Below are 113,257 nucleotides of genomic sequence, written 5' to 3'. Positions count from 1 at the left end.
CGGTGCTCCGGCCGCACAAACCAATCCCCGCCCACGAGACGGATCGCCACGGCCGTCCGTACACGGACGGCTGGCGATCCGCATAAAAATGGTGGGGCGTACGCCTCCACAATGGTGGGAGCTGCCCCCTGCATTCGATGGTCGTCGACCATCGAAGGCAGGGCCGCACGCCACAGCAGCTCCCGCAAGCTGAGACCACACGGACAATCGTCCGTGTGATAGCTTGTATGGGGGCTGAGAGCTGACATCCGGCGACGTCAGCTTTCCGCCCCCATCAGTGGCGTCATGCCCTGATTAGCATGCATACGCCCCGCGTTTGCATGGGAACGCCCATGAAACGCGGGGCGTATACATAGGGAAATGAGGGTATGAAGCCCCTCACGCCCCTATACGCCCCCTTTGCGGCGGACGAAATACGTCTGCGGCGAATGGGGCTGCACATGCGCAGATTGACCTCTGCGCATGTGCAGACTAAAAACATCGGCGGTACGGCCGCACGCGGTCCGTACCGTCCGATTCTGAATAAGGGCCCATATATGGTACTAGACACACCCTTTGGGTGGAGCATGACACGCCCCCTTAGTGGGGCGCTGTGTAAAATTCTACTACCAACTATAATCTCCATGAAACTAGTTTTCAAAAGTAGGCAAGTATGATAAATAAATAAATCTATCGAAGACATAATAAAACATAAGGAAGAAAAAGCCTGAAGAGCAGACAGACTCGTAATGAAGGCAACGCTGAGTACGTATATACGGCGCCCATGCCGACGTGCGGTTACATAGACACCAAAACAACTTGAAAACCTAATTTCGACTCTATTGAAAATGGGATGTTGCCCACAGCAACCAATCAGATTCTACTTCTTATTTAAAAAATGTGTTATAAACATGTATAATAAAAGACTCACTGTTCTTCTATCTGCGTAGGCAGGACGCTGAGGACGCCATTACACCCCTTTTGGAAGGGAGAGAAGGAGGAGATGGAAGAAGAGGGGAGGAGATAGAGGGGGCGGAGTGTTGAGCAGTGGCACCGGCACAGCACACTGAGAAGAGGGAAGGAAGGGGAGGCGGTGCTGCTGCCTGTTCGTCATTTGATTGACAGGTGACAGGCGCAGGGAGCAATGGGTAGGGGGACATGTCATCCAGGCATTCACAGACAGCGCTACATGCCTCAGCGCAAATGTCCGTGAGGAAGAGGGGGCAGGTCGCAGGAGGAGGACAGTGTGTGCGCGGTGCAGAGAGAAGCTCGGCCTCTCCATACTGCCGCCCGCTGTCAGACAGGCACTGCGGGCGGCGTGCAGGCTGTGTGCACTCGCGGTGCAGGGAGCAGCTCTTTATACTCCCGCCCGCCCACTGTCAGACAGGCGCTGTGGGCGGCGTGCAGGAGGCAGTGACAGTAGGGATGAGGCAGCTTTAGCAGAGCAGGGAGGCAGCGCCTTTTCAGCATGGTGTCTCCCTGCTTTGCAGGAGCTGTTGAGTGGTTAGCGCCGGCCCTGCACCCAGTGCTAGACAAGTGCACCTCTTACTGAAGCCATGCCATATCTGTGTGATGTCTTCTGTTATGCTTGTTAATTATAACATGTTAATCCAGAGCAGTAAATTCACTTTTATCTGGATTTTCCCTTCCTCTCATTATTATCTAATGACTGTAATTGCCAGTAATGTCCGCAATGAATGACTATATGACTGGTGCTATAAAGATATTATCTCTTAATAGGCTTCAATGTACAATAATTAGCAAAACTATATGATATCTAGAACCATTATTTGCTGTAACACTTTCACCACATTCAGGCAGGGTGTGATAGATGTACATGTGTGATGGGTGCATGCAGGCAGAGCCGGCGCCACCACTAGGCAGGTCTAGGCATTTGCCTAGGGTGCCGGCCACTTGAAGGCGGCAGTTTGCCCCTCGCCCCCCGTGCAAAGAGGGTACCTGCTGCGCCGTCTGGGGAGCGGGCAGGGGGGTCCATGCTGGAGTCTAACAGGAGCCTGCAGTGGATTCCTTGCCGCGTGGGTACCTGCGGCGCTGTGTATAAAGCTGGCGGCGGTGGGGGGTTCCTGCAGTGAATAAGAAATAACTAGCGCTATCCGCTGGGTTATGCGGCGGCGCGGGAAGCGCTGCCGGGTTTGAAAACACTGGCCACACGCTGATTGGCTGAGATTCAGCCAATCAACATGCGGCCAGTGTTTTCAAAACAGGCAGCGCTTCCCGCGCCGCCGCATAGTGCTAGTTATTTCTTATTCACTGCAGGAACCCCCCACCGCCGCCAGCTTTATACACAGCGCCGCAGGTACCCGCGCAGCAAGGAATCCACTGCAGGCTCCTGTCAGACGCCAGCATGGACCCCCCTGCCCGCTCCACAGACGGTGCAACAGGTACCCCCCCCCCCCCCACCCCGACTCGCCTGGGGCGCTCCGGTGACTTGCACCAGCCCTGCATACAGGCAGGGTGTGATCGATGTACATGTGTGATGGGTACATACAGGCAGGGTGTCATACATGTCAGATGGCATGTGCCCCTTGTCAGATGGCAATTAGGAGCTGTTTGAGGAGATCCCTGAACAGACCCCTTTCCTGGCACTGAATCTGTTTGAGGCACTCGGCTTTTTATTCCTCCCACAATCCAAAAATATACTGGTAGCTTATTGTCTCCCAACAAATTAACTCTAGAATGTCTGTGTGCATGTACATGTGGTAGGGAATATAGATTGTAAGCTCTACTGGGGCAGGGACTGATGTGAGTGTTCAACTATTCTCTGTACAGCGCTGCGGAATATGTGTGCGCTATATAAGAAACTGTTAATAAATTAATATATAGATATACATACACACATCCATCCATATATATATATATATATATATATATATATATATATATATATATATATATATATGACCACTTTCTGCAGTACGTTTCCCCTGATATCTGAAGATAGCGATTAGTCTTTATTATGTTGTTACAGTTATTGAGTCCTTGTTTTATTAGACTTTTCCTAGTAACATCCAGCACAAATCCTCAGCAAGTTTACAATGTGTAGAAGTCCAAGTTCATAGACAGTGAGCCAATCAGCCAGCAGCAGGCAGTTCATGGAGTGCACACTGTCAGTGAATGCAGGAGGTGTCTGTGTATCTGTGACTGCTGTGCTCTGATACTGGAATTCCAGGCATTCACTTTCCCCAGCAGCCGGAGGACGATGCAGCTTCTCCACCAACCAGACCAGTTCCAGCCGCTTCCCTTCTCTCTCGCACACACTGGCCACTTATTCCAGCATGAATGTGCCCCTTAGGTGGCCGCACATGGGTTGTCAATGTTGTTCTGCATCATGTTCATAACATGGGTAGAATTGTTCTGTGTTGGCTTCAAGGACGCAGATTTGCTTAATGCCAAAGGTGCTGTTATATAAAGATACAGATAGATTGACGCATTCATATTTCATAGTCACATGCGTGACCCGTGGCAGATGGTTAGATCTTATTACTGGACCATGGAATGACTACGTCCAGTTCCAAAAGCCATAATGAGGTGAAAGCCACAAGAGTTTACAAAGAGGAGCAGTGTGATATGTACAAGTCCCATATCGCAGCCGTCTCATAACATAAAATAATGGAAAATGCAGATGTTCTCTCTAAGGGCCTTATTTTGGTTCATTCTTTCTGACAAAATCCTTCTTAGATGGGCAAAACCATGTGCACTGCAGGGGGGCAGATGTAACATGTGCAGAGAGAATTAGATTTGGGTGAGTAATTTTGTTTCTGTGCTGAATAAATACTGGCTGCTTTATTTTTACACTGCAATATAGATCTCACTTTGAAGTAAAACCCCACCCAAATCTAATTATCTCTGCACATGTTACATCTGCCCCACCTGCAGTGCACATGGTTTTGCCCATCTAAGAAGGATTTTGTCAGAAAGAATGAACCAAAATAAGGCCCTAAGTACTAACCAGAATAAGAATCAACTCTTCAGTATGACATAGAGGAAATCTGAGGTGTTTAGCATCATTTGGTCAAAAATATGGGCCCGCGACCGGATGACCCATCAACTGGTGGGATTCGGGATTAAAAAATGCTCAGTCTCGGGATTCCTGGGATCCAGGAAAAAAACCAAATACGCTCCGGCCGCCCCACATATAAAGTTACATGGGTGGATGCAGCCGGTAGCCGGGAGGTACGGAAGAGAGCGAGGCCAGCGGTGTTGATCCCAATCACGGGATTGTCAATGTTGACACCTGTCGACATTCCCCCCTAATTAGTGTAGAGCTTCTCTCCCCATGCTCTGGTATGGTGCCTCACCGTGCTCTAGTTTACGTGGATTGTAAAGCATGGAAAAGTTCAACAAATCGAAAAAGTTGTGAGAAACTTGTGTCCACCTGATCACGTGTCGATCATTGACATGTCGACCTTTTGTTTGTATGGAGCTTTTGTCAATGTTGACCTAGGGCATGCCGACCTAATGGTGTAGACATATTGACTTTCGACTTATCATCCAGATACCCCCCAGGCTACCCTCGCTAGGTAACGAGTAAAGTTGTATAATTCCGTTCATTGCTGGGGGTATGGGTCATAAGGTCGAGGGTAATTAGGTCAACCACTTTTGGTCAACAGATGGAAAAGGTCGACAGGCTTCGGGCACTATTATCCCTTTGACCATGTCAACCTAATGCATACCTCCCAACTGTCACGCTTTTCGCGGGAACATATTAGTTTTCGGGATGTTCCCACGTCCCGCCCGGGGATGGCAGTGTCCCGTGGGGGGGGGTTGGGTGTTCCCGTCACCCATGAATAGAATATTACTGCGGCCAGAAGGGCTAGGGGCATGGCCAGGAGCTCACAGAGCCCCTGGCCATGCCCCCATCGTGGCAAACACGGGGTGCGCGCAGTGTCCCTCTTTCAGTGTGGATAATGTTGGGGGGTATGCTAATGTATGTCGACTCTTTTGATGTGTTGACATATGGCCAGTCGACCGATAGTCTTTTACTATATAGGACTTGACTCTTTTGTGATGGGTGATAATAACTGTGAATGAATGAGGTAACAGGATATTGCATCTGGATGTGATGTCATGGAGAGTGGACAGCTCCTGCATCGGTCTGGCACTGAGGTTTTCATCATGCTGGGCACACCGGTTATGCTGGTATGGACTGGACTTTCTGCATGAGCCACATAGCACGGCACAAGGACATAACTACCATAGGCGCAGCTGCTATGGGGCCCGCAGCTGAGAGGGGCCACCTTCCATGTCAAAGGTATATGTTCTATATATTAACATGTCGGTGCTTTGTACTTACAGAACATGGTCATACTTAGCAGTGACAAGCCCTGGTGATATATTGATGATCTTGCATTGGAACTGATGCACGTTGCTGCCGTTTATTTACAGCTAATCTTTATTTATATTGATACGCCATAATTGCTCATGAGTTTGGCATTCAGCACATTTTGTTAGATAACATTTAGGCAATTTGCATACCAATTAGCAAAGACAGTGTCTATTGAGAACTGCTGTTAGGGCTGAGTCACATGTGATATAGAACCCTGTGATGTTCTGACCAGAGAATCCATCCTGAAGTGATAACAGGCCCAGCTACTGCTATAGTACAGAGGGGGCTCTCACCGGTCAGGGGAACCGCCTGCACAGTACAGAGGGGACTCTCACCGGTCAGGGGAACCGCCTGTACGGTACAGAGGGGACTCTCACCGGTCAGGGGAACCGCCTGCACGGTACACAGGGGACTCTCACCGGTCAGGGGAACCGCCTGCACAGTAAAGAGGGGACTCTCACCGGTCAGGGGAACCTGCACAGTACAGAGGGGACTCTCACCGGTCAAGGAAACCGCCTGCAAAGTACAGGGGGACTCTCACCGGTCAGGGGAACCTGCACAGTACAGAGGGGACTCTCACCGGTCAGGGGAACCGCCTGCAAAGTACAGAAGGGACTCTCACCGGACAGGGGAACCGCCTGCACGGTACAGAGGGGACTCTCACCGGTCAGGGGAACCGCTTGCTCGGTACAGAGGGGACTCTCACTGGTCAGGGGAAACGCCTGCACGGTGCAGAGGGGACTCTCACCGGTCAGGGGAACCGCCTGCACGGTACAGAGGGGACTCTCACCGGTCAGGGGAACCATCTGCATGGTACAGAGGGGACTCTCACCGATCAGGGGAACCGCCTGCGCGGTACAGGGGGGACTCTCACCAGTCAGGGGAACCGCCTGCACAGTACAGGGGGGACTCTCACCGGTCAGGGGAACTGCCTGCACAGTACAGAGGGGACTCTCACTGGTCAGGGGAACCGCTTGCTCGGTACAGAGGGGACTCTCACAGGTCCGGGGAACCGCCTGCACGGTACAGAGGGGACTCTCACCAGTCAGGGGAACCAGAGGGGACTCTCACCAGTCCGGGGAACCCCCTGCACAGTACAGAGGTGACTCTCACTGGTCAGGGAAATCTGCACAGTACAGAGGGGACTCTCACCGGTCAGGGGCACCTGCACAGTACAGAGGGGACTCTCACCGGTCAGGGGAACCGCCTGCACGGTACAGAGGGGACTCTCACTGGTCAGGGGAACCTGCACAGTTCAGAGGGGAATCTCACTGGTAAGGGGAACCTGCACAGCACAGAGGGGACTCTCACTGGTCAGGGGAACCTGCACAGTACAGAGGGGACTCTCACTGGTCAGGGGAACCTGCACAGTACAGAGGGGACTCTCACCGGTCAGGGGAACCTGCACAGTACAGAGGTGACTCTCACTGGTCAGGGGAATCTGCACAGTACAGAGGGGACTCTCACCGGTCAGGGGAACCTGCACAGTACAGAGGGGACTCTCACCGGTCAGGGGAACCGCCTGCACGGTACAGAGGGGACTCTCACTGGTCAGGGGAACCTGCACAGTACAGAGGGGAATCTCACTGGTCAGGGGAACCTGCACAGTACAGAGGGGAATCTCACTGGTAAGGAGAACCTGCACAGCACAGAGGGGACTCTCACTGGTCAGGGGAACCTGCACAGTACAGAGGGGACTCTCACCGGGCAGGGGAACTGCCTGCACAGTACAGAGGGGACTCTCACCGGGCAGGGGAACCGCTTGCACAGTACAGAGGGGACTCTCACTGGTCAGGGGAACCTGCACAGTACAGAGGGGACTCTCACCGGTCAGGGGAACCTGCACAGCACAGAGGGACTCTCACTGGTCAGGGGGAACCGCCTGTACAGTACAGAGTGGACTCTCACTGGTATGGGGAACCTGCACAGTACAGAGGGGACTCTCACCGGGCAGGGGAACCGCCTGCACAGTACAGAGGGGACTCTCACTGGTCAGGGGAACCGCCTGGACAGTACAGAGGGGACTCTCACTGGTCAGGGGAACCGAGTGCACAGTACAGAGGGGACTCTCACCGGGCAGGGGAACCGCCTGCACAGTACAGAGGGGTCTCTCACTGGTCAGGGGAACCGCCTGCACAGTACAGAGGGGAATCTCACTGGTCAGGGGAACCTGCACAGTACAGAGGAGAATCTCACTGGTAAGGGGAACCTGCACAGTACAGGGGGGACTCTCACTGGTCAGGGGAACCTGCACAGTACAGGGGGGGCTCTCACTGGTCAGGGGAACCTGCACAGTACAGGGGGGGCTCTCACCGGTCAGGGGAACCACCTGCATGGTACAGAGGGGACTCTCACTGGTCAGGGGAACCGCCTGCATATTACAGAGGGGACTCTCACTGGTCAGGGGAACCGCCTGCACAGTACAGAGGGGACTCTCACCGGTCAGGGGAGCCTGCACAGTACAGAAGGGACTCTCACCGGTCAGGGGAGCCTGCACAGTACAGAAGGGACTCTCATCGGTCAGGGGAACCGCCTGCACAGTACAGAGGAAACTCCCATCGGTCAGGGGAACCGCCTGACCATAGATCTGGAAAAATGAAGCGGATGCCTGCGCCCCCAAAAAATAATGTTCCTGCACTGTTTTTGTAGGGGTTATAGGTGTCTATGGAAGTGACTCGCACATTAGTCCCCTCATTTCTTAAAGCGCCCCTTTAATCCGGCTCCTCCAATCCAATGGGCATGGGTCGTTGGTTCAACACTATTAAGGCCGACATACAATGGGTTAACCACTAAAGGTCGACACCTGGAAAAGGTCAACATGCCTAATGTCGACACCTGAAAAAGGTCAAAAGGTCGACAGTAAAAAGTTCAGCATGGGGTTTTCACTGGTTTTTTTTTTCCCGAATGTCGAAAAACAGACACAGAAAAGGTGCACGGTTGCACTCAGCATGCTTTGGTCACACTATTCTATTCAACCTCCACAGCCAAGTGGATGGTAGGGCATGAAATACCGCCTGTCGGCACATGTTGGCTCATAAAAAAAACTGCCGACCTTCCCAATGTTGGCCTAATGATTTTGTCAACATTTTGACCGTCAACCGTTTTAAGTTTCAACCCATGTATGTCTACCTTAATAGTGTCAACCTAACGACCGTTACCAGCCCAATAATAGGACACATCGATAACTCCACCTGCTGCAAATTCTTCTACTATTTCCAAATTCACAAACCTAAAAAATAATGACAAAGGGGCTGATTCAGCACATGTGCAGTATGGGTCATACAAACATCGGTAAGTAAAAGTTTGGGAGTCCGAAGAACCAATTGATCAGTCTGGATGAAGTGTATGGAGCCCAATTATATTGTTTTCACGGTGAAGGGGGTTGACGTGTGAGTTTGGTCATTTGGCCTCGACAATAGTTGCATGAATCGGGACACATGACAGCAGTTCCCTACGTGATTCCCAGGACTATTCATACAAAACTGGATCCTGTGGGATGGATTATTGTTATGGAATCTGGATATCCTCTGCCCCCAAATTATCCATTATCCTTTATTAGGAGAAATCGAGTGAATACACAGTGGCGCTTATTGTACTCCACCCGCAGCAATTTAGCTGGTTTTAACACCGCCGCTGCTCGCAATGCCACCCGCCCCTTCCTCGCTTGGCCAGGTCCCCGCATGGCTGCCAATGGATGTTTTGAATAACCATCCATTCGCAGCCTTGGGTGCGGGCACCAAATCAATGTATGGGAACAGGGAGTGCAGCAGACACCCGGTTATGCCAGCTGCCCACCCCTGGCAGCCGCGTCACTGCTGAATTTCCTTGTCAATCTAAAATACCAGAGAGATGACTTACATCTGCATCTAATGATTTCTTCCACGCACACTTGCGGAGAATGGAAGTATATGCTAAATATCCATTTACATGTGTGCGGGGGAATGTGGCGTGCGATGGAGGGGGGGGGGGACAGCGATAAAATGACACACAAAGCGGTGCAAATTCGCAGCTTTGCGTGTCAACCAGAATAAGGGCTCTCAAAATGAATGGGTGGAAAGATTAACGTGGCGCTGAAATGGTTTGAAGTTCGCCCTCCAGTTATCCTGTACAATATATACAAATGGAAACTCCGATTTTAGGCGCTCTTTGTAAGGGCATAGATAGATTAAAAAAGTAGAAATATATAGAAGAGAGAGACTTCTCCTATCTGTAGGGGGTGATGTTTCCTATGTAGATATTTTCTTTTTCTGAATCCTCCTTCTCCTCTCGAGTATGTTGAGGAGTATATGAAAGAGAATATGCATATACAATGTGTTATATCCTCCCGACTGGTTGTATAAATATTGATAAGGAAATATTTTTTAAAGTTCTTTTGGGTAATGATCAGGCTTACCCAACTCACTATTAAAAATACGAAGGTAAGTATATCAAGGTATCTTTCTACTGGGTGAGACACCCGTACTCACGATGTTTCTCGCTGTGTAAAGTATATCAAGGTATCTTTCTACTGGGTGACGCACCTGTACTCACGATGTTTCTCGCTGTGTAAAGTATATCAAGGTATCTTTCTACTGGGTGAGACACCCGTACTCATAGGCGTGCGCAGACCATTTTAATAGGGGGTGCACCATTGGTGGGGCGTGTCTATCACCACCTACTGATTGTGTCTATCTTGACAAGTTGACATCATTGCAAACTAAATAGGTGGGGACTTATTTATGTATATGGACTTCATAATGAATAATTTTCCCCATATACACAAACTAGAAATAGGCACAGAATTTTTTTACCGTAATGCCCATTACACAATATGCTACACTCCGTAATGCCCATTACACATTATACCAAACACTGTAATGCCCATTAGACATTATACGACATACGTAATGACTATTACATTAGTTTCCACATAAGTGCTGCTTTACCTACATGCTTATTGTCAGCACGTGTTTATGTGCAGCACATACTTTTTGTACTGTATGATGGGATGCACGCAAGAGTGCATATCGCATCACACGGTAAAACAGCACCATGTATGGGCACCAAGCAGTTTTTGTTACAATATATTCCCCCTTAGCCCTCTCTACCCTAACAGATGCCTGCAGCAGACACTCATACCTCCCAACATGACCCTCTCCAGGAGGGACAGAATGCTCTGTGTCTGGATTTTCCTCTTAATTTATGGATTACCATCACCTGTGGTGAAACACCTTTCTTATCAATTACCCTGTTTAAAACAGGTGCTGGCAATCATACATTAAGATGGAAGTCCAGAAACAGAGCATTCTATCCAGGGGCTGGCTGGCAACTTTCAGCCTGGGGGGCAAGTCCAGAGCACTGGCCCATAAGTAACAGCGTTAAATTGAGGTTTTTCTTATTAATAAAAAAAGATTAGGCCTGGAGCTGATTATACCAACTGGAGTATAATACCATGACACCACAGTCTGCTCCCCCTGTATAACACCACCACAGGCTGCTCCCCTTGTATAATAATAATAATAATAATAATAATAATAATAATAATAATAATAATAACAACAACAAACACAAGCTGCTCCCCCTGTATAATACCATGACACCACAGGCTGCTCCCCTGTATAACAACACCACAGGCTGTTCCCCTTGTATAATAATAACAACAACAACAAATCACAGGCTGCTCCCCCTGTATAATAACAGGACACCACAGGCTGCTCCCCTGTATAATAACCGGAAGGGGATGTATTAAAGGGAATGACAGTCTGGTCTGCTAACAAGGAATGCCCATTGACTATAATGGGAGAGGATTTCATTTATATGTATATTTCTGAAATTATTACGCCTATGAACTATATTTTTGGTACACATCTTGCTAAGACCATTACACATATGTTACATGCAGAATGACGGCTGCCTCCTATGGAATGACGGCTGTTTAATTCGCCATCCCTAAGCAAAAATAGCATTGAAACAGCTCCAGTATGCGAATTAAAGGGCTGTCATTCCATTTCAAGCAGCCGTCATTCCGCATTATTTGTATGTGTAATGGTCTTAGCAAGATGTGTACAAAAAATATAGTTCCTAGGTCTAATAATTTCTGAAATATACATATAAATGAAATCTTCTCTCATTATAGTCAATTGGCATTCCATTTCAGCAGACCAGACTGTCATTCCACTGTCTTTCCTTTTAGTTCGTCCCGGTCCTACACCACAGGCCTGTTCCTCCTGCATAATAATAACAGCTAAGCCCCCCTGCATAATAATAACAGCTAAGCACCCCTCATAATAACAGAAGGACACGACAGGCTGCTCCTTCTGCATAATAATACAAGGACACCACAGGCCTGCTCCCCTGCATAATACCAGGACACCACAGGCCTGCTCCTCTGCATAATACCAGGACACCACAGGCCTGCTCCCCTGCATAATACCAGGACACAACAGGCCTGCTCCCCTGCATAATAACAGGAGTACTCCCACAGGCTGCTCCCTCTGTATAGTAATAATAATGGCATCACAGGCCTGCTCCTCCTGTATAATAATATTAACACACCACTATATAATAATAGTAACAGGATACCGCAAGCTTCTCTCCCTGTTAAAAAAAAATTATTGCCAGGACACCACAGGCCTGCTCACCCTGCCTGGCTGGCTTGCCATCCTCCGTCCGACTCCTCAGCAGTCTGCCCTCCGCCTTCCGCCCGCCAGCTCTTCCTACACAGATACACAGGTGGGTGGCGTCGTGACGTCACCCCCGCTGGCCGCTGCATCTGTCACTGCCAGGAGGAACCGAATGCACGGCCGTACCCCCTGGACATGTCATCAATGCAGGCGGCCATGTTACTGTAGCCGAGGCCATATTCTGTAAGCCCCGGCTACAGCAGAATTAGGTAAACAAGCAGGCGGCCCACAGCATCACTTGGTAGAGCGGCCAGGGGGGCACATGGCATCCTGCTCCCCGGCCCAGCCCGCCACTGATTCTATCCCTCCTGGAGAGGGTCATGTTGGGAGGTATGGACACTTAGTAACTGCTGTAGCAGCTCCTACCCACAACAGCAGTAACATCAGTCAGTACTTTCACATTACAAGTTAATTCCTATTTTTTTTTCCTCCCCAAGAAAATAATAAATACCTAACCTAGCTTGCTTCCTCCTTTGAGGAACACTGGCTGCCTGTAGCTCACGTGTCGCTGACTTCTGCTCAGCGTGGATATCACTGCCTGACTGTGTGTGGTCAGGTGCATGTGCTGCCGGCTCTAAGGCAGCAGGAGGACAGGAGCGTGGGCGGGAGGACGGGTGCTTGCTGTGACGTCCCCGCGTTGTGCGCGCTGTGACGTCTATAGAGGCGGGGCTGAGGAATGGAGCCCACGGCCCAGCCAGCGCTTCAGGTTCATCGCCGAGGGCGCAGTAGTACCAACCGGCCGCTGTGCTATGGTTGGACTGCAGGCTGGAAACCGGCGGCGGCAGGCAAGTAATGCAGTCCTGACCGCCGCCGGCCACCGGGTGCTGGTGCAAATTTTGCGTGCAATCGCGTGGGGGGTGCCGGCGGGCATTAGGAGGTGCCTGTGCACCCCTGGCACCCCCCGTGCGCACGCCTATGCCCGTACTCACGATGTTTCTTGCTGTGTAAAGTATATCAAGGTATCTTTCTACTGGGTGACGCACCTGTACTCACAATGTATTTTGCTGTGTGGAGTATATAAAGGTATCTTTTCCTCCTTTATCTTCATAAAATGCTTTTATTTGGTATAGACAGCAATAAAATGAACAAATTTAAAACATCCGAGAAAAAGTTCTGATGGAACTACAATGAGGACACAGATGGTGATAATGTGGAGTCAACACTTCCGACTGGTGTTCCGGATCCAGAAGGCAGTGGACTGGCACATATACACGCACCTGACCCTAGTGGTAGTCCTCCAGCAGATGCACACATCGAGACAGTAGGTCTCTTCGTCAGGGCTCTGATCTCTGTGTTCCTGCTGCATTGTGCTGTGTCACTTAGTGGTTTGTGCTACCGGTACCACTAAATGCTCCCATTGTGTGCTGCTCGCCGCTGTAACCAAAACATTGTGTGCGAGTAGAATTACTGGAGGGGGAAAAACATGCTGACAGCCAAAATGAATTGAACTGAACATAGCGAACCTTATATATGGGAACTTGGCTACTCTTGAAAAAGAATCCAACTGGCGTCCAACCGTCCATGAGCCTCAAAGCGGTCAGATGGTCAGCACCCATACCACAGACATGACTGTACTTTTATAGCGCCTTAAAAGACCCAATCTGAGTATCGCTCTTCCACAGGTTGATGCAATTGATCACTCATGTAACCATGAGCAAGCTAGGGAGTGGCGGCCATTTTCTTGTAGCACACCTCCTTATATCTGTGCTCAATGTTTTCTTCTTGGTAGGTGGAGAGTGTGATGACATCATAACTGTGTTGCACCAACTCAGGCTGACCTTGTGGAGATTGCTGGACTCTTCTGGGAGGTCAAGGGTTATTGGCAAGTACAATACTGAATCTGGACCACAAATCACTTTGGTCTAGCGCTAACAAGGAGCAATCATGGTCTCAGCAAACTATGAGCGTTTCAGGTGTGCGGTCAGGTCGCAATGTCATATTTCACACACGGTGTCACACCAAAGTCCAACCTCCTATGACATTAGTGACCACTCGTCCATTCAATAAAATGTTCTTCCGAAAATACTTGTTACTTTATCAGTTATTTGGTAACCACGGTGTTAATCTATGTACAGTAATGTACTTCATTTATTACATACAAGTAGCAACCTGGCCCCACATTGGCCTAATCTATGGATCGAGTCCTCGGGTGTGTACCATCGTTTATCAATGGTGTCTACCCTCTTGAACTTGTTGATGTTATGTTCAAGGGCAATCAATGAACAAACACCGTGAGACACCTGCTGACTTAGAACAATATATGCTTTGATAACTCAGCTTCAGTAGGTGTGTTCCCAGTATTTCTATCCAATCTGGATCTCTCGTTGCTTTCCTTTCTACATAAATGTCACCTGCCCTTTGACACCTTACAGGTGTTATCAGTCTTTGCGCGCAGCTGATTTGTACCAATCATAACCCGATATATAGTGTGTACAAAAGGTGGATATGCCTTTTAATAGATGACGGTGGGTCTAGTTCTTATTTCAGCCTGATGGGTTTGGGTCTGCACACGTGTGCTATGGGTCTTGTGATATTACTCGCACCCCCCCCCCCCCCAGTGATGTCCACCGCTCTCCCCATTGTCCCCCATATGTCACCTCACATGGAGCAAACCCATAAGCCAATCCCTAGCATCACATAGACAGTTACCTGGGCTACTGAGGGAGCCAGTGTCCTACTCCTCTGTCTGACTCTATTACGCCTCCATCGACTCCATCACCACCGGCTGCTACCATTGGCCACTGCCATGCTAGCTTGCACTGCCACCGCTCTCCCCATTGTCCACCATATGTCACCTCACATGGAGCAAACCCATAAGCCAATCCCTAGCATCACATAGACAGTTACCTGGGCTACTGAGGGAGCCAGTGTCCTACTCCTCTGTCTGACTCTATTACGCCTCCATCGACTCCATCACCACCGGCTGCTACCATTGGCCACTGCCATGCTAGCTTGCACTGCCATTGGTATATTTGTCAGAGCTGGCGCTGAACCATCCTGGTCCACACAAAAAACAATGCGAGTTGGGAATCAGAGCTCCGGACCGCATAGAAGCCACCACTAGTGACCCAACTTATTCCGCCCCAGGGTATTGTGCACTTTGTGCTGTGGCACCAGCTGCCCCACCTGGCCCTCCTCTTTATAACACCCTTCTTAAGATTCTAGTTTCATTTACTGATAATATCCCGGGGATGTTTCCTTCATCCTCACACCCCTCCTTTCGTCTCATTATCCTTTCCTGCATTCCCACTAAATGCATGTAATAATCCTTAGTGGACAATATCATTAAGGGCCTTATTCTGGTTCACACAGGGGGGCAATGTTTTCCTTATGCGCATATGCTGGGTGCAAGCTGGCACGGCAAAATGCTAGTTAGCCATCGCGTTCACACCCACCAGTGGGCAGAGGTCGTGGGGCGGCGGCAACGGGCTGCGCCCATGAGAACGTCCAGCGTTTCATTGGTGTTCCCATGGAAATTATGCAGTGATGCGGCTGCCAGTTGACTTCACCAGACGTCTACCCTCTTCCTGTACAGGGCAGCACGCAAAGCTAAGACACCAGAGCGTCTTATGCAAAAGTGCAGAGTTTATGCAAAACATCCATTCACAGCTATGCGGGGGACTCGGCAAGCAGGGGGCAGGCGGCTGTACGAGTGGCGTGCTGCGTTTAAACCACACACAGCGCTGCGTGTGGACTACAGTAAGGTCCTAAGTCTGTTCTAGTTTATACATTTCAGAATAATGCAGTTTACACAGAGATAAATGCAAGTATGTCTCAGCATTGCATGCACATGCTCCTGTGCCGAGCTTATGCGACTCTGGGTAATGCAGATGGATGAGACTGGACCAGCTGCACAGCTGCGTATGAGCGAATAGCATCTTTTAGTTCCATACCTGCAATGTGGGAGAACATATGGTGAATCGGTACTTATGTATTATCTGGGCTCCCATGTTAAATGCACCCCATTTTTTCATACCCCTACTATCCAACTACGCATGGAGTTGAATTTATATAGTGTGGTGAGCGCAGCGAGCCACCGTGCCCGAAGCGTGGTGAGCGCAGCGAGCCCCGCGAGGGGACGCGGTCTCATAAGAAAAATGGGAGCCCAGATATTACATAAGTACCGGTGAATCTGCTTCAGCTGCGCAACAACACAACTGTGCTGTTATATTGTGATCTGTCCATGATATTTTCATTCAGTCCTCTGCTTTATTACTGATCGGGTTATATTGTGAGACGAGAAGCACATAGGAAAGAATTTTTTTCAACTGATAAAGGAGCTCCGGAATAACATTATTGCATAAGAACAAAACATTGGCACGAACGCAAGTAAAGAGCTGGGCACACACTCTGCAATTTTAGTTAACCCTTTGAGTGCCAATGTTGCTGTGAGAGATTCTCAAAATATCCGCTAAAAATGCCAGCGACGCTCCCAGCGACTGTTCTATCAGTATAAATACAAATACAGCCGAGTCAATTGATTCAGGTTTGGTTAAATATTGCACCGAAAAAAAGAGCAGTCGCTGTGAGCGGCGCTGGCATTTTTTTTTTTTTCCGGATATTTTGAGGACCTCTTACCGCAACGTTGGCACTGAAAGGGTTAACAATGTGCACAATATCCTGCAGTATGTTCCCACTGTATCGTTAACGATGTGTGCTCCTCTGCAGGTCGTTAACGATCCCTCCCATGTTGCCTGAACAAGCAATCAAATCTGACAATGGCATACTTGACGGGGGTACCGGTGACATCACTGAACGATATCGTTCACAGTTTTTAGGTCAAATCATTCGATCCGCAGCACCGTCGATACCATTAACCATATCGGCGGTAACACAAACTCCCATAGACCCTGCAACAGGAATATTATCAAACATTGGTTCGTTTTCCATTCCCATTAAAAGTACGTCCAGAAACTCCAAGGCTGTGATTTCAGGATACATTCAGTGTCCCCGGGCTAATTATAGAAATAATATCATTACAAAATATACCTAAAATGATCTTTGATTTATTCAGAATTTTTCTCTCCAGTTAGTAAAAGAAAGATGTGTCTCTTTTTTTTATACATATATACAGATTTAGATATAAAAATAGACAACACATTGTAAAGAGGAAAAAAAAAACAAGAAAAAAAAAAAAAAGACTTTGCATTGTTTAGAATCCTGCTATATTGTGTACGTACACACACTTGTGATATGCTGCGTAACGCTCTGAAATGTAAGTGTGCAAATAATTGCAGGGTTACTCTTTTTTGCCGTCAGCCCTTCTTGCCGGGAGGAGCCCATCCACCGGAAGCGTCTCTTGATGAAATTGGCATTTTACCACAAAATCATCTTATTCTTCATCTACGGCTTACGCTGGAAAGGAGGTAGTAGGCACTGGGTGCATGCAAACAACTCGATCCAGTTTCGCTAGGTTTCAGCTTGTGTTGGTTCTGGAAACGCATATAAAGAAGGGAGACGCGTCTGGCAGTTCTTACCCAGTGTGTAAAGTTTTGAGACTCTGGGTGATCCTAGAATATCTTTCAAGTTTCCAATTTCTACGGAAGTACCATGGTGAACAGAATAAAGGGGTGCGTTAATCCTTCAACATGGTACTTGAAGCGTGAAGCCGCATCAGGTGTTGCCCGCTGTAGACTCTAGCTTCCAAAGTGACGCTCGCTGGAGCCGCTTGGTGGTGGCTTATATGGCGTAGAAAGCCTGGCCTTCTCCTGCAGAGTGGCACTAGAAGGGATCACACATTGCGGGAAGCTTACAATGTAATGCGTTGACCTTACTGCAAGCTCAGAGACCAAGGTAAGTCTCGCAGTTGTGCTAGGAAGTGTTTAAGGACGTCCTTCTGTAAATCTTTGGCTGTCCATAAGAATATACCTTGATTTGTAGAACTAATGGGCAGACATCCCCCCGGTATGTTTTACAGTCCCCCTTGGATCCCGGTAGCCTTACTGTTCCTCCGCGGTGGGGTTTCCGGTGTTAAGCTGATTTTTGATGTACCGGGAGTACTGTTTCCTTTACTCAGGGGTGAGCTAATTGGGGATGATGTGGTTACTGGTCCAAAGTCTGAAATCCCAGATGTCCGTATTATAGAAGTGTTATGGGGGCTAGTAGCGGGGAGACCTGGGAAAAAACAAAAATAGCAGTGAGGCAAAAACCTTACTATTTACTTATCCAGCTCGGCATTCCCACTGCAGATGTGGGTTTGTTACGCTCCACTGCTCAGTCGTTATTACCTTTCGATACATTGTATCCATATGCTGCATATGCTGCTGCGGATGCCGCAGCAGCTCCGGCCATTGCGCCTGCTATTGCTGCGGCACTGCCGGACGCGGTCTTGCGGCTTCGGGATTTACTCCCCTTTGCGCCGTTCCCACCAGCTTTGGCACGCCCTCTGTTGCGATTGGAGTTCGACCGTCCGGTACCCGGTGTTTCCTGACCAGAAATTCCTGATTAAAGAAATAAAACGTCACTGTTACACCGACCTCTTGTTTTATGAACGTGTAAGATATTAAAACGTATCAAAGGATCTACAAAGGATAATATAAAGTCCATGGATGTGATATATCTTCTACGGTTTCGGCAGAATAAGCTTGGTTCCTTTTCGTCATAGATTAATGTTTAACACACTGAACCCTTACTCGACAAATGCTCTATAGCAGGGGTTCAGTGTCGTAACTAGTGTAAGGCAGCCCCTGCTGCCACTTTGGGGAGCGAGTGGCAGCGGTGTCTGTGTGGCCGCTGGCATCCGCCCGGCGCACTGACATGCTGCCTGATTACCAGAGGCGAGTCAGCTGTGTCGCGGGTGCCGCGCGGTCATGAGACTGACCCCCCCACCTGATTCACTTGCCTGTACACAGAGCCTGCTATTTGCTACTGGTTACAGGATGGGTGGAGGCACCTTGGGTCGGACACGTTGGAGCCAGTGGGAGGGGATTGGTGGCAGCACAATTGAGGGATAAGGCACAGTTGTGGGGAGTTTTATTTTAGGGGGGGGGGGGGGGGGCGCTTCAGTAATTTCCAGCGGGGGCCGACCATTTTATAGTTACGCCACTGCAGGGGTTCATAAACTCGGTCCTCAGTTGCACTCATTACTCATTGGCACATTTGAAAAGATCCACAGGTGGAGCTAATTATTTCACTGGTGATTCTGTGAGGAGACCTGAGGATCGAATTTGAAAACCTGGGCCCTATCGAACGGTGAGAACCGCATCAAATTCTAACAAGTGGTTCTTAAGATTAGCCCGAACAGACAGACGCCTACTGTGGACTTTATTTTATACTATGTAGAAATATGAAACGCAAGCTGCACCCTTTAGCGGCTTTAAAACATGTTGGAATAAAGAGCGAAATAATTAGTCGTTAGCTATCATAAATCATCAACCCAGCCCCACTCTTGGTCTAACATGTCTAGTTAGACACCTAAAGATAGCCGACAGCAACTAGATCGACAGTAACAAAAGGTAGACGCAACCGACCGGAACGTGATAGGTCAACACAAGTTTTTCACTTTTTTTGGTGTCTATGTACAGTGTCTGCTCGCCATGCTTCGGTCACACTATGATAATCTATCGCTAGGCCCATGTGGATGGTAAAGTATGAACCAAGTCGGTCGAATGCAAATAAACATTGAAAAACTCTTGTCAACCCAACGATTGCATCTATCTTTCTAGACACGCTCGACCAACGATCTAGACGCCGTTGATCCAACGATCAGATACGCCTCTACTCCTCGTGTGCACACACCCCCCCCCCCACCCCCACCCATCGTACACCATAACAATATAGAATTTCCATTCATCACATATATGGTCTGATTGTCACGTTTCAGATCTAGCTTCAGCGGACAACCGTTCCGGAGACTCTTGGAAATCCACATGAACACCTCAGAAGGATAGAAAGTTTTGTAACTGTATTAAACAAACCGTTAAGAGTGTCGGAGCCAGTGATAGATGCTGGGGAGTTTGTTCCTCTGGACTGCTGAGCGGAGGAGGAAGGGTCGTCCACAATGACCAACATATCGTTACTGCTTTCATCCAATGCGATCGATCCTGTATGGAGCTCGCTGCTGATGGAGATCTACAATAATCACCAAAGGACACCATTCACTTAAACATAGGCATCAGGGACAAAATGACAAACAAATTGCTTTTTGTGTTAACTGAAATAGTGAGTGCGTGTTCTTTTTGTCTCCCTTTGGCTGCTGTAGTCTGGTAAAGGGTGTCATTATATTTTCCTGATGTCAGCAGGGCAGACATTAGGGGGGACATATTTACCAAAAATCCATTTAAAACACACATTGATGTGTGATTTAAATGTTAATATAAAAAAACGAATGTTAGTAAATGCAGATGCCCGGGACTGGAGCATGCGCACAAGCAGCGGTGGGACGGTGTATGTGAAAAACACCAGCTTCTAGGGACTGCATCGGCTGCAGCCCATAGAAGCTGGTTAGTGCTGATGTTAAGGCAGAGAGTGGCTACCTACAAGAAACTCGCTCTCTGCTAATCGCAGCCCATACTGGCAGTCCTGGAGGGAGGAAACACCTCCCCTCGGGGATGTCTGTAGTGTCTGTGAGTGACAGGAAGAACTTCCAATGAGAAGTCACTGCCAGTCATAGTGTAAAGGGGTAAATTAATCTGCCACTAGTCATTAGCATGATACAATGTGTGAACAACGCAGCGATGGGTAGACTCACCTCACTGAAGGGACTGGGCATTGCAGAGTCCACGCTGATAAAGGAGTCGTCTCCATCGGCAGACATGTTGGAGTTATCAGCAGAAGGCAAGAAAGGAATCACCAGGTTCACACCATCCTTCTTCCTCTTCCCATCCACCTCATCTTCTTTCTTCTTCTGCAGTAGACAGACAGGTGTGTTATAGTTTAATAACAGATTGTGGAATATAGATTATTATTCTACTTTATTTACTGTATATAATCAATATATGGCACATCGCTTAATTGAAAGTTGTAATCATTCACATTATAGGGGTAGTTTTTATACACCATTTAGGACAATGGAAAAGCAGATTTGGGGTAGAATTTTGTGGTTCTGGCACGTGTAGGAGAGCAACCAATAGAAAATCACCTTTTCTGCATATTTTTCTCTTTTCCGTTTGCGCTCTTTCACTTTGTTGGTCTCTTCTTGCTGCCTCTTCTCGTCTTGCCTCTGGCGCACTACAATAAAACAACAACAGGTCGTATCTTGAGAAGTTCTTGAATATCAGTGCAACAGCTCTAGAACCGGGTATGGGCAGTGTTTTCCTGAGAATACGCTTAATATCAAGTCTCTTATTCAGTATTACACCACAAACATTAGACCGCTTTACCAAGCCCGCTATCACTTACATTTCTTTTCTAGTTCCTCATCATCCAGAAGCAAGCCGACCACCTCTTTCGGTTTCAGGGTGTCCGGTTTGAAGTTTCCTCCAGAGATCACTACTCGTTGGATCTGTAAAATGAGAATATTAGACCATTGAAAATGGTAAGGACTGAGCATTAAATAAGGGACCATGAAAAAAAAATAGAGGTTCGTTTGTTATGTTAAATGACGGCATTTCATAGAGAACGGTAGGAAGACTATTCCAAACGGTCACAACTATGGATTCTTACGGCAAAATGAGCATCTCTTTTTTTGTGGCACCCGTTAATAAATCCCAAAAATTCCTTCAGGTTTCAGTGATTGTTTTATTGAAGCTCTATGTCCCCAGAACCCTTCTTTGCGGCTGCACCTTTTGCTCTGACAGTCGTAGGGCCCCAACTCTGCAGCTAATTTCCTTGTCCGGCTCTTTAAAATTTTCCACTGAAATCAGATTCATCATCGTTCTTCTTCTTCACACATCCCTCTCCCCTTGTCTTTTGTTTTCTTCTCCATGGAAAGTTTTGTGAACGTCTTCCTTCCACAATATACTTCATGCCCATGAATGTGGCCGCCATGCACAGCTGTTTTTGCATAGGTTCCCTCAAACTGCCTACCGACCTAGTTAAAAGAGTCCACACCATGACCGGTGCTGGGAGGTCAGCTGACGACGAAGTATGGCTAATAGTGAAGCAGTACCATCCGGGCCAAGGTCTGCTTAGAAGCCGGCCTGCCCCACTTCTTGAAACCAGAAGACTGAGTTCATATATGGAAGGTCCTAGTCCTGTCCATCCGTGAGACTGAAGAAGATCCACTGTGATTTGCATATAGTCCTGTAGATGGTCTGTAGACTAGACCAAGAGCAATATATCATCTAAGTAAGGGAGGACTTGTATACCCTGGCAACAAAGCTGATCAGCCATAGCCACCATAACTTTGTGAAGACATGCAGAGGAGTGGACAGACCAAACAACAATACTCAAATCTAAAAATGGTACCAAGAACCTCAAAAAAGTGCTTGATAACTGGCCCTTATGGTGATAAGCAAATAGGCATCCTGGACATCCACCGAGGTCATAAAGTCCTCGGTTACAGGGCAACATGATGAAGCACAAAGACTGCATACAGAATTTGGGTACTTGTAAGTACCTGTTGAGTGACTTCAAGTGGAGGATGGGTTGGAATGACCCATCCTGCTTCTGGACTAGGAAGAGACTGCCATTAAAGCCAGTTCTACGCTGGTCTAGGTTGCTGTAACAACAACCTGGGAGGCCAAAAGAGAATGTATAGACTGCTTCAGGGCTACTACCTTTTTTGGGTCTGCTGGAAGGCCTGTTGAAAAAAATAAATTTTTCTGAGAACAACAGAAGCCGGCCTCCCACCCTGGGATTTCTCAGGTGGAGGCCTGTCCCACCATGCGGCAGGCATATCTGTTGTCTTTGACACTGGGCGTCTAGTTGCCTGAGACGGTTTTCCTTTGGGCTTGGAGCCCTTGGTGGAAGAACGATGGAACCTGTAAAAGGTTTGACCGCTGACTTTGCCTTGCCGTGGAAATTAGCAAAAGGTTGATCTGCGGGATTGCGGCATTGCCATTGAAGGAAATGTGTCTTAGAAGCTGCCACCATAACTATAATCCTGCCTAGTTCAGGGGGGGGGGGGGAAGAGCACATCACCCAAAAGGTGTGAGGTTTCCCGGAAAATCATACATATTATTAACAAAGTTAATTATAATGCCAGGTATGGAATGCAAACATTATCGCTTTAGAACACCACAATTAAAAAATAACTTTGCTCAGAAACATGTGTATTATTGACTAATACGTATTACAGCTTGATTTTACATGATCTAGGTCAAATCAGATTAAGTACTCATTAGGGAAGGGTAGAATATAACACACGAAAATGACAAGATAAAAACGTGGAGTGTCCTTTGGGTGTATAGAACAGATCCTGTAGTTCTCCTGCTTAAGTTCCTCACCTCGCTCTTCTCCTTCGCTCTTTGAAGTATTCGTTCTTCTATGGTGCCCTTACAAATGAGTCTGTAGACGGTGACTTGTTTGGTTTGGCCCAGACGGTGAGCACGGTCCATGGCCTGTTGATCCACGGTTGGATTCCAGTCGCTATCGTAGAAAATGACCTAACAAAGAATAAAAAAAAGAAAACAAAAAATAAATAAAAATTAATCAAATGAAAACACCACATTACAAACAAGTTTTGGTGCAGAAATAAAAAATATCCTAAAGCACAAAATAACCACTTGGAAACAAAGCGGTGGCATTTCTAACCGGTGAAATATTAACCTTGTACGCTAACTTGTTCCTCACAACATGTTTACAGGAAAATCAAAATGATTCATTGTTGATCCAACACAGCAGGCTCCTAAGAACCTGAATGTATTCAGTTGTGGAAAACAATACAGTCATGGCCTTCGTACAGCAAAAGGTATTTGAATGCCCTGTAATAAAGCATTGCGGCACAAAACTCCCAAATTACGGATAATTATCAATAACAAAACATAGTGTAAGGACACAGAAATAGCGCCTTGAAGTTAAAGTCAGGTATACACAGGAATATTATGTATAGAAATGTAGAGTGTGTAATTAATGCCACCCAATGCAAAATGACCAAGAGGCCGCAGGGCCTGATTCAATTAACCGCAGTCTAATTGGTCGGCATGGGCTATTCAATTACAGCCCGCGGCTCACCCAGAATATGGGTAAAACAATACATACATACAGACTGCACTTGCCAACTCAATGCTGGGAATTATGGATGTCAACCTTGGGATCAGCAGGAACCTGGGAATTCGGGCATTTTTGCCCGGGATTTCGGGTTTAAAATGCTTGGCTCAGGTGCTGCCCAGAAAACATGAGGTGCGGCTGAGCAGCGTAATGTTAGAGGTCCCGCCGCGCAGCCACGCACCCCCGGCCCCCATCTGCCCTTTTTTTTCACCGCATGTTTCCCCTACACACACACATCCGCCCGCCCACTCCTGCTGCCTCCGCCCACTCCACCGCCAAAGGACTGCTTCTAAGCAGTTCCCGTGTCAAGAGGCCAATTCCAGGATTACGGGAATGACAGGTTTTCAATCCCGAATCCTGGGATTGAAAACATGGCCCGGGATTGGCATCCCTACAGGGAATCCTGCCGATTAGCGGTAGAGTTGGGTCACCTCCTGCTGAAACGGGGATGATGACAGCGTGATAATCTGTCCCTGCTCATCCGGCAGTGGTCAGATCCGTCTCCCCCGGCAGTGGTCAGATCCGTCTCCCCCGGCAGTGGTCAGATCCGTCTCCCCCGGCAGTGGTCAGATCCGTCTCCCCCGGCAGTGGTCAGATCCGTCTCCCCTCTTAACAAGTAAAGTACAGATATAGAGATTGAACCTCTGGCAGTCCGGTATTACAAGCATTTGTATTGTTAAAATAGTCACTCGTAAAACACGTGCAAAAGTTAAAATTGTTACACATTCACCCTTTATTTATTTGTAAAGTTATGCATACGCCTATATGTAAAATCCCTGATTTCAAAAAAATGGGCGCCATCCCATTTACACATCAGTGCGGGCGGGGGTGGGTTTGGCTGGGGATTCGCCTATGGGGACGCCCAGCGTTTCATGGGTGTTCCCATGAAAACTCTGGGTGTTCTCATGCTAATTCCCCGATGATGCGGGTGCGGGGGGCGGGCATCTGACATCAGTGGGCGCTTGACCATCGAATGATTTTGTGTCCGAACGCAAGGCTGCGAATGGATGAGTATGCAAATCATCCATTCGCATTCCTGCAGATAACAGCGTCATGCGAGGGGTGGGTGTGGCGCGGCCGACTGGTGGACTCTTAAGTCTACGAAATTCGTAGACTTGCGAGTCAACCTGAATAAGGGCCCATGTGTAGATTTCGCCAGAATCGGTCTTGTTATGTGCAGGATTCCTGTACTATATAAATACTTACCGTATCTGCAGCAGTCAAGTTAATCCCCAGGCCCCCAGCTCTAGTGCTGAGCAGGAACACAAAGATGTCCGTTCTAGAGCAAGGAAAAGAGATCATAATTGGAAATAAATTATGGTCATATCAACAAACAACTAAGAACACAAGAAGCATAGTCATTTTATACACATGTAAAATACTGTATTTTTCGCACCAAAAAAAGTGTGTGTGTGTGTGTGTGTGTGGGGGGGGGGGGGGGTGTCTTGTGGAGCGAATACTACAAAAAAAAAAAACATGCAAAAAACTCCTGGATGCTGCTGCACCGGCATCTCAGGAGCTGCAGCAGTGCCCCCCCTCCCCTGGTACTTGTCAGCAGATCACAGAGGTCCGGGCAGCGGGGATCATGCAGTGTGCTGTGGGGTCTGTTCAGCGAATGGGATATCATCGGCGGGGTCCCTGCGGCAGATGGGAACTAGTAGCGCTAGTGCCGATGATTTCCCATTCGCCGAAGGGGGGGGGGGGGGGGGGGCATTACACTTTTTAGTTCAGAATAATTTTTTCCCTGTTTTCCTCCTCTAAAACTAGGTGCATCTTATAGAGCGAAAAATACGGTAAATGAACACAATGTAACGCCCCTGGGAACACATGGGCCTGGAAATGACACAGGACATAGATAATATTGTTTTTTTGGAGTTAACAGCTTTGGAATATAAATTCTGATAGGAAATCCCATTTGCATATGCACTAAGATAAATGCACAGTTCTGAATCATGTTCCAATGCCGTTTATGGTGTATAAATTAATTTCTCGCTGTTTACCTGCTCTGGAAATCAGCCACCATGTCTCTCCTTTCCGAAATCTTGGAGGAGCCGTCTAGTCGCATGTACGTGTGCTTCCTGTACACCATATACTCCTATGCAGAGAACAGAGGGTATTTATCAGTGCCACACTTAGGGCGAGATGTACTAAGCCTTGAAAAGTGATAAAATGGAGAGTGGTGAGTCATCAACCAATCAGCTCCTACCTGTCATTTTTCAAACACAGCCTGTGCCATGGCAGGTTGAAACTGATTGGCTGGTGGTTTATCATTCTCCAAGCTTAGTAAATCAAGATTGCTGTACGCTTCATCTCTGTGCTTAAGCCCACGTTCTATGGGCCTGATTCAGAACTGATGTCTGCTGTGCGGAGTACTGCAATCAGACGGCCTCGCAACTCACTCACCCTTGAATGACTTTCCCTGTCTGTGTAGGTGTAAGTCTGACTCTTCCACAACTATGCGGCAGAGACAGGCTGATAGAGCCCGGTGCGGATGTCACAGACCCTCCCTGGAAAGGGTTGTGCACACCTGCGGTTTTTTTACGACACTCCCAGAAAATGACCTGTTACCGGCGCAAAAACAGTAATCGCTGTTGTTTTTTTTTACGCTGCTTGGCCTTGAACATGCACGCTACGATCCGTATGTGCGCACGGTCATTCGATAGTCGGTAGCCCTGCAGACTCACATAACAGCGACCCGGTCTGAATTGCCCCATATGATTTGATTGTTGCACTAACATATATCTAACAGATTCAGTGACGACAGTACAAACATTCTCCCAATAACGCAGATCACATAGACTGGATGATGCAGGACTGGAAGAGAATTATTAAGCAATTACTGGAATAAGCTATTTTATAGACGATTGTCCCACTTAGCATATGACAGCGATGAAGAGACAGAACACAACGAAGCGATTGGATGACATTCCGCACTTAGCACTCTGCCTTCGCTAGGAACATGCACAACAGATTGCTCAACCAGATGTTGTTTACACAGCACTGCGCCTCTTGTGTTTCTAGTAAACCCCGCGGGCGGCTTCAGTGTAGTCGGATGTAACGACGTATCGTCATACCAACATCACCATAAGATGAAACAAAAGACAAAAACACAAAACAACCACAAATCAAAGGTTGCACCCAGTTTAAAAGGGTCATGGGTCATTGGGTCCAACCGTATTAAGTAGACATGCATTGGGTCGAACACTGATGGCTTGGTCCCATGAAATGGATCGATAAGGTTGTAATGTCGACACAAGCGTTAGGTCGACCATGGGAATGTCAAAGGACAAAAGGTTGTCATGAGTTTTTCATGGTTATTTTGGCCCGAATGTCGACATAGACGCCGTCATGCTTTGGGCACGGTGCCTCGCTGCACTCGGCACATTATTTTAGTCTCCCGCCATGCCGTAGTGGATGGTAGGGCATTAAATACCGCCTGTTGGCACATGTCGGCAAAAAAAAAACCTCATGTCGCCTTTTTAAATGTCGACTTTCCCATTGTGGACCTAGTGCTTGTGTCGACCTTCTAACCCTGTTAACCTTAGCCATGTTGACCTATTTCAGTAGTCAGCCCAATGTCTACCAATCTAGTGACCATATCCCCTGTAAAAGCGATTTTATTCCCCCTTCCTCTCATTCTGATGAGCAGCAGAAAGGCCCCAGATTAAGACGACCCCGCCCACCAATTAAGAGACGTGGTTCCTGGTCTAGGACTCGAGAGGAGCGTACCTCCAGCAGGTCTATCATGCGGGTCATCTGGGAGTAAATGAGGACTCTGTGCCCCTGTGATTTGAGTCGGGTCAGCAGCAGGTCCAATGCGTACAGCTTCCCGCTGTCCGTGATGAGACTCTCCTTGTCTGTAAAACACAAGAGGATTCATTTGCAGCTTGTACACAATAGTCATTTTTTGACGATGAAACAATACAGCGATGAGAGTACTGACGTGGCTTTCGGTATTGTGACAACATTAAATTCTAAGCATTATCTTTTATTTTATAAAAATACTGCATGAAATTTAAGCAACATATAGGCAAAATTGGCAAGTTTTTCGCGATTTAAAGGCAGCAACATTTAAGGGTAAGGAAACCAGAAAACACTTGTACAGTATATGAACCATTAATGTATTGACAATGTGACAGTTAGTAATGACTACAGCTGTGCACCAGCTAGGTGGTCTGGGGAATGTGACAGTTAGTAATGACTACAGCTGTGCACCAGCTAGGTGGTCTGGGGAATGTGACAGTTAGTAATGACTACAGCTGTGCACCAGCTAGGTGGTCTGGGTCATGTGACAGTTAGTAACGACTACAGCTGTGCACCAGCTAGGTGGTCTGGGGAATGTGACAGTTAGTAATGACTACAGCTGTGCACCAGCTAGGTGGTCTGGGGAATGTGACAGTTAGTAATGACTACAGCTGTGCACCAGCTAGGTGGTCTGGGTCATGTGACAGTTAGTAACGACTACAGCTGTGCACCAGCTAGGTGATCTGGGGAATGTGACAGTTAGTAATGACCACACCTGTGCACCAGCTAGGTGATCTGGAAAACATGGACAGTCGGTAGATCTTGAGGACCGGTTTGGCCAGCCCTGGTCTAGAACTACATTAATACGATGGCGGGCAGATGGACCACAGCGCCTCTAGTGTTAGGTCGTGTGATTACACAGTCTAGCAAAGTAGTGGACATCAAACGAAACCCGTCTTTGTTGAAATGAATGGATAATTCCATAAAAGTGTATTATTTGCCCATTTTTGCTCCATACCATGCACATATTATAAAAAGTATTTACACTCTAACATGCATTCAAGTGTGTGTGTTTTGTGTGTTTTTATCCACAGAAGTCCCTAAGGTTTTACTTTACCATAGGCCCCACCTTGTGACAAGTACACAGAATTGCACACACACAGTCATTGGCTCGTATTCATTGGTCGATTACATATTTATGAATAAGCTTGTATTTCAACTGAACAAAATTGTAGTAAAGGTACAACAACAATTAAATACAGATTGTATAGGTGTTATGGAACAGGATGATGAAACACAAGTTAATACAGATCCTACATACAATACATACAGAAACAGCCGTTTGGCATTGGTATGCAAAGATATGTAATTAATACCCCTTTCAGACATACTACCCGGGATTTTAAACCTGGCTCAATCCTGGGTTTTTAAAAATCCTGGGTCCATTGCAGGTGCGGAGGACCCAGGATTTTAGTCAAATTAAATCCTGGGTAGAGCCATTCAGACATACGCTAGTCCTGGGATTATGCGCGTACACGTAAAAACTCCAAGGATTTTTGCGTATGTCTGAAAGGGGTGTTAATATTAGTGCCCTCCTCCCACTAATTAGCAGGACTGGGGTTACACTACTGTTACTTAAATGGTGTATTTATCAATACTTGCAGAGAGATAAAGTGGAGAAATATAATGCACCAACCAATCTGCTCCTGACAGTTTAGAGGTGGAGTTTTAAGTTAGGGACTCGCAACGACATTTTTCCTGCCGACCTATTGTATGTGTCGACATTTTGACCATGTTGGCTTAATATACGTCAACCTTTTTTATGTGTCAACTTACGATATGTCGACCAATAGTGGTCAACCTATTGACCCGCCAACCACATCCGAACAGAGGATAAAGTGAGCAGTAGTAATATATCCCCTGTAGTGCGGGGAAGGGGCGATGCACCTATCTGGGTGCACACTGGTACATTATATCTACAGCCGGATCCGGCAGCGCGTTCTCCATGCACACTGCCCGATCCGCCGGAACTGACATCACAAGTTGTCAATCATCGGCGGCTCCCCCATACACACAGCAGGGTATCGTCTGTGTTACAGTGCCGACACGATATATCTGTAAACAACGCCGTTCACAGATATTTCACTCATACACACTGGCCGATGGTGAACTGATATATTGGCCAGTGTGTACGCACCTTAGATCCCAAAAGGCCGAAACAGACATCAGATGGGTGCTGAGAAAAGCGTTGTCGCTTTGTTTTCAGGAAGAAGGAGCATCCTGTCCGCAGCCTTTGTCATAAACAAAAGTTTAGAACAATACTCGGTGATGCTGCCACATGATTAACCCTTCCAGAGACCGCGTACAGCCCACCGGCCGGCCTTCCTCCATTACAGAAGATAGGCTGTAACCAGACTCCAAGGCTCTTTATGTAATTATTACCTTTAAATCAGGTGTCTGCTTCACACGGACATAAAGCATTCTCCTGTCACACTCGTACAGAAATAAAAGCTCTATAAGGGTTATTGTAAAAGGAATTCCAAGTGGAACGGATCTGATCCACGGAAAGATGACAATGGTCACGTTGATGCCAACCACACAAAGCTGTGCTGGAGACGATGTGTTATATTCATGGTCTTGTTTATAGTAAGCACGTCAGTGTTATACACACACACACACACACAATGCCCGGCTGATCTAGAACGAGCCACATAGATGCTGAGTGACGTCAGCAACATTTGCTCATAGGATGTTCCAGTAAGACCAATAATATCTTCGTGTCAAACCGCTACCAGGAAAATGTCTGCTTCTTGTATACAAACTAGTTTTATGTGTTTCTACTGTAAACTAGTTTCAGAAGGATAAGGCACCAAGGCTAGGGTGATGGGACAGCAGTAGGTGCATGGAGAATGGAGGCCGGTCTGAGGGGTGAATACATGACAGCAGCCCTGCCTCCACTACTAAAGGGATTTCTTATATTATTATATTTAATGTATATGGCCTCACAAGGGATCCACAGCGCCCAATTGCAGAGTTCATAAACAAAAGAGCAAATGAGGGGTAGATGTATGAAGCAGTGATAAGAGAGGTGAAGTCCCTGGTACTTTGTCACCGGCCAATCAGCTCCTGACTGTCCGTTTATAAACCCAGCCTGTAACTTAACAGTCTGATTGGAGCTGATTGGCCGGTGATACAGTACCAGGCACTTTATCCCTTCTCCTCCCTTATCACCGCTTCATACATCTACCCCACAGCCCTGTATGTCTCCATACACCAAAACAACAACGGGCCAGGGACTGGATTGGTGTAACCAGAACTTTGCGAGCCCTATAGCAACATACTGGAGGGGCCCATGTCCCAGTGCTTATTGAGAGACAACCCTCCATAGCAATTAATAATGTATACTCCATAATACTGCCCTAGTCAATGTCATGCCCCTATAATACTGCCCTAATCAATGTCATGCCCCTATAATACTGCCCTAGTCAATGTCATGCCCCTATAATACTGCCCTAGTCAATGTCCTGCCCCTATAATACTGCCCTAGTCAATGTCCTGCCACTATAATAATGCCCTAGTCAATGTCCTGCCCCTATAATACTGCCCTAGTCAATGTCCTGCCCCTATAATACTGCCCTAGTCAATGTCCTGCCTCTAATACTGCCCTAGTCAATGTCCTGCCCCTATAATACTGCCCTAGTCAATGTCATGCCCCTATAATACTGCCCTAGTCAATGTCATGCCCCTATAATACTGCCCTAGTCAATGTCATGCCCCTATAATACTGCCCTAGTCAATGCCATGCCCCTATAATACTGCCCTAGTCAATGCCATGCCCCTATAATACTGCCCTAGTTTATTTCCTGAACTATCGTAGTTCCCTAGTTTACATTACGCCACACAGAATCCCCAATGCACATTATGACATAGTGTCCCTAGCTTTTATTATGCCACATTACAGTGCCCTCGAGATCTATTTATGCCAAATTACGGTGCCCAAGTTCATATTATGCAACACAATAGTGCCCCTATTTCATATTGTACCACATTAAAGTGCCCCTATTTCATATTGTACCACATTAGAGTGCCCATATTTTATATTGTACCACATTAGAGTGCCCCTATTTCATATTGTACCACATTAGAGTGCCCCCTATTTCATATTGTACCACATTAAAGTGCCCTGATTTCATATTGTACCACATTAGAGTGCCCCTATTTCATATTGTACCACATTAGAGTACCCCTATTTCATATTGTACCACATTAGAGTGCCCCTATTTCATATTGTACCACATTAAAGTGCCCCCCACACTACTATGAGCAGATCAGATTATGACACATTACAGTGCTCTTCTGTGACGCATTACTGTGGCATTCAGTTCACATTATGACACATTGTAGCGCCCCCTTCCCATTATAACACCCACTACGCGCACCTCCTATTATGTCACACAATTCAGCCTGGAAAATAGATCAGACCAAATCTATAGATGAAACCCTTTAATGACAATGTTCAGATCAATGCACTTCATTCTACTCTTTCCAACAAGCAAGCTATGATGGGATCCGGATAACAGAGTACTGCGTTACACTATTTGGGGGTTTACATGCTCAAGTATTGACATTGACACAAAATACATATGTCGGACTGTTCATGGGTTGGATGTTTTCCATGTCCACCTTATGACTGTCGACCTAGACACTACTTATGGTAAGATCCGTAAGCAGCTACGACGTAGTACAGACAAACCATTAGGAGAACAAAATAAAAATAATATAAGAAAAACACAGGCGCAATCTAGATTGTAACAGTCACAAATAAAGGATTCAATACAAACATGGGCTATTCCATGTGCAACATCACCACCTAGTGGTTTCATTTGGAGCGTGCACTGCGAAAGATCTAAACATCAGGATTTTATGGTGGGAATACACAAAGTCCACTCTCACAACAGGAAATCAGACCGGCTTGTTTAAAAACATGTTGCCGGAAACCTTTCCTCTGCCTCTTCCTACTTGAGGATTTGTTTTTCCCTTAACAAATTTCAGGGAAGATTGAAGCTCAGCCCCCCTTTCGCTGCACACCCTCCAAAAAGCCGTTGTGAAGGTTACATCAGTTACGTGCAGGTTGTAATGACTCGGTTGCAAAAAAAAAAAAAAAACACGAAAAACCAACGTCATTGAAAAACACTGATGTTCTGTTTGAGTTGCACAACCTGCTAAAGATCTAAAGGACAAACTGAATTTTCCACCTCTGCATTTTTTGTGAATCAGACCATTAAGTTATTTGTTTGTTTGTTTGTTTTAATTACATTTTTTTTTTAATGCACGCTATAACTGAAGACATATTGGTGCATTTGGCTGTGTGTACGGGCCACTCGCTGACCACTTGAAAAGCCAATCGGTGTGTATGCTTACCGAATAGGCCCCTTGGGAAAAAAAACAATAGGAAGTCAACAGACAGATTTGATATGTGTGTACCCAGGCATAGGGGTTGTATATTTGCAGCCATTTGATCCCTGAGGTAAAAATACCATAAGTGCAGCTTAAAAGCACTGGTGCTGCCTTCATATCTTTTGGGGTGTATTCAATGCGGCTGGCGAGAGGGTTGAACAGTGGGGATTGCAGAAAACAAGCGAGCCTCGCTGTTTAACCTACGCGCCGGCCGCTAACACCAAATTCAACACGCCAGGCACGGTCACAGCTCGCAGAAAGCATTGAATTACACCCCTATGACTTGTGGATCTAGAATGTATCAAGGCTGTTTAGCAGCATCGGCTTCAGAAGAATTCCCAATAAACGCCCATTACCTGTGCAACGTTGCATTAAGGTTTAACCCCTTCATGACAGAGCCAGTTTGTGCCTTCATGACAGAGCCCTTTTTTTCAAATCTGACATGTCTCACTTAAGTGGGGATAACTTTTTTTTGCTTTTACTTATCCCAGTGATTTTGAGATTGTTTTCTCGTGACACATTGTACTTCAAGTTAGTGGTAAATTTTGGTCGATACAGTCTGTGTTTTTTTGTGAAAAATACCAAAATATCGTGAAAAAATGGAAAATTTAGCAATATGCAAAATGTAAAATTTTCTGCTTGTGAGACAAATAATCATACCACTCAAAATAGTTAATAACTAACATAGACCATATGTCTACTTTATGTTGCCATCATTATTTCAACCCCCTTTTCATTTTTTTGGACACTAGGAGGCTTCAAATATGACTAGCAAATTCTCAAATTTTCAAGAAAATTTCAAACACTGATTTTTTTAGGGACCAGTTCAGTTCTGATGTGACTTTGAGGGACTTGTATGTGAGACACCCCCATAAATGATGCCATTTCAAAAACTGCACCCCTCACAGTATTCAAAACAGCATTTTGGAAGTTTGTTAACCCTTTAGGTGTTTCACAGGAATTAAAACAAAGTGTAGGTGAAATTTCAAAATTTCTTTTTTTTTGCAGAGTTTCAATTTTAATACATTTTTCTAACAAATACAGTAGATTTTACTAGAGAAATGTGACTAAAAATTGATTCCCCCAATTCTTGTGTTTTCAAAAATATCCTATATGTGGCCCTAGTGTGCACGTTGACCAAACCACAGGCTTCATAATAGAAGGAGCACCTACTTGATTTTGGAGCCTCCTTTTTATGAGATTTTTTTTTAGGCACCATGTAGGTTTCTAGGCACCATAAGTGCTAAAAGTTAGGAACCTTCCCCACAAGTCACCCCATTTTGCAATCTACACCCCTCAGGGAATTCATCTAGGGGTATAGTGTACATTTCAAACCCCCAGGGGTTTCACCAATTTTGATACAACTGGGATGTGAAAATGGAAAATTACATTTTTTTACACAAACATGCAGTTATGGCTCAAAATTTTTCATTTTCACAAGGAATGAAGGAGACAAAGCACCCCAAAATCTGTGCCCCAATTTCTCCCGAGTACGGCAATGCCTCACATGTGACCAAAAAATACCAGTTGGGTGCATGGCAGGACTCAGAAGGGAAGGAGTGATTTTTGGATTTTGCAGCACAGATTTTGGTGGAATGAATGGTGGGTGCTATGTTGCACCAATACAGTGGAACCCCCCCACAAGTCACCCCATTTTGCAAAGTACACCCCTCAGGGAATTCATCTAGGGGTATAGTGTACATTTCAAACCCCCAGGGGTTTCACCAATTTTGGTACAACTGGGATGTGAAAATGGAAAATTAAATTTTTTTACACAAACATGCAGTTCTGGCTCAAAATTTTTCATTTTCACAAGGAATGAAGGAGACAAAGCACCCCAAAATCTGTGCCCCAATTTCTCCCGAGTACGGCAATGCCTCACATGTGACCAAAAAATACCAGTGGGGCGCATGGCAGGACTCAGAAGGGAAGGAGTGATTTTTGGATTTGGCAGCACAGATTTTGGTGGAATGAATGGTGGGTGCCATGTTGCATTAGCAAGACTCCCAAAGCACCAATACAGTGGAACCCCCCCACAAGTCACCCCATTTTGCAAAGTACACCCCTCAGGGAATTCATCTAGGGGTATAGTGTACATTTCAAACCCCCAGGGGTTTCACCAATTTTGGTACAACTGGGATGTGAAAATGGAAAATTACATTTTTTTACACAAACATGCAGTTCTGGCTCAAAATTTTTCATTTTCACAAGGAATGAAGGAGACAAAGCACCCCAAAATCTGTGCCCCAATTTCTCCCGAGTACGGCAATGCCTCACATGTGACCAAAAAATACCAGTGGGGCGCATGGCAGGACTCAGAAGGGAAGGAGTGATTTTTGGATTTGGCAGCACAGATTTTGGTGGAATGAATGGTGGGTGCCATGTTGCATTAGCAAGACTCCCAAAGCACCAATACAGTGGAACCCCCCCACAAGTCACCCCATTTTGCAAAGTACACCCCTCAGGGAATTCATCTAGGGGTATAGTGTACATTTCAAACCCCCAGGGGTTTCACCAATTTTGGTACAACTGGGATGTGAAAATGGAAAATTACATTTTTTTACACAAACATGCAGTTCTGGCTCAAAATTTTTCATTTTCACAAGGAATGAAGGAGACAAAGCACCCCAAAATCTGTGCCCCAATTTCTCCCGAGTACGGCAATGCCTCACATGTGACCAAAAAATACCAGTGGGGCGCATGGCAGGACTCAGAAGGGAAGGAGTGATTTTTGGATTTGGCAGCACAGATTTTGGTGGAATGAATGGTGGGTGCCATGTTGCATTAGCAAGACTCCCAAAGCACCAATACAGTGGAACCCCCCCACAAGTCACCCCATTTTGCAAAGTACACCCCTCAGGGAATTCATCTAGGGGTATAGTGTACATTTCAAACCCCCAGGGGTTTCACCAATTTTGATACAACTGGGCAGTGAAAATGAAAAATTACATTTTTTTACACAAAAATGCAGTTCTGGCTCAAAATTTTTCATTTTCACAAGGAATGAAGGAGACAAAGCACCCCAAAATCTGTGCCCCAATTTCTCCCGAGTACGGCAATGCCTCACATGTGACCAAAAAATACCAGTTGGGCGCATGGCAGGACTCAGAAGGGAAGGAGTGATTTTTGGATTTGGCAGCACAGATTTTGGTGGAATGAATGGTGGGTGCCATGTTGCATTAGCAAGACTCCCAAAGCACCAATAGAGTGGAACCCCCCCACAAGTCACCCCATTTTGCAAAGTACACCCCTCAGGGAATTCATCTAGGGGTATAGTGTACATTTCAAACCCCCAGGGGTTTCACCAATTTTGATACAACTGGGCAGTGAAAATGAAAAATTACATTTTTTTACACAAAAATGCAGTTCTGGCTCAAAATTTTTCATTTTCACAAGGAATGAAGGAGACAAAGCACCCCAAAATCTGTGCCCCAATTTCTCCCGAGTACGGCAATGCCTCACATGTGACCAAAAAATACCAGTTGGGCGCATGGCAGGACTCAGAAGGGAAGGAGTGATTTTTGGATTTGGCAGCACAGATTTTGGTGGAATGAATGGTGGGTGCTATGTTGCATTACCAATACAGTGGAACCCCCCCACAAGTGACCCCATTTTGCAAACTACACCCCTCAGGGAATTCATCTAGGGGTATAGTGTACATTTCAAACCCCCAGGGGTTTCACCAATTTTGGTACAACTGGGCTGTGAAAATGAAAAATTACATTTTTTTACACAAAAATGCAGTTCTGGCTCAAAATTTTTCATTTTCACAAGGAATGAAGGAGACAAAGCACCCCAAAATCTGTGCCCCAATTTCTCCCGAGTACGGCAATGCCTCACATGTGACCAAAAAATACCAGTTGGGCGCATGGCAGGACTCAGAAGGGAAGGAGTGATTTTTGGATTTGGCAGCACAGATTTTGGTGGAATGAATGGTGGGTGCTATGTTGCATTACCAATACAGTGGAACCCCCCCACAAGTGACCCCATTTTGCAAACTACACCCCTCAGGGAATTCATCTAGGGGTATAGTGTACATTTCAAACCCCCAGGGGTTTCACCAATTTTGGTACAACTGGGCTGTGAAAATGAAAAATTACATTTTTTTACACAAAAATGTACTTCTGGCTCAAAATTTTTCATTTTCACAAGGAATGAAGGAGACAAAGCACCCCAAAATCTGTGCCCCCATTTCTCCAGAGTACGGCAATGCCTCACATGTGACCAAAAAATACCAGTTGGGTGCATGGCAGGACTCAGAAGGGAAGGAGTGATTTTTGGATTTTGCAGCTCAGATTCTGGTGGAATGAATGGTGGGTGCTATGTGGCATTAGCAAGACCCCCGATGCACGGTGAAATGATGAACCTAATAATCCATCGATGTGTGGTATATTTTGAAACACTCCTTTATACATAGGCCGGGTTTGTCGGGGCAAGTTTCACAGTGGAAAATAGTTTCCTTTCTTATTCCCTTTTTATAGCAAACTTTGCACCTTTTTTGTGTCCTGCCCTTTCTTGCAGTGGAGGGGATTTCGTTGGGAAAATGCTGCCCTGGTACAATACGGGGGCCAGTACTAGAAGTACTGGGGCCCTCTGCCTGCTGGTTCCCAAATATTAGGCCCTTTATGACTTCCTCTTGAAAGTGCATAAATGTCCCCCTCTGGCCGGTAGAACGGAATAGCACGTAAGCGTTATACAGTGCCATCTGGATGATATACACGGCCAGCTTCTTGTACCAGATATTTGTTTTCCGCAGGGCACTGTACGGCTTCAGTACCTGATCTGAAAGATCCACTCCGCCCATGTACTTATTGTAATCTAGGATACAATTTGGTTTTGAGGTGTGGGTACTGGTACCTCGTACAGGGATGGAGGTGGTACTGTCTCCATGAATTGTTGTCAGTATAAGGACATCCCTCTTGTCCTTATATTTGACCAACAACATATTTTCGGTGCATATTCCCCTGCTTTCACCCCTTCTCATTACTTGGGCAATGTGCGTTTTGGGGAGGCCTCTTTGGTTCTTGCGCACAGTACCGCAAGCTGCTGTACCTCTTGAACCAAGGGCCTTAAACAGGGGGATGCTGGTGTAAAAGTTATCCACATAGAGGTGATAACCCTTATCCAGGAAGGGGTGCATTAAATCCCAGACAATTTTGCCACTAACACCTACGAGGGAGGGGGGGCATTCTGGCGGTTCAATTCTTGAATCCTTCCCTTCATATACCCTAAACTTGTGGGTGTACCCTGTGGTGCTTTCACACAGCTTATACATTTTTATGCCATACCTTGCCCTCTTACTGGGAAGGTACTGGCGGAATTTAACCCTTCCTTTAAAATGTATAAGGGACTCGTCAATACAAATAAATTTTTCAGGGATGTATAGCTCTGCAAATTTGGCACTGAAATGATCAATGACCGGCCTGACTTTGAATAGCCGGTCAAAGGTGGGATCATCTCTGGGTGGGCACTGTGCATTATCGGTGTAATGTATAAATTTATGGATTGCCTCAAAACGAGTCCGAGTCATGGCCATACGGTAAAATGGGGTGCTGTACAGAACATCTGTACTCCAATATTGCCTAATTTGTGGCTTTTTTACTATGCCCATATGAAACACCAGACCCCAAAACGTCATCATCTCTACTGCATCTACAGGGGTCCACCTAGCAAATGATGACGTGGGGTTTTGAGCAATAAACTGCTGGGCATATAAATTAGTTTGGTCCACCATTAAATTTATAAAATCATCAGAGAAAAATAATTTGAAAAAGTCAATTTCTCTGAGACCTGTGGAATCAAATTGGATTCCTGGCATGGCCAAAAACTCAGGAACCTGGGGCTCAAAATTGTCTGGTGGTGGGGTCCATACGAGATCAATTATTGGGGGGGGGGGTCTCAGCTGCTCTACGGGGGCGTCTTTGAGGGGGTCCCTCATCACCAGAGGAGGAAGAGGAGCTTAAGACGAATCCTTCAAATTCCCCGCTTGCCTCACTGGCTGTGTCAGAATCAGAGGCAAGCATGGCATATGCCTCCTCCACTGAATACATTCTTCTGGATGACTGGGATGACATTTGGGATGACATTTGGGATGACATTTTTATTTTTGTGTTACTGGTAGTGAAATGTTTCAACACGTGTATAGTGTAGGGGGGGGTACAAACTTTATTTCAACCCAGGGGGTATGTAGTGTGTTGTGTGTATGTAGTGCAGAACAAAAAAAATACTTTATACAAAAAAAAAAAAAATGAAGGGGTTAAAAAAAAAAAAAAATTGAAGGGGTTAAAAAAAAAAAAAATTGAAGGGGTTAAAAAAACAAAAAAAAAGGTCCTGCGCCAAAAATTGAGCACAGATGTTGGTCAGTAACGTCTGTCACTGAACAGCGCTCAAAGGCAACAGGAATTTGATCAAAAAAAAAAAAAATAGATCAACCCTGTGCCGAAAAAGCTGATCAGTGATGTACGTCACTGATCAGCGCACAGTGGCCACAGGACACCCACAAAATCACAGTGTGTGTAAAAAAAAAATAAAAAAAAGACCACACAGCACCCACAAAAAAAAAAAAAAAGGTGATCAGTGATGCGACACTGATTACCAGTGAGGGGCAGCAGGTGCACAACCTTTGGTGCAACTGGCAGCAACTGACAGGTATATATAAAAAAAAAAAACCTCTGCACCCCCAAAAAGTTGCTGATCACCTCAGATATAGTGATCAGCACAAAAGGCGGGGGTAGCAGACACAAAATATACACTCTCTATCACTCTCTGTCACTATCTCTCTCTATCTCTCACTATCTATCACACTGCAGCAGCAGCACTGACAGTTATATGTATAAAAAAAAACCTGCACCCCCAAAAAGGGGGGGTAGCAGACACAAAATATACACTCTCTATCACTCTCTGTCACTATCTCTCTCTATCTCTCTATCTCTCACTATCTATCACTATCTATCACTATGACACTGCAGCAGCAGCACTGACAGTTATATATATAAAAAAAAAACCTGCACCCCCAAAAAAGGGGGGGTAGCAGACACAAATCTCTCTATCTCTCACTATCTATTACTATCTATCACTATCTCTCACTATCTATCACTATCTATCACTATGACACTGCAGCAGCAGCGACAGTTATTTATATATAAAAAACCCCTGCACCCCCAAAAAGGGGGGGTAGCAGACACAAAATATAGCTCTCTCTGTCACTATCTCTCTCTATCTCTCTCTTTCTATCTCTCTATCTCTCTATCACACTGCAGCAGCAGCAGGAAGTCTCAGGAAGTCAGATCCAGGAAGCGTCCAGCACGCTACAAGCAGTGATCAAGTGATCAGGTAAGGTATTTGCAAGGATCAGGTAAGTATTAGCAAGGATCAGGTCAGTATCACGGCAGATAGGCACGGTGACCGCTCTGCACGCTACTCCAGACCGGAATGGCGTCTGCAGCGCAGTCACCGTTAGTTTAAATGTCGCGCCTTGGCTGTGATTGGTCCGTGGGTCCCACGGACCAATCACAGCCTTGGGGGCAGGTAGGGTGAGGGTGGGGTGAGGTGTCATCGTCACCGATGACCCCCTCATGCCCCCTGACGCCCGGCGGTGATTGACACCTGTGTTACCAAGCGTCTGATTCGCTGGTAACACAGGAAAACGCTGTGAATGGCTGTTCACACTGAACAGCCAATCACAGCGATCGCCGACGGGGGGGCGACATCGCAGCCCCCCCTGGGCATGCAGGGACATGTCTGCTGTCAGGGGCAGCAGACATCGTCCCTCTGTCACTGCGTCTCGAGACGCAGTGACAGTTTAAAGTCATGACGTATATATACGTCATGTGTCGGGAAGTACTTCCCGGCCATGACGTATATATACGTCAAATGTCGTGAAGGGGTTAATGATTACAGTTACGATATAGTGGCTGCGCCGCTTCATTACTTGTCTGCACTTGCTATGGCCAATGTTGAATACTTTTGCCATCAATATTGCAGAACCAATATTTTTTTGGGTACTTGTGTAGATTCAGTGTGAACCGAGATCGCAACGCATGCGATTTGTGTGCGATGTGATGGTACTTGTGTAGTTTAACGGTGCCACTGCCCACGGATCGCATCGCATGATTTGATCGCGTGCGATGCGATTTAGCACATCCCCACTATTACTTAGCACACCCCCAATATCCATGTCACCCCAAAGCGTGGCAAGCGAAGCGAGACCCGTGAGAGGATGCGGTACGCGTCCTCCCGATCTGTTCCACGTCGGCATGGAGTTGATTGTATAAAGTGTGGTGAGCCCGAAGCGTGGCGAGTGCAGTGAGCCCCGCTAGGTGCCGCGAAAAACGAGCCCTGCGTTGATAAAATCAACACGCCGACATGGGTAGTGGGGGTATGAACAGGTCGGGGGGACGCGTACCACGTGCTTGCCACAGTTTGGGGTGACGTGGATAGTGGGGGTGTTCTAAATCGCATTACATTGCATTCGACCAAATCACATGCGATTGGCGGGCAATGGCACCGCAAAACTACACAGGTACCATCGCATGCAATGCGATGCAATCCGATCCGAGTGCCGCCGTGAAACTACACCAGTACCTTTTTTTCCCCCCAAGGTGCCGGGACAATGAGCATATAGCTCTACCTCCCGGCAACCTTGAAGCCCTGCCCTCACGTTCTGATTGGCCAACGGGCCAATCAGTCAAAGAAAATGACTGACCATCGATAACTAACAGATGGTTATCCATCACATAGTCTGTTACCCTCGACGGCTGGTTGCATTATCACCACCGATGACGACTGCACCGATGACCATCCCTATGAACCACTGGAGGCCGCTCTAGTACACGGAGTCCTAACGAAGGTGTATATAGTAAAGGGCTCATTTACATGAAGTCGCTGACAAAGATAAAAAATGAAGTCGCGACCTGGAAATAAGAAGAAAGCCAAGAAGGTTTGAGAGTTGTGCTGTAAGACAGATAACCTCGAGTCTCTAGAGGGTATCCCATCATCCTCTCTCAGACGAGGAGAAACAATAGGGTCATACGAAAGGCCTTGTCTAGCTCTCACAATCAGCGGTCGTCAAGGTTCGTTCTAACAACTCGGCCACTTCCTCCCATTTAAACCTGAGCCATTTTTTTCTCAGTAGAACAGGAAGGGATCGGAGATTCCCACAGTCACGACGAGAACTCCAGCTCTCCAGCAGAGAGGAGCGCAGCTTAGAACTCTGGGTAGCACGAGAAGTGGCTGACAGATCCATAAATTACATCTAGCAGGCGGCGCGGAATTGGGAACGTACTAAAGTCTTATACTATTAGGTCAGTGTCCTTGTGATCGCTGTGAATCCAGCTATGTGTCGGTGGTGCCTTATCCGGTGTCATTTATTTGCCAGCGCATAAAACCTAAATATTAATATAGGATTCAGAAAGCCCTTGGAAATATTACTAGTTAAAAGCCAGTCAAAATGACGGCTTCTGCAATGTACTTACACTTTGTACTGTGACAGTTTTTAGCCCACAAACTCTCCACCCCACCCACTACCTCCAATCTCTGTCTACACAGCTCCCTCTCTCCATATCCAGCAAGTTTGAAACAGACTGGTGTCCCTGCAAAAATTGCTTTCAATTTCTATTATCACATCTTTTAGCACAAAAAGGAGTACTTTTGTCCTTTGAGTGGCCTCTAGTGGTCAATGGCGATACTACACTTTACAGAGGTGTGCAGTAGTTAGCCGCTTATGTAATGGTTAGCAATACTGCCTCACAGCACGGAGGTCATAGGTTAGATTCCCACCATGGTCCTAACTGTGTGTAGTTTGTATATTCTCCCAGTGCTTGCGTGGGTTTACTCTGAGTACTTTGGTTTCCTTCCACAGCCCAAAAATATACTGGGGGTCAGCGGGGATTAGACACTGGGCGTTCCTCTTTGTCCACCGGCAAAGTTGGGAGATATGCATCAGGTGTCAGGGGCCACATTGCGGTGTGTGTGTGGCAAAATGTGTCAGGGGCAGTACGGTGTGCGGCATAGTATCGGGCATTGGGCAAATATTAATAACTCAGAAGTTTTTTTGGTTTCAAGTAGCTCACGCTCGATTAAGATGGAAACCAGACTGGTAGGGAATATAGATTGTAAGCTCCACTGGGGCAGGGACTGATGTGAGTGTTCAAATATTCTCTGTACAGTGCTGCGGAATGTGTGTGCACTATATAAATAACTGGTAATAAATAATAAATAAATCTCCACACTCCATTACAGACAGCTGGGCCTCCTACTTCTGACATGTTGTAATCAGAGGCATGTTTGATAAGGTAGGGGACCGTGTGCAGCCCTCGCCGGGGCCACATAGGTAAAATCCGCCACTGGTTATGATGCTGCCGAGGAGGGGAAGAATATCATCAGCAGGGAGTCATTTTCTGTTCTTATAAAGGCAGAACCCCCTCTGGGTGTGGTATAACACACCGACAGTCGGGATTCCGACCTCACAGCGGGGGGAGCGCAATGAAGCCCCGCTGCGCTCCCCACCTATTTTATTCTCCCTCTATGGGGGTCGTGGACCCCCACGAGGGAGCAGTCGGAATCCCGACTGTCGGCGAGCCGTCCGCTGCCCCCACCTCCAGCGGCCTAATCCACCAGCAGAGACGCATTATTGCTCCTCTGTAACAGCCCACGGCAATCCCCTAAATGTGCGCTCTAGTTCCCAGATCATAGCTAATAAAAGGCAAATGCTTCTATATATTCAGTTACCAAGAAACTGATGGCAGACAAGTACTGCTGGTCCCTTAGATCAGTATTAACCCTTTCACACCGCACCTGAAAGTGCCAAAGCTTATAACCTGGCAATTCAAACCAGGTTATATGAAGGGCTAAACCCGGGTCACGCGCTGTATAATGGCAAAGATCCCATGTCCAACCTGGCGCAGTGATCTGAAAGGGGTATATGAGATGGATACCTGAAATATAACAGATGTAGCTAAATAGGGGATAGGTAAATATATACATAGAAGGTGAGTAGCCAGAGATGATAGCGATGAGGGTGACAGTACTAAGGGGCAGATTTATTAAGCTCAATAAAGGGATAAACTGTCTGGTTTTTATCACCGTCCAATCGGCTCCTAACTGTGACGTTACAGGCTTGGTTTGAAAAATGACAGGTAGCAGCTGATTGACCGGTGATAAAACCAGACAGTTTATCACTTCACCGAGCTTAATAATGGTGATGTTTCCATTCGTTAGGAAATAACAGCAGACTGCCACATAGTAACGGAATTGCTGGGTTTGGCATGTGACCCACTGTACGATTACCTACAGTCAGTTATTACGAATGACAAAAGAAAATCAACATAAGAATAGGCACAAAGTCTAGTAAGAAATAAGCCAGGCGCTGTCCCTAAGCACACCTCGCACGTAACCCCCAAACGCCCAATACTCACTCAGTGAGTCGCTATTATCACAGTTACATACACCGGCATGAACGCATCTGCCGCTATCTCATAATAAAATGGATTTATTTTTTTTACTTAAATCACAGAAAGACTATGAGGTACGGGACGTGTAAACTGCTGAAGGAAACTATAGTTTTGCATGTTTTATTTTAAATTAATTATCTTTCAAATTATTCAACATATCCCATCTACTTTTGATCAGTTGTTTTAAACACATTTCCTTCCTTATACGGTTTTACATAAGGTGATAATACATGCTATATTTCACCAATTTCTATCACTGTTTGAAATGCCTAGATGTCATCATCAGCTCATTAGCATAAATAACGCATCACAATCAGCATGTGATGTCACAATGCCCAGTGTAAGCAGAGAACACCTCTGACCAACCATTTGGAATCATTTGCTGCCTTGGACTGACCCAGGAAGCATCATTCCCAACGTGCTGGAAACAGACCGTTATTATTGGATTATTATTGGCAATCAGAACCACCACAGACCACAACCAGTGTCATAAAGAACAGGACACGGAATAACAATGTGGAATTGCCTGTCATTCCCGTGCTGCCAGAAGGTAACCCGTCCAGATGAAGAATCATCAAGTGGCGCCCAGCGCACGGCTACCCAGAACAACACTGGAGAACCTACTGAGAGACGCTCACTGATTGGGCGCTTCAGAAATTTCATCACTAAAAGAAGAAGACAGCGCATAAATGGCCAGGTCGATATTAGCCATCTTGTGCATGAGAGCCTGAAGACTTCCCTCTCATGTGTGGACTTAACAACCCACACACAGGTCTCACAGGATACCTTGGCCATGAAGCCTGACATTGAGCCAGCTGAAGAAGAGCAAGACCTCTCTCCACCTGAATCCAGGACGGTGCAGGCATCCACCAGCGAGCTGCTGGCCTGTCTTATGGCGTTCCTCCGTCGCAGGTGCAAGCAGCCGGTGTCACCAATGCACATTGCTGAATGGATTGTTACGGTAGACAAATCTCTCACTGGAACATGGCAGCCCTTTGGCTTCCTCACACCGGTCAACTTAATGTTTCTGTACATGCTCTGCCGTGAAGTGATTGCATCAGAGCTGGACACCAAGCGGGAACTATTGGAAATACTGTCAACCTGTCTGTACATATCGTATTCATACATGGGCAGTCAACTAAACTGCCCAGTGAAGAATTTCATAGTCGACAGCTCGAGGGAAGTCTTCTGGAACCGTGTACTCTCTATTCTCAACCTAATGAGTGCAAAGATGCTCCGCTTCCATATGGATCCAAAATATTTCATCCAGATCTTGGAGGATCTTAAAGCTGAAATTCTGTTGCAATGAATTAAAGCAACAGCTCTGGCTTGGGAACCAAAAAGAGACCCACATACAGGCTTGGGAACCGAAGACAAAGAGACCCACATACAGGCTTGGGAACCAAAGACAAAGAGACCCACACACAGGCTTGGGAACCAAAGACAAAGAGACCCACACGCAGGCTTGGGAACCAAAGACAAAGAGACCCACACGCAGGCTTGGGAACCAAAGACAAAGAGACCCACACGCAGGCTTGGGAACCAAAAAGAGACCCACATACAGGCTTGGGAACCGAAGACAAAGAGACCCACATACAGGCTTGGGAACCGAAGACAAAGAGACCCACACACAGGCTTGGGAACCAAAGACAAAGAGACCCACACACAGGCTTGGGAACCGAAGACAAAGAGACCCACACACAGGCTTGGGAACCAAAGACGAAGAGACCTACACACAGGCTTGGGAACCAAAGACAAAGAGACCCACACACAGGCTTGGGAACCGAAGACAAAGAGACCCACACAAAGGCTTGGGAACCAAAAAAAGACCCACATACAGGCTTGGGAACCAAAGACAAAGAGACCCACACACAGGCTTGGGAACCAAAAAGAGACCCACATACAGGCTTGGGAACCAAAGACAAAGAGACCCACATACAGTCTTGGGAACCAAAGACAAAAGAGACCCACATACTGGCTTGGGAACCAAAAAGAGACCCACACACAGGCTTGGGAACCGAAGACAAAGAGACCCACATACAGGCTTGGGAACCGAAGACAAAGAGACCCACATACAGGCTTGGGAACCTGAGACAAAGAGACCCACACACAGGCTTGGGAACCTGAGACAAAGAGACCCATCCCATCCCACTTCCCCTCCCCTCCCCCTCCCCCCCCCCCCCCCCACCCGTGGCTGTTATTGCATGGCTATCGGGCGTGGCCCCTTGGCGATGGGGTTACCAGCTCTTTAAGAATTGGTAGTGGCAGAGCCACCATGGACCAACGCAATATTCATTTTCTTATTGTTACGTTAAAACAGTGTTGATGTGCTGTCAGACTCGCTGTGAGACGATACTGACAACTATCAGCTTCATTTGCAAAACATCTCTTATTTCATATAAATAACACAGAAATCACCACCAAGAGTTGTGCAAAGATAAGGGGCCATTTCTAGGCCATTTGGCTCCCAGTAAAAAGGATTACATTTCCAGGACCAGTGTTCCCTACAATATATAGTACAAGGTATGACAATGTTCCATATACCATCCCTGTATTGGGAGTCATACCAGTGACATAATGCATAGGTGTGATTCATACAATGATCCACTGAGCTCTATCTGTGATGTAACAATGGTGACTGCACTACAATAGCTCTGGGAAACAGATAGGTGGTACCGGAGGGCCCAACGCAGAGACTGCTAAATGCTGCATATTTGTGTTATCTGTGTTAGTGCAAAAATTGTGTAGCACACTTTGTTGTATAAACTTGTGTGGCAATAATTTACATATTCTCTAAAAATAGAACAATCACTTCGTCGGCCACGTTGGCGAGGTGACAGATGATGCCCATTGTATGTTGTTACATTAGATTCAGTTTGAATGGGGGGGGGTATTCAGGGGTAGATGTATGAAGGAGTGATAAGGAAGGAGAAGTGATAAAGTGCCTGGTACTTTATCACCGGCCAATCAGCTCCTGACTATCCCTTTTAAAGCCCAGCCTGTAACAACAGTCAGGAGCTAATTGGCCGGTGGTAAAGTACCAGGCACTTTGTGGTGGTGGAACGACCGTCGCAAGGGGTTCGTTCCACCACTCACACACCACCTCCTCCGTCACCGCATGTGCACTTCACTTACTGCAGAGGGACAGGAACACTAGCCTTCCCATCCCATCTGAGCAAGAACAATTCCCCTGATGGGACGGCAGCCACACAAGACATTATAATGCTTCTGGCTGAACAGAGACCAAGGCCAGAAGTGAGGCAGGTGCCAGCTATGCCAGTTATTAAGCCCATGCCAGTAAACTAGTAGCCACAGGCCTTTGGCTGAATGCAATATCGCATTATCCATTGCACCAACTGTGGCTACTGCTCTGACAAAACATTTGGCTCTTCTGAGCTTACAGCACTTTGGGCCTGATTACGGCGTCAGCTGTCCGACCCTGGCAGGCATCGGCCCACCAGCACTGCCAGGGGAACGCCCAACGGTTTCATGGGGACCCCCCTCCCTGTGCGCCTCGAAGGCTGCGCAAATATACGCAGAGCCTCACCATCGGGCCCCGTCCAAGCCAACATGAACCACCCTCTTCATACAGAAATTCAGTTGCTATTAGAATAAGCCTCCCCAGCGGAACTATGGAACAGGGGGAACGGGCGCTCCATCAAGTCAAATAATAAACACAAATGTCCGGTTTAACCTATAACCACCGTCATGTTCCCGATTTATTACAGCCTGTTTTTACCCACCTGGTATCCGGATGAAAGACCAGCCATTCAATGGTCTGATGGCCAAGAGACCACGTGGGCTCTCGGGGAAAAAGCGTAAATCCCTTGTGGACCAATCAGCATGAAGTTCAGGCGCTCCAAATACAAGACACTTCCGGATCTCTGGGCTCCCTCCAGCTTTCAGCGCCTGACGCTCGTACTCCGCGCTTCGATCAGGACAGTAGGTGTCTATTGGTGTGGCCGTAACCTAGGGGTACAGAGATGGCTCATTTACTGCAAGGTTATTCCAATCATAACACATGTGGATGTTACATGCGGTGAAACTGCAGAGGTTGTGCTGTCCAATGTCACAACAACATATTACAAACACTGTACAGGCCATACACACTGGGCGACCTTGAGCTGAAAGCAGATCAGTTTTGTCATTTGAGCTGCTTTGACCTCAAAAGCCGCCCAGTGTGTATGACCCGGCGATGAGTGTTGATGCGCGCTCCAGCTTCATCGCTGTCCCCGCCGCTCATCTGCAGTTCAGTGACGGGGTGGATGGTTTTCCATAACATCCCCTGGGAAAATACAATGGGCAAAAATTTCAGCACAGCGATTTTCCCCATCATCGCTGTCCAAAAAAAAAAAAAATTGCCCAGTGTTTAAGGACCTTTACGCTAATTTCTGTCATGTAAACAAACTCTTATTAATGATAATAGAAATTGCAAATGAAGCCTCAACAATAACAGTATATGGAATTCCTTTGATGTCCATAGAAGCACAGTGGCCAAAATGACCCTACGGCCTGCATCAGACGCTCTACAGAAATGTAGGTACTTGTGTAGTTTCACGGCGCAGGCATGGCGCCGTGCTACTTCCGGTTTTTACGCTCGGCAAACTATCTAAAATAAACTAACTTAATTCCGTGCCAACATGGATAGTTCATACCCCCACTATCCATGTTGGCATGGAGTTGATTTTAGATAGCGTGGCGAGCCTAGCGAGCCACTGAGCCCGCAGCGTGGGCGAGCGAAGCGAGCCCCGCAAGGGGACTCAGATGCACGGCGCCATACTGGCGCCGTAAAAATACACAAGTACCGAAATGTATTATGTAAAGTAGGATATATAGTCATCAATGCTAGGGTTATATTAGGACATAATCCCAGGTCACTGATAAAAATAACGAAAAGGCATTAAAGGGAGAGTATTCAATCCCAGGCAAAATTTTTGACTGTTTTTTTTTGGTTGAATTCGACTCACCCTATTCAATCCACGTGCTGATTTTTCAACTGAATGAAAAATCCAGCAAATCCACGTGGTTTTGGCGAATTTGTGGCCAATTACGGGGCCGACGCAGCTCCCGTAAAATGGAAACTGAATCAGTGAAATTAGACAAAATAAAAACAGACAAAAAACACCCGTGATTGAATACTGATTGGCGGATTATTGACGATTTTTCGCCTGGCCAGGATTGAATTACCCCCTAAATGTGACAATTCCACTGCGAGATAAACCTGGTTGTTAAAACCATTTATTATCCACTCAGCTGCACGGTCTCACAGATCCTCCCATTCTACATCTTCATGAACAGGATTCTTCATTCCATATGACCCAGATAATTGGAAACTGCCCCAACCCCTTTGATTCCTGGCAGTTGCATTGGACTTTTGTGACTGACCCGTTATCTCCCTATGCCAGGCTCCCTAATGCATCTCATGCGCGGTTCCAGGAAGACCACCAGAGGCCAGCCACAAAAGAATGGCCAATTCGGTCAAGGGCAAATGCAATTAATGTCTGTCTTTTAGACAAGGCTGTCCACGTGATGTGCATAAATCACAAACGCACAATGGCAAGAAATTATCAGCTGTGACAGTCCTCTATAAAAGGAAAGAAATACAAGCGTACACATGACATCTTCAGTTATGTTCCATGACACAGAGCCGAAGCGTATATGCAGGAATTTTACTTGCAAATGATCTGTAGCTGTGAATACCTGCGGTTTTATTCAGTAGTTACAGGGGACTTCTAGCAAATAATGAGATGACTCCACTGCATAAACTACATTACAGAGAATGGTTTTCATTGGCCACTTCCAGGGCAAGTTTAGGGGTTAGGCTGCAGACTTTGGTGAGACTCTGCCCCCAAGCTACTTATATGTTTGCCTTTTGCAGGATAAGAACCTCCTCTTCCAGGCTCTTGTACAGCACTAGTCCCCGCCCACGACACTCCCCCTGATGCATTATGGGGCGGAATCTTCCATCAGCTAGCCGCACTGTAAAGCTCTGAAGCAGGGGGACTTCTGTTCTGATGCCCCGGGTAAAGGCACCCCTAGGCATGAGCCTAACCATGCCCAGGGGGGATCACTCCCTTGTATAAATGCTTTGGAGAAAATCCACTTCCCAGTTTGGAACTCCTACCACCAAAATAGCAGGAAGAAAATATGCGCCCCACTAAAAGATCCAACAGGATCTCTTACAGCACATGGACATTGGCTGCACCCCTGACGGTTGATGTGAGCCACTGTGGTCGCGTTGTCTACTTAATCTTTAGAGGCCCGGGCCTGAAGTAATGTTTTTGTCTGACAATTTCGGCAAATTCCTTCTTAGATGGACAAAACCATATGCACCGCAGGTGGGGCAGATGTAACATGTGCAGAGAGAGTTAGATTTGGGTGGGGTTTTACTTCAAAGTGAGATCTATAATGCAGTGTACAAATAAAGCAGTCAGTATTTACCCTGCACAGAAACAAAATACCTCACCCATGACCTCAGCGCTGTGAGGCAGTAATGTAACTATTACACCATCCGTACTGCCCCGTATATATAACACATGGTGGGGATAGAACCCATGACCTCAGTGCTGTGAGGCAGTAATGTAACCATTACACCATCCGTACTGCCCCGTATATATAACACATGGTGGGGATAGAACCCATGACCTTTAGCGCTGTGAGGCAGTAATGCTAACCATTACACCATCTGTACTGCCCCGTATATATAACACATGGTGGGGTTAGAACCCATGACCTCAGTGCTGTGAGGCAGTAATGTAACCATTACACCGTCCGTACTGCCCCGTATATATGACACATGGTGGGAATAGAACCCATGACCTCAGTGCTGTGAGGCGGTAATGTAACCATTACACCGTCCGTACTGCCCCGTATATATAACACATGGTGGGAATAGAACCCATGACCTCAGTGCTGTGAGGCAGTAATGCTAACCATTACACCATCCGTACTGCCCCGTATATATAACACATGGTGGGGATAGAACCCATGACCTCAGCGCTGTGAGGCAGTAATGCTAACCATTACACTGTCCGTACTGCCCCGTATATATAACACATGGTGGGGATAGAACCCATGACCTCAGCGCTGTGAGGCAGTAATGTAACCATTACACCGTCCGTACTGCCCCGTATATATAACACATGGTGGGAATAGAACCCATGACCTCAGTGCTGTGAGGCGGTAATGTAACCATTACACCGTCCGTACTGCCCTGTATATATAACACATGGTGGGGATAGAACCCATGACCTCAGCGCTGTGAGGCAGTAATGCTAACCATTACACTGTCCGTACTGCCCCGTATATATAACACATGGTGGGGATAGAACCCATGACCTCAGCGCTGTGAGGCAGTAATGTAACCATTACACCGTCCGTACTGCCCCGTATATATAACACATGGTGGGAATAGAACCCATGACCTCAGTGCTGTGAGGCGGTAATGTAACCATTACACCGTCCGTACTGCCCTGTATATATAACACATGGTGGGAATAGAACCCATGACCTCAGTGCTGTGAGGCAGTAATGCTAACCATTACACCATCCGTACTGCCCCGTATATATAACACATGGTGGGAATAGAACCCATGACCTCAGCGCTGTGAGGCAGTAATGTAACCATTACACCGTCCGTACTGCCCTGTATATATAACACATGGTGGGGATAGAACCCATGACCTTTAGCGCTGTGAGGCAGTAATGCTAACCATTACACCATCTGTACTGCCCCGTATATATAACACATGGTGGGGTTAGAACCCATGACCTCAGTGCTGTGAGGCAGTAATGTAACCATTACACCGTCCGTACTGCCCCGTATATATGACACATGGTGGGAATAGAACCCATGACCTCAGTGGTGTGAGGCGGTAATGTAACCATTACACCGTCCGTACTGCCCCGTATATATAACACATGGTGGGAATAGAACCCATGACCTCAGTGCTGTGAGGCAGTAATGCTAACCATTACACCATCCGTACTGCCCCGTATATATAACACATGGTGGGGATAGAACCCATGACCTCAGCGCTGTGAGGCAGTAATGCTAACCATTACACTGTCCGTACTGCCCCGTATATATAACACATGGTGGGGATAGAACCCATGACCTCAGCGCTGTGAGGCAGTAATGTAACCATTACACCGTCCGTACTGCCCCGTATATATAACACATGGTGGGAATAGAACCCATGACCTCAGTGCTGTGAGGCGGTAATGTAACCATTACACCGTCCGTACTGCCCTGTATATATAACACATGGTGGGGATAGAACCCATGACCTCAGCGCTGTGAGGCAGTAATGCTAACCATTACACTGTCCGTACTGCCCCGTATATATAACACATGGTGGGGATAGAACCCATGACCTCAGCGCTGTGAGGCAGTAATGTAACCATTACACCGTCCGTACTGCCCCGTATATATAACACATGGTGGGAATAGAACCCATGACCTCAGTGCTGTGAGGCGGTAATGTAACCATTACACCGTCCGTACTGCCCTGTATATATAACACATGGTGGGAATAGAACCCATGACCTCAGTGCTGTGAGGCAGTAATGCTAACCATTACACCATCCGTACTGCCCCGTATATATAACACATGGTGGGAATAGAACCCATGACCTCAGCGCTGTGAGGCAGTAATGTAACCATTACACCGTCCGTACTGCCCTGTATATATAACACATGGTGGGGATAGAACCCATGACCTCAGCGCTTTGAGGCAGTAATGTAACCATTACACCATCCGTACTGCCCAATATATATAACACATGGTGGGGATAGAACCCATGACCTCAGCGCTGTGAGGCAGTAATGTAACTATTACTCCATCCGTACTGCCCCGTATATATAACACATGGTGGGGATAGAACCCATGACCTCAGTGCTGTGAGGCAGTAATGTAACCATTACACCGTCCGTACTGCCCAGTATATATAACACATGGTGGGAAAAGAACCCATGACCTCAGTGCTGTGAGGCGGTAATGTAACCATTACACCGTCCGTACTGCCCCGTATATATAACACATGGTGGGAATAGAACCCATGACCTCAGTGCTGTGAGGCAGTAATGCGCTAACCATTACACCATCCGTACTGCCCTGTATATATAACACATGGTGGGATTAGAACCCATGACCTCAGCGCTGTGAGGCAGTAATGTAACCATTACACCGTCCGTACTGCCCTGTATATATAACACATGGTGGGGATAGAACCTATGACCTCAGCGCTGTGAGGCAGTAATGTAACTATTACACCATCCGTACTGCCCCGTATATATAACACATGGTGGGGATAGAACCCATGACCTCAGTGCTGTGAGGCAGTAATGCTAACCATTACACCATCCGTACTGCCCTGTATATTTAACACATGGTGGGAATAAAACCCATGACCTCAGCGCTGTGAGGCAGTAATGTAACCATTACACCATCCGTACTGCCCCGAATATATAACACATGGTGGGGATAGAACCCATGACCTCAGCGCTGTGAGGCAGTAATGTAACTATTACACCATCCGTACTGCCCCGTATATATAACACATGGTGGGGATAGAACCCATGACCTCAGTGCTGTGAGGCAGTAATGTAACTATTACGCCATCCGTACTGCCCCATTATTCATCATACTTATACACAATTAAAATAAAATAAAATAAAATTAAAAAAAGGCCACAAAAATACACATTCTTGAACACTGTAATATCTCGCACATACTGTGCCACACTCTGTATTATTCCGTTTGGGAAATAAAGAGACTACAAAAGAAAGAGCTGTTGAAGGTAATAAGCCACAAGCTGGGATCGCAGCGCCGGCAGTGGGGTCATTCGTATCTCCTAAGCAGGTGTCAGGCTCTGTTCTGTGTTTGGTCTGATAGCAGCTGCAGGCAGCTGTTATCTGTATGCCCACAATTACTGCTGGCTATCAGGCTGGAGACTGGTCTTTTATTGGGACTATAAAGAAAAGTCAACACAAGGTGTGTGCCTGCCACATGCCAGAGATAAGGAGACACCGTGAATCATGGAACAGTGATAAGATCAGCTGCAATGTGCACTTTCATGCATCAATAAAGTTGGGCGCACGCAGGTGCCTGCCGCAGTATAAGAATATATTATTATTACGGTATCTTTACTCTAGTGGACAATGGCAAAGTTCTTCAATTTCCTAGTAGTGATACAACCGTGGCGCTGTAAATGTATAACCGGTAGTACATTGTATTAATATTTTAAAATCAGTTGTAATTCATCTTTACTGCTGGCAGTGAGAGTGGGGTGTGGTATAGCGGTCAGACAATCGGGATCCCAACGGTCAGTATTCTGACATCGGAATCCCGACTGCTGGTGCTCCAACAGGGGGGAGAGTGCAAAGAAGCCCCTTGCGGGTTTGCTACGCTCGCCACACTGCGGGCTCAGTGGCTAGCTTCGCACGCCACAGGTTCTACTTGGACCCCCACAAGGGAGAATAGCCCCTGTCAGTTGGGATCCTGACTGTCTGGCATTTAAACAGTCAGGATTCCGAATACTGACTGCCAAAATCCCGACTGTCGGGCAGTCTTTAACGGAAACTGTTTGAGTGTTGGGCGTTCTGTATTTTCTGTAAAATTGTTCTACTTTAGCGCGAGGGGTTAATAACACAGCAATGTCTGGTTCTAGAGTCTGTAGTGTTTCATATATACAGTAGTGAATATATAAAGAGAGGGAACACAACAGCTTTACCAATTCAATACAGTAGTACATAATACAACGCTATTGGACACCAGCATGTGGAAGGCTGTCCTACAGATGTATCCTCGTACATCTTTCCTGCAGTCCGGCCAAACTGCCCCTCTTGGCAGGCCACATGACTATAGATACTTCTGGAACCAGGTGTCTTTCTTGCTAAGAATGCATATTAATTGTAACACAATGTGGCTAGAACAAACAAGAAGCTGTTTCCGAAACTTCTATATCTGTGTGCAACTAAGTCTCTGAATCTGATTACAAAGGGCTAGGACTGAGTCACACACAATATGCAGGTGTCATGCATCATTCGACTTAGTCTCCTCGTGTGTCCTAGTTGCATTGTTTTAAGACATATTTTCGGCAAAAAAAGACGCCCAGCGTTAGCAGAGCTGCAGGGGACCTGGCGGGTCACATGCCAGGAATCTTACTCTGCATGGCGGCTAGATGTAGGAGGACACATCTGGCGATTCTGGCAGTGCTGCTGCCTTCTACGCGGGACTGCGGAGGTTAAATATCAAGAAATGGGTGCAGTGTGCGCGGTGTGGGCCCCCCCTGGGATCCAGGGGCCCGTGTGCACTGAATCAATTATAAATACACCACTCTATATATTGGGAACCACCAATGTAGGGAACACACAAAAGGTTATTAGTAGAGCGGGATCTATAGTTGCATCCAATGAAATCACAGGGTAATCTATGACATCATAGCATAGTTTTAAATGAATAATGCATATGCTATCTGGGAACAAAGGTCCATACAGCTGTAAGCAGTAAGGTTTCCTGTCTTGGGCACCATTCTGTCTTTAGTTCTATGTCCTTAAAGCCTCACAGGTCTCAGTGAATGTGCCCATTGTGTATATACTTCCGTATTTCTAGGGTCCAAGGTACGCAATGCTAGAACAGTGCAAACAGTCTGCTGGGAAGTCAGGAATTACTGATACACTGTACCTGGCTCCCCGAAATATACTGTAGGTTGTAATCCATCTTCCTAATGCATTCATTAATGAGTGATAAAGTCAGCGGCTAAAATATGCTTACCGTTGGTGGGGAGGCGCACAAGAATGAGGGGAGCTCTGTGATTTGGCTGTGCAGTACGTGGGGTACACCAGATTTCCGTCGATGCAACAAGTGATCTGCGAACCCGGAGACAGGCTTCGAGTAAGACGCGAAAACCAATTTCTGTGAGAAAAAAGAAACAGTGCTAGGGTCAAAACGAAGATGCCGCTCAAACTGGATTTTTTTTTCATTTTTAGATTGAACATTTATTCCTCAATATTTTATTTAGAATTGTAGTCTCAAAATGGAATCCGGAGCTACACACATAACGGTTCAGAAATAAAACCGTTTCTGAGAAAACTTTGTCACAAATAACCAAATCTTTCTTTCCCTTCATGAAATTCTGATAACCGATCTTACGACGACCAGTGGCGCCGCTGATGGCTGCCTAGGTGCTGCGCAGCTCGGCGGGTATGTGCCCCCCGCATGTAATGTCCTAGTGTAACGTATGTAATGCCCCCCCCCCCCTTCATCCCTGCTTGATGCTGCACTGTAATCCGCAAAAAATTCCTATTGTGCGCAAGCACAAGTTGATTCTATTCTATTCTATTACCCTAAGGACTCCTTAAGGTCGCACGGTATCATTTTCTTCTGGGCTTGATTGGATATAACAAACTATGTGGTAAATTTTCTAAGATGGACGTTCTATTGAAGATGGGATGTTTCCCATAGCAACCAGATACTACTACTTACTTATTTGGCACCTTCTAGAACAGGCATGTCCAAACGATGGCCCTCCAGCTGCTGTAAAACTACAAGTCCCATCATGCCTTGCCACAGTTTTGGTATTAGGGAATGCTAAAACTATGACAAGGCATGCTGGGATGTGCAGTTTCAATGAACGTCCAAGCTCGCCAAGGCTTAAAATGGGCAAAGGGGGAGGAGGGTGTATGTGTGGGGGTGACCAATCAGCAGCCATAATCTTGGCAATTGCAGTTGCTAATTGGTCTGCCTTGGCAGCATTGCTCCAGCTGATAGACACACAATAGAACCCCAGGGTAAATAACTGCATGAAGCACCCCCCCCCCCCCTCCCCCCCATGAGAAACCTTATTAATAGGTGACAATGCAGGTATGAAAAGTAAGGGTCGATTCAGCAAGGCTTGCTAAGCAGCGGTCGCTTATTGCTTAGCGAGCCCTGAAACACAGCTCGGGCGAATGTGTCGTCGCCCCCCCCCCCCCCCCCCCCCCCCCCCCCCCCCCCACCGAATCCCCTCGGTACCATGTGATGGGATGTACATGAACACATCCCCCTCACATGCAACCGAAGGGGAGACAAATGGTCGCCAAGCATCAAAAGATTTCTCTCACTTTTTACTCTCGTCGGAGGCTGCCGACGTCAGCCGCCCCCCATCCCCAGCAGTCATGGTCGCCAAAGACATTCGTAAAGCGGCCCTGCACAAAGCTGCACCATCGGTCTCCAGCGGGAATACGCTGGGGACCGATCAGTATTGAATAACCCCCTAAAAGTGGTTGTTAAAAAAAATACATTTATCTACAGCGAAAATATTTTTGCTGAAACTTGTGCTACTGATAACTTGACGCCACTTGCAATTTTGCAAAAACACTAGGCCAGTGTTTAAAATCAACTACAGAAAAAAGACAAAAACCTTAAATATATTTTGTTCGTATTCCCTGGCAGTCTTCTGCTGGAAACACTTCAAATGGAAACTGTGGAAACATGAATTATTCATTGCTGGAAGGAGCATCTCGGACGCTCTCCCCTCCCCGCTGCAAAGTTTCCTCTCCCCGGCTATGGAAGGATCAGTTTACCAAAAGTGAAAGGATCAGATAACCACAACGAATGACAGAGGTCAACCCAAGAGAAGCGAAGGAAGAAAGCAGCTGTTGGGGAAGAATTATGCAACAAGCTTGGAGGAACGCGTGTTACAGCAATATCTTATATCTCCAACTGGGTTCCTTCTCCTAGTGTTACAAACACAGCCAAACAAAGGCTGTAACGGAGCTTCCACGTGAACGCAGCCAGCAAACAAGCAGACAGAAGGTTATTAAACAGCACTCAGCCTCGGTATCCTCCTACTGACCAGATGCTATATACTACGTGGTACACTAGCATTACTGTACTTACATTAGCACAAAGCGAACCGTAGGAGTCCAGGGTATTGTGCTGACCGTACACTGAACGTCAATCATTCACACAAACTATAATCAATCACAGTATGACATGATGAAATATGGGGGCCTATTCAGGGAGGGAGGGACGGGGGTGAACACAAGCCAGACCAGGGGAACTACCAGCGTTTATGGGGGTCCTGGGAGCGCGGGTGGGCTGATAAAAATAGGCCCATGGTCGGAATCAATTGATTCGATTATCAAACCTGTCCGATTGCGTCCCCCAACAATTCCATGCTGTGAGGTCCACTTCATAGGATGACCCGATGCTTGGATGACAATGACCAGAAACTGGGTTTCCATGTCCAGTTACTAATGAACGGAAATAGGCACCTACTGTACCAATAGGCACCACCACTATGGTGATCGGAGGTGAAGAGATTGTTGTCCATTGTACAACATTGAAGAGTTTCTAGGGCAGGCATGCAGAACCTGCGGCCCTCCAGCTGTTGTTGAACTACACATCCCAGCATGCACTGCAACAGTTTTAGCATGCGCAAATAGCAAAACAGTAGCAGGGCATGCTGGGATGTATAGTTCAACAACAGCTGGAGGGCCAAAGGTTCCGCATGCCTGTTCTACGGAAGGTTCTGAATGTCTGCTAAAGCTAAAAGTCAGCTCAATTCAATAGAAAAATTAGATAACATTCACAAAAGTATATGGAAAACGTATAAGTAATAACGTATTGGTGCCCAGACACCCTGCGATACTGATGGCATTCAGGCTGTTGTAGCAAATCCTGGCTGCAATTCGCAGCATGTATGGGAAATTCAAGTGTTTGATGTGATTCTATGGATCTTACCTGCAGGGTAGGAGAGCTGTGGATGCTGGGAAAGGAGAGCGGCGAATCCACCGAGAGTATAAAGTCTTTGTTAGATAGGTAAGCAAGTGGGGTATCCGACGCACTCTTCTCCGTCCAGAAGCGAGAATGGTGGAGCCTGTAGGCGGCTTTCAGAGACAGGAAAAGCGCTAACCATCTGCAATAAATCATAGGATGGATTTTACATCAAAACCACTTGAAACGTGCTTCCATTGTCCTATGCAATCAGATTATAAAAGGCCCGATCTTACAATAAAAACAAAACCGCGTATTGTCATAACTCCATTAACAAAACTACAGGGTAAAATGGTGCATGGCCTACATCACAAAACTTACCTGGATAGACTAAAAGATCTTAACATGTATAGTTTGGAGCAGAGAAGGCAAAGGGGGGACATGATAGAAATCTTCAAATATATTCAAATATATACAGGAGGGAAATTTTCTTTAAAGGAAAATAAGTAATAGAACAAGAGGACATGCACTGAAACTGGAGGGAGGTAGGTTCAGGGGAAATGTGAGGAAGAATTACTTCACAGAAAGGGTAGTGGATAAGTGGAATAGCCACCCATCAGAGGTGGTAGAGGCTAAGACAGTAGAACAATGTAAACATGCTTGGGATAGGTATATGAATATCCTTACAAAGAAATCAGGATTAAAAAGGGTTGAGATTACCTGAAGGGTAAAAAAAGGGGCAGACTAGATGGGCCAAATGGTTCTTATCTGCCGGCACATTCTATGTTTCTATGTATAAAAAGTAATGAGACCTATTTTTTTCTGACGCCACTCTGCGTCGCAGTGCGCATGCTCCAGGCGGGTTCAATGGAAGGGAAGTCGACTTCAACACGCATCGAGCGCCAGTCGCCTACGCGCTTCCGTGCGGTTTGTATCGTGGTTTTAGTGGACCCCTGTGTCCCTTGGCTCGGTTGAAGCTTAAAAATGCAACGTTCTATCGACCAGCGCTACGGGGTGTACAAACGCTTTGATTTTGATTTGTGTACACTGTGCCTTGAATGCAAATCGTAATCGATATCGAATGCAAAAGTGTAAATCGAATAAGAAATCGAAGGCCAAATCGAAAGGGGGGTGGAATTGGGGAAATTGAAAGCAAATCGAATCGATAGTAAATGGACATGTGAGTACACACCTTAAGCAGACACATGAAGGCCGGATGAAATGATGCCAGACTGGCAGGGGGCATTCCAAAGGTAAGTAGTATCCCAAGAGATACCCTGCATGTGAGACTATAATGTGAAGGCTGCAGTGGGTGGAAGAGAGAACGTGGGGAGACGAGGATAAAGCTTACCTGGCTAGATGTCCCTGGAGCATCAGGTTTTCCATCTCTGCCGGAGACATGTTAATGAAACGCAGAAAAGAAAAGCAGCTTCCTTGGTCTGCCCCTGTGGGTTAGAGAAGTGAGGGCAGGTCATCACCAATACGGCGGTCATGAGCCTTCAGGCAAGGGTAACTTTGTTACGCAGGATAACCTCTCATTATAATGACAGAACAATGTGATCAGTAAAAGCAAAAAAAATCTAAATTCGCAGTTAGACAATTGCAAGAAATGTTGACATTATATTTTACTTGACTGTATTGTGGCTATGTGACTGAAGCTATTATTTATTTTTATTTATTTATTACCAGTTACTTATATAGGGCACACATATTCCGCAGCGCTGTACAGAGAATAGTTGAACATTCACATCAGTCCCTGCCTCAGTGGAGCTTACAATCTATATTCCCTACCACATGTACACACACACAGACATTCTAGGGTTAATTTTGTTGGGAGCCAATTAGCCGACCAGTATATTTTTGGATTGTGGGAGGAAACATGGAGTACCCGGAAGAAAACCCACGCAAGTACAGGGAGAATATACTCCGCACAGTTAGAGCCATGGTGGGAATCAAACCCATGACCTCAGCGCTGTGAGGCAGTAATGGTAACCATTACACCATCCGTACTGCCCCGTATATATAACACATGGTGGGGATAGAACCCATGTTCTCAGCGCTGTGAGGCAGTAATGCTAACCATTACACCATCTGTACTGCCCCGTATATATAACACATGGTGGGGATAGAACCCATGACCTCAGCGCTGTGAGGCAGTAATGCTAACCATTACACCGTCCGTACTGCCCCGTATTTATAACACATGGTGGGAATCAAACCCATGACCTCAGTGCTGTGAGGCAGTAATGCTGACCATTACACCGTCCGTACTGCCCTGTATATATAACACATGGTGGGGATAGAACCCATGACCTCAGTGCTGTGAGGCAGTAATGCTAACCATTACACCGTCCGTACTGCCCCGTATTTATAACACATGGTGGGAATCAAACCCATGACCTCAGTGCTGTGAGGCAGTAATGCTGACCATTACACCGTCCGTACTGCTCTGTATATATAACACATGGTGGGGATAGAACCCATGACCCCAGTGCTGCGAGGCGGTAATACTAACCATTACACCGTCCGTACTGCCCCGTATATATAACACATGGTGGGGATAGAACCCATGACCCCAGTGCTGTGAGGCAGTAATACTAGCCATTACACCGTCCGTACTGCCCCGTATATATAACACATGGTGGGGATAGAACCCAGGACCTCAGTGCTGTGAGGCCGTAATGTAACCATTACACCATCCGTACTGCCCCGTATATATAACACATGGTGAGGATAGAACCCATGACCTCAGCGCTGTGAGGCAGTAATGCTAACCATTAAACCATCCTTACTGCACCGTATATATAAAACACATGGTGGGAATACAACCCATGACCTCAGTGCTGTGAGTCAGTAATGTAACCATTACACCATCCGTACTGCCCCGTATATATAACACATGGTGAAGATAGAACCCATGACCTCAGTGCTGTGAGGCAGTAATGTAACCATTACACCATCCGTACTGCCCCGTATATATAACACATGGTGGGAATAGAACCCATGACCCCAGTGCTGTGAGGCGGTAATACTAACCATTACACCGTCCGTACTGCCCCGTATATATAACACATGGTGGGGATAGAACCCATGACCTCAGCGCTGTGAGGCAGTAATGCTAACCATTACACCATCCGTACTGCCCCGTATATATAACACATGGTGAGGATAGAACCCATGACCTCAGTGCTGTGAGGCAGTAATGTAACCATTACACCATCCGTACTGCCCCGTATATATAACACATGGTGGGAATAGAACCCATGACCCCAGTGCTGTGAGGCGGTAATACTAACCATTACACCGTCCGTACTGCCCCGTATATATAACACATGGTGGGAATAGAACCCATGACCCCAGTGCTGTGAGGCGGTAATACTAACCATTACACCGTCCGTACTGCCCCGTATATATAACACATGGTGGGAATAGAACCCATGACCTCAGCGCTGTGAGGCGGTTATACTAACCATTACACCATCCGTACTGCCCCGTATATATAACACATGGTGGGGATAGAACCCATGACCTCAGCGCTGTGAGGCAGTAATGCTAACCATTACACCATCCGTACTGCCCCGTATATATAACACATGGTGGGGATAGAACCCATGACCTCAGCGCTGTGAGGCGGTTATACTAACCATTACACCGTCTGTACTGCGCAAAGATAAATAACCCTCTGAAATCACTGAGGAGTGTAAATCAGAATACAGGACCAAATGATCTATTTGGCTAAAGTAAAAAACAGCCTGTATGAGTCATAATTTGAAAGCGGCATTCATTCATGAGATACGGTCATTGGTCTAGGCAGGCCATAGGTTGACACCTATAAAAGCTCGACATGTCTTAGGTAGACAGGGACTTTAGATCGAAATGCCAAAAGGTCAACATGGTTTTTAATTTTTTTTTTTTTAATGGCAGTTTCTCATGCCCAATCATCCACTAGGGCTTGGAGGGAGAACAAAATAGTGGGCCGAACGTAGCGAGGCACCGTGCCCGAAGCATGGCGGCGGTTCACTTACACAGACACAAAAATGGCACCATGTTGACCTAAAGGTGTCAACCTAAGGGTGTTAACAGAATGTATGTCGACCTACAATGACCCATAGCCTGCAAAACCCCTGCACCTCCAGCTTCTCGCACCCCATTACATTTACCCCGTAGAGTTTGAAGTGAATAGTGAGAAAAGCTTTGTACTTCCTGGAGTTAGATGGGGGCATGGAAGTCAGCAGTGGGGTCCAGTGGGGTCCAAAAGAAACAAAGAACTGTATATACCAGGCCCCCGAACAGATAAGGCCGCCACCCACTAGTGCGATATGGCCACTTTTTATGCGATTCCGACACATTGCTGCGACGGATCGCATGAAAGGTGACACATTGCATGTCATTTCCCTGCGATTGTGATGTAAGGCGCGTTCCCGTGCACCTCGCATCGCAGTCGCAGATCAGACAGGACCATGAATATTCATCGCAGCCCATGGCCTAGGATCGCATTGGATATATTGTACACAAAAGGACAGCATACAATGTACCATATGCGATCCTGAGTTGGTGGGGTCCTGTAGGCGAGGTACAACATGCGATACCTCGCACTAATGCATTGTAGTCTATAGAGAAGCTGAAGAAAAACATAAATACAGCTGTCACTAGAACAATAGAGATCAATTTAATTTCACCCTTATCAAAGCATTCAATGTTCTAGAGCATATTGATAAGAATTAATAGCATTTGTTTAGTAAATAGAACACTGCTCCACATTACAACCCATTAGCTAAAACTGACAAAGGAAAGCACACAATTGGGGTAATCAATCATTACCGGTTTTGTCTGCCAGTCAAAAAAAGGCAATGACTCATCAATCAGTATTTAACCATGGGCGTTTTCGCAGCAGTTTTTGCGCATGCTATTTCACTCTTTTTTCGGGGCCGAATTAACATGAGTGTAAACGTCCTAAAAAACGGGCAAATTTGCTGATTTATGCTGTTTTCTCCAGTGCTTAATTTTTTGCCCAGGCAAAATCTGCACTGCAATTGAATAGCGCAAATCTAATTCACTTTAACAACGGGTGAAAATTGCAGATTTTTTCACCAGCCGAAAAATCCAGCACAGATTGAATACCCACCATAGAAGAACACACGATTTGGAATGTGTGGCTGTAACACTGACAGTACTTACTGTGTCTATGGAAGAGCGATTGTTGAACGTGATCAGGAGCAAATGGAGAAAGCAGACAGCGTAGCCACCTATGTACATACAATGAGAAATCATAGATTGTTCTATTAACTTGCCCACTCCAACAGCAAAGATATGCCAAAACTTGATCTAGATGTAGAAAGATTGGGCCATATGAATACATAACTGATTTACTCTTCTGTACTGGAGAGGAGGATGCTTTGCTCGGTATCTGCAATGCTTATGTTGGTGTTACAATGTGGCATTGTCTGCACACCCAATATCACCTGCGTCATTGCCCCCTTGTTTATTCTCACCTGTTTCGGGAGTAGTTGAAGCTTTCTAGGTTTCCTTGTCGGAAGAGGAACTTAGAAATCCGGTACGGCCTTATTGCTAGGTAGAAGGGAGACCATGTTTCTTGGCGTTCAAACAGTTCGGAGTGATTGCACACCTAGCGTGAGAAAGAGACGCAAAGTTACGGCGAGGATCAGTAACGTCTATATAACTGGCTGCTGATCAGTCCTAGCAGCTGCACTTTCCATCCTTGACCCATTCTTGTAATTAACTTATAGATTTTACTACCACAGCCAGAGATGCTTTCATATTGTCGACATCAAACATTTTGTCATCCGCAAAAGTCAACATGTTGACATTCTGGTGGACCAGCAGTGGAGTTTAGGGTTAGGCCTAGCAGGTTACAGGTTAGTGATAGTCACTGCTGGATCCGTTGGAAGACATCATGTCGTCACACATTTGGACTCGGAAGGCATCACAAGAGCAGCTGGACCCACAGTCCCAGACAAGTGATCAGCAGAACACTAAGTAGCTTCTGTCCACATCAGAATCATGTTGACACTCATAGTGTTATGAATGTTGAATTAAATGCGCCACGGTCCACAGCAATTAGTGCAGAGTAAAAAAAAAAAAATGTACATACCATAAATGAATAAAAGGAGGAATTGCATTGATCTCACCTTCCGGAATTGCATGACTAAGTTCATGAGGCTGCTGGTGGTGTTCTGCGCTTGCTGGGTTGTCCCCGTGGAGGACTGGAGAAGGTCATCAATAGAGATCTTATTCTTTAGTGCCTGATAGAGCAGCTTCTGGCGACTGGTCAGGTTACAGTACATCAGGATCTCAATCTAGAACACCAAACAGATGTAGTTACAGATGTGCCGTCATACGCCGCATAGCGGGAGATGCCCTGCGCCAGTCAGCCGCCAGGTCCCAAAAACCTTTAAAGGGGGGGGGGGGGGTGATGGAGTGTGCAGGGTGGATCGGACAGGGATACCCAGCATCAGTCGGGCTTACGTGTAAAATGGATTAGGCGGATCCCCGGGCGTGGCAATCAGGGATGGTTGTCTCCAGGAGATAGAAAAGTGATATAGCCGGGAACGCTTTCGGGGTGGTCAGCGCCACAAGCTCACCCTGGCAGATTTCCAGCCACAACACTCATAATTTTTCCACACCCTGCTTTACAGACTATGGGGGTGATTCTGGTTGGTTTGCAAAAGCAAACTCCTTCATTAATGGACAAAACCATGCTGCACTGCAGGTGGGGCAGATGTAACGTGTGCAGAGAGTTACATTTGGGTGAGTTCATTTGTTTCTGTGCAGACTAAATACTGGCTGCTTTATTCTTACACTGCAGTTTAGATTTCAGTTTGAACACACCCCACCCAAATCTAACTCTCTCTGCACATGTTACATCTGCCCCACCTGCAGTGCAGCATGGTCCATTAAAGGAGCTTGCTTTTGCAAACCAACCAGAATAAAGCCTTATGTACACATGCTCTCCCATACATCTCTAGCCGCAGCCTCACCTTATCAGAGAGCTCGTTCTCCACATCCTTCTTGATTCTCCTGAGCATAAAAGGTTTGAGGATCATGTGTAGCCGAGATAACTGGTCTAGAGAAACAAGAGAATCATTCATTTCCTTGGCATGCGCCACAGCAGCCACAACAACAAGCCAACGAAAAGACAAGAGATCCTAGAAAGAGGAAACCACTCTGGAAGGAATATTGTGCGACTTCTCTTTCCCTTGTTGTCCTTTAGAACTGGACAACACTGCAATACGACATATAGAGCAGGGCCATCAACAGCATTGTATGCCCTGGGCAAAGCAACGCACTGGTGCCCTTAACAACCTATTCGAATGAACCACTTTAACCACAAACAACATGCTAATAGCCGTCCACTGCCTGGCTGCAGGGTGGTTGGCAGGTAGAGAATGATGTTCACTGATTGGCGGACAGCTGTAGCCATCCACCAATCCGCAATGCTGTTGGCCAATCACTGTCTGGCTGCAGGCTGGGAGACAGGTAGAGAACGATGCCCCCTGATTGGTGGACAGCTCCAACCATCCAACAACCAGTTTTGCTAACAGCCATTCACTGTCTGGCTGCAGGCTGGAAGGTAGGTGGAGAATGCAGCCTTGCCAAAATGTTTGCGTGATCACCACCCATCTCTGCTCGAAGGGCCCTAGAATCGTTGGACCTTCTGTGACACGTGCACAGTATACTTAGTGAATCAGTCACCAATTCGCGCCGCTATAACACTCCCTGCTTTGCCTCAGTAGCGAGGCGAAGCAGAAGGGGGGACCGACAAGATGTATCAACATCTTGTCCACCAAAGCGGGGGAACGCCAACTCCGGTACTTGTGAGTTATCTGGGCGTCCGATTTGGGTACTTACGATTTGCATGCGATTTGCATGCGATATCGCATACGATATCGCATACGATATCGCATGCGATTTACGATTTGCATGCGATTTAACATGCGATTTGCATAAGATTTGCTATTCATTTCATTACCCCACTATCCCCAAAGTGTGTCTATCAACGTGAACCCGAAGCGTGGCGAGCGCAGCGAGCCCGCGAGGGGCGGCGGTACGCGTCCTCCGACCTTTTCATGCCCTACTATCCACTAGGGCGTGGAGTGAGAATAGAATAGTGTGGCGAGCGCAGCGAGCCACCGAGCCCGAAGCGTGGCGAGCGCAGCGAGCCCCGCGAGGGGACGCGGACACCTGTGAAGCCCGCAAGGGCACGCGGATACCTGTGAAGGTGTCCGCGTCCCCTCGCGGGGCTCGCTGCGCTCGCCACGCTTCGGGCTCGGTGGCTCGCTGCGCTCGCCACACTATTCTATTCTCACTCCACGCCCTAGTGGATAGTAGGGCATGAAAAGGTCGGAGGACGCGTACCGCCGCCCCTCGCGGGCTCGCTGCGCTCGCCACGCTTCGGGTTCTTGTTGATAGACACACTTTGGGGATAGTGGGGTAATGAAATGAATAGCAAATCTTATGCAAATCGCATGCTAAATCGCATGCAAATCGCAAATCGCATGCGATATCGCATGCGATATCGTATGCGATCTAGTACCAAAATCGGACGCCCAGATAACTCACAAGTACCCCAACTCCCCCTCCGGCGATGTCCCCTCCTGGAGACAGCGCATCAGTTAATACTGATGCGCTGTCTCCTTCCCCCCGGCCGGCCGCACTGCACATCGCGGGATCTCGCTACTCTTGCAAGATTCGCAGCGCAGCTCAGAAACAGCAGCAGGGACAGCGCTGTCCCTGCTGTGGGCATAGGGCATCGCCACCTGCAGCTGCCGAAGTTGATAGCTGCAGGGGGCGGAACGGTCATCGATGCTGACCGTTCATAAATTAGCTAGGCACGCACTACAAAATATCGTAGCTGCGCTATCCCCATGCGTTATTGCAGGGGATAGCGCTTCCCCTGATCTATGGCAGCGGCTGAGCGGGTGTCTATCGTGCGGCGGTGTGGGGCAGAAGGCATAGCGCAGCTACGATATTTCATGCTGCGCCTGTGCCTCCTGCCAGATTTATGAACGGTCAGCATCGCTGACCGTTCCGCCGCCTGCAGCTATCGACTTCGCCAGCTGCAGGCGGCGATGCCCTATTCCCACAGCAGGGACAGCGCTGTCCCTGCTGCTGGCTCTGAGCTGCGCTGGGATCTCACGAGAGTAGCGAGATCCCGCGCATGCGCAGTGAGCCGGCCGGGGGGGAAGGAGACAGCGCATCAGTATTAACTGACGCTGTCTCCAGGAGGGGACATCGTCGGAGGGGGAGTTGGCGTTCCCCCGCTTCGGCGGACAAGATGTTTATACATCTTGTCGGTCTCCCCTCCTGCTTCGCCTCGCTAATGAGGCGAAGCAGGAACTGTTATAATAAATCTACCACCGAGTGTCATAGATCAGGGGAAGCGCTATCCCCTGCAATAATTTAATTATTTGTGTAATAGGGTGTACACACGGTTCCATTCCTTAAATGTGAAGAAGGATGTGCACAAAGATGTGCCGTTCACTTACTCTCATCAATGGCAGACTTGTTTTCGGCGTGGCTTTCTATATCCTTTGAAAACCACTCGTTGAACTCATCATGAGAGTCGAAGAGTGTGGGCATAATGAAATGCAGCAGCGCCCACAGCTACAAAACAAAGAAAGAAAATGTTGATGCTCATACAGGTGCCAGACTACACAGGGTATAGTGACGGACTGGCTGCTTCTCACTGGGTTTGGCCTTAACACTTAAAGCAGTACTAGTATTGGGCCTGATTCACGTTTGTAAGTAAAGTTTACAAAGAAGCAAGCAACTAGGGCAAACCCTGCTTCTTTGCAGTTGGGTGTCAGACAAATACGTGCAGGGAGACTTGGAGTATTTGCAGAGTAGCGAACAGCTCTGAATCGTGCTCTTAGTACAAGTATAAATTTTAAGATCAATAACAGCTAGACCTTAATGTTCTAACCTCAAAATATTACCTATAGCAGCTTTACATGCGACCAGAACAATAAACATAGCAATAAGATGTGTCGGCTATTAATCCCAAGAATTTTCCGGGCTGTGCCTCAGTGCCCAGTCTGGCAAGCCCGGAAAATTCTCGGGATTGCCACTGTTTAGAGCCGGACAGCGCCGCTGAGTTCAATCGCTGAACTCAGGCAGCTTCATCTCCCCTCCGCCTCCCCCCTTCCCTCTGGGTTTGCTATTGACATCTCCGGCGCCGGCTTATGACAAGCCGGCTGCCGGGAGCAAAGACTGGGCGGCGGGGCGCAGGGCCGAGCAGCGGCTGATTGACAGTTCATCGGTGCTGCCCGGACCCAGGGAGAGTGTGGTGGGGCTTTTTTTTTTTTTTTTTTAGGGAGCGCTCCCCATAAAAAACTCGCCCAGTGGGAAGCATCCCTAAAAAAAAATATCACCACTGAAGGGGTTAAAGCGTATTAAGTGGAGAATAAAATGTTTAAATCGTTTCTAAATGCAAACCAGGTGGGCACGTTCCACATGCGGCTTCTAGGTCAAGCCAAGGACAAAAGGATGTGTTCGTAAACAAGTTACCTCTGGCGTGAATAGCAAGATGTTAGGATAAAATGCATTTCCTATACCACACTGCCACCTGGTGGAGGGTTAATGCATTAAGTTTCAATGGTTAGACTTTTGGATATCAAATTATACTACATTCAGACTAAGTGGGGTATTAAATGTGCCGCGGCTATTCTTAACAGGGGAAATAGTGGCGGCTTCCTATTCAATGACTTTTTCTAGTGTGAAAGATCAACCCTGAGTCTCAGACCCTGCTTTTATTCTGGAGTCTAATGCTGTGTACACACAGTGCGATCCAGTGTCATTTTTTATTCCGTTTGGACTATATAATCCAAATCAAATTGAAAATGACACTGAATCGCATTAGCTGCATTCGATGTAGATTGGATCCTGATGCGCAGCCCCGCTAGATCGAAAGCCGTCCTGTGCTGTCCGAATCTGGTAACATGCTGGGCCCCGGGCAGCCATCGCTATCAAATCGGTATCGATGGCTGCCGGATCGAAGCGTGTGTACACCCCACATGGAATTCCATTCGATATGCTGTTCAATTCAATTACTACTATACAGTGTCGCCTGGCAAGTTTCTTTTTCAATTTGCATTAAACGTGGGATCGAATTTGCATCGAATGCTGCTAAATGCATTCGATTTTGATTCGATTTCCATTAAATTTTGACTTTCCAGCCAAAATTGAAAGTTCTATCTAACTGTGTGTACACAGCATGGTCATGATGTAAGGATATGTAACTAGAACAATTACCAAGCACATTATATATTGCAGCAGTGTACAGTGACAGGGGTAATACACGGGCCCCCAATAACGCTGTACATTATATATTGCAGCAGTGTACAGTGACAGGGGTAATACACGGGCCCCCAATAACGCTGTACGTTATATATTGCAGCAGTGTACAGTGACAGGGGTAATACACGGGCCCCCAATAACGCTGTACATTATATATTGCACCAGTGTACAGTGACAGGGGTAATACACGGGCCCCCAATAACGCTGTACGTTATATATTGCAGCAGTGTACAGTGACAGGGGTAATACACGGGCCCCCAATAACGCTGTACATTATATATTGCACCAGTGTACAGTGACAGGGGTAATACACGGGCCCCCAATAACGCTGTACATTATATATATATGCACCAGCTGATTAAACTTTGTTGAGCAGATGGATTTTACAGAAGGTTCGTTCCCCCCGAGCCGATAACATTTCCCGATCGCACTCCATACACACCTCAGCCATGGTATTTTGAATAGGGGTCCCGGTTAGCAGGAGTCGATTCCGACACTGGAACTGGAGCAGGATCTTCCACCGAACGCTGTAAACGAGAGAGAACAGATTTCATTGGTCAAGATCTGGACTATTTCATACTATTGACCAAGTATTTACAAATAAGCCGGTCTATTCATGAAGCAGAGAGGTTACCTATGGCAACCAATCAGCTGATAGTATGCACTTGATGTTACTTCAAAGCTGACGGTTGCTATGAGCAACTTTCTCTGCTCTTTTCACTGCTTCGTGACTAGGCCCCAAATTGCTGTAGAATCAATTAGATGAGAATTGCCACCTTACAGTTATGGGATACGGTCTTTAGGTCTACACCAACTAGGTCGACAAGCATTGGGTCGACACCACTAGGTCGACAGGCAGCAAGGTAGACATGGCTCTAGGTCGACACAAGCATTAGGTCGATATGGGCTAGGTCGACATAGGGTTTTTCATTGTTTTTTGAGCCGACGTGCCGACAGGCGGTGTTTTATGCCCTACCATCCACTAGGGCGTGGTGGGAGACTAAAATAGTGCGCCGAGCGTAGCGAGGCACCGTGCCCGAAGCATGGCGAGTGAATCGAGCCATGCGAGGGGATGTGGTGCACTTCAAACTGTGTCCATGTTTACTGTGTCGACACTCGGGTAAAAAAACTGTGAAAAGCCCCATGTTGACCTAGACCCATGTCGACCTAGACCCATGGCGACCTAGACCCATGGCGACCTAGACCCATGGCGACCTAACAACCCACACCCACAGTTATCCACCACCTCATTCACCCATTGTTTGGGTGGCATTAGGCAGGGAAAGGACAGAGAAGTTACCTAGAACTGCTCTTCAGGGCCTGGGCCTCATCCAGCACCATGTACTGCCACTTCACCCGCTGGAAGTATTTTACATCTTGCACCACCAACTGGTAGCTGGTGATCACCACGTGGAAAGGGGCTTCTTGTGTGTACAGCGTCTTCTGAAATTACAGGAGGGAGAAAGGGTGAAGCGTTAGTGTCAGTTTTGTCTACATCCAAAATATGAAACCGTAACCGGTGCCTTTTCTGTACAACAAAACACAGCACACAATACCCAGCTCATGTAGTCACCCAGAAAGCGAGATTTGGATGAATAAGAGAATACACTGGTAGCATGAATACTGAGTGCACTGAGAAACATGATCTCTTAGGCTGTGACTTCCCCCCAAATCTACAGATCTGTTCCCCACTTAACTGGCTAATATTTCCTCCCAAATCCACTCAGAAATTGTAGGTTGTTTTTTTAAATAATTGAATTAGGTCAAGAACGTGATTTTAAAATGTATCCAATACGATTTTCTTTAAAAAAAATATATATATATATATTTGTTTTTCTTAAATACCTTATAAATAGCATTTTTGTGTGATCTACTGTACAAAAAACGTAAAGGGTGTTCACACGATGCGATTTTGCTTGCGATTCGATTAGGACTATACTGTGCCGATCTGTACTATGTAATGATCCCTGCACTGTCTATTTTTCTATTCGATTTGATGCTGCAGGGCTGCATATCTGGAATCGAATCGGCATCAAAGGTGGCTGAAAAAAAACTGTTCCGTGAAATGTGCCAGCTGATCAGGGCTAATTGAATAGCCCACCGGTGACACAATTACCATGGCTAATTGAACACCGGCCTTTGAACTCCAGCTATAATGAGAAACCATAAGGAAATATAAAACTGCAGGATGGATGAACCTACTGTGAGGAAAGCTCTATGGGGTTGGGTGGTGTCAGCGCAGACATGACGAGACGGAAAAGACTATGGTGACTACCTATGTCCCACATTCATGGCAAACAAAAGCTGGATGACACTAAAACGATTCGCTGAAAGTAAAGGTCCCTAAAACACTTAATTCGATTACGACCTATCGGGCCGATACATCGTTTGTATGTGTTTTCCAACCGATCCGATGTGTGGTCCTGGGAGTGACGTATAGGAGCCCCTAGATCACTCGTACTGCACCACTGATTTATCGGAATCGGATGGAAAAGGAGCTCTTTTTGTGCTTGTTCGCTCCAGGAGGGGTGAGAAGGGGAACAACTAACGTTTTATAGGCGTGCCCCCTGTTTGGGGTGGGCGGCTGACGTCAGCACCTGCCCTGAATTCGATGATCTGCGGCCATAATAAAATTCAATGAACTCTAGACTGACTTATTAGCGAATGGGTAAAAAATCATTAGATTGGGATCGACCATCGAATGATTTTTCACCCGTGCGCCCTAATGCGAGAAGATCTGTGAGCCTACACATCCCATCACGTTAGAGAGGGGATTCGGCGGGGCGGGGCACATACGCCTAGTGAAGAGGTCTGAATCAGGCCCAATGGTGGGGAAAGAACAGCCATGTAGTGGTGTGGTATACAGAAGAATGTGTATGGCCGGGCAACCTGCGGCCCTCCAGCTGTTGTGAAACTACAAGTTCCAGCATGCTGGGATCTGCAGTCTTACAACAGCTGGGGAGCCACTGACCACACCAAGCATTGGGGCTGACAGCTGACATCACCAGATGCCCATATCCTTCCCAGCGCGCACGCATATGGAAGCGACTTGAAGGTCACTTTTATATGCGTGCACCTTCCACAACTTTCAATGGTCGGCGACCATAAAGATGTGGGCGGTTACCCGCGGCATACTAATGGAGGTTTATGCTAAACATCCATTCGTAGCCTGTGCGGGCGAACTCGCGCTGGGAAGGGGGCGGGTGGGCGTACATTCGGCGGGTGGGCTTTGGTGGATTTGCAAGGCTGCGAATTCAACCAGAATAACCCCCTAAGCAATTAGGCCAAGAGGCTTATTGGCTCCTCCCCAATTCTCGCTGACAGGGGACGAAGCGGCGCCCCCCCAACATTTCATAAATGAGATTTACTAAAGCTTCTACGAAACACAAGTGGTGGCTTTGCCCATAACAACCAATAAGATCCAGTCTATCATTTTTTAGAAAGCGACAGAGAAATGATATCTAGAATCTAATTGGGGCGATGCCCAATGCCAAAAACTGTCTTAGAAGCTTTAGTTTCATTGTGGGCACAAATAACATTGCCGCCTGAGATGTGAGGAAGGCAGTAATACAAGGCTGGTCACACAAGTAGGACAGAAGACCAGGCCGGAACCTTTAAGGAGCGAGAGATGATGTGAATCCCAAATGTGCTTTAGTGCTGGCTGATTCCCAGATGTCTCCCGCTATGCACTAATGCATCTACACAAAAGACACATTGGAAGTATTGCGGGATAAAATAAATACATTGTAAAAAATACAAATTTAACGAAGAACAGAAAACGGCCTTTGGAGCTAAAATCTTTTACATATAGAGAGGACTAAAACTATATAACAAGTAATAATTACCCATCATCCTCTTCCAAGTACCCTGCCTGCTCGCCAGACACTTACCGACACACACACACACACACACACACACACAGAAATAAAATCAGCAATACACACACACACAACGTACTGTAATTCTTTCAATCGTCATGTAGCAAGGGCCAACAGACATCCCACTACAGCTCTATAGTACCATGGAACACAGATGCCTCACTGTATCTACAGAAGTTACCAAGTCACAGCTACAGCTCATCACTGTTCGAACGGATTTGGTATGAAATCCCGACGGTCAAAATCCCGACATGGTCAAAATCCCGACATGGTCAAAATCCCGACATATAGAATGTAGACAGGTGAAAAAGTCAACATGACTTTCGGTCGACATGGGTTTTTTCACTGTTTTTTTTACCCGAATGTTGAGACAGTCGACATGGACACAGCTGGAAGTCAACCGCAGCCCCTCGCATCGCTCGCCATGCTTCGGGCACACTATTTTATTCTCCCTCCACGCCGTAGTGGATGGTAGGGCATGATATACAGCCTGTCGGCACATGTCGGGTGAAAAAACCCATGACGACCTCGCGACCTGTCGACCGAAAGTCCAGTTGACTTTTTCACCTGTCTACTTTCTATATGTCGGTATTTTGACCTTGTCGGGATTTTAAATGTCGGTATTTTAACCTTGTCGGGATTTTGACCATCGGTCAATGGTTGTCGGGATTTGGACTGCATCCCGCTAGAACACGCTTTGTGCACAGGAGCCTGTCCCAGTCTATGTTAGTGAGGAATTATCATAGGATGCTTAAGGGTCTATGTACTAAAATGGGCGTTCTATTCTAAGAACAAAGTCTATCTATTATATCCCAGAGGGTGCTAAATAAATAAGTAGATTCCGATTGGTTGCTATGGGAAACATCTCATCTTCAATAGAACTCCCATCTTCATTAATTTACCCCTTATGTGGCCTACACACCGGGTGATTTCAGGGCATTTTCTAAGCGATCTCACTAGATGCCCCTACATCGCTCTGTGTGCAGGAGCCACAGCGATATCGATGCCTGGCCCCGCACGTCGCTATTGCCCGGCGATCGATTTCCAGCATGCTGGATAAATGTATAATCGCCGGTGTCAGGGCCACTGGTCCGGACAGATCGTTTGGCGCAGAGCGCTGTGTTTAGGCCCCATTACATGCATCTCACAATTATTATTTCCCAAGACACCGGAGTGAAGTTTATATGTACACAGCTCTCCTATACTCCAACACTCAGTGACCATCTTCGTCCGCATACTCATCTCCATCATTGGCCTCAAGCCTCTTATCGTATTTTGATTGAGTCCTCACTACTTATATGTAAGCTGTAATGTGTATTGATCTGTGGCGCTCTTTATTTGTACTGTATTTTGGGCGGTATTTATTCAATGTTATGCCAAGTTTTGTCTCCCTGTACTGTTCCTTTGTACGGCGCTGAGAAACACTTGTGGCAATACAATTATAATAATAATAATATTTGTAACAAATAAACCATAGCGCGTTTGCTCATTAAATCTCACCTGACCCCAGAATTTCCTGATGACTTTTCTTTCATGAGGGTTGCCCCAATAAGGCAGTACCTAATGCAGAGAATAAAGAAGCATTGTTGCGGATTGTGGTAGGGTTACATTATATAAGTACATCTTTATGTTACAAAACTAAGTCTTATTAGGGTGAGGTATCGCTCACAACGCCTACAATGTCAGTTCATAGATTTACCCCAAAATGTCGACATGCGTAAGGGCAGCACTGAAAAAAAAAAAAGGCCGACATGAAATTTTTTTGTGTCAACTTCGACACCTGAGCACTAATTAGCACACAGCGTCGCTCACTCTGCTTCCGACAGGCGTCCCTGCACTTTACAAGCCTCAATCGAAGTCTGCGTGGATGGTGAAGTATGAGAAAGGTTAAAAAATAAATAAAATTACCTTGATTTATTTTCTTACGTCGACTATTGCCACAACGACTTATTACAACTATGGCCCGTATTTAATGCGGCCGGCGAGGGGATTAAACGGCGAGAAAACAAGTGATCCTCGCTGTATAACCCCCGTGCTGGCCGCTCTCCGTATTCAACATTCCGGGGGAATCCTGGCTGTTACAGAACGGCGAGGATTCCCCCAAGCAGCGAGGCTCGGGGCGAATGCAGGGAGCCTGCTGCTTTTATCCGCTGTTTCAGTGGCTGCATACACCATTTATCCCTCGCTCCAAAAACAGAGCAAGGGGGAAATCGGCGAATGCAGGGGGGTAAGTTGAATACTGTCACAGCTCGCACCGCCACTGAATACACCCCTATATGTAGGTTGACCTGTTGAACTACACATTGTCGGCCATCCAGCTACTGTTGTGTTACGATCATCATCTACCACCAAACATATAAAGGGGGCTGCTCTCCATAGGGGTCATACCTCACGTAAAGCATCAACTCTGCTGGCTTAAGTAACAGAACGCTATTAAACCCAGTCATTACGGCAGCTGATTGACTCAGGGCTTATCTTTTAGCCCCAATGCTGGAATGCCAATTTAATGCTGCGATTTATCGAAACGATTGTACCCTATATCTGGCAAGTGTATGGGCCGCATTAGGGTTCCCATTGTGTAGCACTGAGGGTGAATGATTGATGAAATTCAGAAACTTGGCTGCATGGTCTGACAATATGAGATGAGAACGGCCGAGCGCCTCCTTACCTTAAATCTTGGTACAAATCTGGAAAACTCCTGATGCCAGTTGTTGAGTGTTGAGGCGGGGGAAATAATCAGGAAGGGCCCCCAGATATTCTCTCGCTGGATAAAGAACAGGTAAAGTAAAAGGTTATAGTGCGTCGTCTTCCCACCTGTGATCTGCAGACTGCTATGAGCAATCCCTGTATGTACACACGGCAGCGATACGGGCTGAAACCGCTGGCCACCATATTGCCAGTGATGGGAGTTTGCCTGGCGATAAATCGCCCCGTGTGTACGCACCTTTACAGCTGCCTATCCAACATGGGGATGGGTTATATCGATTGTAAGCTCCGCTGGGGCAGGGACTGATGTGAGTGTTCAAATATCCTCTGTACAGCACTGTGGAATATGTGTGCGCTATATAATAACTGGTAATAATAGTCTCTGTACAGCGCTGCGGAATATGTGTGCGCTATACAATAACTGGTAATAATAGTCTCTGTACAGCGCTGCGGAATATGTGTGTGCTATATAAGAAACTGGTAATAAATAAAATAGGGTTGGTACTATGAAGGTCTAAATACATTAGATCGAAACATGACACACAGGTCGACAGGTCGAAGTCTACAGGGTCAGAGGTCAACACAAACATTATGTTGACAATGGGAAGGTCCGACAGTCAAAAGGTCAACATGAGTTTTTCACTTTTTTCCTGCAGCGAATGTCGACATGGACACCGACCGCATCAGTGTACCGCGTGCGCTCGCCATGCTTCGGGCACTGTGCCCTAGGCACTATTATATTCTCCCGCCACGTCCTGGTGAATGGTAGGGTCAAATATGGTCTGTTTTTAAAGAGAGAAAAACTCATGTTGCACCTTCCGACTGTCGGCATATTTCATGTGTTGTCCCAAACCCTGTCGAGCTTTAGTGGGCTACGGAATGTATGTAGGCCTTCATACCGTGTCCCTCCTGCACACCGCCTCCCTATTTCAGCTGGGGCTGTACATGGAACGGAGAAGCACAAAGCAGACCCGGGGGCACCGGAGAGGTTTCTGCCAGTGTGGGGTGTTCTGCAGCTTTACATGTGCCCAGTTGTATGTTATTCGCTAATATTACACTCTATGCCCTACACAAGACAACAGGTGATGTTATTATCATCATCAAGGGTTCCGCAGCACCTAGCCGAAATATGTACAGAAAAACAAGCGGAATGGGATTAAGGTGCAGGGTAATAAATTCACCGGAACAGCGGCCATAAAAGAAAAAAGGTCTCTTATTGGCATGAAATGAATTCGCAGCTGTTAGATTTATTCTACATATAAGTTATAGAGCATTGCTTCGTTCAGTCAGGCAGGCTACAATTGAATGTCTGCCTCTTGTATTGTAAACCTTTATACAGTCACTGCTCCCCCCAGACACGCCTTTCCCAGGTAGCCATGGGTACGGCTAAATATTCCCGAAAAAAAACCCAATACACTTTGTTAGTCATAATCCTGATCACACTGAAGAAAGGGAGCGGACCTGCTGAAATGTGAACATAGCGAACAATAAGGGACACCGGGTCATATGGGTAAGGCCTGGTGAAGTGATAAAGTGGAAAGTGATAACGCAGCAGCCAATCAGCACCCATCATTTTTCAAACCCGGCCTGTAACTTGGCATTTAGAAGCTGATTGGCTGCTGTGTTATCACTTTCTGCTTCACCAGACTTAATACATCTGCCCCACAATTTCCTCCAACGCTGCTGTTATGAGGACTGTTCCCTACAGCGGAACAGAAGTTATTGTTACGGCCTGGGAACATTGACCACAAAAGCTTCGCCAGAGATGGCTCTCACCTCTGCCAGATGGGCAAGTAGAGCTATGCTCTGAACAGTCTTCCCCAATCCCATCTCATCAGCCAGGATCCCATTAATACCCTGAAAGTACAAAAACAAAGGATGAAACAATTATTGGTATTCTGATTGACTTATGTTTAGGCTGGGTACACACTTTAGATATATCGTACGATTGACATTGTATCATTAGCTCCCCGGCAGCTGTGAGCATCTGATAGATCTGTAAACGATGTCATTCCCAGACCTATCAGTTCAGTGCTGACGCATAGCTGAATCCGATTTATCGTGCAGATGTAGCGGTATATTGGGCCGTGTGTACGGCTGATCGCGTGATAGGTTGTCGGATATATTCAAATGGTTCTGCTGCCAGACATATCAGTAGGCAGATTGGTAAGTGTGTATGCAGAAGATCATTTGTGCATACACCTTACCGTTAGATCGGGTGGCGGATCAACCAGGTGTCTGATCCATCGGTAATTGTGTACCCAACCTTAAAGCTCGCCATGCAACAGTATGAACAAAAATCAAAAGCTCTAATTTAACTTTAAATACTTTAAAAAATGCAAAATTTTTAAACATTAGCAATAGCATTGTACGTACGGTAGTTACCTGTTCATAATAGTATAATAGTATAGTAGGACGGTGTTACCTGTTCATAATAGTATAATAGTATAGTAGGACGGTGTTACCTGTTCATAATAGTATAATAGTATAGTAGGACGGTGTTACCTGTTCATAATAGTATAATAGTATAGTAGGACGGTGTTACCTGTTCATATAAGTTTGCCAGCCAGTTCATGCCTTTCAGCTGGTACCCTTTGAGTTTGCCGCTAAATATGGTGGGTTGCGGAATTTCCTCCCCGGCTCGGATAGAGGGATTCGCCAGACTGTAACTCTCTCCAAAGCCTGACTCGGATTTACTGGCCACCCGTAAAGCGGCTATCCTGCTCTCCTTGGAATCTTCGTCAAAAGCCCTTGTCTAGAGTGAAACAGACACAAGTCAAGATAATTCCATGATCTTTGGACCTTCTTCAACCTCCCTGGAAGTAATACAAGGTGGCTTTCAGCATAGAAAAATAAGCTTAGATGAAATTCTCCTGGGCATATGATGTTCTTATGGGGAATCTAGAAATATTTAATCAAATACAACTTTGTATGTTTAGGATGTTTGCAGAAGTACCTATGGATAGTTGTGCAGTCTTTGGTTACTCTATAGAACCCAGAACTAAACCACGGCCTCTCTGAAAAGGGATTGGTGCACAGTTTGCGTGTTATTTCCCTCTCCCGGTTGAGTAGAAGGAAAGGGTACCCCTACTTGTTTTGTGCTTGAAGAGATATACCTCCTGAGCGGTCATCAAATCTGAAACCTTAATCAGCTAGGGGGACTTCACTGCCCTAATTAATGCAGCCACGTTAATTGGGTAAAGCTACTTGTCACCCTGCACGGAGGACAAATCAAGATCTGAAGACTCTGGACACGATGAGATGTCAGACTCAGAGTTATATCCAGAGTGTAGGGCATAAGATTAGCTGAGAGGGACATCTGTCCTAGACATTGGACATACAGACAAGAAATATACATAACTTAAGAGCAGGCGCTGATGTGTTCAACACGTACAGTACTTCTCCGCCGTGAGTATACCAGAAGTACCATGCAGAGGAAAGATAATCATATGGTGAAGTACAGTTAGGTACAACAACAAAAATGTAATCAACACAGAACAGTTTCTGGTAGGTCACATTCAGATCCTCCAGATATGAACATACAAGTCTAAAATTCCAGTATAACAATTGTATATTAAAAATCCATGTGGGGGAGCCTCTTATTGACTCGACAAGTGGGGCAATTACCGGATGAGATGGAACTGATAGCCAGCTCAAGTAGCGCATGTGAATCTGTCCCGGGGCAAGTCACAGATATCAGCTCCTCCACGTCGACACTATTAGAGACTTTGAAAAAGACTCCAGCAGGAGTCGAAACGCGTCAGTCTGGGAGTACTGTCGGGTTGACTCGGGAGTGAGGTGCCGAGACGTGGAGGAGCTGATATCTGTGATTTGCCCCGGGACAGATTCACATGCGCTACTTAGACTGGCTATCAGTTCCAACTCATCCGGTAATTGCCCCACTTGTCGAGTCAATAAGAGGCTCCCCCACATGGATTTTTAATATACAATTGTTATACTGGAATTTTAGACTTGTATGTTCATATCTGGAGGATCTGAATGTGACCTACCAGACACTGTTCTGTGTTGATTACATTTTTGTTGTTGTACCTAACTGTACTTCACCATATGATTATCTTTCCTCTGCTTGGTACTTCTGGTATACTCACGGCGGAGAAGTACTATACGTGTTGAACACATCAGCGCCTGGTCTTGTTTGTATTTTATACTGTGAGAGAAAAGGGAAAACCCTCAATACACAACTAGATAGGCTGCTGTGCGCACTGTCGGGGAGCACTTCATTGAATTGCACATTGGACATACAGAGATAAGCCCAGATCCCAAGCAGGTTCCACAGGAGTCAGCTGTGGGCACACCACGGTAGATTGAGCAGATAGACCTACACTCTTGGCAAACAGCCAATCGAGAGGGAGACCTAGAGCATTTAGCAAGTGATCTACCACTGCTGGCGACCCACGCTGTGCCCCCACTAAGCAGGAATCTTGGAAGGGATTAGACTCCAGGACTGAAAGCATCCCTTGCTGACTGAGGCTACTTATAGGCTAAATGGAGTGATTATAGGGAATTCTGCTGTAGAGAAGGACTCGGGGGTCATCATAGATGATAAATTGGGTAATAGTGCTCACTGCTCAAGTTCAGCAGCAAAAGCAAACCGGACACTGGCGTGCATTACAAGGGGCATGGATTCAAGGGATGCCAATGTGACAGTGCCTCTTTACAAGGCGTTGGTGAGACCACACTTGGAGTATTGTGTTCAGTTCTGGGCACCGCACCTTAAAAAGGACATGAACGAGTTGGATTTTTCTGGGGGCCTGAGGATACAATTGGCTGCTAATCGAGTCCAGAGACTCTATATAGGTTATCTTGATTTGTTTAAGTAACATTCCCATAAAAATATTGGTAACCGGACAGATTGACAATTAAAAATTCTACCATTAGAAAACACTCACCTGCGCCTGATGAATCCTGAAAGCCTCCTCTGCGTTCTTCAGGGCCTGACACTTGAAATAGTCACTGTCTGAAAATACAGGTAAATGAGCGGCTGTGATCGGGATGTGATCGGGATGTGATCGGGATGTGATCGGGATGAGATGTGAATAAGGTAAAGATGAGAACATTTGGTGTAAAGTCGACGGCAACATTCTAAGGTCCCCTCTGAGTTGTCAGTTTATTCATTGTTGTGGCTGGCAATCATACTAAAATTTTAGGTCTAACCCCCCCCCCAATAATTATAATAATAATAATGTGATTTTAACTTCTGTTAAATCTGTGTCTCATTCAATTGGAGGACATTGGCTTAGGGGGTATTCAGTCTGGGATTCCGACCATCAGAGCGTTTTCAACTGATCTGACAGTAACGCGACACTCGGAATTTAACCGTTTGAGTGCCAACGTTGCTGGGAGCGATCCTCAAGATATCCGCTATAAATGTATTAATGAATACAAATACAGCCAGGTCAATTAATTGAAGTTTAGTTAAATATTGCACCCAAAAAAAAGAGAGCGCTGGCATTTTTTAACAGGTATTTTGAGGATCTCTAAAAGCAACGTTGGCACTCAAAGGGTTAATAAAAACCCGTTTGCTTGGCAATTTTCACACCTATTTTGACAAATTCCTTTGGCACTCAAAGGGTTAATGTCCCGACTGTTGAGTGTCGGAAAGTGCGTGGATCGGTGAAAACTGCCGCGGATTGTCAAAAAACCTTTTCGACAAAACAGACTTTATAAAAAGTTGAATCTTGCACCCTTTAATGCTGTCATTGACCGCAGCATTGAATAGGTGAGTGCCGGTATTTCTCCTGTCGGGAAATATAGGCACAGATTGAATACCACCCTTAGCATCTACAGGGAAAAACTCGACAACACAAATTTCTTCCACATGCTATATACCATAAGGTAGCAGTGTCTGGTCTTTTTATTAAACCTTTTAACAGTAACCATGTCTTACCTGGTGACATATGGAAACACAACCTTTACATTAGTTTTGTTCCAAAAATGCATATTTAATGTAGTGTTCATTCTAGCACTCGCCATCTTTGAAAACCCATGCAGTTCCTGTTCCCTGTCTGGGGTGTCGCGGTCTGCTGTGGTGTTTCTAGCACAGGTCTGGTTTGCATATCAGTGCTGATATACAGATCACACTGTGCTAGAAGCACTACAGCAGACAGTGACACCCCAGGCAGGGAAGAGGAACTGCATGGGTTTTCAAAGATGGCAGATGCTAGAATGAACACTATAATAATTTGACCTCTTTCACTTTCTGTAGCAGTACCAGTGACATCACTGAACTAAAGCGACACTTATATAAGAACAGCCACAGTACTGATAAGGGTCACTAGACATGGCCCTCTCTAGTATTAGTATAAACAGAACTAGATTTATTTTATATATATATATATATATGTAAAGGACAGGCTCTTATCAACATGATTTAAGTCTAGAAGGCATTGGATTGTCACAGCTTAATGGCTCACATTGCCATCGCGTACCATAATCTTCTTGCCCGATGATTAAGGAGACGCCTCCGACTTGTCGAGGGACTGAGCTGTCTTCGAGTTTGCGCAAGATCTCCTCCTGTATGTCGTCTGGACCAGATTCCCGCTTGCGGCTGACAAAGTGCGCGTACAGCTCTGTCTGCGTTATCAGGAAGTTCAGCTTTCTCTGCTGCCTCTTAGCCTGGAATCGTAACCAAACAAAGTGAAGGTTGTGATTGTAAAACCACCGAGACGGCAGAATGAAACCGTGTGCAGTGTTTGGTGGGAACAAATGATTACAGCGGAGTCGTGTATCTGGAGTTACTGGATAAGGAATAGTCGGGGATTGTGCAAATAACGACACTTTATCATTTCATTTTCCTTTACTCGGATGTCATAAAGGACCTGACAGCGCAATGCAATTCTGGAAGGTTATGTGATGCGTCAACATGTTGTGCTAGAATGTGCTAGTTAGCCGGACAATGACAACAGGAAATAAGAGACTCACGTGAGGCTCCTCCGATGGTGAAATGTCTTCTCATTAGGCCTGATTCAGACCAGCTCGCTAGGCTGGCATATATTTATATATTCTGCGAATTGGAAGCGGGCGCTGAAGAAAAGCAACGCCAGCCGGCCACCTCGATGATGCATGTGCATGCTTACATTTGCAGTGGTACCCCCATCGTTTTGTGGGCACACCAATAAAATGCTAGGTAGTCTCCTGCGTCCACCCCCTTCCCGCCCACCATTGATCCGGAGGGTGTGTAACTCACCTAAAGCGTTCGCTCCCGAGGTTTGCATATGCACATATTCATGCGTGTGCAAACCCGCGCCATCGGCCGGGGGGGCCAATTCTAACCGGGGCGACCAGGTCTAAATCGCCCTCATTACTGGAAACGCTGGTAGCAGTGTTTATTTGCGCTCTGTGACCCCGGTACGCTAGATGATAGTAATACCGCTCCGTCTTACCTCTCTCATTTCCTCATCCAGTTTGCGCTGCTCTAAGGCCTCTTTCTCCGCCCGCTTGCGGTGCTCTTTCTCCACCTTGTCGTACTTCTTCCAGTACATGGACATCTCCTTGGTCAGCCGGCGTGCCCGTGGAAGGGTTTCCTTGCAGTTCTTCTGTGCTTGGAGAGCAGCTCTGCGCACCTCCCGCATGCACTGATGAGCCAGCTGGATGAACCGGGAAGGGTAAAAACAATAAAATAACAAAAAGCTTAAAAATATAAAATACCAGCATCGGTGACCCGGGATTAAGGCCCAGGTTGACCCTTTCACACTGAACAAATTAACAGGTGCAACTGCTTCACCCGGTGATTTGATGTTCACTGTGAAAGGGGTGTAATATAATAACAATAATACTGACAGCCAAAAACCTCAGCGAGTCCACTAGAGCACATTTACTAACGGTATTTAGTATTGTTTTACAGACAGACCACTCACCTTTTTGCTGTTTGTTAGCAGTAAGTTGCGGGCTGAGACCTTTTGCTTGTAGGCCTGGAAAAGAACGAGCTCATTATTTCCAACGTTACCATTTAACAAAAGCTGAAGCGGTATTTATGTGAAACAACGGCTATAGTATATAATATATAATATATAGGTGGAACTTGATGGACTATTGCAACATCCTCTCTTCAATAGAACTCCCGTCTTTGTAAATTAACCCCTTAAATACAGGTTTTACACAACCCATTTTAGAAAGAATATACAGAATATCAGTATTCACATATAGGCGCCCTCCATGCTGAACTTCTACCGCCATCCTCAACAAAGGGCCACACACACACAAACCCGTGTCCCCCTCCTGAGTTGCAGGGAGCCGAGCAGTGGGGAGAGAGAGACAAGACAGGCTGCTGCCGCAGCACATCCTCTCTCCCCTGCTCAGCCCACGCTGCTCAGTGCCGTGTATGGAGCTGGGGAGAGAGACAGGTGCAGCAGCAGTCTTTCCTCTCTCTCCCTCTCATTTATTTTTTTCACAGGTGAGGAGGGGGTGGCCTCGCCCCCCTCCTGGTGGCCACGCCTCCTCCATTTTATGGGGGCCCGGACGACCTGTCGATGCCCCAAGTCTCTACTTTGAGACCACTCGTCTGATCCCTTGGATATTGGTGTCTGTGATATGCAGCCATGGTTCCAGCAATCACTGAATGGTCATTAGACCCGCCACTGGCAAGGACACAGCAGAAGCAAGGAAGGACGTAGTCAATGTGAATATTAAATGAAGGTTCCCTGGATACCGGGCACTTCCCAGCCTACTGTATATGTTCATCAGAAGTACGTGGTAACATAATGCCCAATTCCACATGGCAGAGGCTCACATACCTTTGGCAATTCTTTCTTGACAATAGTTAGCCACACTTTCCTGCGGCGGGCATTCAGTTGCTCCAGTGTCAGGTGCTTCTTCTTTCCTATTGGGGTTGGGGCATCGTGGGAGAATTTTGCAAACACTTTGGCATGGTGGCGCCGGTGCGGTAACTCGTCGTCGGACAGATCCTCCTCCCGTCTTCTTTTCTTTTTCATTTTTTTAAACTTGGCTATAGAAAGGGCAAACAAATAAACACGTATAACGAGAATATCACAGCAGAATCTCAGACTAAATATAAGGCAAGACCACAGAAATGCTGGGCAGGCCCCAGGGATCGGAGGCGTTCTCCTGCCTGGTCGGGGCGGGCGGCTGACGTCACATGACCTTAGCGCTCGCCTCAAAGTCACAGAACACCGTGCAGCAGAAAACAAGTCCCGGGCTTCCTTTCGGTGCCGTGTGGAAGTAAAATCCTTAACTATTGACGCGTTTTTCCTCTGTGCTGGCGCTTGTGAGCGGATGTGTAACCGTACACATCTGCTTGCAGGGAAAAGAGGGCATTTGAGCGGCGGGAGGGGGCGTGTGTTTGATGGGGCGGTGCTAACCTACCCACTAGGCCCCGAATAAACACGTTCTAGCGAGCAGATCCGAATCGTACCCTAAGATCTATGTCATACAGATGAAACAGAAAGAAAAGGACCTGTGAGATCCTTCAATGAGGAAAACTATTTGGTAAGAACAAAACAAAACCAGATATTGTAAATAAGAAGCATCGATTGATTATTATTGGTTAGGACTTCTTGAGCGCATGTGCAGCGTAGGCCGGGTACACACTGCCAGCAGTATTGGCGCAATACCTTCAATATATTTGAGGATAATTGGAATAACATCTTGTGCGATCATGCAGTGTGTACAAGCAATTACGCGCTTGTGCGGTTCATTTAGGATATCTTCTAGTTGGCCGCGCTGCACAGGTGTTCAGGGGATTCTGGGTCAGAACAAATGAGTCCCAAACTGGATCCCCAGCATGTAGAAGTAGCGAGGAGTGAAAACCCCTAGGATAGCTAAGCAAAAGGTCTGAAAAGCCAGAAGGAACGGCTCGGTGGGGCGCAGATCCAGAACTTCCAAAATGGAGATGTACCTGAACCGGAGTCTAAAAACCCTGGGTACCTTGTACGGAGAAGGAGATGTTCTTGTTGGGATTGCTGCCTCGCAGCCGCCAGCTCACCTTTGAATTTTTTTTCCTCTTTAATTTTTTTCTTCTTCGGTCCCATGAGATGGCGCTGTTGTTCATAGAATGGGTCATGGGTAGAGAGGAGACCCGCACTGTAATACTGATACTGCTGCAGCTGGACGACAAGAGAGAGAGAGACATTGTTACTATGAACCCTCTGCGTGGACAAGAGCTCCATCACTGGAGTCTCTGGGGTTATAGGTAATAGCCCGCAAGCCGCCAGGGGAACCTGTATTTTTAAAGCGCCAATCATTTACAAGGCAAAAATCACTTGGGTTTGCCTGATAAATGACTACTGCTTTAAAAATACAGGCATTCTCCCACAAAGTCCAGCACCCCTGGTGGCTTGCAGGGTATTATATTTCACCCCTGGCGTCCTAGGGCCCACTATGCCCGACCAGCGCACTCATTTCATGTCAATCACTGTTTTAGGCTAACGGTGGCTTAGCGAATGTAAAACGATATTTGTCAGTTATGCAAACACTCAGTAACGGTATGAAAGGGATTCCTGAATGAAGGCTATATGCCTAAATGCCAGGTCGCCCTCGGGATTAGAACACGGGTCTGTGCTGGGAGCGACCCGCCATTTGCGATGATTAGCCCCCACAGCGCCCCCCGGCAAGGGGGGGGGGGAGAGCTCTTGGAGCGCTCTATGTCGTTTTTCACGCTTCTGGAGAACAACTCAACATCCATTATAGATCCTTGACCATTACGTTGACTGAAGTTCTAGGTAAGGTTTGTTACCATTAAAGCGGCCACACGCACAACCTGGTCTCACCTTCTACTCTCACGGTTAGTGCAGTGTTACGGTGTGTACACATGGTGCGATAGCCTTGCTATTCAATCCCGATTCGATAGGGATCCAATCACATGGCAAGCAGAGACAGGCATTCAGTTTTAACTATATAGTCATTGCTGCACTGTCTATTTGTGCTGAAGGAGAGCGCGCATCGGCATCGAAAGGTTAAAAACCTGTTCGAACTCCATCCGATGTATATGCAATCCCGATTTCTCCTGCCATCGCAAATAAACTGCGTTTTCATGGGGACGCCCATAAACACTGGGCGTTCTTATGGCCCAGCGCCGCCACCGCTCCCATCCCTCCACATCCTCTCTGCGAATGGCCTGGCAAGTAACTCGCCGCGGCCATTCCCAGTCAGGGATTGCTCACGCACTGTAATGCGCACATTTGAGTAAATATGCGGGGCGGCAGGAAGACAATCCCGGGAAACCCGAGATCAGGCATTTTTCAATCCTGAATTCTAGTGAATTGGCATCCATATTAAATAGAATAGACAGAATGTTTGATTTCATATGAAATATAACTGGCTAATAAAAAACTAAATTCATTAAAAACAAACCTACCAATACATAAACACCGGTGATAGAAAGTATATATCCGGTCATGCAGATCTATACAGCACGCCGAAATCCCAGAGCTAAAATATTGTATTCAATAATGACGCAATAAATCCTATTCACTTCCTAAGCAGGAACTAGTAATGTCCCAAATACAATGACAAGAAGTGATTAATCCACACTGGGCTAAAGCACTCTGGGAATTAAATGCACAACATCAACCCCTGTGTGCTATAAGCTAAATCTAATAATCCAATGGCTAATGACAAATTCAACGCACGCTACTCAAATGTGCTTCCGAGACAAATGCTATTTGGGCGGGCAGCCACCCACAGATCTCTCACCCAATTCTGCACTGCAATGACTGAATAGGCACTCGGCTGTCAGGCCTGTGCTACCATGTAGGTGCTCAGTCCTGTGCCACTTATATCAGCGATTACTCTCCCCTAGCAGCGGCAAATGTAGGATTTCTAGAGGGGATTTTCCACATGCCATCCACAATCTCCCACTCTGCAGAACATAGGAGCAAGTGCTGGAGAACCTAGCGACAACCCTGGACAGAACACCCCCTTGCATTTGCCTTTTCCGAAGGTGCAATTTTCTCCAGTTTATTTATAAGACTTCCTGTAACTGTAACTTGGGACTTTACTATTTCCTGATTTTGAAGCCAATTTAATTTGTGAAGTTCTTACTTATTGAATAGGTTGCCACACTTGAAAAAGATTGACATGGCTAAAGTCGACAGGGATGGTAGGTCGACAGTGAAAAGGTGGACATGTGTTTTTCACGTTGTTATTTTTTAGCCGACATGTGCCGACAGGTGGTATATCATACCCTACCATCCACTACAGCATGGAGGGAGAATAAAATAGTGTGCCCAGCACAGCGAGGCACCGTGCCCGAAGCATGGCATTCGCATCAAGCCATGAGAGGGGACGCGGAACACTTTGACGGTGTCCATGTCGACATTCGGGACAAAAAATACCTTGAAAGACTCACATCGACCTTTTGACTGTTGACCTAGACATTTTTGACCTTCCACCATGTGGACCTTCTGTGGTTGACCCAACGCATGTTGACACAATATGGGGCAACCCAATCACCCATACCACTTTATGAAATACATTTTAGTAAATAAGTTTTAAATACAAGTCACCATGCAGAACGTTGTTCCAGTCTACGGCCATGGACAATGAAATAGCCTACCGGTATTAAGGGCATAATTCAGACCTGAACGCCAATGTGAGAATTTGCAGTGGACTACGAGAAGAAATTACCCCCCCTTCCCCCCAATACCTCTTTATCCTTGTGATATTTGCTCTGGTGAAACTTCTTGTATTTGTGCATTCTCAGCATGCCGTAAAGCTCCTCCTTTGAGAGGCAGTAATCATCCTCTTCATCGTCACTTATAGAATCCGAGTCACTGGTGTCCTCGCTCAGGAGGATGCTCTAAAGGGAAAAAATATTAGTATTATCTAATTATAATAAGGTTCCACAAAAATAATCAGGCAAAAACATCATTTTTTTTTATTAATAATTAACCCTGTGAGTGCCAACATCTGTGAGAGGTGCGCAAAATATCCCCTAAAAATGCCGGCGTCGCTCACATTTGTTATATAAATCCAAATAAAAAATGTTTTGTAAAATAAGGTTATATTTCCTATATAAAGGGAAACAATACTGGTCATTATGATGAATACAAATGTTCACACCTATTTTGACAAATCCACTTGGCACACAAAGGGTTAACCTTCTTAAAAAAATCAGTCATGGACGGGGGAGGGGGCTTTCACGCGATCGTTTGTTTGTATATTCTAGATCAGTGATCTTCAAACTCGGTCCTCAGGATCCCACACAGATCATGTTTTCCATGTCACCCGGCATGTGCGCTTTGTCTCAACAACTGTCGTATTTTAAAACATCCATAGGTGACCTGGAAAACATGACCTGCGTGAAGTCTAGAGTTTAAGAACTTGCGTTCTAGATCATTGCTGTGAAAACTTGTGCCGCACCGTGTTACCCCAGAATAAAACAAATATCTGAGACATTTACAAAATATCGGAGACCGTTACTGCAGCTGGGAAAAAAATAATATATGTAAATCACCCCCGAAGCTTTGGCGACTGCTGAGAGAACATTTTTACTGTCACTTGGGATGTTTTATTGAGAGAACCCATCAGTAAGGGGCTATAGAAACCGATACTAAGGTACGAAGAAAGGCAGATTGCAGTTCCTTCCTGAAGACGGGGGTTACAGAGTTTATTCCTCTTTCAACAATACTGAACAGGAAGTAACATGTGAGGAACATCTTATGGGGCCAACTGTAACAGCCAGTGCGTTCTTAGTGGAGTTGTGTATACTGCGTGTTACTGGAAAGCAGGCATAATGCAGAAATATAAAGAAACATGGTTTAGACATCTTCTTAATAAATCTTAAACTCATTCCGCCCAGTTCCTACCAAGAAATGCTGTATAAATGTTTCACAGAGCCTATCTTTCACCTAAACACTGCTATCTGATGAGTACAGCAGAGAGGTCTGATTTTTTTAAATGCCATACACCAGAGGCTGATATATATCATTGTCTCTGGCAATGCCCTCAGGTACAGACTTTCTGGCAAATACTACATAACTACGCTACAAACACACTTAAACTGTCATTTAGCTGCACTGACTCCTGGGCGCTATTTGGGCATATCGCCGATCAATCTAACATCCCTAAAAACGATAAAAAACTGATGGTACTCTTTACTTAGCACGGCGCCCATCGTGGCCATCGCGGGCATTGAATGCACTAAAAAATCGGGTGCGACGCGACGCCCGCAATTTCCCATAGGGAACAATGTTAAATGTCTCAATTGACCCGATTTTCCTGTTCAATGTCTCAATTGACCCGATTTTTCCATAGGAAACAATGTTAAATGGCCCACAGAGCCCAAATAGGCACCCTGAAGTGTGAAATGGCCCCCACAATTGTTAACGCCACCCCACGATCAACGTGAACCCGAAGCGTGGCGAGCGCAGCGAGCCCGCGAGGGGCGGCGGTACGCGTCCTACGACCTTTTCATACCACCACTATCCACGTCGGCGTGGAGTTGAGAATAGAATAGTGTGGCGAGCGCAGCGAGCCACCAAGCCCGAAGCGTGGCGAGCCCCGCCAGGGGACGCGGATACCTGCGAAGCCCGCGAAGGGACGCGTTTACCTGTGAAGGTATCCGCGTCCGCTCGCCACGCTTCGGGCTCGGTGGCTCGCTGCGCTCGCCACACTATTCTATTCTCAACTCCACGCCGACGTGGATAGTAGGGGAATGAAAAGGTCGTAGGACGCGTACTGCCGCCCCTCGCGGGCTCGCCACGCTTCGGGTTGACGTTGATCGTGGGGTGGCGTTAACAATTGTGGGGGCCATTTCACACTTCAGGGTGGCTATTTGGCCTCTGTGGGCCATTTAACATTGTTTCCTATGGAAAAATCGGGGTCAATTGAGGCATTGAACATGAAAATCGGGTCAATTGAGACATTTAACATTGTTCCCTATAGGAAATCGCGGGCATCGCGTCGGTCGCGTCGCACCCGATTTTTAGTGCATTCAATGCCCGCGATTTTTTTAACTGCGATGCCCACAATCAAAATCGTGGGCGCCGTGCTAGGTAAAGAGTACCAAACTGATTGTGCTTCTTTCAGCGGTAGGCAAGAAAGCCATCTTACAGCAATGGGTACAGACCTCACCTCCCTCATTAGACATGGCGACTTCACGCCTCCTTTTCCTGTTCACCATGGACTGGCTGGAGACCTCACTCCACAAGGAACTCCTAACCCCCAAGTTATTTACCTGCTGGAATAAATATATCCAGACCCTTCCCTCTCGTACCAAACAGGCTATCCAAGGCTGTTTTCAAAGTACATCATGGTTTTCCCTTCAACTTTTACAGAATGCTCCACCTAGGACTCTATAATTAAGTTCCCAAATATTATCTTATCTACACTCCATTTTTCACCCCCTCCCCCCACCCTTGCCCCCGTTCCGTACTTTTTGTCTTCCTTATCCTCATTATCCGTACACTGACTAGATCTCTCCGTGGATGGGTCGGCGGTCCGGGACAACTGTTGGGCAGGTACTTTGATTCAACACTTGGTCATCTACCATGTTAGTGTAGGACCAGGCTGTTCTTTTTCCTTTATTTTTGCTTTGTTATTATTTTATTTTACTTTACTCATTTTGATCACTATACTGATTAAATACTAAGGTTGAGTTAAATGTTTAGAGAGACTCTCTCATACCCATTTATCGAAAATCATCGATAGAATTATATACATTTATATTTGCTTGACTATATTGGGAGATTATTCTCTCCCTTACTTATATAGTTAATTTGTTAAGGAAAATGTTGAAAATGGTTCTTGATCCTTATTGTCATTACTAGTATGTCATCATCCGTTGTTGGATGTACTGTACTATTATTTAGTTTTATGAGGCTCAATAAAAATATTTTGGAAAAAAAAAACATGGTAAAGAGCAACTCTAATGCACGGCGAGATTTGGACTGTCGATTCTGACTATATAGTCAAAACCGCATAGCACATAGTGCAAATCGCACCATGCTATGCAGCACCCGATTCCGATATGACCCTTCTCCCCGCAATACCATCCCCCACCGGGCACCATCCCTCCCTCCATGCCAGCACACCGCTAGTTCCTGGATGCTGCTGATATTGAATTGTTATCAGCAACCGCCAAATATAATCCTGTGTACACAGCTTCAGTATTTACAATATGTGTCATTTGGGGCAGTACGGATGGTGTAATGGTTAGCAATACTGCCTCACAGCACTGAGGTCATGGGTTCTATCCCCACTATGTGTTATATATACGGGGCAGTACGGATGGTGTGATGGTTAGCAATACTGCCTCACAGCACTGAGGTCATGGGCTCTATCCCCACCATGTGTTATATATACGGGGCAGTACGGACGGTGTAATGGTTACATTACTGCCTCACAGCACTGAGGTCATGGGCTCTATCCCCACCATGTGTTATATATACGGGGCAGTACGGATGGTGTAATGGTTAGCATTACTGCCTCACAGTGCTGAGGTCATGGGTTCTATCCCCACCATGTGTTATATATACGGGGCAGTACGGATGGTGTAATGGTTACATTACTGCCTCACAGTGCTGAGGTCATGGGTTCTATCCCCACCATGTGTTATATATACGGGGCAGTACGGACGGTGTAATGGTTACATTACTGCCTCGCAGCACTGAGGTCATGGGTTTTATCCCCACCATGTGTTATATATATACGGGCAGTATGGATGGTGTAATGGTTACATTACTGCTTCACAGCGCTGAGGTCATGGGTTCTATTCCCACCATGTGTTATATATACAGGCAGTATGGACGGTGTAATGGTTAGTATTACTGCCTCACAGCACTGAGGTCATGGGTTCTATTCCCACCATGTGTTATATATACGGGGCAGTACGGACGGTGTAATGGTTAGCATTACTGCCTCACAGCACTGAGGTCATGGGCTCTATCCCCACCATGTGTTATATATACAGGGCAGTACGGATGGTGTAATGGTTATAGCATTACTGCCTCACAGCGCTGAGGTCATGGGTTCTATCCCCACCATGTGTTATATATATACGGGGCAGTACGGATGGTGTAATGGTTACATTACTGCCTCACAGCGCTGAGGTCATGGGTTCTATCCCCACCATGTGTTATATATATACGGGGCAGTACGGACGGTGTAATGGTTAGCATTACTGCCTCACAGCGCTGAGGTCATGGGTTCTATCCCCACCATGTGTTATATATACAGGGCAGTACGGATGGTGTAATGGTTAGCATTACTGCCTCACAGCGCTGAGGTCATGGGTTCTATCCCCACCATGTGTTATATATATATATATATATATACACATACACGGGGCAGTACGGATGGTGTAATGGTTAGCATTACTGCCTCACAGCACTGAGGTCATGGGTTCAATACCCACCTAACTGTGCGGAGTTTGTATATTCTCCCCGTACTTGCATGGGTTTCCTCCCACAATCCAAAAATATACTGGTAGGTTAATTGGCGCCCAAAAAAAAATTACCCCTAGAATGTCTGTGTGTGCGTGTACATGTGGTAGGAAATATAGATTGTAAGCTCCACTGGGGCAGGAACTGATGTGAATGGTCATATATTCTCTTTAAAGCGCTGCGGAATATGTGTGCGCTATATAAGAAACTGTTAATAAATAAATTTGTACCAACAATAAAATAACATCAAGTAAGAATATAATCATGGGCATCGCTAAGTCTTCACGTTGAACACAAGGCACATGGTATTGGAGGAAGTAAGCATCTTACTCACTTTTAGCCATTTTCGGCTTTTCTTCAGCTTAGAAAAGTTATACTGACATCCTCGCTCTGATTTTGGCTCTGTAGAATATTGATATTAAAAAGCGATCAAGATCATACTTAACAGTGGTACAAATTTATGACCTAAATATAGTAACGGAAAAGACCAAATGAAAAATAATAAAAGGTTATCAAGGTGAAAACAGACCTGGCTGCAGGACGCCATTGAGCGAGTGAACTGGAAATAGTGCAGCGTTCCCTTCCCCCGATGTTTCCCCGAGCAGAGGTGACATGGGTTCCTCCTTCACCTGCATGGAAGGATCCTCAGTCTCTGTAAGCAAGGGGGTCTCGTCCAAGCCATCCTCACTTTCATCACTGTAATAAGGGGAGAGGGCTCCGTTCAGCGTCATAAAACAGTAAATGATATTGGTAAATGTAAGCGGGGACTGTTGTTAGAACGTTACTACCTGGAGATGTTTCTGTTGAATATGGAGGAGGTTTGGCGGAGAAACTGGTCCAGCCGCAGGGCTCGTTCCAAGTATTGGAGGTAGAGGGGCTTTGCAAGGTCTGTGGAGCAGCCATCCTCTGTGGCATCTAGCTCTGAGGCCATAGACTCGACCTCTCTTCATACAGAGCGTGAGCCTCACAAAGATGAAGGCTGCAATAAAACACAAATATATTCTTTACCATAAAGTTACAGGCTGAGGGTAATTGGCTTCCAGCCTCGCTGTACAGTTACCAGGCTGATCACCATTCAGCAGAAACAGACTCAAGACTTTCCTGTTTATTCAAGCATTTCCTTCATTCCCTTAAGTATTGCTTATGAAAAGCTTGTCTGTACTTCACTGTTCCTGTACTGTATTACATTCATTCTATCTGTTAAGCGCCTTGAGTCCAATTGGAGAAAGAGCGCTACATAAATAAATTATTATAATTATTAAATGTTGTTTTCATTGTGTTTAGTGCCCAGGTCTTGGACATTAACCATCTAGCAGTGGTATCTCGCTACAGCGTACAAGAACATTCTTAAGGTGCCCATAAACTACGACGACGTACATGCGATTTGGTCACGTTTTATATGATTGCGGCAATAAATTGCATAAAATGTGTCGGGTGTGGATCATTAGGTCACCAGCAGGCTGATCAACATGAGTCTAGGTCGACATGGGGTTAGGTTGGCAGTCAAAAGGTCGACATGGAGTGTTTCACATTTTTTGTTTTGAATGTCGACATGGACACTGCAACGTAGCACCGGATCCCCTCACATGGCACGCTGCGCTCAGCACACTATTTTATTCTCCCACCACGCCCTAGTGGATTGTAGGGCATGGAATACCGCCTGTCGGCACATGTCGACTTAAAAAATAATGTAAGAAACCCCATGTCAACTTTTTGACTGTCAACCTAGACTCAAATCGACCTTCCTTTATGTCGACCCAATGACCGTTTCCCAATGTGTCCACATCGCATGTATTTAACATCAGGTCTGATGCAATGCTCGTCCTGTGCACATAGCATCAGAACCTGAGGATCGCAGGTAATACACTGGACAATGATCTGTGTGAGCCAGCGTCCATTTTATAGTGTATTCCCAGTGTTTGTCTAAAACCACATCAGCGAATATGTAGTACGTTCTGCTAGGCATGGCACACCAGCGCAGTAGCACAGTGGTTAGTAATAGGAACCTCACATCATTGGAGGTTTGATGGAAGGACCAATGTTTATGTGGGGCAGGGAACTTGGTCTGTAAGCTCTAATGGGACAGGAACTGATGTGAATCATTACGTCATTTGTACAGCACTGTGCAAATATGATTGTATTATAGATCGATTATTAATATAGCATACAAAAACTTTGTAGCCTTTTTTTTTTTACTGTGTGTGTGTGTATGTATGTATATATATATATATATATATATATATATATATATATATATATATATATTACACACACCTGTTTTATAAAACTTATATACAAATTTAAAGCAAAACTCATTTTTAATCGAGGGGGGGGATTCAGGCTGGTTTGCGCCTTTAATGGACAAAACCATGCTGTACTGCAGGTGGGGCAGATCTAAATGACAGTATAAAAAAAAAAAAGCAGTCAGTATTTACCCTCACAGAAATAAAATAACTCCCCCAAATCTATCTCTCTCTGCCCGTGTTACATCTATCTGCCCCACCTGCAGTGCTTTTGTCCATTAAAGGAGGAGTTTGTTTTGGCAAACCAACCTGAATCACCCCCAGTATGCTTATTGATCTTATTAGATGTGATGGATTGACGTCATAGATGGTAGAGGTCAGCAAGGACAGTCAATTATTTAAGTTACCCATTGCCCGTGTTTCCAGAACACACACACACACACACACACACTTGTGCGTGTTTAAAAATATTACACGATGAAGGAAATGAGGGGGCAAACATATTTGCAATAAGGGTGATCATGTAATTGAGGTCAGACGTCTGCACTCCTGTACTTCCCCTAAAACATCTTCATGTCAGAAAAGACCATATGCTGGGTTATAAATACACACGCATAGATAAGGCACTGAGGCCGCTCCCCGGGAACCCGGCACGGAGGCCGCTCCCCGGGAACCCGGCACTGAGGCCGCTCCCCGGGAACCCAGCACTGAGGCCGCTCCCCGGGAACCCGGCACTGAGGCCGCTCTCCCTACCTAGTGCTTTATGCTCTAACCATCCCTGCCATGCTCCCTTTTTGCCTGCACCTCATGTCTCCTCTCTGTCTTCCCTCCCCCTAGACTGTAAGCTGCTTGTAACAGGGCCCGCTTCCCTCCTGGTTTAGACCACACGTGGACTGCGGAAACCAACAGGAGCAAACTACACTTAGTATATATTGGTCAGACCTTAGTCCTTATTGATAACTAGTAAGCCCGCAAAATCTTCGAAAGCTAGTCTGCTACCTTGTGATCCACTAGAGAAAGATCCACTAGTGCGATTAGGGCCTTTTCGTCTGATTCTGAGGCACCAGGCTGTGGAATCTGATGAAAAGGGTCCAAATCGCCTCTGTTTGGCATCCGGGTCGTGCATTGGATCGGAGCAGGAGATGGGCGCTGCTGCACCAAGGAACCATCGGATCCAGGAAAAGGACCTCATACAATGTATCGTACGTGATCATGCCACGTGGGAGATGGCGGGTATCACATGCAAGGTACAGCGTACAATGCCACGCTGTAGTGGATGGGGGCATTTAGAATAAAGCAACCAGTGTTTACCCTGCACAGAAACAAAATATCTCACCCGGAAATCTCACTGCACTGGTTACATACTCTCACTGCACTGGTTACATCTGCCCCACCTGCAGTGCATTTGGTTTTGCGACCAGGTGTGAATAACCCCCAGTGTGTATGGGTTTGTCTTTCCGCGTAGATTTTGCAGTATGGACCACGTACCACTGTAGTTGCACAGAACCAATCAGCTGCATTCCACGCACTTCTGGATTATGTGCTAACATTCACTGCCACAGATTTGATGCTAGGATTTGCTAAAATCATGGCAGAGCATGCTGGGGTGTGTAGTTCCACAGGAGCAGCAGTGCCTACTGTAGTATAATGCCACCAATTTTGGGCATTCATGATGCACGTGCATAGGACTTCAGACTTTCTTGCCAGAGCACACGAGTAGACCGTCAGTTATATGGGGACTGCCAGTAACTTATTTGATCTTAAAGACCCTTTTCATCCATTGCCCCTGGTTAGTGATTGTACAGTATATGAACGACATAGCGGTAATTACCAAATTGTGATTCTTTTCCACTAAAGAATATGAATAATTATAAGAACACCACAATCTATCCTCATGCACTTCACTTCCAAATGATAACACTGCACAGGATGAACCTGGAGAAGCGCGGAGCGACGATACGTGGCTAGCTGTAACCCTGGCGATGATACGTGGCTAGCTGTAACCCTGGCGATGATACGTGGCTAGCTGTAACCCTGGCGATGATACGTGGCTAGCTGTAACCCTGGCGATGATACGTGGCTAGCTGTAACCCTGGCGATGATACGTGGCTAGCTGTAACCCTGGCGATGATACGTGGCTAGCTGTAACTGCAACATGGGAAATTCTATCGTTTTGATCATTTAGAGCAAAAAAGGATTAAGGGCCTAATTCATGTTCAATCGGAAGAGCCCGAATTTAGCCACTTTCCGATGGTGGGGTGGGGTGGGGGGGTCTGTGCAAATTTGCCCATGTGCAGGGCCCCCGTGCAAATACCTTGGGCGAGTATCACACCCGCAGAGGCGTTTGGAGGGGGAAGGGGGGGTTGAGGAAACGGGCCAGAGCAGAGGAACACCTAGCGGGTTATGGGCTGGGCATTCTCCTGGGAGCCCAGACGGGCCAATGTCTGCTCAGGTGGCCGATATCACATGACATCAGCGCCCGCCCAGTCTTCAGTGATCCCATTTATTTCCGAAAGCACAAGAAATAATTTGATGGTCGGTGACCATTGAATGATTCTCCCACTAGCGGCCGCATGCGAACGCACCCCCTCGCATAGTAGTGAAGGGCTTCGTGTGCCAAGGGGGCATTTGGCGAATATACGCTGCCTAGCAAGCCAACCTGAATCAGGCCGTGTGTACACATGAAACCCCAGGAGAATAATACCCCTATTACATACAGGGCAGAACTGTGGTCAGTATTAGCGCACATACAGCCCCGTCCTCTCCGCAGTACAGCATCACATGCACAGGAAACACCAGGAGAATAATACCCCGATTACATACAGGGCAGAACTGTGGTCAGTATTAGCGCACATACAGCCCCGTCCTCTCCGCAGTACAGCATCAGATGCACAGGAAACAGCAGCTACGTGATATATGAAGTGTATGAAGACATCTAGTACCGGAATGTCAGGATTACAATTTATAAAATACAGTAGAGTTTTCTGAAGAGAATGGACAAGTGTATCCCAGAACTCCCCCAGTATTGGGGGTAGCCTGCACTAATCTGACAGAGGGGAGGATTCAATGGTTTTTTTCTCCATCCTGTTTAGGATTCGCTGCACATTCGCAGGGTTCCGGAGGGCTGGAGCATTCGCTGCCAGCCCTCCCTGTCACCCTATTCAACGCCACAGGGGCTCGCTGCCCCTGGCGGAGAATTTTAACCCCTGCGGTAAATGCTGCAGGGAGCCGGGGGACGGAGGCAGGCAGGGATATGTAAGCCTCCCTGCCTGCCCCAGAATTTGCGGGGGAGGGCTCCCGGGGACACAGGTAGCAGAAACTGCCCCTCCCCCTCCCAGACAGCTGGCAGGGGACAGGGGCAGGGAGCCGCTTCACTGGTCCCGCTCGTAAGAAGCCGGGACCAGTGTGCAGTGAATATATGAATATCCAATGAGCGGCTCCCGGCCCCCTGCTGGCGATTTTATGACACCCAAAAAAAAATGGTACTTGTTTCCTAGCACGGCGCCCATCACATTGTATACCATAAGCCTTACAATTGTATGCGATGCGATGGCACCCGATCTTATACAATTTAAAATCGTATACCATTGTATATGGCATACAATGCGATGGGATACGATTTTTAATTGTATAAGCACCCTAATGGGTGCTTTCAATGTTAAATGGCCACCCTATAAGATTAATAATTGTATAAGCACCGTAATGGGTGCTTACAATGTTAAAAGAACCCCCACACCACCCCCACTATCAACGCCAACCCGAAGCGCGGCGGGATGTGTCCTCCGACCTTTTCATACCCCCACCATTCACGTCGGCGTGGAGTTGATTATAGATAGTGCCCGAAGCGTGGCGAGCGTAGCGCGCCCCGCGAGGGGACGCGGAATACATGTAAAGTAATACGCGTCCACTCACCAAGCTTCGGGCTTGGTGGCTCGCCACACTATATAAAATCAGCTCCACGCTGACGTGGATACTGGGGGTATGAAAAGGTCGGAGGACACGTACCGCCGCCCCTTGCGGGCTCGCTTTGCTCACCATGCTTCGGGTTGCCGTTGATAGTGCGGGTGCATTTAACATTGAAAACACCCATTAGGGTGCTTATACAATTTAAAATCGCATCGCATGCGGCTATATGGCATGCGATGCGATACAATGCAAAAGATGCCATACGATTGAAAATCGTGGGCGCCGTGCTAGGAAACAAGTACCAAAAAAATCCTTCATTTTAAAAGATCACTTTCCAGTTCACCTTAAAAAGATGTCGAATGCTAAATGGTGAATCATGGAGAAAGCAATTCGCCATCCTAGCATTGAATACTCTCTCGGCGAATCCCAGTGAAAACCCCATTGAAATACACCAGCGTATTGCAGCATGAAACGGAGAACTGGCCGCCATGCACTGATCGCTTTCAGTGAACAGTGAACATTGAAAAGGGTGAATCACATTTTCAGTGAAAAAGATTCACTGCATGGAGTGAAAACAGCCTGATTCGCCCCCAAAAAAAACTGTGAAATCGGGAGCATTGAATACTGACCATAATATAGATAGGAATCTCCACATTTATTTTTTTAATAATGACACATAGGATGGTGCTTGCTTAGTTATATGTCCCTGCTGGCCAGTCCTTCATGTACATGGTTTTTAAATATATAGATAATTGTGTGTGTGGAGACAACTTCCTGATCCTTTAATTGGTCAAACAATCGCTGAGTTGGTCTGAACCAATGGAAAAGTCAATAGTCTGTGGACTATCTAACATGTGTTAATTATTTTATGTGACTTATTTTCTCTGATGCTTGATGACTCAAAGTGGGAGACAATTGAAAAAAAGTCTTATATTATACTACTAGCAATTAGTGTTTGCTTAAATTGTATTGGTTTGGTTTTTTTAATTAGACAAAGTTTATGGATTTTCTAAAGGTGCCCCTACACGGTGCGATAATTGGATGCGTTTTGCATTACGTCGCATGCTATTTGCGTGCGATCCGAAGCTATGTGCAGCACATACTTTTTGAACTGTGTATGGGCATCTTTACAATGTTGAACACAGCAGCATCACTGGACATCACTCCAAACTTATTTATTAACAGTTTCTTATAAGCGTTCCCTGAACTTTCAAGCGTTTCCTAAAAAAACTCACCTCTTCAGGCAAGCCTATCATATTTAACTTCTACACACATAACCCTCTGAGGCACTTATGTATCATATAGCTTCCCTTCTGGACCTACAAGCTATGCTATTACTGGTGCCTGTCCTTGTTTTTCCCTCCTATGTCCCTATAGATTGTGAACTTGCATTGTAAAGCGCAACGGAATCTGCTGCGCTATTTAAGAAACTGTTGATAAATAAATAATAATTGATGATGTTTCAAAACCTAGTGAGTTTTTTTGCTATACAGATTGAGTATCCTTTATCCAAAATATCACTAATACATAGTTTCCCCAAAATATTTTTTTGTTAAAAGCCCTACTGAGGATATGACATGTAACTGGCACTAAATATGTGCAAGAAAACGATTGATCGGTATTCAAATTCAGTGCCTGAGATAGTACACAAACCTTGTTTTATGCGTAAATAAAATATATTTGTGTGTATTTCATGTGTTTAAACATAAATGCAAGATACCTCAGGATACCTCATTGAAATAAAAAAAATATTCCGAAATACAGAATAATCCGTTATCCAAAATTCTTCTATTTCCGAGCAGTTTGGATAATGGATACTCATCCTGTACTACCATTATACGTCCGATAAATTGCCAGGAACTGAGCTATGAAAAGTTATCCAGTTGGAAACTGAGAATTCCATCACAAATCACTGTTTGATGTGCAGATAAACAAAAATCCATCAGTAACCTTGGAAGTCCGGTATGCATGGTATAGATCCACACTGTCCAGGTCAACTACCATTGGTCAACAGAGAGTAGGTCAACATTGACAGGTTGACATAAGAATTAGGTTGACAATGGGAAGGTCGACAGTCAAGTTCACGTGTAAGTGTACTGCTGCACTCGCCATGCCTCACTACGCACACTATATTATTTTCCCACCATGCCGTAATGGATGGTAGGGCATGAAATACCGCCTGTAGGCATGAAAAACTTGTTTCGACCTTCCCATTGCCAACCATTGTGTTGTCCTGTCATTGTCGATCTACTCACTGATGACCAATGGTGGTAATCTTATAGATTTGTCAGCCTAGACATTGTAGACCCAGGGGCCGAATACATGGGGATGGAACCCAGGAGAACACGCCACTGGCGAGAGGCTATGTGTATCTTTGAATATGTTAAGGAAAGTAAGTCGTCCACAGCTGCGATATCTCAGGTTTATAAAACATGAACTGTTCCGAACTAATAAGAATAACTACGGAGCTCTGATCTACAGTTAGATATGAGAGGTGTAGGTGGTTCATGTCCATTCAGGACAAATATTCCGTACAGGATTCTGAATGTGTTTTATTTCCTGGGGTATTACCACATTTCAGAATGTAATATAACCTGGCGTCGATGCAATGGGTAACATCAGCTCTGACTGGCTGGGATACGGTCACTAGGTCGACACCACTATGTCGACATGCATGAAGGTCAACATTATTGAATGTTGACATGGGTTAGGTCGACATGTCGAGGCAAGCATTAGGTCGACATGGGGAAAGCCGTCAGTCAAAAGGTTGACATGGGGCTTTTCTTTTCGAGACGACATGTGCCGACAGGTGGTACCATCCACTAGGGCAGGGGTGTCAAACTCAAATTCATCGGGGACCGCATCAGCAGTTTGGTCACCCTCAAAGGGCCGGTCCCCCAAAAAGTACAAATGACAGAAAACTTGTACAAGGTGTACTTTAAAGCAGTATGAAACAGGACATGCATATAACAATAAAGCGATAACAAAAATGGTGGGCCATCAAACACAGAGCTATGCTGCAGAAATGTAATTCCACATCCAGTACTAATTATATTGAGGTGCAGGGTTCAGTGGTAGACAGGGACAGAAGGTACAGAGCTGCCTTAGGGATGCTAAAGGAGGTGACACCATTTTGGGAAAGACATTTTAATGTGGGCTAGCAAGATAGACACGCAGTGACTAGAGAGCATGGCCTGGTGTGTAAATGTCACCCTCAGTGACAGAGATCCCCACGTACAGCGACCAGCCCGAGCTATACACTACTAACCTATTTCAGTCAGCCGCCTCGCACACACGGTTACCGCTACTACCAGCAGTCCAGCACGGATCGCCAGCTGCGTGACCTCCCAGTCCCAGAAACCAACCCCGCAGCTCCGGCGAGCGAGTGCGCGCGGAGTGGGGGGTGGGTGAGAGGAGGTGGCCTAGGCAGGAGCTGGGACACACTGCTCCTGCGTGCTATCTCCTCGCGCGGGCCACATGACGAGGTCTGGCGGGCCGGATTTGGCCCGCGGGCCTTGTGTTTGACACCCGTGCACTAGGGCGTGGTGGTAGAATAAAATAGTGTGCAGAGCGTGCCCGATGCATGGCGAGTGCAGCGAGGGGACGCGGTGCTACGTTTCAGTGTCCATGTCGACATTCGGGCCAAAAAAAGTGAAATCCCCCATGTCAATCTTTTGACTGTCGACCTCCCCCATGTCGACGTGATGACCCTGTCGACCTAGTTGGTGTCTATTCAATGATCCATACCCGACTTGCGTTACCCTATAGAAGGCTATAGTCTTCTCTCTGCGGCACTGTGTGAGGGATCAGGAGAGGATCCCTCCCAGCATGCACCACAGCCGCCAGCGTCACCCTGCACATGCAGACCGGGAAGTCCAGGTACCGGCAGCCATTACACAGGACAGCTCTTATCGAGAGAGCTGCCCAATGCATCGTGTAAATTATATATTATTACTACAATCTGCTGCGTTTCATTATATGTAAAGATTTCTCTGATTGATATACTGTTTAATGCAGGGCGCAATTTTTGTATTTTTTTTTTTAATGTTTAGAGCGGGATGTACCAACCACTGGCGGCACAACCCATCGCTTCCATACTAATGGCATGTTTCACAAAGGGCAGTTCTCAGAATAAGAGCTGCCCTTTGCGGTCCACTCCAGTGGCAGCAGCTGTCATCAAGCATGTGGAGTGGGGGGGTATTTGGGGGGGGGGGGGGGGGGGGTGTCCAGCTCCGTATCCCATGATGCTACAGTAAAACAGTATAACTGCTGTGTAACCACAAGAGTCTCTGTGCCCCACAACAGGAAGCATCATCAGTGAAACCACATGGTGCAAAACAGTAACGGATGACACAGCTATTGTAAGATTTCTACTATGACTAGTTCATGTCTCATGTCTCCACCTCCCAGTCTCGTCTCGTTCCAAAAATGTCACCCCATTCATAGCTGCACAGAAATGCTCGGTGCCTATGGTTGCTTTAATATTGTCCGCTTTTCCACTGCTAAACTCAGGTATTTGCTGAGATAACCAGTCGTGGATCAGTGGAGAAAGGTACCAAAATAACCACCCCGGGTCCAGTAACTCTGCAATCCTTCCTGGGTAGCTACCAGGCTCGTGTCAGGAAGGACCTGGATAAGGCATAGTGTAAACAGGTAACCCGGATCATCAGACATTGGTCTAGTTTACACATCACATGGAACAGACGGATTTCCTGATGCTTGGAGAGGTCATCTCTAGGTACTAGAGAAGATTTTGTCCATGTGAACGGCACCGCCCTAGTATTAACCTGGGTCAGAGCTGCAATGGGAACAGAGTCTGTCCTGGATTGTAATTGTTCCAAATCAAAGGGCCAGACCAAAAATTGTGGTGAACAAGGGGTATTCCAGTAGCCAAAAACACCTTACCATCAACTGCTATGGTCACCTCTCTGAATTACACCCAGTGCAGATTGTGAGCATCGTGATCCTCTCAATGTATAGCACTAGGTAATATGTCAGCACATTATAAATGAAGGTATAAGAGAATATGTACTATACTGTAGATTAGGTACTGTACTTGCCTGATAAACCATGGATGGGTAATGCTACTGTTATGTTTAAAGATCATCATGGATTTACCTTTACACGGTTACAAGTCTGGCAATATGAATTCTAGCTGAAATAACTGAATTTTAAAAATATACATGTTTGCTGACACTCCTACCTTGTAGATAAATTGCTCTTGGATCACCACCCCAGGAAACCCCCGCAAGTGTCCTGAGGCACCCCAGGGTGCCATGGTACACAGTTTGGGAACCACTGGCCTATAAATTAACTCCATGGAATTCCTGGCATTTGGGGGATTACAATCCAAGCGAAACAGTGCTGGGACACAGAACAAAATTTGTATAGGAACATGGTGATACCACTGTAGTCTCCAAAGCCTTTTGTCAATTTCTGGTCCGGAGCTTGCAGTCATTGTGCATGTTCTGGCCAGGTGAGGCTTTCCGGTTTGCTCTTTTGAGAGTAGCATTACCCGCTGGCATTACCTAGGAGCCTCAGAAAGAGTTCCACGTCATTACCAAATCTGGGCCTTGTACCAGCTGCCATTAATTCTGCGGCTTAGTAAACACAGAAATAATCCTAAAAGGGGAAATAGTCACAGGGTTTACCCCACATCTAATTTGATCATGCTGACCAAGTCGATGAGTTGCGGGTAAGCCTGCATGCTGATTATCACCACTGCCCCACCCACTTTTCCTGAGTTTGCTGATGGTGAACAGATGTAGCGGGGGGGGATGTGGGTAAAGCGTTATAAGGCAGAGTGGCCAATTATGGATAAGGACCATAATCCTATGCAGTGTGGTATTCTTTTTTAAATGATAGGACTCATTTTGGCCCATCTGAGAGATATAGTTTAAAATATTGCCCAGTGTTTATGGTGTAAACCGTGAGCAACGCACACTACCGCGGGTCATCGAGCCCTGTCACAAGACTGCATGCTCAGCAGGGGACCGGGAAGTCACTGAACAATATCGTTCAGCCGGTGGTATAGGTAACTAAATCGGTGGTGTCTGGAATTGGCCAGTGTGTGCGCACCTATACAGAGAACATACTTCATAAGCAGAAAAACATCCAAAAGAATTTTTGTCAAATTCTGATAAGAGACACACTCTGTTTATTTAACTGGAGGTCTTTTGTAGGTTTCTAGTGTTCATTCCAGCACCCGCCATCTTTGAAAACCCATGCAGTTCCTGTTCCCTGCCTGGGGTGTCGCTGTCTGCTGTGGTGTTTCTAACAGGTCTGCTATGCATATCAGTGCTGATGTGCAAACCATACCTGTGATAGAAGCACCACAGCAGACAGTGACACCCCAGTCAGGAAAGAGGAACTGCATGGGTTTTCAAAGATGGCGGGTGCTGAAGTGCACTGATCTTATTGTCGATATTGTTATGCTCTGTGTCTGTATTGTCTCCTACTACAGCAGGCCATGAGGTAATCGCATAATTTATATAACTAGCAGGCCACATCACACTAATTATGCAGTGTGGGGTTCAAAGAAAGGGAGAGTAATACCACGTTCAGGTTTATACCCCGTTCAGACCGCAAATGCAGGGTCGCATACGGGATTAGGAAACGGTCCTTCCCAGCATTTTTGGTCTGAAAGCTCTGAGTCCAACACGGGTTGGTGACGTAAGGACCCAGCAATAACCCAGTTGAAGTGTACAGTCTGAAAGGGGTATTAATAGTCTGACAAATCTAACTATCAGGAATGCCCGGTCATTTGCCGGGTCTAGTCTGAGCCCCGTTCACACTCCAAAGCAAATTACTGGGTCAAGCATTTCTACCCGGTAACTTGCCTTTCAACATGGGTCCTTTTCTAGTGTTAAAGGGTCGAAGACCAGGCAATGCCGACCCGGGAACAAATGCTTGACCAGGTAATTTGCGTTGCAGTCTGAACTGGGTATAAAAGACCTCGCGCTACTCTGATAGTCAACAACTGTCTACAGAGCAGCAGGATTTTCTGCCCAATCAGGTTCTAGGATTTTAGAAAAATGTATTAAAAACCATGCACCAGTTTTTGATATAAAAAAAAAAGACAAACTGGCTCAAACTTGTGCTGGGGACATTTTTTTCAATGTCACATTTTGGTGACAGCATCCAAACCCTACAGTTTAAACTTTGCACTGACTGTAGCAGGTGGCCATAACAGTAATATAGTATGGCTTCTGTAGGTTTTAAGAACATACTAAAGATTACTAGTAAGCACACTTGCAACGCAAAAGCTTCGAAAGCTAGTCTGCTACCTTTTGTGTTTGTGCATGTGTGAGAAACAGATGTAGTTTTCCTCTCTGCCAGCAGATGGCAGTGTTTTGGAGACTCACAGACAATACACAAATAGAGAGATGAGAATATAAACTAAATGAAAATGTTTTGTTAAAAAGTCTCTGTTATGTTACATTTACTACATGCAACTTTGTATAAAAATGTTTTATTGAGGACTGCAGTAAGTGGCAGGTATTCAATGGCGTGGGCGAGTGGCGACAATGAGCAGGGCTTCCTGCTCGCTGTCACCACTCACCCGATCAGTATTCAACGCACCCCCCTTCATACGCCAATTCTCCCTCACTCTGTTTTTTGAGCGAGGGAGAATTGGCGTATGTGGCTCCAGAAGCAGCAAGACTCGCGGCTAAATACTTCAGGTTCGCTGCATTAGCCGCTGGTCTCGCTGTTTGGGGGAATCCTCACCGCCCTGTGACGGCGAGGATTTCCCTAAAACGCAAGAATCACTGGTTTTCTGCAATCCTCGCTGTTTAAGCCCCTCGCCGGCCGTATTGAATACCTGCCAGTGAATTGATTATTATGTTCACCACTGGGGAGCAATAAACAAGTTTGTACAGTATACATCAGTTTTTCTGAACTCCAGCCCAAATTAACACCCATGGGTCAACTTTTGGGCATTTTTTTTAGTTACTTTGTTGCGGTGTCAGTTATCCTGACTACTTCCTACAGACCAAAATACTCAAAACATGACTTGCTGGGGAAATCTTAGGGCTGGGAAGTACCAGGTGTTCTTCCAAAACATCCTTGGAGGAAATTCAGTGTTCATGTTGTTGTAAGACTTCTGCAATGTCTTGCAATAAGCAAATATCATGAGCAGATATCTTCAAAATGTCTTTTACACACTGATCCATGTATACAATAACTACCCCATCCCATTACAACAGAGGCAGATGCGTCCTCTCACCATACTGAAAACGTTCATGTCTAACGGATGACTAACAAATCCGAAACGTTTATGATTTTTCCTCTATTTCAGGCCTTGTTTGCATCAAAGCCACATACAAAGCAGCTTATGGTATATTAGGAACACCAAAATAATACTTGTGTGTCAAAGGAATTGGTAGAACATTACATATTTAGTATAACGATATGAGACTGAATGTCCCCAGGCTGTATCTTGCCAATTTTCCCAGTTTAGCAACTATGGGGGTATTAAATTGTGGCCGATATTTCAGACAGCTGGAAATATCGTCTGTTTCCAACAAGATTAGGTCAATTTAACATTCCACCTATTCAAAGTTGAGTCCGTTTTTTCCCAACTTCGGAATAGATTCCGACAGTCAGAAAGTCTGCATTGATGAAAACAGCTGCCGAGTTGACAATCCAGCGGCTGTTTTTGACAGATTGGATTTCAAATAAAGATAAATCTACCGATGGGAGATATTTTCCAGGATTGAACGCTCCCCATAATCGCACACAGATGTCGGTTTTCAGGATAACTGTGCATTGAACAGTTATCAAATTAGTGATGCAAATAAGATACAGATAGCATTAAAGCCCCCCCCCCCCGCATCATACAATAATGCCAAGTTTCCCTGTTCCACCAGTAGGATCCCCGATCCACTGAGGAATTGGGAATATTCTTCATTTATCGTATTTTTCTACCGGTTTCAGTCAGGATTTGGACAGCAAGATTTTTTTTTTTTTACATTTAATAATGCCTATACCCCGACCACCAGGGGGGTCGGGAAATTGCGTCAATCAGCAGCTAAACCTACAGATTGTAAGCTTGCGAGCAGGGCCCTTCTACCTCTATGTCGGTTTGTTACTACCCAGTTTGTTTTACCACTGTTTCCTATTCTAAAGCGCAACGGAATATGCTGCGCTATCTAAGAGACTGTAAATAAATGTATGGAAGCCTGGTGACATTAAAGAACAGGTGTACGTGGGCACATCTGTAAATAATAAAACCAACAACCAGATGCGCAGTTCTGGAGAATTATAATAATAATAAAGGAGGTCACCACCTACAAAGTGAGAATGGGAAGTATGAAACTGATAACTTCTGTTACATGAACTTTGCAAGTGAGGAATATATATATATATATATATATATATATATATATATATATATATATATATATATATAGTGCTGTATAGTATATAGAGTGCTGGGATGTGTCAGGAGGGCAGAATGAATGAACCCCCTCCTCTACTCCCTGACTTCCCCACCCACTCGGGCCCCCCCTTCCCAGGATTTCCACCAGAGAGAGACCCCGGTCACCCCATGTCCCCCACACCCGCCCACGGAGCCCCGCGTCTCTTCGCTCACACTGACCCGGGCCGCAATGACGCAGCAGCGGCCAGCGCTGCGCTGGCCAGAGGCCGCCCGGTTTACACGGCACCAAGAGCCGCCTCGGCTCCTCCCGCTGCCCCCCCAGGCCTCACCTCACGTCTCCTCCCCCGGGGCCGGTGCGGGCGGCTTGGTGTCGGGGCTGGCTCGGAGCAGGCCCTGGCCTGGTTGGCTCCTGCAGGCGGCGGCCACTCTCTCTCACTGAGAGAGCAGGGAGACAGGGAGCCATGGCGGGGGGGAGCGGCGCCATTACCCAGGCTAAAACAATCGAGCCAGATCCTTCCTTCTCACCGGCTCCCGAAACCGGGCGGCTTCGGGAAGCCCGGCCGACCGCGGCCGCGTGCAGGGGGAGCCTGTCTATGGCCGGCTGCGGGGGTGCCGCTGCCAGTTATGTCGCTCTAACCCTATTTTCTGGGGGGTCTGGATCGACGCGTTAGGCACCTCGATTGAGCGCGCCTGCCTGTGTGTAGGAGATGGCTGAAAGGCTGAGCTGACGTCACCATAGCGATCCGGAAAGGTCTCGGGGGAAGTGTCGCGAGAGCTCGCGTTGACGTGACGTCGTACCCTCACCTTGGCCATGGGTGAGCTGAATGTGACCGTAATCGACAGGGAGCCAGCGCGTCTGTGGGCGTACGTGCGCGCCCCCGACGCGGCGTGCTAGGCCTGGCCGTTATTTCCCTCGTGCCCGTACCTTCTCTTTCTGGGGAAGATTCTGTTATATTCCGCTTCACACTAGTTTGTAGTGGGCAGGTGGCAACAGAATGTTACATCATAATGATGACATCATGAACAAATATATGCTCTATGCCCCCCCATGCAAGAACGTCACCAAAAATGGGAAGTTCCAGCTGAAAGCGGGACAGTTGGGGGTTATGATTATCACCATGAGCAAATATGCATTTTATTCAGCCCTATACTTACTATTTTAAACAATATCGCTCATTTTGGCCCACTTGAGCAATATCGCTTATGGTGCCTATATACTAGTGCGATTTGGGTACTTTTCTGCCGATTCAAGTGCAGCGTGCTGAGAAATCTCATGAAAAGTGTCAAATCACGTGTTTTACAACTGATTCCGGTCCAATGGGTGGTCTCGTGCTGATCGGAACTTGAGATCGCAAGGCCTGCCCTATAAATTTATCAGGGCCCGCGGTACTTGTGTAATAGCACAGCGCCCGGCTACGCTACGTTTTCAGCGTAGCCCAACAGCTGCGTAGTGACTCCGCGCCAGCCCAGCTCTGTCCATGGCAAGCCTAGTAAGCGCCTCTCTCACAGCGCCAGCAACCGGCAGTTCCCCTGCGCCGGCGGATGCCGACGGAGTGGGGATCATGCGGGCGGAGGTAGCTCCAGCTGTCTGAGACGAAGGGAAGTCTCAGTAATTATTGCGGCAAGGTACGGCAACCGAAGATGATCGAAGCTCTGCATGGAACAACACAGGGAAGACAGGGGACAACGGAGGAGATACCCCCTTCAGGGCTTTAACCTGGAGGCAACTGACTCCATTGTCTCCAGCAGTTACACCTTTGATGGACAGATACTTACTAAAGTAAATTTAATGTGTTTTTGTGTAGGAAACCAGAGCACCCTGAAGAAATCCATAGAAACACAGGATAACCTACAACCTCAACAGCTCGAGGTCTGATCCGTATAATTCTGTACGTTTAGTACAAAAGGCAGCAATTTGAATCCCTGTGTTATCTACTCTCACCTTTACTACTCATTTGGTTACTTCCTCCCAATTATACCAATCTCCTCAGCGATCCACACTCCCTTAGCTTGGCCGTGTTTTCCCCTACAGCCCAATGTTGCAGCACAATGTAGTGCAGGGCTGGGCAATAGCGGCCCTCCAGATGTTGATGAACTACACATCCCAGCATGCCTTGCATCAGTTTCAGCATGGCCACATAGCAAAACTAATGCAAAGCATCCTGGGATGTGTAGTTCATCAACAGCTGGAGGGCCACTGTTGCCCAGCCCTGATGTAGTGCCTTGCAAATCAATGACAATAATAATTACCATTGATTCGGAAGCTACTGCCATTTCAAAAACTATTCCTGATGACAGAAGCGAATTGGATGCTTTGGGCAACCGTGCCAATTTATCTCACAGCAAAACTTGATACATCTTCCTCAATGTGAGAAACCCATTTTGAAGAGAACGAAAACACTGGGGCCTTTATGGAGTATCCTGTCCATATACGCCATCTGCTGTTGGCACAGTAGGCTTTCTCTAAGTGGACTGTCACGATGTTGGACATGATACAAATGTTGACATTATAGCAAATGATACAAGTCAATATCCTACATGTCAACCTTATGTAGTTTAAATACTGTATCATCATCAAGTCAATGTATGCATCGTGTTCATGAGTGGCAGTCTTATCTCCGTCTAAGGCTGAGAACCTTAGAAAACACGGCAACACTTTCTGAGTTCAATTTAAATCTGAGGCTTCCCTGGCTGTATAAACCACAAGATCATGTTGTCTGATAGGGGTATTTGAGTCATTGGGTTGACCCAATTAAGTCGACCACTGAACAGTACAGGGCTTAGGTTGACACAGAAAATAGGTCGGAAGGTCGACACAAGCATTAGATTGCCAGTCAAATATCAACATGAGATTTTTCACTTTTTTTCCCCCCGAATGTAGACAGTGTCGACATGGACACTTGCCATGTTTCGTGCACTTTATTTTCCCACCACGCCTTAGTGGATGGTAGGCGCGGCACATTTCGGCTCCAAAAAACGTGAAAAACTCACGCTGGCCTTCGATCTGAGCCCTGTCTGCCTTCAGTGGTCGACCT

At 46.4% G+C, this 113,257-nt stretch overlaps 1 protein-coding gene across 1 annotated transcript; it reads right to left on the bottom strand.

The window, feature by feature from the left end:
* Nucleotides 1-16,974: 16,974 nt before the first annotated feature.
* INO80 (INO80 complex ATPase subunit) lies at nt 16,975-110,854 on the bottom strand. Its single transcript, XM_083167482.1, has 36 exons — nt 110,552-110,854; nt 95,480-95,670; nt 95,221-95,387; nt 95,026-95,093; nt 89,954-90,106; nt 87,293-87,413; nt 86,085-86,296; nt 85,209-85,262; nt 84,735-84,938; nt 83,781-83,967; nt 82,242-82,309; nt 79,877-80,086; nt 79,108-79,188; nt 77,294-77,389; nt 76,126-76,185; nt 72,048-72,190; nt 71,190-71,274; nt 68,938-69,055; nt 66,430-66,515; nt 65,581-65,748; nt 64,924-65,057; nt 64,610-64,677; nt 60,783-60,876; nt 59,459-59,633; nt 56,507-56,647; nt 48,473-48,698; nt 27,808-27,935; nt 26,079-26,173; nt 25,285-25,357; nt 23,316-23,474; nt 21,328-21,430; nt 21,068-21,156; nt 20,678-20,833; nt 19,905-20,058; nt 18,216-18,428; nt 16,975-18,102 (listed from the first exon to the last, which is right to left on the bottom strand). Exons 2-36 carry the CDS (start codon nt 95,620-95,622, stop codon nt 17,900-17,902), a joined length of 4,635 nt encoding a protein of 1,544 aa, XP_083023608.1. The 5' UTR covers nt 95,623-95,670; nt 110,552-110,854; the 3' UTR covers nt 16,975-17,899.
* Between the last annotated feature and the right edge of the window lie 2,403 nt (nt 110,855-113,257).

Source organism: Crinia signifera, chromosome 12 (assembly GCF_055691185.1).
Source record: "Crinia signifera chromosome 12, ASM5569118v1, whole genome shotgun sequence".
Lineage (NCBI taxonomy): Eukaryota > Metazoa > Chordata > Amphibia > Anura > Myobatrachidae > Crinia > Crinia signifera.
The sequence above is the reverse complement of the archived record's forward strand: the minus strand, read 5'-3'. Positions and strand labels throughout refer to the sequence as shown.

What these genes read in the sequence shown, in the direction of transcription:
- INO80 (XM_083167482.1), bottom strand. Translation starts at nt 95,622, where the DNA reads ATGGCCTCAGAGCTAGATGCCACAGAGGATGGCTGCTCCACAGACCTT. An exon ending in TGGATGAGGAAATGAGAGAG is followed by an intron (nt 83,968 to 84,734) that starts GTAAGACGGAGC and finishes TTACGATTCCAG; the next exon opens with GCTAAGAGGCAGCAGAGAAA. An exon ending in TTCAAAATACCATGGCTGAG is followed by an intron (nt 69,056 to 71,189) that starts GTGTGTATGGAG and finishes TTTGTTTTGTAG; the next exon opens with CTGTGGGCGCTGCTGCATTT.